At 48.0% G+C, this 144,179-nt stretch overlaps 2 protein-coding genes across 6 annotated transcripts; both read right to left on the minus strand.

The window, feature by feature from the left end:
- Positions 1-6,530: 6,530 nt before the first annotated feature.
- LOC106563448 (spectrin beta chain, non-erythrocytic 1) lies at positions 6,531-115,571 on the minus strand. Of its 5 annotated transcripts, XM_045690054.1 has the most exons (41): positions 115,170-115,571; positions 77,832-78,019; positions 75,106-75,119; positions 71,358-71,360; positions 70,659-70,749; positions 37,996-38,147; positions 37,524-37,697; positions 37,011-37,102; positions 36,751-36,831; positions 35,878-35,993; positions 34,669-34,781; positions 34,364-34,551; positions 34,119-34,236; positions 33,794-33,952; positions 33,069-33,371; positions 26,603-26,756; positions 26,050-26,444; positions 25,634-25,897; positions 25,139-25,350; positions 24,705-24,842; positions 24,361-24,580; positions 23,630-24,166; positions 23,245-23,538; positions 22,938-23,084; positions 22,562-22,825; positions 22,173-22,403; positions 21,968-22,057; positions 21,577-21,867; positions 21,275-21,405; positions 19,545-19,749; positions 17,955-18,329; positions 17,457-17,701; positions 17,163-17,301; positions 16,875-16,959; positions 15,168-15,364; positions 13,963-14,078; positions 13,776-13,851; positions 8,836-9,011; positions 8,344-8,517; positions 8,170-8,212; positions 6,531-8,079 (listed from the first exon to the last, which is right to left on the minus strand). In XM_045690054.1, exons 2-41 carry the CDS (start codon positions 77,986-77,988, stop codon positions 7,861-7,863), a joined length of 7,179 nt encoding a protein of 2,392 aa, XP_045546010.1. In that variant the 5' UTR covers positions 77,989-78,019; positions 115,170-115,571; the 3' UTR covers positions 6,531-7,860. The 5 variants fall into 5 exon arrangements, with proteins under 5 accessions (XP_045546010.1, XP_045546007.1, XP_013984512.1 ...); XM_045690051.1 differs by lacking the exons at positions 70,659-70,749; positions 71,358-71,360; positions 75,106-75,119; XM_014129037.2 differs by lacking the exons at positions 70,659-70,749; positions 71,358-71,360; positions 75,106-75,119 and having other exon boundaries at positions 8,344-8,538; positions 115,170-115,570.
- On the minus strand, positions 94,647-118,912 carry LOC123725107 (extensin-2-like). Its single transcript, XM_045688892.1, has 4 exons — positions 118,862-118,912; positions 117,649-117,709; positions 117,383-117,394; positions 94,647-96,391 (listed from the first exon to the last, which is right to left on the minus strand). Exons 1-4 carry the CDS (start codon positions 118,910-118,912, stop codon positions 94,647-94,649), a joined length of 1,869 nt encoding a protein of 622 aa, XP_045544848.1.
- Positions 118,913-144,179: the final 25,267 nt, after the last annotated feature.

The raw sequence follows: 144,179 nt of genomic DNA on the forward strand, positions 1-144,179 counted from the left end.
ACACTTAAAATCAGTCCTCCAGTTACTGGTACAGTTAAATAAGCTATCAATTGAGAACACGCAAATATTATTTATATAGACCCCTCGGTCTTCTCCACAAATACCTGCACATCAGAGGAGGCTGGTGGGAGGAGCTATAGGAGGACGGGCTCATTGTAGGAGGACACACTCATTGTCAGAGGAAGGCCCAAAAATTGTCAAAGACTCCAGTCACCAAAGTCATAGACTGTTCTCTCTGCTACCACACGGCAAGAGGTGCCGGAATGCCAAGTCTAGTACTAAAAGTCTCCATAACAGCTTTTACCCCCAAGCCATGAGACTGCTGAACAATTAATCAAATGGCCACCCGGACTATTTGCATTTACACTCCCCGTTTGTTTTTACACTGCTGCTACCCGCTGTCTATTATCTATACATAGTCACTTTACCCATACCTACATGTACAAATTACCTCACCTAACCTGTACCCCTGCACATTGACTCTGTACCAGTAACCCCTGTATATAGCCTCGTCATTGTTATTGTGTTACTTTATATAATTATTTACTTTAGTTTATTTGGTAAATATTTTCTTCACTTTTTCATGAACTGCATTGTTGGTTAAGGGCTTGTAAGTAAGCATTTCACGGTAAGGTCTACACCTGTTGTATTCGGTGCATGTGACAAATAAAATTTGATTTGTAATGGCTGGAATGGAATCAATGGAACAGAGTCAAACGTGGTTTCCATACCGTGCATTTGGAAAGTATTCAGACCCTTTGACCTTTCCACATTTTGTTACGTTACAGCCTTATTCTAAATATATATAGATTTTTTTTAATCTCATCAATCCACAAACAATACCACATAATGACAAAGCAAAAACAGGAGTTAATATATAAAAAACCGGAAATATTACATTTATGTAAGTTTTCAGACCCTTTACTAAGTACTTTGTTGAAACACCTTTGGCAGCATTTACAGCCTCAAGTCTTCTTGGGCATGACGCTTCAAGCTTGGCACACCTGTATTTGGGGAGTTTCTCCCATTCTTCTCTGCAGATCCTTTCAAGCTCTGTCAGGTTGGATGGGGAGCGTTGCTGCACTGAGTCTGAGGTCCTGAGTGCTCTGGAGCAGGTTTTCATCAAGGATACCTCTGTACTGTGCTCCGTTAATTTTTCCCTCAATCCTGACTAGTCTCCCAGTCTCTGCCGCTGAAAAACATTCACACAGCATGATGCTGACACCACCAGGGATGGTGCCAGGTTTCCTCCAGACGTGACGCTTGGAATCTTGTTTCTCATGGTCGGAGAGTCCTTTAGGTGCCTTTTGGCAAACTCCAAGCGGGCTGTCATGTGGCTTTTACTGAGGTGTTGCTTCTGTCTGGCTACTCTACCATAAATGCCTGATTGGTGGAGTGCTGCAGAGATGGTTGTCTTTCTGGAAGGTTCCCCCATCTCCACAGAGGAACTCTGGAGCTCTGTCAGAGTGACCATCGGATTCTTGGTTACCTCCCTGACCAATGCCCTTCTCCCCTGATTGCTCAGTTTGGCCGGGCGGCCAGCTCTTAGGAAGAGTCTTGGTGGTTCCAAACCTCTTCCATTTAAGAATGATGGAGGTCACTGTGTTCTTGGGGACCTTCAATGCTGCAGAATTTTTTTGGTACCCTTCCCCAGATCTGTGCCTCAACACAATCCTCTCTCGGAGTTCCACGGCAATTCCTTTGACCTCATGGCTTGGTTTTTGCTCTGACATGCACTGTCAACTGTGGGACCTTTATATAGACAGGTGTGTGGCTTTCCAAATCATGTCCAATAAATGTAATATACCACAGGTGGACTCCAATCAAATTGTAGAAACAACAAGGATGATCAATGGAAACAGGATGCACCTGAGCTCAATTGAGTGTCATAGCAAAGGGTCTGAATACTTATGCAAATAAGGTGTTTTTATTTTGAATAAATGTGTAAGAATTTATAAAAACCTGTTCTCGCTTTGTCATTATGGGGTACTATCTGTAGATTGATGAGGAAAATGTTTAATTTAATCAATTTTAGAATAATGCTATAACGTTACAAAATGTGGAAAAAGGGAAGGGGTCTGAATACTTTCTGAATGCACTGTATGTTTGATGTGTTTGATATTGTTCCATATATTCCATTCCAGCCACTACAATGAGCATGTCCTCCTATAGGTCCTGCCACCAGCCTCCTCTGCACATTGACCTGGTACTGTTACTCCCTGTATATAGCTCCACATTGATCTGGTACTGGTACTCCCTGTATATAACTCCACATTGATCTGGTACTGGTTCTCCCTGTATATAGCTCCACATTGATCTGGTACTGGTACTCCCTGTATATAGCTCCACATTGATCTGGTACTGGTACTCCCTGTATATAGCTCCACATTGATCTGGTACTGGTACTCCCTGTATATAGCTCCACATTGATCTGGTGCTGGTACTCCCTGTATATAGCTCCACATTGATCTGGTACTGGTACTCCCTGTATTTAGCTCCACATTGATCTGGTACTGGTACTCCCTGTATATAGCTCCACATTGATCTGGTACTGGTACTCCCTGTATATAGCTCCCCATTGATCTGGTACTGGTACTCCCTGTATATAGCTCCACATTGATCTGGTACTGGTACTCCCTGTATATAGCTCCACATTGATCTGGTACTCCCTGTATATAGCTCCACATTGATCTGGTACTGGTACTCCCTGTATATAGCTCCACATTGATCTGGTACTGGTACTCCCTGTATATAGCTCCACATTGATCTGGTACTGGTACTCCCTGTATATAGCTCCACATTGATCTGGTACTGCTCCCTGTATATAGCTCCACATTGATCTGGTACTGGTACTCCCTGTATATAGCTCCACATTGATCTGGTACTGGTACTCCCTGTATATAGCTCCACATTGATCTGGTACTGGTACTCCCTGTATATAGCTCCACATTGATCTGGTGCTGGTACTCCCTGTATATAGCTCCACATTGATCTGGTGCTGGTACTCCCTGTATATAGCTCCACATTGATCTGGTACTGGTACTCCCTGTATATAGCTCCACATTGATCTGGTACTGGTACTCCCTGTATATAGCTCCACATTGACCTGGTACTGGTACTCCCTGTATATAGCTCCACATTGATCTGGTACTGGTACTCCCTGTATATAGCTCCACATTGATCTGGTACTGGTACTCCCTGTATATAGCTCCACATTGATCTGGTACTGGTACTCCCTGTATGTAGCTCCACATTGATCTGGTACTGGTACTCCCTGTATATAGCTCCACATTGATCTGGTACTGGTACTCCCTGTATATAGCTCCATTCTTGTTCATTTTATTCCTCGTGTTACTATTGTATTTTAATTTAAAGCAAGCGTTTCAAGATAAACTCTACACCAGTTGTATTTGGTGCATGTGACAAATTTGATTTGATTAATAATGAAAGTCCTGTAAGGTAACCTGGGCCTCTGACATGCATTAAAATTGATCTGAGTGCCTAAGACACCACTTTAAGAGTACAGAGAGCAGGGCAAGTACAGCCAAGTAAAAAAATAAAAAATTAAGAACAAGAAGTGTGTTTGTTCCAGGCCAGCCAACGTGAGACAGGATATATCGAAAATCCCTTTCCTCCATCAGCTCTCTGCGTCAGCATGCTGTGAACTTGAGGATATGACTGTATTTTCCCAAGTCTGCACCTTGAAAGTACATGGACAACTTTGCTTTTACCAGTGCTCAATCAGGAAGGATTCTGTATGCAGGAATGGTCTAAGATCCCTCGCAGTGTGTTCTCCAACTCATAAATCATTTTAGAAAAAGGCTCAGTATCCTCGCAAGTTGAGGTATTGAAAGGTATTGAAAAGTGGGTTGTTAATCATTTTGACCGCTACCTTTCTGACAAATATAATTAATACTTGTTAAACAAAATCTCCTTCGGACATCAACAGTAAAGTATAAAGCACAGAATGCACACATCAAAAAGTACTAGTGTTTCAGTGATGAAAGTTCATCCTCGCCTGGACAAGTTCATCCTTGTTAGACATGCTCGCCACTGATGTCAGGACTTAACCTCCAGGAACATACACACCCTGATAAATGCTTTAGTGATAACACAGTTCTTGTTTTCCTTTAAACCATGTTTTATTATTCCTAATATTAGATGTAGATACACAAGTCAACAAACATTTTCGATCTGTAATGAAAATGCTCCACAGCACACTGACATCTTGTGGAAGGGTCTGGTATTACAGACACATACCTGAAAATGGACAGCAGTTATAGTTGTAGTAACAAGTATGTTGCAGTAGTAACAGTAGTAGTAGTAACAGTAGCAATAATAATAATTAATCATAGTAGTGGTATTCACAACTCGCAATTAGTTAAGTCACAGAAGATGGAAGTGACATTATTAAAAAAAAGGAAATGGCAGTCGGTGGAAAGGTTTATCAAATGCTGCAAAACAGATCAGACCACTGGATGAGAAAATACAAGAACCCCGTGAGACAGCACATCTCCTGTCTAACTCTAGAAAATGGAAGCTCAAATTTGCCATCAGTCCTCTGGATAATGTATACTGTGTTTCTTTTTCCTCTTCACATAAGAGACCAAGAAACCTTTTTAGGTGTTCAACTTTAACTTTTTAAACCAAAATGCTCAAAACCCTCTTTGGCTCTCTCTCACCATCAATAATACAGTCTACCCTTTTACGGTCAACGCTCACCAGTAGCACACAGACTGAACAACATCAACCCAAATCTGGCACCAAATCTTTCTGCTTGACTGGAAGGCCAGGGTCATTCCACCTTGGTATATCTGTGTGTGGATATGTGTGAGTGTGTGAGAGTGAGAGAGAGTGAAAGAGAGAGAGGAGAAAGCAAGAGAGAGGTAGTGTGCAGGTGAAATATGTGAAATACTGTCTCCAAGTAACACGTATGTCCATCACATGACCAATTTGTCCAACCCATCTTAAGAGCCGTTAACATGAATAAGAATTCATAGTGGAGTGGGCCTGAGGATCCTGCTCATGTCTGTGTATAACCTGCCCAGGACTTGAACTGGGTCACTGTGGGAGCAGTTCAGCCAGTAGAGGACAACACAAGCTACTTTTAGAAGTGCTATGGCCGATCTGGCACCAACTGCCCCTGATAGTAGTTTTTCACAGTGAATACCACAGAGCGAGGCTCGCTCAGCTCTACTCTTGAGCATCGCAGACTTTGTTGCCTCATTTAACAGGTCAGTGGGGTTCGAACTGTGACTTGGGAGCCGAGGGTCAGCTCAGTACATTAGGCTGAGATCAGGCTCACAGCTGGGATACAAACCACGGCAGACAAAGTAGTCTACAGCCTCTTGTATGGCTTTACTGCTGCTTATTTACCCCAAATCATATGAACTGAACTGAAAGGGCAATAGTCCAATAGTCTTGCCTGTTGAAAAGCTGCACATTTCTGACATTTATTCACTGTGGTTCTTTCCCTCTCTGGTTTAGGGTGAGCCATCTCAGTCAAACAATAACCTAACTGGGCTTTGATATGCCACACCCTTGCCCCAGATAAGCCTACCACCGAGTAACAGATACCATTGGCTACAAGAAATTAGGATTTTTCTGTGTTTTGAGCAGTTTCTTGTACAGAAACCTTCCACTCATCTCGGACACTAAAATAAATCACTCACTGTGCCAGGACCCAACGTCGGTATCAATGTCATCTTTACTTTACTATTATTTGATATAATTTTATCATTTTCTTTTTGCCCAATGTGAATTCTTTCCAAACTGCTAAAGGGGTACTAATGATACACCTGGGCATTCTGGTGTAATACACCACCTTCCACAGCATGGGCCTCATGGTATCATGGGCTTCATGGTATCATGGGTTCATGGTATCATGGGCTTCATGGTATCATGCCATGCTGTACATCGCGTACGGGTGAATCTCATGTACCAAGAACATCAAAGTAGAAGAGAATTGGCAACAACAACGAGACACATACAAGTACAATCCTACATGAAGTCATGCCACATATGGAGGAGCTCAAAGCCCTCCAGAAAAACAATTTAAGACTATTCTCTCGGTCACTATCAAGTGAGGAAAGCTCTCCATGGTTACGCCTCTTCCAATCCAACACAGCTATGCTAGCATTTCACTTCCTTCAACTGCTGATGCGGGTGAGCCTGTCCGTATGTGCTCAATGGAACCTGGGTACAGAATCCATATACATACACTGAGTCACTGCCAAGGGGCACATATTAAACATTCTTCTGAGATTTGTTTTGTGAGTGATAAAGCCTCCTTTGTGATTAAGCACTATTCAAATAGAAAGAATCCCAGCCCTCAGCGTCCAACCATCCCCCATCTGAAATTAACCCTCCACCCTCCTCTTCCTACTAGCCAACCTCTGCAACCCCATGCCACATGGATGTGCTTCTGCTTACAATCCTCACTAGTGTTTGGCAATGGCAGTGGTAACCAACAGTGTTAACCTGCCCCAGCCTTCCCATTACAAAACAACAGAGGACCAGGAGGAAGTATGTGAAGTCTGAAGATCATCTAGGAGGAATGTTTAATTCATTAATTAGCATTGTCATCTACATATTCAAAACAAAAACCAAAAAAAAAAGAATCCTTAAAGAAAGCCATCCCAACAACTTCTTTGAGCGTGTGTGTGTGTGTGTGTGTGTGTGTGTGTGTGTGTGTGTGTGTGTGTATGTATATATGGTGAGTGTGTGCGTGTAAGTTAAGTCAGAAATGCAGCATCCAACTGGACGCTTCGGATTTAGAATTAAAAAAAAAACACATGCAAAACCCACATCACCATAACTCCCACTCTCACCCTTACTAGAAAGCAAACTCTCTCTGGTTTGAAAAGAAACAACAAAATTCTAAATCAGAAATAATCCCTCAGAAGAACGAAATCAAATACAGGCAAGATCCAAGTTAAAATAAAACCACTTTAAATATATATAATTTCCCACTGGTGAAAATCACTTACTGCACACTGCTCAAATTTACTGAGCTTTCTTTTTAAAACACCTCAATAATGGTCTTTCCTCAACAAAAGAAACAGCAACATGGTCCCGTAGATCAAACTCTTGTTTTGCTCTGCAACATGACTCAAGAAATCTACTGACATACTCTTTAAATCATTTATTTTAATCCCCCCCCCTCAAAACCTGCAACAGCAAAAAGATAAATAATAATAACACCAATACCAAAAAAAAGGAAAAGATATGGGGCTTCCCAAGGAGCACGATAGAGAAAAGGAGAGACTGGAAGAGGGGACCTGGGGACAGCACTCTTTATAACAGTTTCTCTGTTATTGGTAAAACAGCATTCAAATATTTTGCTTGTCTAAAGATTGGTTGAGCCAGGACTAATTTAAACCAACAAATTATCCAGTGTGGGTGAATGAAAGAGAATTGACTTTGAGGGTCCTCTTAGCCTCTCAGTTCTGCTAATGCTAACCACCCCCTGCCCTCTCCTCTCCCAACAAACCCCTTGGTTTCCCCCGATGATGAGGTCAAAGAGAGTTCTTATTAGTGACTCTGATCAACAAACCCTGCGTATCGGCTGAAAATGCAACTAAAGCTATGGACAAGGGCTTACATTGGTAGGATGAAGCCAAACGTGAGAGATGGAGAAGGCAAGAGAGATACGAAAGAGAAAGAGATGACAAATTAAAAAAGAGAGGAGAGAGCGAGAAAGAGCAAGCTCTGTGTGAGCCAGAAATTAGACAAACCACTCAGGACCCCGGCCAACAGCGATGCGTTTATGCGACAAGAGTGCTTTCATTTCTGCCTGTTTCAGTTTGTTGGAATTTTGAGGAATATAATTTTCCTTGATGTTGTTGTTTTACAAATGTTTTATTTCTTCTTTCCAAAGAAGCTGAACCTCTTCTCACGGTCCCTCTCCTTGCCCTCCTTGTTGCGCATGGTGACTCCGGCAGCGTCTGCTGAGCTGGGGGAGATGGGGGGCATAGTCATGGCTCGGCTCAGGGCCCTGGGGCCTCCGGGGGAGAGGTCTCCTGACCCCCCTGCTGGGATGGAGCTATGAATGGAGTGGATCCACGAGGCCATCTCCGTCTGGGACAGACAACGCAGGGTTAGTCCTCAGTAGACCACATGCATCAGAGGAGCATCAGAATCTTGTTTGGTTTGAAATGTGACACTCACCTCATCTTTAGCTTGGAACAGGAACTCCTTACCGTCACCTAGCCTGCAGACACACAATGTAGAACAGACAACCTGGGTCAGTATAGATGCACATCACACTCCCTTGCTTTTTAGTTAAGTTTACAAGACTATTCTCTATTCAAACCGTCCAGTTCCCCCTCCCTCTCCTCTCACCGTAACTTGAAGACGTGTTTCCTCTTCTTGTAGTCGTGTGCCACCTCACACACAGCCTCTCCCAGGCTGATGGGGACTTCTCCGTGGTAGGGGATCCCGCTGGAGGCGCTCTTCTGGTCCTTGTAGAAGCCAAGGCTGCCCTTACGCAGAACACAGTACACATTCTGCCAGGACCTATGGGAAGAGAGAGAGAAGCTGTTGGCGGAAGGCATGCAGGCATGCGCCTGAAAAGGTTAGGGACATCACCAAAGAGTTCATGGCGACACACCACATACAAAATGTAATTTTCTGAAACAAAAGCATGTACATTTCATAAATTCTATTTCCATTTAACTTAATCTTAAACTGATATTGCATTTGCTTAAATTAATCCCATCCTTCAACAGAAGTCTATATGAACTAGGGCTCTCCATTTACCCTTCAGGGAACTCCCACTCTCCCTCCAAGACGGCCCTCTATGCCCCCGGCCCCACTCCCCTCCTGATGTCTTACCTGCTAGCTGCCTTCTTGGCGTGGGACTCCATCTCCTGCTTGCGGTAGAGCATGCCCTCCATGGCATCTGTGCCAGGGTCAGCTCTCTTGCTGGGTAGTGTGGCAGACGGGTCGAGGCGTGAAGACGCCAGCCCGCTGTCTCTCCCCGGACCATTCACAGAGTCAGAGTCAGAACCCTGTTGTCCAAGATGGAAGACACATGGCAGTCAGAACAAAACCATTCCAAACTATAAGCCTGTAATTCCAGTCATTAACTGTCGGTCTGTAGTTGACAAAATTATCAATGCTTTAGGGACACCAGCAAAATGGCCATATTCATATGGTAGCTTTGAACATGGTGTAGAAAACATACAGGACTACACAAAGACTGACAGAAACACACCAACAGACACATGGAGAACAGAACAGCTACAAGCCCACAGATGGAGGTCAACCTTCATCTGGACGTCATATCCTGCCTTACAGGGCAACTGAGAAAAATGTTGAAATATATGTTTACATTTTTACAATCCAGACTTGGAACATGACAAAGGCAGCACAACGTGTTCCAATAGTGTTGCTATGATATGCTCAAATGTTTAAAGGGGGTGTGGCATTGTTATCTTCATTTCCTGGCACACAACATCAAATTCATTTTGAAAGGAAATCAACATTTCCTCTCGTCAAAAAACCTTTTCCTACTAACACCGCTTTCAAAAACACCCAACCAAGCTAGGCCCACACCACCCAAGGACCTGTTATGTAGGAAACAGCTATGGTTTCCAATTTAGGACAACACGCATCACATCGTACTAACAATAGCTTGGTGCTGAAACTACTACAGCAACTAACTGCTCTTACAAACACTCATGTCCTGGTCCTTTTGAAGATGGGCACAAACGGAACAGCACCCAGAAAGGCTTGAGAGCCTAAGATTCCTTCATTGAGACATAATGACATCATTATTATAATCTGTGTAAGGCATGGAGGCCTGAACAGCAATGGGACTGTGTGCTTGTTCACAATCAAATAAAGCAAAATGGTACAGCAGTGACAGACTGATGGCGCCCTCTATTCGGCCATGCTGAGGTACTGCAGTAGACCAGGAGCTGAGTGAAGGCAGTGATGGGGGGATGAGGAAGCTTGGCTAGGGCTAGGATAGGTACTCACACGCGGCGGATGCTTTGGCTTAGACACAGGTTTAGAGACAGGTTCACATTTCTCTTTCTTTCCCACTGACACTGATGATACTGATAAAGACTGCAGGTAAAGATGCAACAAGACATTGTTAAGAAGTCCTTGTGCTTGAAAATAGCATGCTACACTATGCTAACGTGTTTGAAAGAGACCCTGACACACACACATACACACACAAATAGATATTACAATGTGACGCACACTTATATGATAAATAGACAAACAGTGACTCACGTCTAACGTACAGTACCTGTCAAAGGTTTGGACACACCTACTCATTCAAAGGTTTTGCTTGATTTTTACAATTTTCTACATTGTAGAATAACATCAAAACTATGAAATAACACATATGGAGTCATGTAGTAACCCAAAAACATGTTAAACAAATCAAAATATATTTTATATTTGCGATTCTTCAAAGTAGCCACCCTTTCCCTTGATGACAGCTTTGCTCCCTCTTGGCATTCTCTAAACCAGCTTCACCTGGAATGCTTTTCCAACAGCCTTGAAGGAGTTCCCACATATGCTGAGCATTTGTCTGCTTTTCCTTACACAGCCTGAAGGTGCGTTAGGTCATTGTCCTGTTGAAAAACAAATGATAGTCCCACTAAGCGCAAACCACATGGGATGGTGTATCGCTGCAGAATGCTGTGGTAGCCATGCTGGTTAAGTTGTGCCTTGAATTGTAAATAAAATTGGCAGCAGTGTCACCAGCAAAGCACCCCCACACATCACACCTCCTCCTCCATGCTTCACGGTGGGAACCACACCTGCGGAGATCATCCGTTCATCTACTCTGCGTCTCACAAAGACACTGCGGTTCGAACCAAAAATCTAATTTGGACTCATCAGACCAAAGACAGATTTCCAGGGGTCTAATGTTCATTGCTCGTGTTTCTTGGCCCAAGCAATTCTCTTCTTCTTATTGGTGTCCATAATTATTGGTGTCCTTAAGTAGTGGTTTCTTTGCAGAAATTCAACCATGAAGGCCTGATTCACGCATTCTCCTTTGAACAGTTGATGTTGAGATGTGTCTGTTACTTGAACTCTGTGACGCATTTATTTGGGCTGCAATTTCTGAGGCTGGTAACTCTAATGAACTTATCCTCTGCAGCAGAGGTAACTCTGGGTCTTCCTTTTATGTGGCGGTCCTCAAAAGAGCCAGGTAATGACGTAGGCAGTGATATCACTAAGGCTGGACTTCGGGCTTAATAAAATAACTTGGACCCTTTACTATTTTGCAGAACTTACTAGGAAACATGCGTGCTATGTTGCCGTTGTCAACTTCTATCTGCAATTCCATTAATAAGTGAATAATTCATTTACTTAAAGATATTGTCTGAATGCTAATTTCCCCAATAAGCAAATGATTGACAAGGAACAAGGAACGAACCCCAACAATGGTTTTTGTAACAGCACTTGAAGAAACTTTCAATGTTCTTGACATTTTCCAGATTGACTGACCTTCATGTTTCTATTTGCTTATTTGAGCTGTTCTTGCCATAATATGGACTTGGTCTTTTACCAAATAGGACTATCTTCTGTATACCACCCCTACCTTGTCACAACACAACTGATTGGCTCAAACGCATTAAGAAATGCGGACACCTCACAGGTAAGGAAAGAAATTGCACAAATTAACTTTTAAAGAGGCACACCTGTTAATTGAAATGCATTCCAAGTGACTACCTCATGAAGCTGGTTGAGAGAATGCCAAGAGTGTGCAATGCTGTCATCAAGGCAAAGGGCGGGTACTTTGAGAAATCTCAAATATAATATATTTTTTGGTTACTACATGATTCCATATGTGTTATTTCATAGTTTTGATGTCTTCACTATTATTCTACAATGTAGAAAATAGTAATAAAAATTTTAAAAAACCTTGACTGAGTAGGTGTGGCCAAACTTTTGACTGGTACTGTATACTTAAAGGTTTGGATCCAGTTATCCACATGAGTTATACTAAATACATTCTCTCACACACAGACCATAAAAAAATCTTTCATTCAATTTTTTTTCAAAACATATGGACCAGACAATATGAAGAGGAACAAGACATAAAACAACACTTTATGGACTTACAGTGCATTCGGAAAGTATTCAGAACCCTTGAATCTTTCCACATTTTATTATGCTAAAGCCTTATTCTAAAATGGATTAAATAGTTTTCCCCCCCCACATCAACCTACACACAATACCCCATAATGACAAAGCAAAAACTGTTTTTTGTAAATGTTTGCAAATATTAAAATAAAAAAAACAGAAATATCACATTTACATAAGTATTCAGACCCTTTCTTAATACTTTGTTGAAGCACCTTTGGCAGCGATTACAGCCTCGAGTCTTCTTGGGTATGACGCTACAAGCTTGGCACACCTGTATTTGGAGAATTTCTCCATTCTTCTCTGCAGATCCCCTCAAGCTCTGTGAGGTTGGATGGGGAGCGTCGCTGCATAGCTATTTTCAGATCTCTCCAGACATGTTTGATCAGGCTCAAGTCTAGGTTCTGGCTGGGTCACTCAAGGACATTCAGAAACTTGTCCTGAAGCCACTCCTGCGCTGTCTTGGCTGAGTGCTTACGGTCATTGTCCTGTTGGAAGGTGAACCTTCTCCCCAGTCGGATGCCTGTGCGCTCTGGAGCAGGTTTCCATCAAGGATCTCTCTGTACTTTGCTCTGTTCATCTTTCCATTCATCTTTCCCTCGAAAAAATATTACCACAGCATGATGCTGCCACCACCATGCTTCACCGTAGGGATGGTGCCAGGTTTCTTCCAGATGTGACGCTTGGCATTCAGGACAAAGAGTTCAATCTTGGTTTCATCAGACCAGAGAATCTTGTTTCTCAGGGTCTGAGAGTCCTTTAGGCGCCTTTTGGCAAACTCCAAGCGGGCTGTTATGGGCCTTTTACTGAGGAGTGCCTTCCGTCTGGCCACTCTACCATAAAGGACTGATTGGTGGAGTGCTGGAGAGATGGTTGTCCTTCTGGAAGGTTCTCTCATCTCCACAGAGGAACTCTGGAGCTCTGTCAGACTGACCATCAGGTTCTTGGTCTCCTCCCTGACCAAGGCCCTTCACCCCCGATTGCTCAGTTTGGCCGGGCGGCCAGCTCTAGGAAGAGTCTTGGTGGTTCTAATCTTCTTCCATTTATGAATGATGCAAGCCACTGTGTCCTTGGGGACCTTCAATGCTGCAGAAATGTTTTGGTACGCTTCCCCAGATCTGTGCCTCGACACAAGCCTCTCTCGGACCTCATGGCTTGGTTTTTGCTCTGACATGTACTGTCAACTGTGGGTCCTTATTTATATAGACAGGTGTGTGCCTTTCCAAATCATGTCCAATCAATTGAATTTACCACAGGTGGACTCCAATCAAGTTGTAGAAACATCTCAAGGATGCACCTGAGCTCAATTTCACGTCTCATAGCAAAGGGTCTGAACTTATGTAAATAATGTATTTCTGTTATTTAAAAAAAATTGTGTTTACAAGATGTCAAAAAACTGTTTTCGCTTTGTCATTATGGGGTATTGAGTGTAGACTGATGAGGACATTTTTTTATTTAATCCATTTTAGAATTAGGCTGTAACGTAACAAATCGTGGAAAAGGGGAATGGGTCTGAATACTTTCTGTATGCACTGTATAATGTGGTGAAAATCTGGAATATTTAAATATGGAGTTTAATGGGGGGCTTTTAATTGTTTAATTTGAGTATATTAAACAGGAGGTAAGAATCTTTGTCTAGATTTCTCAATGTACTCTCTCACCTGTGAGGTGTCCTGGTCGCTGTGGATTCCATTCACTGATACTGACTGGTTCAGTGTGGTCTGGTCCAGGCTGGTCCTGGGTTACACAGGAGGAGGAAAGGGAGTGAGAACGTCATCTAGCAGGAAAATATGAAGAAGTAAAAAAGCATCAAATATCTCTGGTTACTAGGAGTTCCTCCGGTCTTACCTGGCATCATGTGTTTCAGCCTCAGACGGGGCCACCTCTTCTGTAGGTGGTGGTGTAGGGGGTCGCCTCGCCCTCTCCTCCTCCTCTCTCTGCCTCTGGATCTCCTGCTCCTCTAGCTGAAAGAGAAGCCCAGGTTAATGGCTGTTAGAGAAGACACTACACTACCTTCCTAACAATGCCAAGCCCATGAATCCTCCCAACTCCTGCCCTGGTCCACCTCACCATCATCCCATTTACCACCTCTTAATTAACCTTGACCCATTTTCTCCTGCCCCCTGTCCCCCTCTTCCCTCCAATCCTGCCCCCTGTTCCCCTCCTCCCTCCAATCCTGCCCCTTGTCCTCCTCCTCCCTCCAATCCTGTCCCTTGTCCCCCTCCTCCTTCCAGTCCTGCCCCGTCCCCCTCCTCCCTCCAATCCTGCCCCCCTTCCCCCTCCTCCTTCCAGTCCTGCCCCATCCCCCTCCTCCCTCCAATCCTGCCCCCTGTCCCCCTCCTCCCTCTAATCCTGCTCCCTGTCCCCCTCCTCCCTCCAATCCTGCCCCCTGTCCCCCTCCCCCTCCAGTCCTGCCCCCCACCCCGTCCCCCTCCAGTCCTGCCCCCCGTCCCCCTCCTCCCTCCAGTCCTGCCCCCCGTCCCCCTCTCCTCCAGTCCTGCCCCCGCCCTCCTCCTCCAGTCCTGCCCCCGTCCCCCTCCTCCCTCCAGTCCTGCCCCCCGTCCCCCTCCTCCCTCCAGTCCTGCCCCCCGTCCCCCTCCTCCCTCCAGTCCTGACCCCCTGCCCCCGTCCCCCTCCAGTCCTGCCCCCCGTCCCCCTCCAGTCCTGCCCCCCGTCCCCCTCCTCCCTCCAGTCCTGCCCCCCTGTCCCCCTCCTCCCTCCAATCCTGCCCCTTGTCCTCCTCTCTCTTCCCTCCAATCCCGCCCCCTGTCCTCCTCCTCCCTCCAGTCCTGCCCCCTGTCCCCCTCCTCCCTCCAATCCTGTCCCTTGTCCCCCTCCTCCTTCCAGTCCTGCCCCGTCCCCCTCCTCCCTCCAGTCCTGCCCCGTCCCCCTCCTCCTTCCAGTCCTGCCCCCTTCCAGTCCTGCCCCCCCCCTCCAGTCCTGCCCCCCATCCCCCTCCTCCCTCCAGTCCTGTCCCCCTCCTCCCTCCAGTCCTGCCCCCTGTCCCCCTCCTCCCTCCAGTCCTGCCCCCCACCCCATCCCCCTCCTCTCACCGTAGTAAGTTTCTCCAGCAGGGTGAAGCGCTCCTCCCAGCCGGCGGCTAGCTTCTCAAAGGCCTCGTGGCGTTTGATCAGGCTCTCCACCTCGTCCACGTTAGAGCCCAGCTCGGCCCCCCGCACCAGGGGCTCCTGGCCTGCCAGCCAAGTCTCTGCCACATATGCATCCCGGCCAAACTGCAGCACCTCCAGAACTGAGACAGAGGGACAGGAGAAAAAAATGAGTAAGCATGAAAGGACCTCTCCCTCTCTCCCCACAAACACAGCTGAAACACAAACATGCAAACACACGCACTAACACACACGCGCTAACACACATGCACTAACACACACGCACTAACACACACGCGCTAACACACATGCACTAACACACATGCACTAACACACACCCAAACACACACGCGCTAACACACATGCACTAACACACATGCACTAACACACACCCAAACACACACCCAAACACACACACACTAACACACACGCGCTAACACACATGCACTAACACATGCACTAACACACACGCGCTAACACACATGCACTAACACACACCCAAACACACATGCACTAACACACACCCAAACACACACGCACTAACACACACGCACTAACACACACCCAAACACACACGCGCTAACACACATGCACTAACACACACGCACAACACACACGCGCTAACACACATGCACTAACACACACCCAAACACACACGCGCTAACACACACGCACTAACACACATGCACTAACACACACGCGCTAACACACACGCGCTAACACACACGCGCTAACACACACGCGCTAACACACACGCGCTAACACACGCACTAACACACGCACTAACACACACACACACACACACACACACACACACACACACACGCACTAACACACACGCACTAACACACACCCAAACACACACGCGCTAACACACATGCACTAACACACACCCAAACACACACGCGCTAACACACATGCACTAACACACACCCAAACACACACCCAAACACACACGCACTAACACACACGCACTAACACACACCCACAAACACACACCCAAACACACACGCACTAACACACACGCACTAACACACATGCACTAACACACACCCAAACACACACGCGCTAACACACATGCACTAACACACACCCAAACACACACCCAAACACACATGCACTAACACACACCCAAACACACACCCAAACACACATGCACTAACACACACCCAAACACACATGCACTAACACACACCCAAACACACACGCACTAACACACACGCACTAACACACACGCACTAACACACACGCAAACACACACCCAAACACACACCCAAACACACACCCAAACACACACGCACTAACACACACGCACTAACACACACGCACTAACACACACCCAAACACACACCCAAACACACACCCAAACACACACCCAAACACACACCCAAACACACACCCAAACACACACGCACTAACACACACGCACTAACACACACGCACTAACACACACGCACTAACACACACCCAAACACACACCCAAACACACACCCAAACACACACCCAAACACACACCCAAACACACACCCAAACACACACCCAAACACACTTGTAAGTCACATCTGCTAAATGACTAAAATTCAAACATTTAAAATGGAATACAAACACAAACAAATGAAGAAACACCAGCACCACAGCCTGAAGTACACATACCTATCTGAAGGTGGTCCATCTTGTCCTGCCACTTGTTGTTGATCTCATCCCTCTTGCCTTGGAGCTGGTCCAGTTTCTCCCGGATCTGAATTGAGGCAGGTCAATAACACCACATGAACAAGCTGCACAATACACACAGGTACAATACAAACCCCACTCACACATTGCATAAACACACCTTTGACATTGGATTTTGTCCTAATCCCTTGACTAAATTCTAGTGTGTGAATTGATGGTAGTGTGTACTGTACTGTATGTGGTGTAATGGTGACATGCCCAGGCCCATACCTCATCAGCTGCATAGTGGTTGTTGTTGATGAGAGAGTGTCCCATCTCATTGCAGGCGGTGAAGCTGTCTGCCCGGGTCTCGATCTCAGACTTGATGTCCTGATGGTTGGCTATAACCAGCCCTGCAGAGGACACGTCCCTGAGAGAGAGAGAGGATGGGAGGGTGGGGCGGGGAGCGGGGAGCGGAATACATTGGTGAAAGGGATTTTACATCGGGGCCCTAACCATTGACCTTAATAAAACCAACATTGGAGAACAACAATGACACACAACAGAGAGATGATCAGGTCTGACCTGGGGCTGTCGTGGGCGTCGATCTGCAGGTTTACCCCGTCCATCCACAGCATGAGGTCACGCACCATGTTGAAGAAGCGGAACTTCTCCACGGTGTCCAGCAGGAGGTGACGGCGAGCCTGGCCGGCCCCCAGCAGACCCTCCCAGGCCTCAGTGACAGAGCGCTCACTCCGGTGGATCTCCTCAGCCTTCTCCCCAGCGTAGGCCTTCTGCAGCCGCGCTGCGTCGTCCTGCACCTGGTTCACCTGGGGACGGAGAGGGACGGGGCAGACGGGAGCTTAAAAACCATGAACCTTTTTCTCTGACAAATTTCTAATATCATGTAGTGTCTGCATTAAATCTAATATTTTAGTGTGTTCAGAGTGTGTGTAATGACTTGTGTTCCTGTAAGTATCCCTGTACTCCCGTTGTATGGTGCCAAATTAATTCAATGCAACTTCTTTATTGTCCCTGAAGGGAAATTCATGGTGCAGTCAACAGTTAAAAGCAGCAGCCTACCTGTCCACTGAGGGCCTGGATGTCGTGCTCATAGGCATTGTGCTGTCGGTGGAGGTGCTGGACGGTGTTGAGGTCACGGCCCAGGTCAGAGGGCAGCGCCTCCTTCTTCTCCCGGACCCTCCCCATGGCCTCGCGGGCGTCCTGGTGGAAGCGGTGCAGCTCGTAGGAGGCGGCCAGCATCTGGGTGCGCGTGTCGATCAGCTCCAGCAGGTCGGCCCATGCCTCGTTCAGCCCGTCCTTCCACTCTGCCACGCTGGCGTTCTCAGGGTGACCCGACTCAATGAGGTCATCGGCCTGAGCGTTAACGGCGTCCACGCGCTCTTGGCCAATGGTGCTGGTGTCCCGAGCAAACTCTCGGAACTTGTCCCGCAGCATCTAAGGAGAGAGGGGGATTACATACGGATGAACATCATACTGACAAAGAACAAAAGGTTGTTGGTGAGCAATCAGTGCCTGTGTGTGTTGTGTTCCTGGGTGTGTGTTGTGTTCCTGGGTGTGTGTTGTGTTCCTGGGTGTGTGTTGTGTTCCTGGGTGTGTGTTGTGTTCCTGGGTGTGTGTTGTGTTCCTGGGTGTGTGTTGTGTTCCTGGGTGTGTGTTGTGTTCCTGGGTGTGTGTTGTGTTCCTGGGTGTGTGTTGTGTTCCTGGGTGTGTGTTGTGTTCCTTGGTGTGTGTTGTGTTCCTAGGTGTGTGTTGTGTTCCTAGGTGTGTGTTGTGTTCCTGGGTGTGTGTTGTGTTCCTGGGTGTGTGTTGTGTTCCTGGGTGTGTGTTGTGTTCCTGGGTGTGTGTTGTGTTCCTGGGTGTGTGTTGTGTTCCTGGGTGTGTGTTGTGTTCCTAGGTGTGTGTTGTGTTCCTAGGTGTGTGTTGTGTTCCTAGGTGTGTGTTGTGTTCCTGGGTGTGTGTTGTGTTCCTGGGTGTGTGTTGTGTTCCTGGGTGTGTGTTGTGTTCCTGGGTGTGTGTTGTGTTCCTGGGTGTGTGTTGTGTTCCTGGGTGTGTGTTGTGTTCCTAGGTGTGTGTTGTGTTCCTGGGTGTGTGTTGTGTTCCTAGGTGTGTGTTGTGTTCCTAGGTGTGTGTTGTGTTCCTAGGTGTGTGTTGTGTTCCTGGGTGTGTGTTGTGTTCCTGGGTGTGTGTTGTGTTCCTGGGTGTGTGTTGTGTTCCTGGGTGTGTGTTGTGTTCCTGGGTGTGTGTTGTGTTCCTGGGTGTGTGTTGTGTTCCTAAGTGTGTGTTGTGTTCCTAGGTGTGTGTTGTGTTCCTAAGTGTGTGTTGTGTTCCTAGGTGTGTGTTGTGTTCCTAGGTGTGTGTTGTGTTCCTAGGTGTGTGTTGTGTTCCTAGGTGTGTGTGTGTACTAAGTAATTGAAGGTCACACGTTATTTGGACAGTCAGGATAGTCCGGATAGATGCTCTACAGATGGTCATACTAACAAACTATCAGTTGATAAGAAGCTTCTTGCTAAGGTTACAGTTAGGGTTAGAATAAGGGTTAAGGTTAGTGCTGGGGTTAGGATAAAGGTTAAGTTCAGGGTTAGGGCTAGTAGATAGTTGAAATGTTACTGATAGTCTGTAGAGCATCTACAGTAGAAAAGAGTTACTCACGGTGACATGTTCGTAGTCCTGTCCCAGCTCATGGGATCCAGCCACCACCTCCCTCTCAGCGATCCACTGCTCCAGGTCGTCCACCTCTCTCTTCAGCTGGGTCAGCCTCAGCCTCTCCTGCAGACGCCCACGACGCTCCTCAGCCAGGTCCTTCAGCCCTGCGTACAGCTTGTCCACCTGGGCTTGCCGTAGGTTGATACGCTCGCTAATAGTAGTGGCGAATAAGAGAGAGAGTCAGGCCAGTTGTCATGAGAGAGTCAGGCCAGTTGTCATGAGAGAGTCAGGCCAGTTGTCATGAGAGAGTCAGGCCAGTTGTCATGAGAGAGTCAGGCCAGTTGTCATGAGAGAGTCAGGCCAGTTGTCATGAGAGAGTCAGGCCAGTTGTCATGAGAGAGTCAGGCCAGTTGTAATGAGAGAGTCAGGCCAGTTGTCATGAGAGAGTCAGGCCAGTTGTAATGAGAGAGTCAGGCCAGTTGTAATGAGAGAGTCAGGCCAGTTGTAATGAGAGAGTCAGGCCAGTTGTAATGAGAGAGTCAGGCCAGTTGTAATGAGAGAGTCAGGCCAGTTGTAATGAGAGAGTCAGGCCAGTTGTAATGAGAGAGTCAGGCCAGTTGTAATGAGAGAGTCAGGCCAGTTGTCATGAGAGAGTCAGGCCAGTTGTCATGAGAGAGTCAGGCCAGTTGTCATGAGAGAGTCAGGCCAGTTGTCATGAGAGAGTCAGGCCAGTTGTCATGAGAGAGTCAGGCCAGTTGTCATGAGAGAGTCAGGCCAGTTGTCATGAGAGAGTCAGGCTCAGTTGTCATGCGAGAGTCAGGCCAGTTGTCATGAGAGAGTCAGGCCAGTTGTCATGAGAGAGTCAGGCCAGTTGTCATGAGAGAGTCAGGCCAGTTGTCATGAGAGAGTCAGGCCAGTTGTCATGAGAGAGTCAGGCCAGTTGTCATGAGAGAGTCAGGCCAGTTGTCATGAGAGAGTCAGGCCAGTTGCTCATGAGGAGTCATGGCCATGTTGTCATAGAGAGAGTAACCATTGGCCAGTTGTCATGAGAGAGTCAGGCCAGTTGTCATAGCTGTCCTCCAGGTTTCTTCCTAGGTTTTGGCCTTTCTAGGGAGTTTTTCCTAGGGAGTCTAGCCACCGTGTTTTCAATGCTTTGCTTTGTTTGGGGTTTTAGGCTAGGTTTCTGTACGCATTTGAGAGTATCAGGCTGTTGTAATGAGGGCTTTAATAATTGATTGATTTGATTTGAGTTGTAATGACAGGGACATTGTGACTGTAGTTAAATCATATTGTAAACTTTTAGCTCTACGTATTGAGCTATTAAAGCAGTTTTTTTTAATTGTCACACAGACCGTATATGTGCAGTGAAATGCATTGTTTTACAAGGTCAGCCATAGGCGCAAATTAGGATTAAGTGTCTTGCTCAAGGGCACAGACAGATTTTTCACCGTGTCGGCTCAGGTATTTGTACTAGCAACCTGCCGGTTACTGGCCCAACGCTTACTTGGCTACTGGCCCAACGCTTACTTGGCTACTGGCCCAACGCTTACTTGGCTACTGGCCCAACGCTTACTTGGCTACTGGCCCAACGCTTACTTGGCTACTGGCCCAACGCTTACTTGGCTACTGGCCCAACGCTTACTTGGCTACTGGCCCAACGCTTACTTGGCTACTGGCCCAACGCTTACTTGGTTACTGGCCCAACCCCACATTATTAACCTGTTGTGTTCTCTCACCTCTCTGGGTGTTCGCTGGTCATCATGGTGCGACTGCTGTTGGCCAGCTGGTGGATGGTCTGGGCGTAGTCCTCCAGGGCCTGTTCTAGTGTCTGGTGCTTCTTCACCATCACCAGAGCACTCTGCTCATCCTGGGTCACACACATCACAGACACACACATCACAGATATGGAGTCAGCATCATTAAGCAAAGGATAAACAAAGCAATCGAGTGTGCAGAATGGACATCATTAGCATCATCATTAACACAGAAAGCTCTTTAACTACAGCCCGTCTTTGCTACAGCCCGTCTCTCCACTCACCTTGGCCTTGTCCTCTGACATCATGTGTAGCTCCTGCTCTCCCATCCAGGCCTCGGCCTCGGCAGCGTCTGTGTAGAACTGCTGGGCGCGGTTAGCTTCCACTAGCCGGGCGTGGCGCTCATCTGTCTCAGCGATGAGCTGGGCCCAGGAGTCCCGGAGCTCCACCAGACGTTGCTCCAGAGCAGACTGCCACTCCCCATCCACCTCCTCCTTCCCTGGGGACATACCCCGGTGGTGGGTCTGGATGTCATCAATACGGGGCTGGTGGCCCTGGATCTCCTTCTGCAAAGTCTGGGAGACAAAACAAAGGTTTAGCCAAATGCAACATCTCCTCTCCAACACTGTCCTTTCACTCTGATAGAAGTCCAGACTTCCTCCCTCATCTGTGCACCTGGTTCTTCTTGATGAGCAGCTGTACACTGGGCAGGTCCTTGCCATGGTCTGTGGAGGTGGCCAGGGGCATCCTCTCCTTCACCCACAGCTAAGTGACGGAAGAAAGTAAACAAGAATTACAAACAGGAGAAAACTGTGCAAACAACACCCATGATGATTCAGTATTAAAATCTCTGAATTTAGAGTTAGGTGGTCCCACTCACAATCTCATCCTCCAGGTCTCTGTTGAACTGGTGGGCCTCCTTGGATGCCAGCAGTTGCTGCCTCCTCTGGTTGAGGGGGTCCTGGAGCTGGGAGAAGCTGTCAGTGACTCTCCTCTGCTGGCTGTCCACCTCCACCACCGCCACACCAGCATCGTCCTGGGAGAGCGCCAGCGCCTGGGACTGCAGCGACTGCACCTCCTTCTCACGCACCTCCATCTGGTGCTCTAGCATCTACACAGAGACACGGGGAGAAGGAGAGCATGTTTGTTATTACCCTCTTTTATATTGAAGTGACACTTATCCATTCAAATGGTCACAAAGGAGTATGACAACGGAGGACTTGAAGTGGTAAAGATGATGCTTGCATTGGACAGTATAATGTCACCCACCTGGTGCTTCTTGAGCAGGATGTTGACGGATGTCAGATCCTTTCCGAAGTCGTCACTCTGCAGCTGTCCTGACAGGTTCTTCAGCCAAATGTCCAGGGCAGAGCAGCTCTGGGTGAAAAGCTCCGCCCTGTTGGCATCGAAGAGGCACTGTGCCTTGGCGCGCGTAGTGCTCTCTAGTTCCTCCCACTGGCTCTGCAGGCCTTCAAGAGTCTGTTGGACAACAGGCTGCAGCTCCGGCTTCTCTGTCACCAGCACTTGGCCCTCCTAACGGGGGAGAGGGGGTCAGACAGTAAAATACTGGCACACACACCTTTTCTGATTTATTTTTTCCACTTTTCCTCTCTTGAATATTCAATCCTTCATAGTCATACTGTACCTTGTCGATCTTGTCCAGCCAGTCCTTGTTGGAGGCCAGCTCAGCCATGAAGGCCTGGTGTTTCTGCCACTTGCTGTGGAGGTTCCTGGCCTCGTCATATGACATGTCCTGAGCTGTCAGCATCTTCTCATTGATCCACAGAGTCAGCTGCAGAGGGAAAGGAGAATGATATTACTCAATGACCTGTACTTCAGGTTAATTACTTTGACTACTGATTTGTCAGATTTCTGAATACAGGACAAACAGCATCTCAATAAAATGTATCACACCACCGATATTATAGTAAGAGTTAGATGATGGTTTGTACCTCCTGTCCGTCCTGCAGGAAGTGCTGAAGTTCGCGGTTGTCCTTCAGTTTAGAAAGGAGTTCATTTGCAGCTTCCCTATTCTTCTGATGTCTCTCCTGGATGGAGTCGGCCTTCTCCTGGATCTTGTCGGAGTTGGCGTTGAGGTCATTGACCAGGCGGCGTCCAGCCTCCACCACGCCCGTGATCTTCTCCTCGCTGGCCTCCATGGTGGTCAGGAAGTCCTCGTGCTTCTTGATGGCCTCCTCTGCTCCCTGCAGGCTGGAGGGCATCTCAGTGTGGGACAGCACATACTCCTACAGAGGGAGAGAGAACTATTAGTAACTTCACCAAGATAAACACTAAATTTGTATGTTTCTTCTCCTTCCCTGGTGTCCCGGTCCTCACCTGGCTGTTGAGGAAGCCCTCAGCCTGCTTGACGTCTCTCAGGAAGGTCTGGAAGTCAAAAGCTTGGGCCAGCAGGCTGTGGCGGTTCTCCCACATGCGGCGCAGATCTTGCCAGCCGGTGTCCAGAGCCTGCAGCCTCTGGGCCAGGAACATGTACTGGGCGTCCGTCTGGCCCTGGGTCACTTCGTCACCCACCGCCCGCATCTTCTCATAGTCCTCCTTGTAGTTGTCCCATTCATTCTTGATGCTCTCGTGCTGGGAGAGCAGGCGCTCAGCCTCTGGCAGCGAGGTGGGGATGTCCTCGGACGCCACGGCGGTCTGCGTGCGGGACAGCCAGGACTGGAAGTCATCCAGGTCCCGGAGGAATCCCTGCAGCTTACTGGCTTCGCCCAGAGACTCCTCACGACGCTTCATGGTGGCGTTGAGCTCCTCCCACACCTCCTGGATCCCCCCCAGGTGGGCATGGATCTCCTCGGCCTGGTCCGGGTGCTCCTCAGCCAGCTTCTCTGCCTCATTTCTCAGGTCGTCCAACTTACCCTGAAAAGATATGGAAAATATACCTGGTTGTCACCAACATCATCTGACATAAAATTATACAAAGTATTGATGATCTCATTAACAGTTAATGACTCAACAATACTGATCATCTCTTTAAAATGATCTGTTGCTGTGGTTTCATTAGGTTTACCCTAAGTCTTTGTCCACCTCCATAACCGTTGACCCTGCCGTACCTGAATGGCCTCCAGGTCTCTCTCCATGCCGGTGAGTTTGCGCTGCAGGGCCATGACACCAGCCAGGTCGTTGCCCAGGCTCTCGGTGGACTCGATCACCTTGGTCTTCTCTCTCATCCAGCTCTGGATCTCGTTACACTCCAGGTGATAGTTCTGGATGTTGAGGGCCGACTCCAGGGCATGTTTCCTCTGGTCTGCCAGACGCTGGAACTCCTTCCACCTGGGGACCAGAGCAAGGGGAAGTCTCAATACCTGTTCCCAGTGCTAACTTTATACAGAGTATTGGCTGTGTATCAGATGGTATGTGTGTTTTTCATGTCTGAGACATGTCGTGTACCACTAACCTGTTGTTAAGCCGGTCTTGTGTCTGGTGGATCTGCTCTTTGCTGCGGTTGTCTGATCCCAGGAGCTGCTGGGCCACCTGGTTGACATCAGAGATACGAGTCCCCAGGTTGTTCATCTCAGGCTCCAGGGTCTCGAACCTGCGGACACACAGATACATCAGACAGTCTCATTTCGCGTCACTCATATTTCCATTGCTTTGTCTCTACAATGGAGACTAAAGGTGAAATATTATCATACTCAAATGTTGTTTTGATGTTAAAAAGAAGAAACAGATTCAGTTTGATATCCGCTTCATTTACAGGAGCACAGTGATCAGTATGCAGATCGATATCGATCAAGGAAAGGCCATTTAAATCATTGCCTACAGATAATTACTTCCTTCTTATAACATCATTCTAACACTCTTCCCTTATTCCTCCCTTCCCCAGCTCACCTCTGCTGCACCACCTCCAGGTCTTCCAGTTTAGTGGGGATCATTATGCCGTCCAGCCACTGTTCCTTCTCCCCCACCCACAGCTGGCAGGCGCCCGCCTCGCTGTACATGCGGTAGAGGGCCAGTGCCCCCTCCAGGGCCTGACGCCGCGATGCAGACAGAGACTCCAGCTCCTCATAGCGCTGCTCAATAGCAGGCAGACGCCCCTCCACCTACACAGACAGCAACAATCAGTCAGCTAGAAGATGCTCCTCTTACCAGTGTCAATAACAACCAGAAGACGCTCCTTTGACCAGAGTCAATAACAAGTCAAGGAATACAGAATGGGAACGATAAATAAAATATGTCTCACTTAAGCGGAGACATTGAGAGTCTGTATGTAATATGTATGGGCCAGTGTCTGTATATATCAGAGAGAGAGCGAAACAGCGGGAGAGTGTGCAGTAGTGTAGAAAGTGTGAGTTGGTTTGGTATACTGTTCCAGGGGTAACTGACCTGAGGGGAGTTTGCATGGACCGGGGGCAGGCCGAGGGCCTGCTCATGCAGGGAGTCGATGAGGGTGCGGTGGCTCTGGATCTCCTCCTCCACCTCTCTCTGCTTGCGGGCTAGGGTCTGGGTGGAGAACTCGTCGTGGCCCACCTCCTGGCTGGACACCTGGCGCAGCGTCTCCAAGATCCAGGCCTCCATGTCATTGGCGTCAGTCTGGAACTGGTGCAGGGCCACCGCCTCCTTCAGCTGCACTTCCCTCAGCTGGGATGTCTGGGGACGCAGGGAGAGAGAAGGAATCAGAATACAAACAGAGGAAATACATCAACTTCTGAAATACTATATAGTCTATATATTCATTTCGCTAGTGGACTGACTACTCTCCAGACTTGTCCATCTCCTTTTCCTTTCCCCTGCCCACTGACCTCCTCCAGGTGTGCCCACTGAGCACGTACGTCCCTGATCCTCTCAGTGCACTCTGGGGCTCCAAAGTGTCCCTCCTCCACCAGGGTCTGTCCGGCGGCGATGCTGTGGCCCAGAGGACCGTAGCGGGCTGCCATCTCGTCCCTGAAGGCCTCGTGCTTACTGAGGAGGTGCAGGGCGGAGGTGAGGTCGCGGCCACAGTCTCCTCCTGACAGGATCTGCTCCTGCTCTCTGATCCAGGCCGCCTCTTCTCCCATCTCCCACAGGAACTGCCAGAGGCGCCGTGAGGCCTCCAGGCGCTCCCTCCGCTCCCCTGCCAGCTGGCCCAGATCCTCATAGGCCCGGCCCAGCAGAGACACCTTCTCTCCCACCAGTGCCGGCTCACACGGCTTGTAGACTGAGAGAGAAAGATGGAGGAAAAATAGCTAGTTATTTAGTTAGCAGTGGAGGGGCATCCAAACAAATGTTGCATAGTAGTCGAATGTTATCTTTATCATAATTACTCAAACAGTAACAATGTGTGTATAAAACTTGTGTGCATGTCTGTAGTCTCACCCTGTTGGTCGGAGGTGAAGCGCTGAGCAGCTCTCTGGACCCCGCGGACCCTCTCTGCCTGGGCTGAGATGTCTGCCTCCACCAGGTTGTGAGTCTGCAGCAGGTCCTCCACATCATGCAGATGCTTCCCACTGTCCTGGGACTGCAGACGACCCTGGGAGAGCACATGGCAGGAAGACATGTTAGAAACACAGTCATTCACCATGTCTGGACTATGTAGGCCTATAGTATAGTTCTGTCTGTTATCTCAGTACAGAACCTTTATATTATCATTTACATGCATGTAGCTCTGTCCTTGAGCTGTTCTTGTCTATCAATGTTCTGTGTGGACCGCAGGAAGAGTAGCTACTGCATTAGAAGCAGCTAATGGGGATCCAAATAAAATACTAAATTCTCTACATAGTGAAGACATGCTCCTAATGAGATGGTAATGGGAGAGAGAATTGGTAAGACATTATGGTTCCAGCAGTCACTGAGAGTTATAGATTAAGCAAAGCTGTCAATATCGTAAATGAGGGGCCAGCTTTCTTGGTGACTGATAAGCGAGACTTTATCTTGAGAAAACAGAGTGCTCATTAGGTATTGACGAGGCAAGGCTCCCTGAATCACAATATAATCACAATAACATGAATCTGTTAAAGGGCAATTCTACCACTTTTCAATTTCATTATCTCTAGCACAATACCAGTGTCTACATATGTGAAAACTGCACATTTCTAAAAAAAATAAAAATGAAATGAAATAAATATAAAGTTAAAAAGTTCTACCTGACGACATCATCAAAAATTAACCCTTTCCACTCACAGTCCCTGTAATCCCATATAAGGGTTGAAAATGGCACATTTTGTCATTGATACAGTAAGTGCCTAAATTGGACCAGAGTGGCTATACAGTAACATGCTATACATGATGTCAGAGCTCAGGTTCTCTGCTTCACTACGCTGTATGGCTTTTGACTGACAGTCATTATAAACTTGAGCACCGCGTGCGACAGGAAGATGTCCCCATCCCTTCCGCTACTTTTGTACATTTGTTGTCTGAGTGAGGGAAATGCTGTGAATCGAAAGGACTTAATGTGTTCTGAAAGACGAGACATTGAAGATTATAATGAATACCGCTTTGACGTCGTACAAGGAAACCACACAGCCATGAGTCCAAATGTGCACTTCACATTTCCATATTATAATATATATATTTTTTTAAATGTACAGTATCAACGTTTATGATCGCTATGTTAGATCCACAGTTAGAAGGCTGACATGAGTTATATCCTGCGTTGTCCTGAAAAGAATGAGCCTGTTTGTCGAATTGTGAAGAAAATGATTGCAACAGAACACTCACTTGGATGACTCCATTCTATGCATAACAATATTACGATCTGATTGTCTGAAGTGTCTTTTGAAAGCCTAACACTAAGATTTGTATAACTTAGCTAGCCACGTTGGTACTAGAATAATCTTCCAAAATGATGCACACCTAACCCAGATTGCAATTTATAATGGAACATTTTTGGATTGCGTGTGAGGGCTGTGCTTGCTTCAGTTCCTCAATGGCAAAGCTAGGAGAGCTCAAATAGCACTTTATAGTTCTTTCCTTGAGTCATAAAAGTGCATTGAAATGACTTAGGAACTGGAGAGGTGTGGCCACTTGGAGACACCAGTTAGTCCTCTCACTCACTCAATCTTTTTTATTATCTTGCACCTACTCCAAATTTCAATTAATATTCTTATTATGTTACTGAATGTATCCAGAGTATTTTCAGATTTCGGTATTGACAAATGAAAAGTACAGTAAATGAAATGCACATAAAATCAAGAGTGTCATGTTTAGATTCAGTCTTGTGTCAGGTGAACTGTTGTCCTCCCCTTTGTTCTGATAATTTCCCCATAAATCTCCAAAGTGTTCTTCAATTGCTACCATGGTCATGCATATGCTTTTTGTAGTTCTGTTAGAAGCATATCCATTTGGCCCTATGCATATAAGCCAATTTCCACAAGTGTAAGGGATTAAAACATTTTAAAAACAGTTCTTTTCAAACACTGAGATTCACGGTGACGTGGGGAGCAAGAAAATACCCTCACCCTGGCTAGAAACTCATTGCAGGTTTTGAAAATCACTGGTTTTCTTATTTTTAATCCTGCCCTGTGATGTCACAGAGAAACATTTTTTTAGGACCTTTCTTCTTATCTTTTTAACCACAGGTCATACAAACACGCCATGTTCTTCAAGGGATGCGCATCTTTACCTTTCAAAATGATTGGATACGTATCTAGATACATGGGATCCGATACAGGAACAATACGTTTTAGTTTGAAATGATTCGGTGTGATTTGGTTTGATATCAGAATGAATCAATGCGTTTCGGTGCGATTCCATGCACTAACATTTATCGCATAAACACATTTTCTATTCTAAATTCAAATCTGCTGCTGATGGAACTCATGAGCTGGGCCTCTTGGAGCTGGATCTGTCTGAGCCGACTTCTGGGTTTGTGTGTGTGTAAATGATTCATGGCTATGGTGTATGTACTATGTAGGCACCTGAGCTGAGCCATAAGGGAGACTAGGCATCTAGGCATCTACCAATATCAGATAAAGGAGGGGCGATGTAGCGTATGTTTTTTTGTCCCAGACTTTGGTTCTGAAATCACCATCACCCACTAATTAACCTCTCTGGGGTATGTGGGACGCTAGCGTCATAATTCTAATTTCTCAAACATGCAACTATTATATCCCATTTTAAAGATACACTTCTCGTTAATCCAACCACATTGTCCGATTTCAAAAAGGCTTTACGGCGAAAGCATAACATTAGATTATGTTAGGACAGCGCCGAGACAAGAAAAACCACACAGCCATTTTCCAAGCAAGGAGAGGCGTCACAAAAAACAGAAATACAGCTAAAATGAATCACTAACCTTTGATGATCTTCATCAGATGGCACTCATAAGACTTCATGTTACACAATACATGTATGTTTTGCTCGATAAAGTTCATATTTATATCCAAAAACCCCATTTTACATTGGCGTGTAACGTTCAGAAATGTTTTGCCTCCCAAAACTTCCGGTGAATGAGCACACCAATTTACAGAAATACTCCTCATAAACGTTGATAAAATATTCAACAGTTATTCAAAGAATTATAGATACACTTCTCCTTAATGCAACCGCTGTGTCAGATTTCAAAAAAGCTTTACGGCGAAAGCAAATATTGCAATAATCTGAGTACAGCGCTCAGATATCAAAACAAGCCATACAGATACCCGCCATTTTGGAGTCAACAGAAATGACAAAAATTACATTATAAATATTCACTTACCTTTGATGATCTTCATCGGAATGCACTCCCAGGAATCCCAGTTCCAGAATAAATGTTTGTTTTGTTCGATAAAGTTAATCTTTATGTCCAAATACCTTCATTTTGTTCACGCGTTAGGTTCACTATTCCAAATGTAAGGCACGCGCTTACTAAGTCCAGACGAAAAGTCAAAAAAGTTATACTACAGTTTGAAGAAACATGTCAAACGATGTATAGAATCAATCTTTAGGATGTTTTTATCATAAATCTTCCATAATATTCCAACCGGACGATTCCTTTGTCTTCAAAAAAGAAAAGGAACACAGCTAACGCTCAGTGAGCGCGCGCCACTGAGCTCATGTCATTTTCTCACTCATCTACTTCCAAGAGCTCTTATTCTCTCCCTATTCACAGTAGAAGCATGAAACAATGTTCTAACGACTGTTGACATCTAGTGGAAGCCTTAGGAAGTGCAAAATGAACCCTAAGTCACTGTATACTGTATAGGCAATCACTTCAAAAACTACAAACCTCAGATTTCCACACTTCCTGGTTGGATTTTTCTCAGGTTTTTGCTGCCATATGAGTTCTGTTATACTCACAGACATCATTCAAACAGTTTTAGAAACTTCAGAGTGTTTGCTATCCAAATCTACTAATAATATTCATATCCTACCTTCTGAGCCTGAGTAGCAGGCAGTTTACTACGGGCAGGCCTTTCATCCGGACGTCAAAATACTGCCCCCTACCCTAGAGAAGTTAACTTGATATTTTTGCAGATGAAGTGTTTGTGCTAGTAATGTATCAATATTTGTGGTTTACAAATCAGCGGACAGTTTATTAGGTACACCATCCCATTCACAGAAATGGTTGCTCCTACAGACAGTGGGTCATGTGGCTGTGGCTTGCTATATAAAACAGTCAGACAGGCATTGAGTTAAAGTTCGATTGAATGTTAGAATGGGCAAAACAAATGGCCTAAGTGACATTGAGCGTGGTATGATCGTTGGCGCCAGTTCCAGCATCTCAGAAACGTCCGGCTTCCTGGGCTTTTCATGCAAGACAGTGTCTGGGGTTTACAGAGAATGGTGTGACAAACAAAACAAAAAACATCCAGTCAGCAGCAGTCCTGTGGGTGAAAACAACTCGTTGATGAGAGGTCAAAGGAGAATGGCCAAAATCGTGCAAGCTAACAGGCGGCCACAAACAGGCACATAACACCACAGTACAACAGTGGTGTGCAGAACGCCATCTCGGAACACACAACTCGTCGGTCCTGGTCACAGATGGGCTATTGCAGCAGACGACCACACCGGGTTCCACTCCTATCAGCTAAAAACAACAAGAAGCAGCTCACCAACACTGGACAATTGAAGAATAGAAAAACATTGCCTGATCCGACGAATCCGGTTCCTGTTTCATCATCCTAATGGCAGAGTCAGGATTTGGAGTAAGCAGCAGGAGTCCATGGCCCCATCCTGCCTGGTGTCAACAGTATAGGCAGGTGGCAATGGTGTAATGGTGTGGGGAAAGTTTTCCTCGAACACGTTAGGTCCCTTGATACCAATTGCACAATGTTTCCATGCCACAAATAAGTCTGTTCTGGAGGCAAAGAGGGGTCTGACCCGGTACTAGATGAGTGTACCTAATAAACTGGCCATGCGTGTATAGCACAACTTTGTATTTCACCCTCATCTCTAAATCATTTTTTACATTTTAGTCATTTAGCAGACGCTCTTATCCAGAGCGACTTACAGTAGTGAATGCATACATTTCATTTCATGCATTTTCTTTTTGTTTTTGTACTGGCCCCCCCGTGGGAATCGAACCCACAACCCTGGCGTTGCACACACCATGCTGGCGTTGCAAACAATCAAAATCCAATCAAAAGCCAATCAAAATCAAATGGTTTTGACCGGTTGGAAGTTTTTACGGAGTGATCATCTCTTCTCCTCTCGATTCGGCCATGCCGTGCGCCTCGCAAAAGTGATTGCTGTCCTCGTTATGAAATTATCAACTTTACCATGTATATAAAAAAAATTACTATATATATATACACATTGACTATTTAAAGAAAAACTACCAAAACTACTGCTGATGGTGATCCTGAACAATCTAAATGAAATCTATTGTAAGCAGGTATAGCAGATGAGAGTTGTCTCCAATAGCTTACTTTTATTCCGCTATAACACCATCTTCAACAGCGCAGAGATAACAATAACCTAGCAAATTACATAGGTTATCACTCAACTAATAAAGCCTACTATCACACAATACATATCTGAAGGTGCTGCGCAGATGTGCAAGGTCAGGAACAGGCTGTATACCTCACATTTGTCAACGCACTAAGCTGGGCATAGTGTGCAGTCCGTCAAGGCCTGGGGTTTTTTCGGCATGCAAAATGACTTGCAGATCAATGACTGTGAACACAGTTACATGCAGTTGGACACTGAAAGAGAGGACACGAGCTGTCACAAAAGATGAGGTCTTTTCGGAAGGTAGAAAGAATGTACTAGGAGCAAGACATTTTTGGGAACCGGCGATTCGTAACGTTTGAATTGATTTTCTGACCGATGCATGCTACATTTGGATCGGTTTGGGGTCCGCGGACCGATGCATGCTACATTTGGATCGGTTTGGGGTCCGCGGACCGATGCATGCTACATTTGGATCGGTTTGGGGTCCGCGGACCGATGCATGCTACATTTGGATCGGTTTGGGGTCCGCGGACCGATGCATGCTACATTTGGATCGGTTTGGGGTCCGCGGACCGATGCACTTGTATCTTAAACATCTGAATCAGCGACAGACGTGTATCGGTGAATTGTTACATCCCTAATTTTCACCTAAATGTATATACACTGGTATGGTGCTGGAGATAATGAATACAGGGTTGAAAAGTGGCGGATTTTAAGGTAGTCAGGGGAAAAGGAATCAGCTGAGGCCAAGAGCTAAGAATACACTCAGACAGACGCATTTCACCCAGTCAACCTCTGTAAACCCATTACACCCAGGAGTAGTAACCATTTTGAAAGGAGTACTAGCATGCAGGGTTGATACTGTGAAATGTACAGGATTACAGAAGGTTGTTAATGACCAAGAGTACATATTCTACACTGGGAGAATATATAGTGTGTGCAGAGTTGACATGTTGATATGTTCCAGTACCTTCATATCTCCCATCCAGTCCATGATGTATCTCATCTCCTCCAGCAGTCTCTGCAGGTCTCGGTGTGCGTGGAGTCTCTCCCTGCGAGCGGCTAACAGCTCCTTCAGATACTCCCACAGCCGCAGCACGTTGTCCCTCCTCGCCAGCACGCGACGCACGTCATGGTAGTTCTCTGCCTCCAGCTCCCTGGCCACCGCCTCCACGGCCGCCACACGCTCCCCGTACGCCCCGATGTCCGTCTCGATGGCCTCGTGTTTACGGGTGGCGGCCTCCACCGCTCCCAGGTCCACGCCAAAGTTGTCCTGAGGGACAAGAGGACAGATTGAGGTTAGAAGCGGGAGAGGTCAGTCTGTACATTGGTCATAAACGTATATGTGATAGAAAGAGTAAATGTGTTCAAATGCATACAAGGGTATTAAATTGTCTATTAAATTGCTAAATCCACTCTCACTTCTAGAAATGACAGTGATAGCAAATTATAGTTGTAAATGCCATTAAAATGGAGATCAGCTAGCTACAGTGTGTCTGTAGTCATTTATCACTCCCCTCCACCTTACTAGATAATTAGATTGGCTGGTCTGCAGTAAACATGTCTCGTCAAAATAATGTAATCACAACCATCACTTATGATTACTGTTATCTCTGGTCTGTGGACACCTGGGAGACAAATATAACCGCCCTCCTCCTCATTGTGAATACATTACCAGGTCTCGGCCGGTGTTACCTGAGAGACGAGCCGCTGGTTCTCGCTCAGCCAGGTCTCCCTCATGGCGGCCTTGCGGTCGAAGCGAGCCGCAAGCATCTCCAGCTTCTCCTGTCGAATCAGCTCGTTCCTCAGCGCCAGCTCCCGCTCGTGCTCTGCCTTCTCCAGACGCTCCCACGCCTGCAGAGCCAATCAGAACACAGCTAGTCAGAGAGGTCCCTTAATTAAACCAGGGATGTTATTCACGATCTTAAACACCTGCAGGGTTAACTGTTGTTTATTGAAGCTCTACTCAGGACAAGTAATGCATTTAAACAGCGAGTAACTGGAGCCCTGTGGGTGATACCTTGTTGATGTCAGAGATGAGCTTTCCCTCCCTGGGAATGTACACCTTCTGGTTGTTGGCTCTCATCTTGCTCTGGATGGTGAACAGCAGCACCTCCAGGTTGCCTTTCTCTGTGAACCTGAGGAACACCAACACAGCCAGGTCAGACACCTAACATGGAATATGTGAAGTTATGATTCCAACCTGCTAGAACATCACTCGTTCTTAAATTCTAAATTTCCCCCCAGCGTGTCTCCCCATCTTACTTTGGGGGTTTCTCCACTGTGCGGTAGGTGTTGAAGGCCTGCAGCTGGTTCTGCACACCGTTTAGGGAGTTGGCCAGCTGCCGGTCATTCAGAGTGAGGATGGTCTGCTCAATCCACTGCAGCAGCTCTGAAGCCAGGCTCTCATAGTTCCCTACCAGCTGGTCAGCCTCAATGGCATAGTCCAACACCTGGGTGGATGGGAGGGAGAAAGAGAGGGGTTAGACAAGCTCCAAAGACAGTGACAGGAAGAGACGCACACACGCACACACACACAAACAAATAGTTAAACAGCCATTGCACCCCACCTTGCCAACCCTCTTGCCCTCCACAGCCAGGGCCTTCATCTTGGAGAAGTAGTGGTAGTAGGTGGCCACATAGGTGATGATGGACTTCTCATCTGGCTGGTCAACGTTGACATCTGGAAAGAGAGACATTTGATCCACATCTCCTCTCCACACACAATCACACACATACTGAGACACATACCCACACAATCACACACATACTGAGACACATACCCACACAGTCAGACACACACTGAGACACATACCCACAGTCAGACACGTACTGAGACACATACCCACACAGTCAGACACACACTGAGACACATACCCACACAATCACACACATACTGAGACACACACCCACACAGTCAGACACATACTGAGACACATACCCACACAATCAGACACATACTGAGACACATACCCACACAGTCAGACACACACTGAGACACATACCCACACAGTCAGACACATACTGAGACACATACCCACACAATCACACACATACTGAGACACATACCCACACAATCACACACATACTGAGACACATACCCACACAATCACACACATACCCACACAGTCACACACATACTGAGACACATACCCACACAATCAGACACATACTGAGACACATACCCACACAGTCAGACACATACTGAGACACATACCCACACAGTCACACACATACTGAGACACATACCCACACAATCACACACATACTGAGACACATACCCACACATACTGAGACACATACCCACACAGTCAGACACACACTGACACAAACATGCACACACACAAACTTCCAATCCCAGTCGCACACACACACACACTTCCACACACAGTCGCACACACACACTTCCACACACAGTCGAACACACACGCCCACAGAAACTGTCTCCCATCTTAACCCAGTCAATTCAACTTAAACACACATGGTGCTCGTCTCTAAATGTGCCCTGATTGATGGCCCCAGAGCGTTGCCAACCCCTCACCATGTATGGACTTCCTCTGTGATGTCAGAGGGCATCATTAAGCCCTGCCCCATGGCCACATAGGCCCTATTCTCACTTAAGTTGTAATTCATTCCAGTAATCCTCCTCCCACACCCCATCCAGCTCGCCTGGTACAGGACAGGAGCACTGTGTTGGTGACAACTAGCCAGAGGGCAAGGGCAGAGGCCACATACAATCCAACACTTGTCCAGTCTGAGCTCTGACCTCCCTGACTCACCTTCTGGGTCGAGGAGTTTGGTGAGGCCTAGCTTATTCTCTGCTGTGTTGAAGGCATTCTGGAGGTTATAGTGGGCGTTGGACCGCTTCAGGGTGTCAAATTCAATCACATCCGGTCTGGATGGGGAAAACAGGTGTTGCTTTTAATGAAAGGAATCTCATGTATAAGGCGTAAAGACAGCATCCTAACCACTACAGGTTGAGTTTATCAACACGTCACCATGATTTGTACATTCTAAGATGTGTAGGCAAAGTCAACTTCAACATTGTTCCACTTATTCAGAGCGACCCCATTCTAATCAGATAAGGAAAATGGCAGTGACAGAATGTACATGATTGCCTTGTAGCTCATTCAGTCCACATTTCAAACTACTCGTACTTTGAGTCTCAAGTGAGCAATATACACTAGTTGCAGGCATACATTCAAATGTGCCAGTATTTGACTGATGAGCATCATCCATGGGCTTCCATTTGTTACAGTTGTTGTCATGTTAAAAATCAGACACTCTAGGTGTCTGAGTCCCACCGTAATGCAGTAGGAGTCACCAGCAGAGGGAAATGGTGAGTCACCAGGCATGGCCTTGCATGCAAAACGAGTTGGTTTTATTCATTATCTAGGTCAACTAACTCCCATTTTATTTTCATCAATTTATGGGGATACAGACCCCCCCCCGTCAACAGGCCTATTCCTCAACGGCACTGCAAGGACAACAGGCCAAGGTACTGGACATCTAGTCACGGACAGAATGAATATATCACTTCACACGGACAGAGTGCCAGGTGAAGGACAATGTCAGGGCCTACAGTTAACATGAGTGACTAACACATTTCATAGTGTGACAGGCAACATGGACAAAGGGGGAAGGTCATTGACCTGTGTTTGTGCACGATGGCGTTGAATGCCAGGCCATCTCTCCAGCTGGTGGTAAAGTTGTGAACGTTGACGTTGGGGTACCTGCAGAGTCAAGATAACAGCTCATTAATCATCAACTCAGTACCCAGGCTCTTTTGGTGTTGACAGACACTGGAAATTATTAAAATAAAATAACTCATCATTTCACATATCTTCATCATACATTCACATGACTGGACACATCCTAGAATCTCTCCCTCTCTCCCTCTCCCCCTTCTCACCCAGCGGTCTTCATCTGGCACCAGAGCAGCAGAGCCTCTTTGGCTGACTTCTTCTCCTTGTTATCCTCAGTCTCCACACTGATGTCCTGGATCTGTTAAGCAGAGCAGCCTCTCAGTCAGACACACTGCCTACATAATCTCTCTCTCTCATTAAGACCTCCCTGAAATCATCGGTCTTACATACAGCTCTTTGTTAAGTTTGATGATGAAGCACATCCGTCTAACAGGAGAGCAGAGATTTGCTTGTCATGAAAATATGTAATTGTCATGAAAAGAAGATGGGAAAAAAGAACACTGAAATCTCATTAGAATATTAACATTCTCTGAAAAGAAAATGGCCCCAGAAAACCATTCCCATTAGTTTTGAACTAGGCAGGGTGGGGTTGACCCAGGTGAGGGTGGTGAATGGGACACAAGTGGGCTGGGATGTGTAATATTCACTTGCGCCCTCTACTCTCTAGGAAGGCCCATAGAAAGACATTGTACAGAACATTACAAGGAGTCACACGGTACCTGGAAGCGAAGGATGATGGTCCAGATGAGACCCAGGGTGAGGCGGTGGTTCCCGTCCACGATGTCGTGGGAGCCCATGTTCTCCAGGTGGACCTTCTGCTCCTTGAGGAACTGCAGGGCCTTGTCCACGTTCTCCAGGCAGTGGATACGCATACGCCCCTTAGTGGGCTTCGGCTGGACAGAGACAAGAGAGAGAAGGGGGAGAGAAGGGGGAAATTCAGGATTGTGTGTGATCGTGATGGAAAGTGGCAAAGAAAACAGAAAGGGAGAGGAAGAGGGTATAAGAATGAAAATAGATTTCATGTTAAGCAGAATGGAGCACAGTGAGAGAAAAATAACGAGAGGACAAGAGAATACAGGAATGAGAGAGGGTTAGTTCAGGACAAACAAGGTGAGCCATGAGTGATTGGTCAGGGTTAAGGTTAGGGTCAGGGTTAGGAGGACAGATAAAGAGGGATTGTGAGTTACTGACCAGCTGTTCTCCTGACAGCACCTCCAGCAGGCGGATGAGCATGCGTCCATCTCTCAGGTCAGTGTACAGGTCCCCGATGCGGCACGTCACACGGCCCAGGTGAGAGTTCACCCACTTAGTAAAGGTCTTCTTCTGCACTGCTTCACGCTCATCTGGAGAGGGGAGGGGAGGAGGGTGGGTTGATGTTAAACCAATCATCTGGAGAGCAGAGGAGGGCGGGTTGATGCGAGGGTAAACCAATCAGAAACCAGCTCATAGGGACTGTCAAAAAGTGTGAAGTCATTCATTGCTTTGTAATAACCTATCCCATGTCCAATACTCCAATACTGTCAACAAAATAAATATTTTGAGGGGGATGCAATTTTGTTGGAGAAAAACACTTATGTAGTCTTATACAGCCATTAAAATGCCTGAATCACCCCTCAGACTGAGACTGATGCCAGTGAATCATGGGGACCTGAGCTCCGCTACGCAGCACTTCATTTCACAGATGAGCTGCGCCATTAGGTCGTTGGGATTACTGCGTTGACAGACAGCTTAGTAGAGGGTTCTTTAGGCCTCTAACTTAACCTAAGTGACTGGGCTGCTGACGGGGCGTCCGCCAGTCGCCTGAGACTGCACCATCTGAATAGAAGGCCAGTCTTGAATAGCGACGCTAACGGTTCACAATGACGCTAACCAACACATAAGTGAAGGACCGAGAAATCAATGATGCAGTATTGCAGGAACGAGCACAGAATTGTGTTGGGGTCTGAAGAGAACAGTTCCCTATAATGTTACAGGAAGATAAAGGGGACACAATGAATTAAACAGTAGCAGAGGCAGCACAGACATATGCAGCAGAGTAAGATACTAAACATGCCTCCAAACAAGGTGACCTCAATTCTAGGTCACATGGTCTTGGTCTCTGTGAGTTAGATCTAGAGCAGAAAATAGCATTACAGTCTAGTAGCTAGAGGCCCACACATAAGAAATTAACTGTGAAAATAAACTACAATTGTAATACAATGGAATTAAAATCAGATGAGCTATGAGGTAAGAAAGCAGTGAGGTAAAAGAGCAGATCATTTGTGAAACTGTGTGATGTTAACTGTAGTAAAGATCAGAGCATCTCCAAATCCTATCAGAAAAAGGTCATGGCTTCAATCTTTAAATTCCTGGTTGGTTTCATTGTGTTAAGGAAAGCTTCCTGCTATCTCTAAGACACAGTGAAATGGTTCTCCATGTGAGAGAGAATTAGTGTGTGTGAGATCCATGGAACTCCTGGTGAGATGTGCCATGTGACACAGACGGTGATGGACAGGAGCAATAGGTCATGCTCTGCTTGAAAGAAACACAGCTATTCAGTAGCTGTACTGTGACATACAGCTAAGTTTACATACACCTTAGCCAAATACATTTAAACTCCGTTTTTCACAATTCCTGACATTTAATCCAAGTAAAAATTCCCTGTCTTAGGTCAGTTAGGATCACCACTTTATTTTAAGAATGTGAAAAGTCAGAATAATAGTATTATTTATTTCAGCTTTCATTTCTTTCATCACATTCCCAGTGGGTCAGAAGCTTACATACACTCAATTAGTATTTGGTAGCATTGCCTTTAAATTGTTTAACTTGGGTCAAACGTTTCGGGTTGCCTTCCACAAGCTTCCCACAATAAGGGGGAATCAATAGTTACATATCGGGATATTATCTGACGATATGTTGTATCATATTGTATCGTTTTGACAATATCACCAAATTATTTTTCAGCACTTCTATTTCCATGACTGATCAAAACTCTCATGGCTCACTCTGCAGCAGACATATGGGGAACCATACGTTTGGAACATTGAAACACAAAATCACAGTATCGAATCACAATACATGTAGAATCGTGAGAATCACAATACATGTAGAATCGTGAGAATCACAATACATGTAGAATCGTGAGAATCACAATACATATAGAATCGTGAGAATCACAATACATATAGAATCGTGAGAATCACAATACATGTAGAATCGTGAGAATCACAATACATGTAGAATCGTGAGAATCACAATACATATAGAATCGTGAGAATCACAATACATATAGAATCATGAGAATCACAATACAAATGTATTTCTCATGATTCTATATGTATTGTATTTCTCATGATTCTAATACATATAGAATCATGAGTACCACAATACATATCGGCACCTAAGTATAGTGATAATATTGTATCGTGACGTCCCTGGCAATTCCCAGCCCTAGCTAACAGATCCCATGCTGGGGCAGGGGACAGGGACAGAGACAGGCAGCACCCCACCCCACCCGGTGCCCTGTCCGATGACAGGCCCGGGGAGCAGCTGGCTGGGTAGCAGAACGGTGGTAATCCTGAGGTGATTTATGGCAGAACTTGAAGGATTAGGGGGCCACTTTACAAGGTTTAAAGAAGCCCATTCTCCATGCTGAGGATCATTTCAATCAAACACTAATGGGTTTGTTCAGGAGAAGAGAGAGGTAGAGGGGGAGGGACAGTGACGGGCAGGCAGCCAGGTCAGGCAGGCAGGCGGTCAGCCAGAGAGGTCTCAGAGGTCTGGAGAGGGCCAGCAGCAGCTCACTCCGAGATCACCGCCTGCAGACTTCCCAGCTCTCTTTGGGTGACACTAGGATGGAGTGAGGCATGAGGAGGAATAGTATTGGTGTGCATCCCTTGCTTTAACATGGGTGTAACCTATCAGGGAGGGAGGAGGGTTTTCAACTTCAAACACTCCACAGTGCATTCCAAAAGTATTCAGACCCAATGAATTTCACATTTTGTTACGTTACAGCCTTATTCGAAAATTGATTAAATTGTGTTTTTTAATCGTCAATCTACACACAATACCACATAATGACGAAGCAAAAACAGGTTTTTAGAAATTTGTGCAGATTTATTGAAAAATAAACTGAAATATTAAATTGACATAAGTATTCAGACCCTTTACTCAGTACTTTGTTGAAGCACCTTTGGCAGTGATTACAGCCTCAAGTCTTCTTGGGCATGACACTACAAGCTTGGCACACCTGTATTTGGGGAGTTTCTCCCATTCTTCTCAGCAGATCCTCTCAAGCTCTGTCAGGTTGCTGGTCATTGTCCTGTTGGAGGGTGAACCTTCGCCGTAGGTTTTCATCAAGGATCTCTCTGTACTTTGCTCCGTTCATTTTTCCCTCGATCCTAACTAGTCTCCCAGTCAATGCCGCTGAAAAACATCCCCACAGCATGATGCTGCCACCACCATGCTTTATACAGACATTTTATTTAACTAGGCAAGTCAAATCAGAACTAATTCTTATTTACAAATGACGGCTTACCAGAAGGCAAAAGGTCCCCTGTGGGGATGGGGGCTGGGAAATAAAAAATTAAATACAGCGGAAGTTGGAAGTTTACATACACTTAGGTTGGGGTCATTAAAACTAGTTTTTAAACCACTCTACAAATGTCCTGTTAACAAACTATAGTTTTGGCAAGTCGGTTAGGACATCTACTTTGTGAATGACAAGTAATTTTTCCAACAATTGTTTACAGACAGGTTATTTCACTTATAATTCACTGTATCACAATTCCAGTGGGTCAGAAGTTTACATACACTAAATTGACTGTGCCTTTAAACAGCTTGGAATATTCCAGAAAATTATGTCATGGCTTTAGAAGCTTCTGATAGGCTAATTGACATAATTTTGAGTCAATTGGAGGTGTACCTCTGGATGTATTTCAAGTGCCTCTTTGCTTGACATCATGGGAAAATCAAAAGAAATCAGCCAAGACCTCAGAAAAACAATTGTAGACCTCCACAAGTCTGGTTCATCCTTGGGAGCAATTTCCAAACGCCTGAAGGTACCACGTTAATCTGTACAAACAATAGTACGCAAGTATAAAAACACCATGGGACCACGCAGCCGTCATACCACTCAGGAAGGAGACGCGTTCTGTCTCCTAGAGATGAACGTACTTTGGTGCGAAAAGTGCAAATCAATCCCAGAACAACAGCAAAGGACCTTGTGAAGATGCTGGAAGAAACAGGTACAAAACTATCTATATTCGCAGTAAAACGAGTTTGATATCGACATAACCTGAAAGGCCGCTCAGCAAGGAAGAAGCCACTGCTCCAAAACTGCCAGAAAAAAGTCAGACTACGGTTTGCAACTGCACATGGGGACAAAGATCGTACTTTTTGGAGAAATGTCTCTGGTCTGATGAAGAAGAAAAAAAAATAGAACTGTTTGGCCATAATGACCATTGTTATGTTTGTATGCTTGCAAGCCGAAGAACACCCTCCCAACCGTGAAGCACGGGGGTGGCAGCATCATGTTGTGGGGGTGCTTTGCTGCAGGAGGGACTGGTGTACTTCACAAAATAGATGGCATCATGAGGGAAGAACATGATGTGGATATATTGAAGCAACATCTCAAGACATCAGTCAGGAAGTTAAATCTTGGTCGCACATGGGTCTTCCAAATGGACAATGACCCCAAGCATACTTCCAAAGTTGTGGCAAAATGGCTTAAGGACAACAAAGTCAAGGTATTGGAGTGGCCATCACAAAGCCCTGACCTCAATCTCATAGAAAATTTGTGAGCAGAACTGAAAAAGCATGTGCGAGCAAGGAGGCCTACAAACCTGACTCAGTTACACCAACTCTGTCAGGAGGAATGGGTCAACATTTCCCCAACTTATTGTGGGAAGCTTGTGGAAGGCTACCCAAAACGTTTGATCCAAGTTAAACAATTTAAAGGCAATGATACCAAATACTAATTGAGTGTATGTAAGCTTCTGACCCACTGGGAATGTGATGAAAGAAATGAAAGCTGAAATAAATAATTCTCTCTACTATTATTCTGACATTTCACATTCTTAAAATAAAGTGGTGATCCTAACTGAAATAAAACAGATAATTTTTACTATGATTAAATGTCGGGAATTGTGAAAAAACTGAGTTTAAATGTATTTGGCTAAGGTGTATGTAAACTTCCGACTTCAACTGTATAGAACAAAACACACATCACGACAAGAGACACCACAACACTAGATAAAGAGAGACCTAAGACAACAATAGAGCATGGCAGCAACACATGACAACACAGCATGGTAGCAACACAACATGACAACAACATGGTAGCAACACAACATGGCAGCAGCACAACATGGTAGAGCACAAAACATGGTACGAACATTATTGGCCACACACAACAGCACAAAGGGCAATAAGGTAGACAACAATATAGACTGGTGTGTGCCTTTCCAAATCATGTCCAATCAATTGAATTTACCAAAGGTGGACTCTAATCAAGTTGTAGAAACATCTCAAGGATGATCAATGGAAACAAGATGCACCTGAGCTCAATTTCGAGTCTTATAGCAAAGGGTCTGAATACTTATGAAAATAAGGTATTTCTGTTTTATTTTTAATATATTTGTAAAAAAAATTCAAAAAAGTTGTTGCTTTGCCATTATGGGGTATTTATTGTGTGTAGATTAAAGAGGATTAAAAATAATGTGGAAAAAGTCAAGGGGTCTGAATACTTTTCGAATGCATTGTATAATAGTATAAACTCAGAATACCTCTTCCATAATGCAACTTTGTGTACAGTATAAGAACAACTACTCATGGCGTGGAACAACTACTCATGGCGTGGAACAACTACTCATGGCGTGGAACAACTACTCATGGCGTGGAACAACTAACTACTCATGGCGTGGAACAACTAACTACTCATGGCGTGGAACAACTAACTACTCATGGCGTGGAACAACTAACTACTCATGGCGTGGAACAACTAACTACTCATGGCGTGGAACAACTAACTACTCATGGCGTGGAACAACTAACTACTCATGGCGTGGAACAACTAACTACTCATGGCGTGGAACAACTAACTACTCATGGCGTGGAACAACTAACTACTCATGGCGTGGAACAACTACTCATGGCGTGGAACAACTACTCATGGCGTGGAACAACTACTCATAGCGTGGAACAACTACTCATAGCGTGGAACAACTACTCATAGCGTGGAACAACTACTCATGGCATGGAACAACTACTCATGGCATGGAACAACTACTCATAGCGTGGAACAACTACTCATGGCATGGAACAACTAACTACTCATGGCGTGGAACAACTAACTACTCATGGCGTGGAACAACTAACTACTCATGGCGTGGAACAACTAACTACTCATGGCGTGGAACAACTACTCATGGTGTGGAACAACTACTCATGGTATGGAACAACTACTCATGGTATGGAACAACTACTCATGGTATGGAACAACTACTCATGGTATGGAACAACTACTCATAGCATGTAATAACTAAATAAAATAAAATGGATCCTTCAATTCATTTCCATCTAGTTATCTAAAAGGGATTGGACAGGTTTAAGCAAGCTTACCATTCACTGAGTGCGTGGTAGGTTGGGTTTTGTAATAACTACTCATAGCATGCAATAACTACTCATAGCATGTAATAACTACTCATAGCATGCAATAACTTCTCATAAGTGTCATCTTATCCCTTCACAAATTGTGCATAAAAAAAATATTTTATCAATTTAAGAATAAGGCTGTAATGTAACAAAATGTGGAAAAGGTGAAGGGGTCTGAATACTTTCCCAAGGCACTGTATATGTATTCATCAAAGACCAAGTCAGAGACTGGCTGTGGCAGGTGTTTTATTTGAAGTGTGGGGTCTGGGAGGACCCTTCATAATGAGTTAGGCTCGGCTAACTATGTTAACTCTATACACATCTTTTTATTGCAGGGCCTCTACTGCTAGACCAGAACAGACAACACACAAACTCACACCAGAAAAGTCCACACATCCCAAACGTTTCTTTTAAACCATGTTACAGTAGCGCTATATAGTTACTGTGTATGATGCCTGAAGGCTCTATTGTGGAGCATATAAGCTCCTTGCAGGCCTTCACAAACTATTGTTGTAAAGCAGGATTACTTCGAATGAGATAACCTCAGTCTATCAGACCAGATACAGAAATGCACAGAAGATAATGGAGGACCATTAAATCTAACTGAACCCCTATTTACTGAGCACGTCCCATGACGACATGCTAAATGTCTTATCTGATAGCTCAGACAGAAACCAGTTCAGCGAGTTGTCGCCCTGTAGTCAAGCTCGTATGGCAACCCAAATGACTGAAACGTCTGCTGTCCCATAAACAACTTTAACCCAGATACCAAATAAAAATGTACTCATTCTGGATAATCAGAAACCACCAGCGTGACTACTCTGCTCGTTGGTTGTTGGCGAGAAAATCTGCTCAAGCCCATCCCAATTAAATCCCCCCCAAACTGTGCTTGACCCTTTGAAGCAGCTCTGACAACTCCTATACCCCACTACTACGACCCCTGACTGGGAGGACTGGAATGTTATTTATCCCTCTAGAAACTGTGCTAAGGGGTACAAGGGATGCACTGTAGTTGGTCACTATTTGGCAGGCTGGGATTATAATGGGATGTTTGACATCCATATAAATTCTTAAACATTAAATAAAGATAGCAATGAACAAATAAATGGAATTCAATGGCTGTGAATCTGGCTGCTCATGCATGGGGTTTAGCAACAGAATACTTGACCCGGTTATCTGGGATTCATGGAGGTCTTAGGGAGGTGGTGGGCTCGAGTGTGTTCTTGTGTGTGTGTGTGCCATCATAACCTCACCCCTCCTGGACAGAGTCTAGGCCTGGATCTGGCAACCTTGACTATGGTGTGGAGGTGGAGTGGAGGAGCGGAGTGGAGTGGACAGGACAGGACAAACGACAGACGACAGAAGACAAGACAAGACAAGACAAGACAAGACCAGACAAGACCAGACCGACAGACAGACAGACAGACAGACAGACAGACAGACAGACAGACAAGCAGACAAGCAGACAAGCAGACAAGCAGACAAGCAGACAAGCAGACAAGCAGAGTGGCCTGAACTTCACCTCTGTACATCATCAGCTGTTCCAAGTGCCATTCCTATTAGTCTCTATGATATGTTTTGATAGCGCCAACAATCCACAGCTCAGCAGTTGAAAACTTGGCTGGGGGAAACGAATGCACCCTGCAGAGAGATCTAGACAGAAACAGGTCACTGTGAAATGCAACGGTCAGATGGGCCACAGAAAACAGTCAAGAGTCAGAGCACAGATAGAGAGAAGGGCCAAGTGTGCGGTGCAGTGGTGACCCATTTTATCAGGACAGGGCTGCTTTGCCATGCAAATGGTGTGTGACTGTCAGCAGCTAGAAACTGGGACAGTACTACTCACAGTCAGACGGACCAATCAGTCAAAAGAAATGGTCCTCGTTTGCCAATAACCTCCAAACAAAGGTCGGAAGAGAGATTTTTCACAGTTTAATCAGTTATTCACAGGAGTGTTCCAGTAGAATGGTCATCGTAAGTTAATATGTTCCATGGTTAGGGTAGGTAATATACTACTGTCTAACTGTAATAAATATGTCATATTCAAACTTGTTAAAAAAGTAAATGTGCTGTCCTGAGGTGTGCTGCAGTGAAGTGAGGTGGTAACTGAATGTTCTAAAGTGTTCTAGAACATTCTGACCACAGCGGGGGGGAAAGCCGACACATTCTGCCCCACAGAATTCCAGCTCTGCTCAGGGGGATGGATGGGGGGGGTCTGGGACAATGACTGTCTGAATAACAGGCAACACAACACAAAGGACGGTCACTCCATCTGGCCTTCAGTACACTGCAGGGCTATTATTAATTACACAGCAAACATACCTAGAGACACACCTGTATACAAACATTTGTGGACATACAGCTACATCTGTGCCATGATCCTAGGGATTACTAGATGCAGCCCTATTCTCGTTCCTAACCTAAAAGGGACCTCTTGCTGTCACCAATTAGGTTCTTCACAAGGCTCTGTGCTGAATGAACCATGGGCAGCAGCAGAAACCGTTGCTGTTGCAGAGGAAATTTCACTTCTTCTTGCGTTACAGACTTTGCATTAAAAAAGGGACAACGACAGAAATCATGTGTCATCATCATCTCCCAACAAACAGTAGTTTCCTCCAGTTTACACAATACAGACACTTAAAATAAATAGCCAGACAGTACAGAGCATAAACACACATGCAAATAAGGGACTCTGTTGCTTCAGTGACAGCCACACCCTTTAGCCTAGATTGCAATGAAAAATTATAGGTGTTTCACGGTGTTGAGCACATCCCCCCCCTAAAAAAATATTTGGTGGTGAATGCATCTCTACACTTTAAGTATTATACAGTATCCAGACAGAACAACTACGATGAGTAACAGGAGTCTAGATGAAAAGCTTTTTTTTAATACAGGTCATCACATCCCAAGCCTCCCCATCTCCCTGGGCACACGAAGCAGAGGAAAAGACAGAGGAACGACATGCAGGCAGACAGACAGCAGGCAGACAGGCACGCACGCAGGCAGGCACACAGACAGGCAGGCACAGACAGGCAGGCACACAGACAGGCAGGCACACAGACAGGCAGGCACACAGACAGGCAGGCAGGCAGACAGGCAGGCAGGCAGGCAGACAGCAGGCAGACAGGCACGCACGCAGGCAAGCACACAGACAGGCAGGCAGACAGGCAGACAGATTGGCAGCAGGCAGGCACAGGCACAAAGACAGCCGGCAGGCAGACTGAGACAAGTCCACGGCTACACGGTAGTCTATAACCCGGTCGTCACTAGTTACCACCGCCAAAAAGTCATAATGGCGAAGGTGCATAAAGATGGCAGCCTCCATGTACTTATCACAAACGCCTCATCTGCTAAGTCTGCCAAATTGTGAAGTGCTCTGTTACACTTTTTGGGGGATTGGCATTAGCACAGTATACAGGATCCCAATTCTAGCTCCAAGACAGCGTCAATTTGAAAAAAAGAAATAGTCAATTGTGCCGATTTATACTGTAGGCATATTGGAACATGTTGTGCGCCGTAGTTTAAAAAGTCTGGATAGTGCTCAAAAGGAAAATGTTATATCTGAATTCCTCCATCTTTATGCACCATTATGTTTAAACCACGGCTATTTCAACTATTTCTCATCTTAAATTCCCATTTTAAACCTAACCCTAAACACACTGCTAACCTTATATTTTTGTCTTGATGAATTTTTACTATATAGCCAATGTTGACTCTGCGGCTGTGGTAACTAGCGACAAGCCTATTATAGGTGTTTCACGGTGTTGAGCACATCCCCCCCTAAAAAAATATTTGGTGGTGAATGCATCTCTACACTTTAAGTATTATACAGTATCCAGACAGAACAACTACGATGAGTAACAGGAGTCTAGATGAAAAGCTTTTTTTTAATACAGGTCATCACATCCCAAGCCTCCCTATCTCCCTGGGCACACGAAGCAGAGGAAAAGACAGAGGAACGACATGCAGGCAGACAGACAGCAGGCAGACAGGCACGCACGCAGGCAGGCAGCCAGGCAGACACACAGACAGCAGGCACGCAGACAGTGGCGGCTGTACCTCACTGTAATTCAAGTGTGAATCATGACATTTCGAGGTGACCTTTTCAAGCAGCAAAAGCGTTTGTCTTTCCTTTTTTTTAACCCTTAAGTCCCTCCCTCCCCCTCTTATTTGTGCGTTTGCCTCAAGGCTTGGCCAGAGAGGAGTAGGACAGGTAGGCTCACAGCAGCAGTACATCAAAACACAGATGATTATCTGCAGCTTAAGGATTGTTATCAGGGGCATCATGCACCCCCAAAATCTGAGGGGGGCACAAAGTATGTGAGGATGGCTGGGCGGGTGGTCTGGACGGGGGCTATGCCCCCTTGTCTATAAGTTGGAGAATTTTCATTTTTAATACACCTGAAACAGCTTTTTCTGCAATCTAGAGCCATAATCATTATGCTTAATTCTATGTAAAAAAAATAAATATATATTTTTCTGGATATCAAAGCTTACCTCTTGAGCCATCTGTATCCCCCTGACTGGGGGTTATTTTCTTAACCTGTTGGGGATAGGGGGCAGTATTTGCACGGCCGGATAAAAAACGTACCCGATTTAACCTGGTTACTACTCCTGCCCAGTAACTAGAATATGCATATAATTGTTTGATTTGGATAGAAAACACCCTAAAGTTTCTAAAACTGTTTGAATGGTGTCTGTGAGTATAACAGAACTCATTTGGCAGGCCAAAACCTGAGAAGATTCCAAACAGGAAGCGCTCTCTGACTATTTCTTGGCCTTCTTGATCATCTCTATCCAAAACAGGGGATCTCTGGCATAACGTGACATTTTCTAACGCTACCATAGGCTCTCAGAAGGCGCCAGAACGTTGAATGATGACTTTGCAGGCCATGGCTGAAAAACAGTAGCGCATTTGGTTAGTGGTCGATCTGAGAACAATGAGACTGGGGGCGCGTGCACGAGACGACTCATGTTTTTATTTTTTCGTCTTTGAACGAAAACAGGGTTTCCCGGTCGGAATATTATCGCTTTTTTACGAGAAAAATCGCATAAAAATTGATTTTAAACAGCGTTTGACATGCTTCGAAGTACGGTAATGGAATATTTTGATTTGTTTTGTCACGAAACGCGCCGGGCGCGTCACCCTTCGTCACCCTTTGGATAGTGTCTTGAACGCACGAACAAAACGCCGCTATTTGGATATAACTATGGATTATTTGGAACCAAACCAACATTTGTTATTGAAGTAGAAGTCCTGGGAGTGCGTTCTGACGAAGAACAGCAAAGGTAATCCAATTTTTCTTATAGTAAATCTGAGTTTGGTGAGTACCACACTTGGTGGGTGTCAAAATAGCTAGCCTGTGATGGCCGGGCTATCTACTCAGAATATTGCAAAATGTGCTTTCACCGAAAAGCTATTTTAAAATCGGACACCGCGATTGCATAAAGGAGTTCTGTATCTATAATTCTTAAAATAATTATGTTTTTTGTGAACGTTTATCGTGAGTAATTTAGTAAATTCACCGGAAGTGTTCGGTGGGAATGCTAGTCACATGCTAATGTAAAAAGCTGGTTTTTGATATAAATATGAACTTGATTGAACAAAACATGCATGTATTGTATAACATAATGTCCTAGGAGTGTCATCTGATGAAGATCGTCAAAGGTTAGTGCTGCATTTAGCTGTGGTTTTGGTTTTTGTGACATTATATGCTAGCTTGAAAAATGGGTGTCTGATTATTTCTGTCTGGGTACTCTGCTGACATAATCTAATGTTTTGCTTTCGTTGTAAAGCCTTTTTGAAATCGGACAGTGTGGTTAGATTAACGAGAGTCTTGTCTTTAAAATGGTGTAAAATAGTCATATGTTTGAGAAATTGAAGTAATAGCATTTCTAAGGTATTTGAATATCGCGCCACGGGATTCCACTGGCTGTTGAGTACCTAGCCCATAGAGGTTAAAATAAACTAAATATGCTTCTCTGCATCTCTGGGTAAAAGATTGAAAGGAATGTGAGTCTTATTCAGTACATTTAGTAATTGCTTTTTCGTCTACCAACCTTGCCAGCAGGCATGCCAGCTAAGTTAGTTAGACAAGCTAGCTACCCTAACTTGATCGATAGCCTGAAATGACTTCTTGGTAGCTAGTTATGAGGTTGAGAAATGTTAAACCTATTATTATTATCTTTTTTTTACAGGACAAATCTGATGGGGCATGAAGCCAATGACTGCTATGACTTGACTTGACACAAAAGTACACACAAACACGGAACTTGAATTGAATAGAGAAACACTAAAAGACCCACCCATGTACTTTATCTCACTGTTCTCTGACCACAGACAGCTAGGGTCAAACTCAAGGAAACAGATAAGGTTGATTAGATACTAGCCGTACTTGGAGACTTGGGACAGAAAGCTGTGGGGCCTGGTATCAGAGCACAGGAGTCAGGAATAGTGAAGTCTTCTCAAGGCCCTGCCACAAGGTTCGTAGCCGCCACCGTTGTCATAGACACACAGACTTACTCTTGCCTGTCCTGCTCTCAAGGTAGACACTGTGATAGGATGGAATAATATGCTACTGAGATACAATAATGGATGCAGAGGCCAGGGAGGTTGTGTGTACTACACAAGGCGGAGGGCACTGTTGTTGTTTGTCCTGGGTCTTTGTTAGAACATCTGCCATGTCACACATAGGGTTGCAAAGGGTCGGAAACGTTCCAGTAAATTTCCTGAATTTTCCATGGGAAGTTAAGCCCCGAAATTTGGGGAATTTTGCTAAAATTCATCAAAAAAAGTTAGCTTATAACAGTGAACCTTTTTTGTGGGACACACAAGGCAATTCTAGGTCTTGTGGCATATTTTGGTTAAACTATCCTCAATTCAATGGAATCGCAACCCTCTGCATGCACAGTGCATTTTTCCATCACATGTGCAATGCACTCTTCGATCACATGTACAGCTGATTCTCAAGATCTTGCACACTAATGAGATGCTATTGAGCTCACACTACTACACTGTCTGAGCCAAGGACTACATGTTTTCTGGTAAGTTTTGATTACAATACTGGGTGGGGTGAATATATTTTATATGACATACATTACTTTTTGTTAACTAGTAAATAGTAGCCTACAGCAAAGTGTGTTTAAATCATTTCTAACATGTTAATTTCTGCTAGTTAGTTTTTGCTACCATGTGAGTTTTAGCTTGCTAGAGCATGCTAACTGATGAGTGTTAATTCACCTGTTTCCATACATGTTTCATTTTAAAACATTTGTCTTACAAAGGAGTTGTTTAATCTAACTGCTTAACTATTTATCTGTACATGGAATTGTATTTGTTGGTTTTTTTACTCATTTTTTCTAATCTTTACAGGAAAATGCCACGGGCACTATCTGATGTGTGGAGACATTTCACTGCAGCTAATATAGAAGAAAAAGCTGAGTACATTTGCAAATACTGTCCCAAATCATATGTGAAGAATGCAACAAAGATGCAGAATCATCTGGCCAAGTGCATAAAGTTCCTTCAGCACTCACAAAAAGCAACCTCTGACAAAAGTCCCTCTACTTCTATTCGAGGTGAAAATGTTGAATCAGACACCTTATCGATAGCAACAGCTCATGGTCCTCCTGGAATCCGAAGTTTTTTTGGACTCAATGGAGGAACGTGTCCGAGAAATTCTGATGAATGTCTTGCTCGAGCTGTGTGTGCGCAACTGGTTCACCTCTGATGCTCACAGGCAATGTGTATTGGAAGAGATTTCTGAATGTTCTTCGCCCAGCATACACCCCTCCAACCAGACATGCTTTATCTACTAATTTGCTGGATGCAGAGTTCAACAGAGTTCAAGTGAAGGTCAAGCAGGTCCATCTCTGATGGGGGTTGAATGTTCGAGGGCAAGGAATAATTAACTACATCATCTCCACACCTCAACCAGTATTCTACAAGAGCACAGACACAAGGGACAACAGACACACCGGTCTCTACATTGCAGATGAGCTGAAGGCAGTCATCAATGACCTTGGACCACAGAAGGAATTTGCACTGGTGACGGACAATGCTGTGAACATGACGGCTGCTTGGTCTAAAGTGGAGGAGTCCTACCCTCACATCACACCCATTGGCTGTGCTGCTCAAGCATTGAATCTGCTCCTCAAGGACAACATGGCACTGAAAACAATGGATACACTCTACAAGAGAGCCAAGGAAATGCTTAGGTATGTGAAGGATCATCAAGTTATAGCAGCAATCTACCTCATCAAGCAAAATGAGAAGAATAAGAGCACCACATTGAAGCTGCCCAGCAACACCCCTTGGGGTGGTGTCATCATGTTTGACAGTCTCCCGGAGGGGAAGGAGTCTCTCCAAGAAATGGCCATATCTGCCGATATGGACAGCCCCATCAAGAGAATCCTCCTGGATTATGTATTTTGGGAGAGAGTGGTAAGCAGCCTGAAACCTATAGCAGTAGCCATTGCACGGATTCAGGAGACAATGCCATCCTGTCTGATGTTCAGAGTCTGCCCATTTCACTGTTGCTCCAAGCAGAGGAAATTGCAGTTCTGAAATACATCAAAAAGTGAAGACTTCTGCCTGAAGCCCATACATGTCCCAGTGTACATGTTGGACCCCAAGTATGCTGGCAAGAGCATCCTATCTGGTGCAGAGATCAACAAGGCCTATGGTGTCAACACTACCGTGTCTCGCCACCTTGGCCTGGATGAGGGCAAGGTTCTTGGCAGTCTGAAGAAGTACACTTCCAAGCAAGGGCTTTGGGATGGAGATGCAATATGGCAGTCGTGCCAACATATCTCATCAGCCACCTGGTGGAAGGGACTTTGTGGATCTGAGGCTCTTTCCCCTGTTGCCTCCATCATCCTCCAAATCCCACCAACATCAGCCGCCTCAGAGCGCAACTGGTCCTTGTTTGGGAACACACACACACACACACACACACACACACACACACACACACACACACACACACACACACACACACACACACACACAAAAGCACGCAACAGGCTGACCAATACAAGGGTTGAAAAATTGGTGGCCATCCTCAACAAGGTTGGAAAGTGACATTTAAGATGAGGCCTCAGAATCTGATGTTCAAGAAGTAGACATTGATGAGGTCCAGGAAGAAGACATGGAAGCCTGAGAGGAAGACAACCAAAGCTTTAGTTTCTAGACTAATCATTTTACAGATGTATGTTGAAAATGTTTTTGGCAGATGCGATGGATCATTGGGGATCATTCAATATTCCCTTTATTTTGTTGTTCAGTGAAATCATCCCATGTGAAGAGTCAACTCACTTAATTAAAGTTCAATTCGTAACTAAACAGTTTTTTTTTAAATTCTATTGGAAGGATTTAACCATTTGCAATTATATTACATATGATAAGGCAAAAGGTATATGTTTCTGTCTCTATATGAAATGGTAAATATAGCCAATGCAAAAAAACATCTACATTTAAATGGTATCAATATTAGTTTGCATATATTCCCATTAATTCCCACAGAAAGTTTCCAGCTCTGAATATTCCCCAAAATGTGCAACCCTAGTCACACACCTAGGAGTTCTGGGAAACCAGGGAATTTATTGAAAGTTCCCAGAATTTTGCAACTCTACACACACCTAGCCCCTCCCCTCGGCATCATACCTGCCCTGGCGCTCCCAAAAAGTGCTCTGGTAATAATAGCTTCTCTCTCACACAATAAGCGTCACACAATAGCATGTGGGTTTCCGTCTGAGCTGAGCGTGCGGTTACCTTTTCAGAAGTAGGGTGGGGAGCTGTAGGTGCAACCTTGTCAATGAGCCACTGGAGGTGGATTACACTGCTGCTGAGAGGCTGTGGGGTGGAGGGGGATTACACTGCTGCTGGGAGGCTGTGGGGTGGAGGTGGATTACACTGCTGCTGGGAGGCTGTGGGGTGGAGGTGGATTACACTGCTGCTGGGAGGCTGTGGGGCGGAGGGGGATTACACTGCTGCTGGGAGGCTGTGGGGTGGAGGTGGATTACAGTGCTGCTGGGAGGCTGTGGGGTGGAGGGGGATTACACTGCGAGGGATTACACTGCTGCTGGGTGGCTGTGGGGTGGAGGGGGATTACACTGCTGCTGGGAGGCTGCGGGATTACACTGCTGCTGGGAGGCTGTGGGGTGGAGGTGGATTACAGTGCTGCTGGGAGGCTGTGGGGTGGAGGGGAATTACACTGCTGCTGGGAGGCTGTGGGGTGGAGGTGGATTACACTGCTGCTGGGAGGCTGTGGGGTGGAGGTGCTGCTGGGAGGCTGTGGGCACATTCCTCCAGACACCGGTCATGTTGTGACAGCACCCAGAGGAGGTGGTGGCGGTAGTATCAGGGGGCTAACAGAAACCAGGCCAATTGTCTAGCTGCTCCACTTCTCCTAATAATAGGACCAGTCATAGAGGATACACACATACCACATATCTCTGTTGCATTTTCCATTTTTTTTTACCTTTATTGAACTAGGCAAGTTAATTAAGAACAAATTCTTATTTTCCATGACGGCCTAGGAACAGTGGGTTAACTGCCTTGTTCAGGGGGCAGAACAACAGATGTTTTACCTTGTCAGCTCAGGGATTCGATCTTGCAACCTTTCGTTTACTAGTCCAACGCTCTAACCACTAGTCTACCTGCTGCCTCATATCACTAAGAACACACAAACCCTTCATCAGCTGTGTTTTAGAACAAACTGTACCACTGTCATGTCATAATGACTCAAAATCACCTGTTTTCAGAGTGTATTTGTGCGACGTGTGTGTGGTATTCACATGCATTCTAGGGTGTGTATGTATAGGCTAGAGGTCGACCGATTATGATTTTAACGCCGATACCGATTATTGGAGGACCCGAAAAAGCCGATACCAATTAATCGGCCGATTTTTTAGATGTATTTATTTATTTGTAATAATAACAATTACAACAATACTGAATGAACACTTTTATTTTAACTTAATATAATACATCAATAAAATCAATTTAGCCTCAAATAAATAATGAAACATGTTCAAGTTGGTTTAAATGCAAAAACAAAGTGTTGGAGAAGCAAGTAAAAGTGCAATATGTGCCATGTAAGAAAGCTAACGTTTAAGTTCCTTGCTCAGAACATTAGAACATATGAAAGCTGGTGGTTCCTTTTAACATGAGTCTTCAATATTCCCAGGTAAGAAGTTTTAGGTTGTAGTTATTATAGGAATTATAGGACTATTTCTCTATACGATTTGTATTTCATATACCTTTGACTATTGGATGTTCTTATAGGCACTTTAGTATTGCCAGTGTAACAATATAGCTTCCGTCCCTCTCCTCGCCCCTACCTGGGCTCGAACCAGAAACACATCGATAACAGCCACTCTCGAAGCATCGTTACCCATCGCTCCACAAAAGCCACAGTCCTTGCAGAGTAAGGGGAACAACTACTTCAAGGTCTCAGAGCGAGTGACGTTACCGACTGAAACGCTATTAGCGTGTACCCCGCTAACTAGCTAGCCATTTCACATCGGTTACACCAGCCTAATCTCGGGAGTTGATAGGCTTGAAGTCATAAACAGCTCAATGCTTGAAACACAGCGAAGAGCTGCTGGCAAACGCACGAAAGTGCTGTTTGAATGAATGCTTACGAGCCTGCTGCCGCCTACCACCACAGTCAGACTGCTCTATCAAATCATAGACTTAATTCTAACATAACACACAGAAATATGAGCCTTAGGTCATTAATATGGTCAAATCCGAAAACTATCATTTCGAAAATAAAACGTTTATTCTTTCAGTGAAATACAGAACCGTTCCGTATTTTATCTAAAGGGTGGCATCCCTAAGTCTAAATATTGCTGTTACATTGCACAACCGTCAATGTTATGTCATGATTATGCACAATTCTGGTCTTTGTTAGGAATAAATGGTCTTCACACAGTTCGCAACGAGCCAGGCGGCCCAAACTGCTGTATATATCCTAACTCTGTTGCACGGAACGCAAGAGAAGTGACACAATTTCCCTAGTTAAAAGAAATTCATGTTAGCAGACAATATTAACTAAATATGCAGGTTTAAAAATATATACTTGTGTATTGATTTTAAAGAAAGGAATTGATGTTTGTGGTTAGGTACACATTGGTGCAACGACAGTGCTTTTTTCGCGAATGCGCTTGTTAAATCATCACCCGTTTGGCGAAGTAGGCTGTGATTCGATGAGAAATTAACAGGCACTGCATCGATTATATGCAACGCAGGACAAGCTAGATAAACTAGTAATATCATCAACCATATGTAGTTAACTAGTGATTATGTTAAGATTGATTGTTTTTATAAGATAAGTTTAATGCTAGCTAGCAACTTACCTTGGCTTCTTGCTGCACCCACGTAACAGGTGGTCAGCCTGCCACGCAGTCTCCTCGTGGAGTGCAACGTAATCGGCCACAATCGGTGTCCAAAAATGGCGATTACCGATTGTTATGAAAACTTGAATTCGGCCCTAATTAATCGGCCATTCCGATTAATCGGTCGATCTCAAGTATAGGCACCTTGGTGGTGTTTGTGTCAGGCAGGCAGATATAAGTATTTGCCCTCGCTCCAGGCTATAAATGTTACACAATGGTACCTTGTGTGGTGTCCACTGCATAGTAATACTGCCTGAGTCAGACTTGCTACCCTCATAATTTAACTCCCCAAAAAACTGATGGTATCTGTATTGCAATACTGATGATAATAATAATGGTGATCCGGAGATAATCCAGGCAGAAATGCCGCCAATATTAATCCTGTGTCTGTGAGGCCCATACAGCCTGAGCCTGGAGCCTAGGCTGGAGCCTTCAGTTCAGATGGGCAGATAATGAACCTCCCTGGTAGGTAGCTACAGTAGTACATTGTAACATGTAGTCCACATAATACAGTTTGACTCCTTTGACTATACCCTGAAATCTGACTACTGTATGCCATCTACTGTCAGAGCAATGGTGGAAGAATAATGACAAGCCGTAAAATAATAATAAATAATAATTTGTTGGGTGCTTATATTTGTCCTGTTTCAAATAGAAATTAGTTTCTGTGTATCCCAACTCCCCGAGACACCCTTGGAGAGTGGAGTCACGACCATTGTCAGCCATTATCAACCGTGTGGACGATTATAGATGAAGGCAAAGGGGACCTTCATCATCTGAAGTTGAGGAAGTGAGTCCACTTGAAAAAAACATGATGCTTGACTGCCCTGATATGGTTTATAATTTCAGAGATCACTTCCCTGCCCTTAATAAGTCCTCTGCTACCTGGTTCCTTGGCATGGTCTCAACAGGGTATTACTTGTTCAGAACACAAAGATGTCTGTCTTTAGGAACGCCTCCACTTGGCTTCATGGAGCCTGACATGTTAGATCTCGCTGCTTGACAGCAGCTTTAGTAACTAACTCATCTCTAGAATCTTCATAACCTTAAAGCCTGCTACACCGTCGTATACGGTCAGTTCCAAAAATTCAGTGCCACAAAAGTACATAGAACTACACTGAACAAAAATTTAAATGCAACATGCAACAATTTCAAAGATTTTTGTTACAGTTCATATAAGGAAATCAGTCGATTGAAATAAATTCATTAGGTCCTAGTCTATGGATTTCACGACTGGGAATACAGATATGCATTTGTTGGTCACAGAGGACATGGATCAGAAAACCAGTCAGTATGTGGTGTGACCACCATTTGCCTCATGCAGCGCGACATCTTCGCATAGAGTTGATCAGGCTGTTGATTGAGGCCTGTGGATTCTTTTTTTTCCACCTTTATTTAACCAGGTAGGCCAGTTGAGAACAAGTTCTCATTTACAACTGCAACCTGGCCAAGATAAAGCAAAGCAGTGTGACAAACACAGAGTTACACATGTGATAAACAAATGTACAGTCAATAACACAATAGCAAAATCTATATACAGTGTGTGCAAATGTAGTAAGATTTGGGAGGTAAGGCAATAAATAGGCCATAGTGGCAAAATAACTACAATTTAGCAAATAAACACTGGAGTGATAGATGTGTAGAAGATGAATGTGCAAGTAGAGATACTGGGGTGCAAAGGAGAAAAAAAAGAACAATATGGGGATGAGGTAGTTAGGTGGTCCAATTACAGATGGGCTGTGTACGGGTGCAATGATCAGTAAGCTGCTCTTACAACTAATGCTTAAAGCTAGAGAGGGAGATATAAGACTGCAGCTTCAGTGATTTTTGCAATTCGTTCCAGTCATTTGCAGCAGAGAACTGGAAGGAAAGGCGGCCAAAGGAGGAGTTGGCTTTGGGGATGACCAGTTAAATATACCTGGAGCGCGTGCTACAGGTGGGTGCTGCTATGGTGACCAGTGAGCTGAGATAAGGCGGGGCTTTACCTAGCAAAGACTTATAGATGACCTGGAGCCAGTGGGTTTGGCGACGAATATGAAGCGAGGTCCAGCAAGTTATTTTGTAAATGACATCGCCGAAGTCAAGGATCGGTAGGATAGTCAGTTTTACGAGGGTATGTTTGGCAACATGAGTGAAGGATGCTTTGTTACGAAATAGGAAGCCGATTCTAGATTTCATTTTGGATTGGAGTTGCTTAAAATGGTGTAAAATAGTCATATGTTTGAAAAATTGAAGTTTTTGCATTTTTGAGGAATTTGAATAACGCGCCACGGGATTACACTGGCTGTTGAGTAGGTGGAACGCAAGCATCCCACCTAGCCCATAGAGGTTAATGTGAGTCTGGAAGGAGAGTTTACAGTCTAACCAGACACCTAGGTATTTGTAGTGTCCACATATTCTAAGTCAGAACCGTCCAGAGTAGTGATGCTAGACGGGCGGGTGGGTGCGGGCAACGATCGGAAGAAAAGTATGCATTTAGTTTTACTTGCATTGAAGAACAGTTGGAGGCCACGGAAGGAGTGTTGTATGGCATTGAAGCTCGTCTGGAAGTTTGTTAACACAGTGTCCAAAGAAGGGCCAGAAGTTTACAGAATGGTGTCGTATGCGTAGAGGTGGATCAGAGAATCACCAGCAGCAAGAGCAACATCATTGATGTATACAGAGAAAAGTCAGCTACAGGATGAAAAAGCTAGCCTTTGCTTTCCTAACTACCTGTGTATATTGGTTCCTAACTTCCCTGAAAAGCTGGGCTATTCGATGCTAATGCAGTATGCCACAGGGTGTTTTTGTGCTGGTCAAGGGCAGTCAAGTCTGGAGTGAACCAAGGGCTATATCTATTCTTAGTTCAAATTTTTTTGAATGGGGAATGCTTACTTAAGATGGCGAGGAAAGCACTTTTAAAGAATAACCAGGTATCCTCTACTGACGGAATGAGGTCAATAGCCTTCCAGGATACCCGGGCCAGGTCGATTAGAAAGGCCTGCTCGCTGAAGTGTTTTAGGGAGCGTTTGACAGTGATGAGGGGTGGTCGTTTGACCGCAGACCCATTACGGACAATGAGGCAGTGATCGCTGAGATCCTGGTTGAAGACAGCAGAGGTGTATTTAGAGGGCAGGTTGGTCAGGATGATATCTATGAGGGTGTCCATGTTTACGGATTTAGGGTTGTACCTGGTAGGTTCCTTGATCATTTGTGTGAGATTGAGGGCATCTAGCTTAGATTGTAGGATGGCCGGGGTGTTAAACATATCCCAGTTTAGGTCACCTAACAGTACAAACTCTGAAGATAAATCGGAGGCAATTAATTCACATATGGTGTCCAGGGCACAGCTGGGGGCTGAGGGGGGTCTATAACAAGCGACAACAGTGAGAGACTTATTTCTGGAAAGGTGGATTTTTAAAAGTAGAAGCTCAAACTGTTTGGGCACAGACCTGGATAGCAAGACAGAACTCTGCAGGCTGTATCTGCAGTAGATTGCAACTCCACCCCCTTTGGCAGTTCTATCTTGACGGAAAATGTTGTAGTTGGGGATGGAAATTTCAGAATTGTTGGTGGCCTTCCTAAGCCAGGATTCAGACACGGCTAGGACATCAGGGTTGGTGGAGCGTGCTAAAGCAGTGAATAAAACAAACAGAGAGGAGGCTTCTGATGTTAACATGCATGAAACCAAGGCTTTTACGGTTACAGAAGTCAACAAATTATAGCGCCTGGGGAATAGGAGTGGAACTGGGGGCTACAGGGCCTGGGTTAACCTCTACATCACCAGAGGAACAGAGGAGGAGTAGGATAAGGGTATAAGAACTGGTCGTCTAGTCCGTTGGGGAGAGAGAATGAAAGGAGCAGATTTCTGGGCGTGGTAGAATATATTCAGGGCATAATGTACAGACAATGGCATGGTAGGATGTGAGTACAGTGGAGGTAAACCTAGGCGTTGAGTGACGATGTGAGAGGTTTCGTCTCTGGAGGCACCAGTTAAGCCAGGTGAGGTCTCCATATGTGTGTGGGGTGGGACATACGAGCTATCTAAGGCATTGTGAGCGGGACTGAGGGCTCTACAGTGAAATAAAACAATAAGAACTAGCCAAGACAGCAGTAGACATGGCATAATGACATTAGAGAGAGGCATAAAGCAATCACAGGTGTTGATCAGGAGAGCTAAGACAACGGGTAAATGCCGATGAATGGGCTGAGCGGGTCAGTTCGGTACATACAGGACCTGAGTTCAAGGTTGGGGCCGACGGGTAAACAAAATTAGGTACTGTGTTATTGAAACAGTCCAGGGGGAATCAGCTGTGTAGCCGAGTGATCATAGGGTCGAAAGAGCAGCAATAGGTGAGTCAGGGTGCTGTTCGGTAGTCACTACTATGCTAGGCGAGCTGGGGACACAGCGTTCAGAAAAGCTAGCGGGCCGGGGCTAGTAGATGGTTCTTTGGCGACATCGTAACAGAATAGCCTGTTGAGACCACGTTGGGCGATCACGTCGGCAGTCCAGTCGTGATGGATCAGTTGGGCTCCGTGTACCAATTGGCAAAGGAGTTATTGTAGCCCTAGAATTAGCTGGCATATGTTCCTAATTCAAGGCTAGGTCAAAGCTAGCTGTTGCTTGCTTTGGGACAGAGGCGTTAGCTAACAGTAGCCACTTGTTTGCAGCTAGCTAGCTGCGATGATCCTGTGTAATGATCCAGAGCGGAAGGAATCCGGTGATGTGGTAGAGAGAAGCAGTCCGATATGCTCTGGGTTGATATCACGATGTGCAGACTGGCAGGTGTTGTCCGAGCTAAGGCTGGCTGGTGAACAAGAAAAAGGTGAAGACCGCTAGCCGTGGCTAACAAAGACTAGTAGCTAGTTAGCTGGCGAGCTCCTGATGGAAGTTCAAGTTATAAGGAATATAAAAGCAGATCCCTACCACATTGGGTGAGGTGGGTTGCAGGAAAGTATATTTAGTTTGTAGATAGAAAGTGAGATGAAGATAAATACAAAAAAAGACTGGCTATTTACACGGGATAAGACAAAGACAAACACACGTCCTACTGCTACGCCATCTTGAATGTTGTCCCGCTTCTCTTCAATGGCTGTGTGAAGTTGCTGGATATTGGCGGGAACTGGAACACACTGTGGTACATGTCAATCCATAGCATCCCAAACATGCTCAATGGGTGACACGTCTGGTGAGTATGCATGATGAAACATGAGGTGATGGCGATGGATGAATGGCATGACAATGGGCATCAGGATCTCGTCACAGTATCTCTGTGCATTCAAAATAAAACGCAATTGTGTTTGTTGTTCGTAGCTTATGCCTGCCCACACCATAACCCCACCATGAGGCACTCTGTTCACAACGTTGACATCAGCAAACCACTCACCCACACAACGCCATACACGCTGTCTGCCATCTGCCCGGTACAGTTGAAACTGGGATTCATCCATGAAGAGCACACTTCTCCAGTGTGTCAGTGGCCATCGAAAGCGAGCATTTGCCCACTGAAGTCAGTTACGATGCCGAACTGCAGTCAGGTCAAGACCCTGATGAGGACGACGAGTACTCAGATGAGGTTGCCTGAGATGGTTTCTGACAGTTTGTGCAGAAATTCTTTGGTTGTGCAAACCAACAGTTATATCAGCTGTCCGGGTGGCTGGTCTCAGACGATCCCGCAGGTGAAGAAGCCGGATGTGGAGGTCCAGCGCTGGTGTGGTTACACGTGGTCTTTGGTTGTGAGGGCGGTTGGACGTACTACCATTGGAGGCGGCTTATGGTAGAGAAATTAACATTCAATTCTCTGGCAACAGCAGTGATGGACATTCCTGCAGTTGGCATGCCATTTGCAAACTGTGGCATTGTGGTGTGTGACAACTGCACATTTTAGAGTGGCCTGTTATTGTCCCCACCACAAGGTGCACCTGTGTAATGATCATGCTGTTTAATCGGGTTCCTGATATGCCACACCTGTTAGGTGGATGGATTTTCTTGGCAAAGCAGAAATGCTGACTAATAGGGATGTAAACAAATTTGTTTACAACATTTGAGAGAAATACGCTTTTTGTGTGTATGGAACATTTCTGGGATCTTTTATTTTAGCTCATGAAACATGGGACCAACACTTTACATGTTGCGTTTATATTTTTGATCAGTATACGTAGAACTACGCTCCGTCGCTCAGTTCGCGTAGTGTCTAGAGCCCTTTAGGGTCTGTTATTCTCATGACTGTCTAAGACGAATGGTGTCATTTTGAAATGGTCTTCTTTACACCATATTGACAACCAACTTGTTGATGCGCTGTACAGACAACACGCTCTCTGTGGCCCAACACAATATGTCAGAACAGTCCTTCAGCCATGTGCCAGTACTGATGAGTACATCATGTCTACCAGAGACACAGCGAGAGATGATTGATGGGTTTTATTCCCTCCAACAGTCAGAAAGTCTAGTGCCTCTAATTGAACATTTACATCTTTGCCACTTCTTACAGCTTCTACAGTATTCTACAGTCAGCTCCATGTCATGGCTTATCAGTTGTATTCTGTCCAGCCCGTCTGTCATGCCGTGGCAGGTGCAACAGAACCTATAGTGGTGCTGGTGCTGTAACCATCCCGTACGGTGCCAGGTGGCTCTGCTGACTGATCTAAACAAGCAGGAGGGCATCCCTCAGCGCTCCAGGCCTGGCACCTCTCACCAGTCCAATGGTCCCACAGGGCTGCCTTGAGGACAGAGGACAGGGCACACAGTGGACTTAGTAATCTTACCCCTCCCTCAGTCCTAAGGCAGTGCAATAGATATCTAGGTACAATTGATATTAGGAGCAATTGATTAGAACTCAACACGTCCTGTGTGTGTGTTTCCTTAGTACTGTTTTCCTACTACCACTGACCAGTGAATTGGTTCACAACATTACCCAGCACACATAATCACAACAAGCATCTAGCCAGCCTGCCTGGTATTGGCTCTCTGCTAATCATTAATCTCCTGAGTCCTCTCCTTCTCCTTTCATCTCTCTATCACCCTTCAGTGTTCCTTCCTACCCAGTACTTCATCCCTACTGCCAAAACCGGCACGCAAGTGATTCAAAATATATAATAATAATAATAATAATAATAATAATAAAGATTGGATTTTTTGGTTATATAAATAAATTCTGGAAATCTGTTCCCAAGTATTCCTACAAATAAAGAGAGATACATATGTGATCGTGTCTCAATGTAATCAAGGTATGAAATTATTGTTATTTTCAAATACAATCTCGTTGGGTTAATTTGTGTTCAATTTGATAGGTACTAATTTGTATAAGTATGTTCCCGGCCTCCCTCCGCTCAGACAGAAATTGGACCGTGGTTGAATCTAGTTGCCTAACCCTGCCCTACCTCCCTCGTATTACTACTACTGGGCTGCCTGCTTGTTTAACCAGTACCAGCACCTCTGGTCAAAAGGAAACTACCAGCATCAATCAGTCAGTCAGCTTTTACGGCCATCTGTCACACACTCCACACTGATATTATGGGGATTCTGCCTAAGGCCCAAGGGCACTACGGAGGCCCTCGCCCCCAGCCCTAGTCTGACAGCCCTCGCTGACCCTGGCCTTATAAATTCCTCTCTAGTGCCTGGAGAGAAAGAATCTGGCTATTATTTATGGAGACAGGTAAGACCACATCATTACGTTAGACTGAAGACATCTGTTTACTACAGGCTTTATTCTGGCGGCATTCATTTGAATTCTAATAAATGATTTCAATTCTGTTCATTGTAATTCTGTTCTGTGTAGTGACATTTAGCTTTCTGATGTGTTTGCTTGTTATTCTGTATTCATGTGAATGTGAATGTGAATGTTCTGGAAAAAAGGGTGCCTTGACTTGTAATCCTTGGTAAATTTAAATGGGGTATAAAAGTGATGAATGCTGGGCTAGAAGTATGCATGTGTTAGAGGAATATGCAGCGTGCTGATAGGCCTACTGTATGATCATTTGTTTATTAGTGTCAAATCAAATCAAATTGTATTGGTCACATACACATATTTAGCGAAATGCCTGTGTGTGTGTGTGTGTGTGTGTAGGTACCCCCCCCATCAGAAGAGCAGAATTAGTGCAGTCAGATGCTGATCCTCCAGCTCTGTAATTGAACCCTTAACTGGGCTGAAGGATCCATTTTTCAGCCAGCTCCCTCCAGCTGCTGCCATGCAGCCTGTGATTAGAGGCTAGAGCCAGGGTACTCATTAAACACACACACACACACACACACACACACACACAAGATATGATCAAACATAAAACAGATACACATATAGAAATCCGTCATGTATGATGGCACCAACACACTAGGTTCTGGGAGGAATTTTATTTTGTCTCTCACTACCTTATATAACAGAGGACGTAACAAATGCTTTTTTTGTCATTATAATGATGCACCTATAAAAACATGGAAAGTAAACATGGGAAGGAGAAAAAAAAAAGGGAAAAAAAAGACTGAAGTGGAAAACACGTTTGAAAATGCAGTTAGGTCGAGCAACGGTTTGATTCACATAACCAGTTTAGGCAATAAAGGCATCACAGGAAATGTTGCATCCAACCAGGTCCCTCTATGTATGATACCTGGGTTGTAGAAAAATCGATGGAGACAAACCCACCTAGAGGAAGTGAGGGAAAAGCAGGCAACCACCACACCCTCATGTCAGCACTAACCGCTTCAACTGTCACTACCCAAGCAGATATCTGAGATCAAAGGCAGCCTAAACCACACACACACACCACTTCCTACACACACACACACACACACACACACACACACACACACACACACAGCTTCCTCACACAGGCTCCACCAAAACACTGAGTCTCTGAGCAAGACTAATGTGGCAACAGCTGTGGTTGTAACATATCCAAAAGCCTTAGAATTGGTACAGGGATCAATTTAACTGATGGCATTTTTCTTCAGCAACCATTTATAGTCCCCTGATAGTACAATGCTACATCTTTGTTAGCCACGGCTCACCTGTCCTCTGTGGGTTAGCCAAGGACAGTACAGCAAGATGGCTGGATGAACAGGCACAGTGTGCTACTGTCATATTCACTGTACTAGCGCCAGGGCAAGGACTTCTCCTGAAATTCACATTATAGCATGACAGCAGACTAAAGATGTCTGTAAAAGGATAGCATGCTGAAGGACAAACGCAGAAGGACACAAAAACACACCTCCTCCCTTCTACAATAACATAACCGCCCATAGTGCTGAAGACTTCAGAGAGTAGGGCTGCTCCACCACAGACTAGCCACGTGTGACGGCGGTTATTTTTAATCCTTTACAGTTTGTGAGCACAGGCATAAAAACAAATGGAGCGTGTCGCCTGATCTGGTGCCAGCTCTGTCCACGTAAACCCCAATAAAACACTGAATGCGAGAAACAGAGAGGGCAATTTAGAGTAAGAGGTAAAATCTTTCTTGACTTAGTAGGCCAGTCTTATGGTGACTGGGGAAGGTGGAGCTATGGACCATGCCCAGGTCAAGGCTTCTCTCTCTGCCATGTGCAGCTGTTCCTGATAGTGGGGAGAGAAGGGGCAGCTAGTGGGGAGAGAAGGGGCTGCTAGTGGGGAGAGAAGGGGCTGCTAGTGGGGAGAGAAGGGGCTGCTAGTGGGGAGAGAAGGGGCTGCTAGTGGGGAGAGAAGGGGCTGCTAGTGGGGAGAGATGGGGCAGCTAGTGGGGAGAGAAGGGGCTGCTAGTGGGGAGAGAAGGGGCTGCTAGTGGGGAGAGAAGGGGCTGCTAGTGGGGAGAGAAGGGGCTGCTAGTGGGGAGAGAAGGGGCTGCTAGTAGGGAGAGAAGGGGCTGCTAGTGGGGAGAGAAGGGGCTGCTAGTGGGGAGAGAAGGGGCTGCTAGTGGGGAGAGAAGGGGCTGCTAGTGGGGAGAGAAGGGGCTGCTAGTGGGGAGAGAAGGGGCTGCTAGTGGGGAGAGAAGGGGCTGCTAGTGGGGAGAGAAGGGGCTGCTAGTGGGGAGAGAAGGGGCTGCTAGAGGGGAGAGAAGGGGCTGCTAGTGGGGAGAGAAGGGGCTGCTAGTGGGGAGAGAAGGGGCTGCTAGTGGGGAGAGAAGGGGCTGCTAGTGGGGAGAGAAGGGGCGGCCAAGGCCAGTCCCGTAGGATGAAGGCAGAGCAGAGGCATCCCTCAGTCATAACAACATCTGGACACAAAATGGGCATCAACCAGCAGGCAGGGAGCAGCTAAATGCCCTCAAGCCCCACAAAACGTCATTCTTCTACTTTCTCAAGTAGGAAACAGTAAATAAAAATACAACTGTGTCAACAAAAGCGTTCTTGTCGATAAGGTATCATGTGTGTGTAGGGTATATCCTAACCTTGGAAATGTGAATGTGAGCTGGAGGCCTCTAGCTGGAGCTGCCTTCACTAGGAGGTTTAGTCATCTAGAGTTACTATAGAGTCTATGGATGGCCTGCTACTACATCTGTAATGTGACCCTAGTATGGGACATGGATCTCCTTAAGTGCCTATTCACTTCTTAAATAAAGTAAAGGAACAAAATGCTGAGAAAATGGAGCCTAAGCGTGCCAATGGCCTGAGGAAGTCTCATAATCCCTTAACATTTACGTAGACTCCACAGGGCTTAAATGCTCCAAATGGGCACAATCGCGATTAGGTGACAAGAACTTAATCTGTATCTACATAAGTAGCCTACACTACTACAGTGCATCAGGTTGCCTGAGACCAAAGTTAGCCACAATGATGGCCTCTCTCTGCTCGACCAACTCCAGTCACACTAACACAGCCAATCTGGTCTGAAGAGGATTCAAAAAGCCCCTGTGCTGTGACCCTTGGTTTGACAGCTCTTTTCACTTAGTCAAATATCTCTATGGACCATGCTATCAGTTTAACCATTACATTCTATCCTACAGGAACTAGCATTCCACTGTTATCACATAGATCACACTCCAACCTCACACTTATGTAAGATGTGACAGTGCAAGATCATTCTTTTCAAATCAATTCCACAAGGTGCGTAATGACTGTTGGAATGACCCTTATCCCCAGTCAAAGAAACGGACATTCTCTGACCTCTTATCTGGTCAACAGCAGGATTGAATCAATGCTTTTATGGTCCTAAGTGTGTTTCAATCAGGTAGACCAGCTCCACCCTTTAGTTGTACGTGTTGAAGGTACGATCGGCAGACGAACGCGAGATCCACATTTGGTGCGATGTGTGCGAGCCTTTAGTGACACTGGACTAAAACATTGTTCCCTGGACTAAAACATTCCTGAAAACGTTGGTACCAAATTATATATCCTTTGACAAGCTCCCGAACACAACAACTGTGTTTTGCTCTGTAAAAATGAGTGTATCTATTCCTGTCCTTTCGTTCTGTTTGAATAGAGCCACACTCCTACCGGCTACTGAGCTGTCCCTCCTGAAGCCCACGTCAGAGTTTACTCAGACAGTGGTGGAGGCAGAGGTGACTGGCACCAGAGATAGTGACCCTTTACATCATGACACACTATCGAACCAAATTCACCATGCCTATCACCTTGGCACTCAATATCTTTAACGCTTTATTAAAACCAACATTGGGTCGGTTAAAGTGAAGATTGTATCACTTACTGTAGCAGGTGTGTTGTCTGTGTTGAGGCACTAGGTCACCAGACTGGTATGGGTTGGTTTTGTTTACCATGTTAAACAAGAAGTGTTTTTCATGTAAAACAACCAGGGCTCCTTTCTCATCTTATTATGATGAACACACAGCTGATATGATCTGTACTGTGGTGCTGGGGGCAGCATTCTCCCAAGAAACAACAAACACTCCTCAACAATACTTTCAACCGTTACACATTCACCCAGTGTTGGTGGTTAATTCTTTACCATGTTGAGTATGTTTTGCCAATGGGAAAAATGTATTTCACATTCTTGACGGTCAAGATTGACATGTCATTGATCTCAAGACAGTCATTGTGGGTAGAGGGCTGCATTCCCGCAGGATGCCCGAGGGACCAGCGGGTCACAACAGAGATTATTGCAGCGCGGTCTGCATTTTTCATGCTGCGGGAGGGAGCGGGTGGTCAGACAGACAACTTGGGGATGAAAATATTTGTTGGTCCCGCAGATGATTTGGAAACAGTCATCGTTCTGCTTTGCCATTTTATCTCCACCTAAGCCATCGTGTAGCCCCTGTCTGTAACTACAGCTACGCATGGGTACATCAGCCCCTATCAGGAGATGGAATGGGTGTGTCACTCACACACACACACACAAATGTTGACTTTCTATTGAATACATGGGAAGTGACAGATAGGATCTCAAGTGAGGGGTTTATCACGGAGAAAGATCATGCTGACTGGTAAAGGGGAGGGGATCTCACACACAGACACACAGGACTGAACTGTGGTCAGAGGAGGGGGAGTCAAGGCGGTTATACAACTTTGGGAATTTAAAGGAGTAAATCAATCCCGAACTCCATCTTAGGGCTCAGAAACACCAATAGAGTTTGCTGGCCGAGAGTACTTAGCACCTTGAACGTAATTTGCGAACCAATTTTCCATGTAGAATCGTGTGAAAAATGTCAGACGTCTATATCCAATCATAAGTTATTTGTCACATGCTTGGTAAACAACAGGTGTAGACTAACAGTGAAATGCTGACTTACGGGTGCTTTTCCAACAACGTAGAGTTAAAGATAAATATAAAATAAAAATACAAAATAGTAACGAGGAATAAATAATGAATTACAATAACGACTAAAGTGGGTGGTCCCTAAAACACAGTGTGCTGAGCGATCGGCAGAAGAACGCTAGATCCACATTCGGTGCCATGTGTTTGAGCCTTTAGTGACACTGGACTGATTGCCCAATCCAGGAGGTGAAATATCATTAGAGCACACAAAGAATGTCAAACATAGGGTGTGTGTTGACTTGCCCTACAAGTCAACTCTTTGAACACGCTCAATTCCAGAAGACATTTCTTAAATCTTTACGACAACGAGAGAGGAGGCAGAGAAAACTGGCACAATGTTGTGATCTTCAGTGATTGCTTCATTGATTGACTGCATAACACTCTAAACCTGCCAATCTAAACCTGCCTAATGGCCCATGACTAGGGAGTAGTGCAGCTCATAGGAACCAGGCACACCTGGTCACACACAACCCAGATAGACGAAATAAACACAACAACACACACCTACACTACACTGTTCCTTACTGCTAGTCTGCTATAGCACCTCAACCCTATTATGGCCATCTTGAAAAAGGGGATTACCATATTTGCATAAGGGGATAAGCCCTAAATGAATCACCAAGTGCATGGGTAAATCTACCCCTTTGCCACAAAATATGGCAAAACCTTAGCCTCCAAGGCTAGATGTTAGTCAGCTATTGACTTGTATTCGTCTGACGGTGTGCCTGCGTTACTACAGTCACGGGGATGGCGTAGGCCAGGGCTGTAATTGGATATGGAAGGCCAGGTGGCCTGGTGATCAGGTGGAGCTGATCTGTCGGCCAGCCAGTCAGTGTCTCTAACTGACCTGAAGACGCTAGACCTGGGACAGGAACCTGGAACTACCCTCTGAAACACAGCCCACAAAAACAGGGACACTCTCCAGGAGTGGGGCAGTGGTTACCACGCACACCAGGAATAAAGGAGACACATTGGGGACACATTTCTTCACTCTCCATCTCTCTGAACTGGTGAATATTGGATGGACTTTCTGCACTCTAGCCCGGCATAATATATAATACATCAGGAGCCAAAAAGCTCTTAACATCTTTCTTTCATTTCTTATTCAAGCAGGTTTAGGAGATTCCAGAATAGGTGTTAATCCAGCCTAGTATAGCAGTTGGCTCTTACCTTGCAGCTGTTTAAACCTCCCCTCCAGGATGTTGGAGTACTGCACCTGGTTAACAAACGCTGCCGGGGAGAGACAGGGCTCCTTTGCTCTCTGGTGGTCCAGCTCCATGTTGGAGCTCTCCCTTGCTCTTTCTCAGCCTAAATCACCTCCTCAGGTATGGAGCTCTGTAGCGTGCCTGGGCCAGTGGGCTCTCCAGCATAGCACAAGGCCAGCAGGGCTGTCCCCAGGACAGGAGCTAGCTATCTACCCGTAGATTCTAGTCAATAATCTATAGGTTTCAGTTGAAGAAAATGATGTGAAATCCCAAACCAACTTTTTATGGACACAGTTTTCCCTCCTAAAATCCCAGTCCTTCTTCTCTACCAGAGTGTAAAGGCAGAGCACGCCATCCTATCTTCCACTTTCAAAATATTATTCCTCCTTTGTTTTCTTCCCCCTCTCACTTCTTCACTGAAAAAGCAGTAGCATGTGCAAGGGTGGAGAAGTTGTATTTACTAAGAACAAAATGTTCTCTTCTCTTCTTTTCACCTCCTGTTCTGAAGTCTTTGCCACACTCCTCTCAGCAAAGTAGAAACCTTTAGGGCAGCACAGGTTCTCTTCACATTCACACTAACACACACTGGCTCTGCGGTTCCTCCTAACTTTGAGCGCGCATTCAGCCTCACACACACACCTTGTTTTCAGCACAGCAGGAGAACCGGCTGCTGTCGGACGGCTGTGTAAACACAGCCTGCTGCTCTCTGAAAGCTGGGGCATTAGCATAAGGTGTGTTTTAGGGAGGAGCCTGAAGGAAGAGCAGGCAGAAGGCTGGATCAGTGGAGGAGGGGCGACAGGAGGAGTGGAGAGGTGGATTAAACCATTCTGCAATGTACAATAGGGTGAGGCAGAAGGTATATCATTCCAATCCTTTTAAATACCAAGTAGGTAGTGTAGGAGGTGTGGTCAGCCAGTGAGGTGTATCACAGTAGCCATACCTGTGTTGTTCTCTCATTCTCTCCATCTCTGTTTTACATCTGATCTCTCTAGTCCTCTTTCTGCTCCACTGCATGGGACTAAAATAAGGTGTTAAGACAGGAAGGAAGTAGTTGAGAAACTGTCAGCAGCAGCAACAATCTCTTTCCTGCCCGAGCAGGGGAGAGAGAGAGAATGTATGTGTTTGTATACGCGTGTGTGGTTTCTCTGAGCAATCACAGTCCACTGAGACCCACCTAATCAAAACCTCTCAGCATTGATTTCCAACATGTCTTTTTACACAAACAATGATTTAATGCTACTAAAATAAAAATGTCAATACACTCCTCAGAAATAATAGTCTAGATAACAGGTGTGTGCATTGCTCTCATTTTGCTGCAGCAGCAGAATGTCCTCTAGTGATCTGGATATGACACACCAGAGCCGTGTTGTTCAGTAGAAACAAACAGGACAAAATTAAATGAGCTTTCTTACAGCAAAGGTTTGGGTAAACCTGTTTCGCAGAGGTCAGAGCCAGTGTCTGTGCTATTCATACAGGAGCCCCTAGGGTGTAGGCCTACAGCCTGCCCTGCCCTATCCAGGGAGCACTGGTCTTCAGATCCGTTGTTTTATAGGCTGTGTTTGGCCTGCTTTGTGTTAAGTCTGTTAAGACGGTAGAGTACAGGGGACATGTGGACTGCAGAAGATCTAGGGGCCAGGGACTTCAGAGTGACCAGGACTTTATAGAAGGAAGTGGCCTAATGAGTCCCAGAGAACAGACGCAGGGCTCTCACTGGGGGGTGAGGGGTTCTGTCACAGTCGCCAGGGGTGATGAGAAGAGCACAGAGCTCAGTGACGGACGCATCGCAGCCCAGACCATATATCAAACATCCCTGTTAACATGCAGGCCTGTAATGAGGAGGGCAGGTCTCTCTGTGTGTGTGTGTGTGTGCGTGCTCATGCCTTGGGATAAAGAGGCTTCCTTCCTCTATAAACAGCTTGTCCGCTTGCTGTGCAGATGGCTGGATAAACAACCAGGGATAAACAACAATTTTCTGCAACTTTTGAAAACAAAGGGGGGAAAAGTATTCAAGCAACCATTTGGCAGGAGCTCCTGTATGAAGCACACTGCAATTACAGATAATGATCTGGCCTACGGATATGAGTGAGACAGTGGAGCAGAGAACAGGAGGGGAGAGAAGTGAACCATATGACAGGGGAACAGAGGAGAGGAGGGATCCACCCCCAGGAGCGAAGATATTGGAGGAGGATCTACATAGTGTCTCTCACATAGGCCTCTACTGTACACTGTGATGCTGTTAGGGCCTCTACTGTACACTGTGATGCTGTTAGGGCCTCTACTGTACACTGTGATGCTGTTAGGGCCTCTACTGTACACTGTGATGCTGTTAGGGCCTCTACTCGATTAGTCTTCTGCACATTCCTCTCAGCCCAAGAACACAGAACAGACTGAACACTTAGGGATTCCAGTCAGTGAGGAGATGTGGAGAGAAAGAGAGAGAGATAAAGATGTCTGTTACGGCCACCACAGGAGTGAAACAACCACACTCTGCAGGTCAATAAGAGGCATCATGGTCGAGTTGAGGCTGTCAGTGTTCAGGCTCCACACTGAGGGCCATTACCTGCACTTTCATACCCTCCACGTTTTCCTCTCCCCGTCCCTCCGATGGCTCTCTCTGCCCGAGTCTCTCAGTCTGTCATGTTTTACCTTGGCCCTTACCTGCCATGTTACCTTCCAGGCATTTCACACTCCACAGCTTCCCCATGGCCAAGATACACCAGTCAGGTGTGTGAAGACATCCCGGGACGTCAGATATTATTAGGCCACGCACACAGTTGGATGAATCACACCAACACACACACAAACAGAAGCCGGAAGCATTTAAATGAACACCTGAGGGAAGGAGGCACAACTAGGTCATGACAGGAAAAAAGGCAGGTAACCAGGGAGCTTCTGATCGAAGTCACAGTTCTAATAGCTCGTAGAGTAATGAACCTTAGAGGCTATACATAATATATAGGGATCTGTCCTCAGACTACAGAAGTCTAGATAGGACATTTAGAGATAGCTGTGCATAGAGATCCACAAATTGAGAGCCAAATCCATGCAAATGAGCCTGGGCCCAGAAGATGATATTAGCTCCTTCACTGTGTAGGGCGAGCAGAGGATGAAAAGAGAGTTGAGACAGATGGACTGAGCATAGATCCTGTGACCGATAGACTGATCATAGATCCCGTGACCGATGGACTGATCATATATCCTGTGACCGATAGACTGATCATAGATCCCGTAACAGATGGACTGATCATAGATCCCGTGACCGATGGACTGATCATAGATCCCGTGACCGATGGACTGATCATAGATCCCGTGACCGATGGACTGATCATAGATCCCGTGACCGATGGACTGATCATAGATCCCGTGACCGATGGACTGATCATAGATCCCGTGACCGATGGACTGATCATAGATCCCGTGACCGATGGACTGATCATAGATCCCGTGACCGATGGACTGATCATAGATCCCGTGACCGATGGACTGATCATAGATCCCGTAACAGATGGACTGATCATAGATCCCGTAACAGATGGACTGATCATAGATCCCGTAACAGATGGACTGATCATATATCCTGTGACCGATAGACTGATCATAGATCCCGTGACCGATGGACTGATCATAGATCCCGTGACCGATGGACTGATCATATATCCTGTGACCGATAGACTGATCATAGATCCCGTAACAGATGGACTGATCATAGATCCCGTAACAGATGGACTGATCATATATCCTGTGACCGATAGACTGATCATAGATCCTGTGACCGATAGACTGATCATAGATCCAGTAACAGATGGACTGATCATAGATCCCGTAACAGATGGACTGATCATATATCCTGTGACCGATAGACTGATCATAGATCCGGTGACCGATAGACTGATCATAGATCCCGTAACAGATGGACTGATCATAGATCCCGTGACCGATGGACTGATCATATATCCTGTGACCGATAGACTGATCATAGATCCCGTAACAGATGGACTGATCATAGATCCCGTAACAGATGGACTGATCATATATCCTGTGACCGATAGACTGATCATAGATCCTGTGACCGATAGACTGATCATAGATCCCGTAACAGATGGACTGATCATAGATCCCATGACCGATGGACTGATCATAGATCCCGTAACGGATGGACTGATCATAGATCCCGTAACAGATGGACTGATCATAGATCTTGTGGGCTAAGGCTGTTTCTCCTAGGACTGTCCCCAACAACAACAAAAATATTAGTCAATCGATTCATCTCAATGTATTTTTCATATATAGACACACCCTATGTGTTTTAATAAAATCAACTATGTGTACTGAAATTGTCTGATGCTTTAAGCACGCTGTTTGATTAAATAAGACTATTTTCGTGGAACAGTTTCATTTATAATAATCTTTACCTCAAAATCATTGTCTGTGGTTATCATTCTATTTAAATTAAAATGATACAAATCTAAAAGTAACTTTTATTGCCATTGACAACTATGTAAAAATAGCCTACAGTAGCCAACAAATAAAAACATTGCAGCCTGCAGGTAGAAAATATCCCGATTAAAAAATAAACATGCTATAAAATCACATTGGCTATGCATGGCCAGTCTACAACGAAATTGAAACATTGTATCAACTATCAACTGGGTCGGCCCGAAACGCACACTAGCTAACTTGCAACATTGCATAAAATATCTGTGCCAGTGAGTTCTGGACAGACACAGCTGTAGGCTATTGGTGCAAGGGATAAGAGGTAATCAGGTATTTTATGAAGTCTCCACTGGGTCAGAGCATTACATTTTTCCCTTTCATGCCGAGTGGTTATCGAAAGGGAGAGAGTTGGAAATATTTTTCTAATACTTTGAGGAACTATTGTCATTCTCAATTGATTCTAAAAACAGACTTTGTTTACTTGCTGTTTGTGGTGAAGAAAAAATTATTTTGATAAGCTCCACAGCTAATTAGTGGTGGTGAGTTAAGACAATCAGAAATAGTAATCAGACATCCTCAAATAGGCACATTTATAGGCCTACATTTGCATTCAGGCCAGGTAGACTCGTCCTACTTCTGTATGAGTAATCTGGTGCGCGTCCTTACTCAACACTGACAGGAGCATTTCAAACAAGACGATTAATAAATTGACAAAACTCATAAATGGAATTACATTTTAAAAAACTTGTTTCTCACAAGTGTAGCATAGGTTGTGAGTTCTGCAAACAACGTGTCCACTCCGACAATGACAACGGTAAACAACTGTAATAATATATTGAATGCATTAACAGAAATGACCGTAACCAAACAAACATTGTAGATTAGAAATTATGGGAACTAATGGTAAATGTAGGTTACTACTGGTGATATATGTAAAAGGGAATTGATAGACAGCAAACAATGCACACAATGAACTTATGAAACAATGAATATGCACGAAATAGCGGGAGAGAGTGCATTCTGAAGAGTGACGTGCCTTGTGCAGCTTAGCCACACTCCACTTTTTCTTGGACCGTGGCACCCCCGTGGCCTCCTCAATGGATTAGTCCACTGAGACAGGCGCAAATCAGACAGGTCTCTTGTGTGCCACGAAAAATAATAATCTATTTGCCACTGCTCGACTAAAAAAGATCTTGGTCAACCAACAACCTATCGACCAGTCGACTAAACGGGGCCAGCCCTAGTTTCCCCTATATGGATTTAGTGGCGGCTGGGGGGGGGGGGGTGGTAAAACGGTTTCAGTGTAAACTTAAACTAAAACCAGATATAAAGTACGTATGTAAAAAAGATAATGGAGCTATATATTTTTTAAATAAGATCATCATGGAGAAGTAACAAGCACCAGAATAAAAACTAGACAGTCAGGGAGAATGTAAAATTCAAATTCACCAAATTAGCTTTGAAACTGCAATTTTTCTCTCAGACCCATGACAAAATGTGTAGAATTGCAGGGAACTAGTTTTAAAACTACAACATTTTCTCCACCCCATGGCAAAATGTGTAGAATTGCAGGGAACTAGTTTTAAAACTACAACATTTTCTCCACCCCATGGCAAAATGTGTAGAATTGCAGGGAACTAGTTTTAAAACTACAACATTTTCTCCACCCCATGGCAAAATGTGTAGAATTGCAGGGAACTAGTTTTGAAACTACAACATTTTCTCCACCCCATGGCAAAATGTGTAGAATTGCATGAAACTTGCTTTAAAACAGCAAGAGAAGGGCCTCTAAAACTGCGCCATTTGCCACACCCACCCAAGCTAACCTTGCAACCGCACCATTGGCCACACCCTCCCCACCCTGCCAACTTTGCCACCGCTGCCCAAAAAAATCCTAGGGGAAACACTGAAAAAGTGTAGAAGAAATGCAGGGTGCTGTGGGGAGGGGGAGCTACTGTAGCTGTTGCAAAGTGTCAAAGAATGTGCACATCAAGCCCCTACTTGTCAAAAGGAGACATGTCAGCAGCATTTCCAGGGAGTAAAGAGCACACACACACACACACACACACACACACACACACACACACACACACACACACACACACACACACACACACACACACACACACACACACACACACACACACACACACACACACACACAGCTCCTCTAACCACACACCCACACAACACACTATTACAGCTCTGTTCTCCTTTCCATAACCGATCCATAAGGCATTTGGTTAGTGGTTAAACATCTACATACATTAACATACATATGACATTATGATGGTGACAGGGTCTGAACGGGTCTGTTACCACAGAGAGAGTGGTTGCTTTTCAATGTGTGATGAGGCTAACCTTTTAACAGTATACTAGTATCAGTGTACTATCATGTACTCACAGTCTGGAGTTGTGGTGTCAGTTGTTTTTCCTCCAGTGTGGTGTGTCTGTGAAGGGTGGGTGTGTTTGAGACTGTGACTACCACAGAGAGATCAGTATTTTGCAAAACAGAGGTGCCTGATGCTGCTGCCTCTGGTTGCCTGTTGCTCCCTCTGCTGGGCCCTCCACACTACTGCAACCTGCATGGCTGGTCATGTTCCAGCACAGGAGGGTGTACTAGGAACACACATCTGGTCCTATACCTTGACACACATCACATGTATGCACAATACACACGCGCTAACACATTGGGTTGTCCCACCTGCCAGAGCTTTGATGCGCGAGCGCTCAAAGAGGCGTGCCGAGCTGTTCTCATTGTCCCAGTTGGTCTCTGCGGCCAGGTCCCAGCGGTTGTTGATGTCATTGTACTGCTGCTGGATCTCCAGGCTGTCGAAATCGGTGGGAGAGATGGTGCTCATGGTGACCGGGGCTGGGGGAAAACCATCCAACCTGCAGGGGAACAGAGAGAGATGGTAATCATGGTGACCGGGGCTGGGGGAAAACCATCCAACCTGCAGGGGAACAGAGAGAGATGGTAATCATGGTGACCGGGGCTGGGGGAAAACCATCCAACCTGCAGGGGAACAGAGAGAGATGGTAATCATGGTGACCGGGGCTGGGGGAAAACCATCCAACCTGCAGGGGAACATAGAGAGATGGTAATCATGGTGACCGGGGCTGGGGCTGGGGGAAAACCATCCAACCTGCAGGGGAACAGAGAGAGATGGTAATCATGGTGACCGGGGCTGGGGGAAAACCATCCAACCTGCAGGGGAACAGAGAGAGATGGTAATCATGGTGACCGGGGCTGGGGGAAAACCATCCAACCTGCAGGGGAACAGAGAGAGATGGTAATCATGGTGCCCGGGGCTGGGGGAAAACCATCCAACCTGCAGGGGAACAGAGAGAGATGGTAATCATGGTGACCGGGGCTGGGGCTGGGGGAAAACCATCCAACCTGCAGGGGAACAGAGAGAGATGGTAATCATGGTGACCGGGGCTGGGGCTGGGGGAAAACCATCCAACCTGCAGGGGAACAGAGAGAGATGGTAATCATGGTGACCGGGGCTGGGGGAAAACCATCCAACCTGCAGGGGAACAGAGAGAGATGGTAATCATGGTGACCGGGGCTGGGGCTGGGGGAAAACCATCCAACCTGCAGGGGAACAGAGAGAGATGGTAATCATGGTGACCGGGGCTGGGGGAAAACCATCCAACCTGCAGGGGAACAGAGAGAGATGGTAATCATGGTGACCGGGGCTGGGGGAAAACCATCCAACCTGCAGGGGAACAGAGAGAGATGGTAATCATGGTGACCGGGGCTGGGGGAAAACCATCCAACCTGCAGGGGAACAGAGAGAGATGGTAATCATGGTGACCGGGGCTGGGGCTGGGGGAAAACCATCCAACCTGCAGGGGAACAGAGAGCGACGCCAGCGGTGAGAGTGTGAGTTTTTAAACCGTGTGGAGTTACTTTCAGAGCCTAACAAATGCTTTTTAGATGTGTTCTTTCCTAATAGCCCAAAGATGACTTTGGAGAACCCCACATTCTATTTCTAACATCTCCCGCAGTCTAATAGGCTCACACTTTAACTTGGCACATTTTCTAGCATGATATGACAAGGTCGATGCAAATACTAGCACGAACAGATATGGTCGGTACAAATGAGGCTGAGGCTGAGAGTGGGAGGGAGAAAGGTGAGGGAGGGAATGGTACAATACCTGTAGTTTAGCTTCTCTAGTATACGAGTGTAATATTTAGCTTAGTAAACGGCCAGTTGCATGGCAATTCATTTCATTCATATGCAAACTTGGCAAGGGGAGTAGACCTATGGTTTCAATTGCACACGAAAGTTAACACACACCCACACACGTACGCAAATGGATGACGTGAGCAGCAGATACTTATATAACCATAACGTCTCACGGTAAAATCTGTTTGAAGGACGCAGGCAAAACTGCTTCATTAAAGGACGCACACGCCTCGCAAACAAACACACACATCAATTTCTCAATCCACTCTGGCCTGGTGCCTGGGGTCAATGTCACCTGACCTGACCTGTCCAATCTTCCTCCACAGAACATAAATATCTGGCCATCACCAACAGCTTTTGAACCTGACCCCTGTGGAAAAACTGCTCTTAACTTCCTGGATCATGTCCCTTGCTGTTTTTGAATGGGATTCAAGAGTATATCATCAAATTCATGAAAACGCGGTCATTTAAGATACACTACCATTCAAAAGTTTGGGGTCACTTAGAAATGTCCTTGTTTCTGAAAGAAAAGCACATTTTTTGTCCATTAAAATAACATGAAATTGATCAGAAATACAGTGTAGAAATTGTTAATGTTGTGAATGACTATTGTAGCTGGCTGATTTTTAATGGAATATCTACGTAAGCGTACAGAGGCCCATTATCAGCAACCATCACTCCTGTGTTCCAATGGCACATTGTGTTAGCTAAACCAAGTTTATCGTTTTAAAAGGCGAATTTATCATTAAAAAAATATTTTGTAATTATGTTAGCACAGCTGAAAACTGTTGTCCTGATTAAAGAAGCAATAAAACTGGCCTTCTTTAGACTAGTTGAGTATCTGGAGCATCAGCATTTGTCGGTTCGATAACAGGCTCAAACTAGCCAGAAACAAATAACTTTCTTCTGAAACTCGTCAGTCTATTCTTGATTTGAGAAATGAAGGCTATTCAATGCGAGAAATTGCCAAGAAACTGAAGATCTCATACAACGCTGTGTACTACTCCCTTCACAGAACAGCGCAAACTGTCGCTAAACAGAATAGAAAGAGGAGTGGGAGGCCCCGGTGCACAACTGAGCAAGAGGACAAGTACATTAGAGTGTCTAGTTTGAGAAACAGATGCCTCACAAGTTCTCAACTGGCAGCTTCATTAAATAGTACCCGCTAAACACCAGTCTCAACGTCAACAGTGAAGAGGCGACTCCGGGATGCTGGCCTTCTAGGCAGAGTTGCAAAGAAAAAGCCATATCTCAGACTGGCCAATAAAAAGAAAAGATTAAGATGGGCAAAAGAACACAGACACTGTACAGTGGAACTCTGCCTAGACAGCATTTAGCCGTGGTATTGGCCATATACCACACCCCCTCGGGCCTTATTGCTTAAATATGTATTCAATGACTGCATTTTCATGAATTTGATGATATACTCTTGAATCCTATTCAAAAACCGCATCGGACATGATCCAGGCAGTAGGCAAGACTTTCATAGCATCTAGAGGGATTTGAAATCTAGACATCAAATCCTGCTGTTTAATACATGGAGATGGGTGTGGGTCTGGGGAGGGGTGTTGGTGTGTGGTGGGGAGGGGTGTTGGTATTGGGTGGGGTGTGGGTGTGGGGAGGGGAGAGGTGTTGGTGTGGGGTGGGGAGGGAGGGGTGTTGGTGTTGGGTGGGGTGTGGGTGTGGGTGTTGGTGTGGGGTGGGGAGGGGAGGGGTGTTGGTGTGGGGTGGGGAGGGGAGGGGTGTTGGGTGGGGGTGTGGGGTGGGGAGAGGTGTTGGTGTTGGGTGGGGTGTGGGTGTGGGTGTTGGTGTGGGTGTGGGGAGGTGGGGAGAGGTGTTGGTGTGGGGTGGGGTGTGGGTGTTGGTGTGGGGAGGTGGGGTGGGGAGAGGTGTTGGTGTGGGGTGTGGGTGTGGGTGTTGGTGTGGGTGTGGGGAGGTGGGGAGGTGGGTGTTGGTGTGGGGTGGGGTGTGGGTGTGGGGAGAGGTGTTGGGGTGGGGTGGGGTGTGGGTGTAGGTGTTGGTGTGGGGAGGTGGGGTGGGGAGGTGGGTGTTGGTGTGGGGTGTGGGTGTGGGTGTTGGTGTGGGTGTGGGGAGGTGGGGTGTGGGTGTTGGTGTGGGTGTGGGGAGGTGGGGTGTGGGTGTTGGGAGGTGGGGTGGGGAGAGGTGTTGCTGTGGGGTGTGGGTGTGGGGAGGTGGGGTGGGGAGAGGTGTTGGTGTGGGGTGGGGTGTGGGTGTTGGTGTGGGTGTGGGGTGGGGTACCCTAGACTAACTCCTCAATGTCGTCCTGGCCAGAGACAGATCCCAGGGGAAAAGACTGAACTCCGATCAGGAGAGACTGCTGATGAATATTTCAGAGCAGAGCAGCCAGGAGAGGAGACAGACACACCATGGCCATGCACTGCTCCTGTCCAGAACCTCTTCCCATCCACTCCCCTGTGGTCTGACTGAGCTGTGGCATGGTCAGAGTTAAGGCCCTAGCACCATGGGGAAGGTGGTCCCTCTCACCTCCCCTCCCGTAAGGGATCTATCCAGATTAAAACCCCCAGGCAGTCAGTTAACTAAAAGGCCCATTAGCTGACAGAGCATGTTTGTTTAAGGGGTCAGATAACAGATTGGATCTGTCTATTGTCTGTTGATCAGGCCTGTTTATTTGTTTGTTCTATTGTGTCTGTCGTAAGTCTCTCAGTGGGATCCGGGGGTGGGGGTGGTGTGATAGGGCTGCTGGGGGTCTTTAGGGCAGAGCGACGGTGAGGCTGCTCCCCCTGTCCTCCTGCTGCAGGCTCCATGCTCTCTCTTCCTGCCCTGCGGGAAACTGTCTTAATCCAGAGGATTGGGCCAGAGTATGCTGCCTCCCTCTCTCCACCAGGATAGACAGCTCCATCAGTCACTGTTCTGCTACTCCATGTTCTGCTATAGGACACCACTCGTCCCCTAAGCTAGTGGCAGCACTACTCTACCACATCTACTAGGAAACATGGAAGAGGTGACATGCCAGGGGACAGTTTACCTGCTACCAGAGCCATTTTAAAATACTGGTAAATATGCATGGAGGTAAGTACGCACACACATTGACTCATCCCCTAATTCAGACATAAAAATTAGGACTAGCTAAATCCGTACTCCAACAATGAGTCCCCTTTAATACACAGACGCCGAGATGCACAGGCGGATCTGTGTCTGAGCAACCGTGAGGGGAAAAACAGAGGAACTTCAGGCTCATATACTCGGCAGATACAGCAGAATGTGAAGCCTTGCAGACAGTGAGCATCCACCGTCTCACATTGAGTATTCACAGTCTCTTCTCCTGGGTCTGTCTTCCCCCAGCTCAATTCCCTCTAATATAAGCAGGAAGCATAATGGTGAGAAATGTGGGCATTATTCCAATGAAAGAACATTTGTCCTTCCCAGTCCCTCCTCTAAATGAACTGACAACAGACAAAGGCCACGGGTGATGGGGAGAACGGAGAGTTCATGAGGGGACACCGTGGAGGATGACGGGAGGATAGCGGGAGGATGGAGTGTTAAAACTAGTCTGGAGGGGGTGAGAGGTGTGGAAGGAGTCTGTGACAGGGAGAGCCAGGAAAGCTTCAGACAAAACTCCTAGTGAGGTGGCGAAGGAACAAATTGTGTCCGAGAGCAGTGGTTCACAAACTGTAGCTCGGCAGGGGGGGCGGGGATCCCTCCCACCGAAAAAATAAGATTGATGTAATGTCAGTGCATACAGGGCCTAAAAATGTACAGATTTTGGCATTGCCGGGTAAGATTTTTATTTCACCAGCCACGGTTGGTGTGGTCAGGACTCCACATTGCAAGCATTTCACTCGCATTTGTGAATAGAAATTGGCAAGTATGATCACATTTAAAGTAAAATAAATGCTGCAGTAGCTGTTTTCAAAGTATTTCCACTGTTTTGTTTTATAGATGGTAAATTAAATCGCACAAAGTCAGGGCTGTGCGCATGTGAAGAGCTGAGTGAAAAATACATTTTCAGAAGCACTGCACACAGGCATAAAAGTTGGTCTAATTTACTTGAAACTTGAGACTTTGTCCTTGTGTTTCTTGGCTATTTACATTGTTTTGTTCACAAGCTAGTTTGTTTTTCAATGTTTGAGTTTAAACTGCTAGGAAGAGAAGACTACGCTTCTACTAGTCAGACTCAATCTCACAGGCACAAACACGACTCAAGTCCAGCTACCACAGGTAGCCTTAAATGGACAGGTGAACATTTTTGTCTCATTTGTGATATTTTGGTTAAAAGACTCAGGTAATTAAACAATATACCACATTACTTGTTACTAGTATTGTTTTAGAAACATAAAGCATGCTCATCTGTTTTTTGTCTGTGTAATTTTTGTGTGAAAAAATATTTTTAAGTGGCTAGTAGATATTTTTACATCTACCTGCCACAGTGGCTGGTGGACCAAAACATTAATTTGATGCCCTGACTGCATACCTTAGAGAGTTATTTATAACTTGACAAAAATGTCCAGATCAACTAGCCCATGTCAGCTCACATTTATTTAGCTAGGTTTTTAAGCCCTTAGATTTTGTTGTAATGTTCAAGTCACTCAAATATCACATCAATACACATTAGACATGACAAAATGTGTAGAATTGCAGGAAATACGCTTTAAACCTGCAACATTTTCTCTCCACCAACAAGAGGGGTGTGAACAGTTTGTGTCATGAACAGTGCCTGTGACCATAGAAATAGACATGGAGTGCATGCGCGGGGGGGGGCAGGATGTTCCCCAATGCTGGAAGGGGGGCCTGAGTGAAAAAGTGTGGGAACCCCTGTCCTAGAGGGCCAGACAATACAGTCCATGGATTCATTTGATAGGACTGTAGCTAGCTACCTGGTGATGCCATATAATAGGGTTGTCACGATACCAGTATCGTGATACTCTGAAGTATCGTGACAAGGAAACAATTACAAAACATGCAGAGAAAAACGTTGAGAAAAACGTTCTGATGTTGCCAACACACAGCCTTCTGCTGTCTTCCAGAGTTTTTGTCCCTCCCCCACAAAATATATATCACACAATATTTTACATACAGCAGGTTTTTAAAGGACCACAGAGTTCATTCTGCTTCGTGTTTATTTTTTTTCCTGGAAAATAGAGTTTCGTGGTGTCACAATACTGATATCATGACAACTCACAGGACCATCTACTCTACCGCCGATGTGCCTCATCTCAATGGCCTTATGCTGAAATCACATTTCTAAATCCAATGGGGAAATCAATGTGTCAGCCTAGCAGTAGATAGAACACAAATCATGCTGCAACACATAATGTAACAAGCGTGGACGCCGCACCGCTCCTCACACATGTAAACATCCAAACAAAGAGAAGGAAGCAGGGTAAATCCCATTAGGGTCAGATTAGGAAGTGGCTCAGAATAGAAACCCAGCAGAGAGTCATTATCCTCAAAGAAAGACAGGAGGAACAGTCAGCAATGCTTCCATTCCTTCCCTCCCTCCCTCCCTCCCTCCAGTCCACTCTGCCCCAGAACCCCATAACCCCCCTACAGACACCCATGATGGACCCTCTGGGGCTGACTGATTTACCAGGACACTACAGTCCACTCTGTCCCAGCAACTAGCCGACCCCATAACCTCCCTACAGACAGGCACCCATAATGGACCTTCTGTGGCTGACTGACAGACTAGGACACTGCTAGAGCCTGAAGGCTGGAGCCTGAGGGAGCTTTGGGTCCTCTGAGGCAGTGTGAACAGACAGATGGCTCATAGCTCAACACCAGGCCCGAGACAAAATTATTTCCTGAGACCCCAATTAATTGTAGCAGTGAATGACAAAAGTAAAGCTAAACATTGAATGAAAGGGGACCAGCAAATGGGGTACTTAACTAACTGATTAGGCACAACTATTATTAATTATTATACAATATTCTTGCCAAAAACAGAATGTTATATAACAATCTCAGCTCTGCAGATTTTTCTGTGAAGAAACAGAATCATGAGATCATTTATTCTGGTATCGTCCCCATGTAGCTTGTTTCTGGTCACAGGTTCTCTCAACCAACTTCCCCTGGAATGCTTTTCCTTCACTCTGCGTCCAACTCATCCCAAACCATCTCAATTGGGTTGAGGTCAGGTGATTGTGGAGGCCAGGTCATCTGATGCAGCACTCCATCACTCTCCTTCTTGGTCAAATAGCCCTTACACAGCCTGGAGGTGTGTTGGGTCATTGTCCTGTTAAAAAACAAATGATAGTCCCACTACGCGCAAACCAGATGGGGTATAGCGTTTCGCTGCAGAATGCTGTGGTAGCCATGCTGGTTAAGTATTCCTTGAATTCTAAATAAATCACTGACAGTGCCACCAGCAAAGCACCCCCACACCATCATACCTCCTCCTCCATGCTTCACGGTGGGAACCACACATGCGGAGATCATCCGTTCACCTACACAGCGTCTCACAAAGACACAGTGGTTAGAACCAAAAATCTAAAGATTTCCAGGGGTCTAATGTCCATTGTTCATGTTTCTTGGCCCAAGCAAGTCTCTTCTTCTTATTGGTGTCCTTTGGTAGTGGTTTCTTTGCAGCAATTTGACCATGAAGGCCTGATTCACGGATTCTCCTCTGAACAGTTGATGTTGAGATGTGTCTGTTACTTGAACTCTGTGAAACATTTAATTGGGCTGCAATTTCTGAGGCTGGTAACTCTAATGAACGTATCCTCTGCAGCAGAGGTAACTCTGTGAATATTATTTTCCTGTGGCGGTCCTCATGGGAGTCAGTTTCATCATAGCGCTTGATGGTTTTGGCGACTGCACTTGAAAAAACCTTCAAAGTTGTTGACATTTTCCAGATTGACTGACCTTCATGTCTTAAAGTAATGATGGACTGTCGTTTCTCTTTGCTTATTTGAGCTGTTCTTGCCATAATATGGACTTTGTGTTTTACCAAATAGGGCTATCTTCTGTATACCACCCCTACCATGTCACAACACAACTGATTGGCTCAAACACATTAAGGAGAGAAATTCCACAAATTACTTTTAACAAAGCACACCTGTTAATTGAAATGCATTCCAGGTAACTACCTCATGAAGCTGGTTGAGTGAATAACAAGAGTGTGCAAAGCTGTCATCAAGGCAAAGGGTGGCTACTTTGAAGAATCTCAAATATATTTTGATTTGTTTAAAACTTTTTTGGTTACTACATGATTCCATATGTGTTATTTCATAGTTTTGATGTCTTCACTATTATTCTACAATGTAGAAATAGTACAAATAATGAAAAACCCTGGAATGAGTAGGTGTGTCCACTTTTGACTGGTACTGTATACACAGTACCAGTACCATATATTTATATATGTGTGTCTTTGTTATGTAACTATGTACAGTGAGGGAAAAAAGTATTTGATCCCCTGCTGATTTTGTATGTTTGCCCACTGACAAAGAAATGATCAGTCTATAATTTTAATGGTAGGTTTATTTGAACAGTGAGAGACAGAATAACAACAAAAAACCAAGAAAAACGCATGTCAAAAATGTTATAAACTGATTTGCATTTTAATGAGGGAAATAAGTATTTGACCCCCTCTCAATCAAAAAGATTTCTGGCTCCCAGGTGTCTTTTATACAGGTAACAAGCTGAGATTAGGAGCACACTCTTAAAGGGAGTGCTCCTAATCTCATTTTGTTACCTGTATAAAAGACACCTGTCCACAGAAGCAATCAATCAATCAGATTCCAAACTCTCCACCATGGCCAAGACCAAAGAGCTCTCCAAGGATGTCAGGGACAAGATTGTAGACCTACACAAGGCTGGAATGGGCTACAAGACCATCGCCAGGCAGCTTGTTGAGAAGTTGACAACAGTTGGTGCGATTATTCGCAAATGGAAGAAACACAAAAGAACCGTCAATCTCCCTCGGCCTGGCTCCATAAAAGATCTCACCTCATGGAGTTGCAATGACCATGAGAATGGTGAGGAATCACCCCAGAACTACACGGGAGGATCTTGTCAATGATCTCAAGGCAGCTGGGACCATAGTCACCAAGAAAACAATTGGTAACACACTACGCCGTGAAGGACTGAAATCCTGCAGCGCCCGCAAGGTCCCCCTGCTCAAGAAAGCACATATACATGCCCGTCTGAATTTTGCCAATGAACATCTGAATGATTCAGAGGACAACTGGGTGAAAGTGTTGTGGTCAGATGAGACCAAAATGGAGCCCTTTGGCATCAATTCAACTCGCCGTGTTTGGAGGAGGAGGAATGCTGCCTATGACCACAAGAACACCATCCCCACCGTCAAACATGGAGGTGGAAATATTATGCTTTGGGGGTGTTTTTCTGCTAAGAGGACAGGACAACTTCACCGCATCAAAGGGACAATGGACGGGGCCATGTACCGTCAAATCTTGGGTGGGAACCTCCTTCCCTCAGCCAGGGCATTGAAAATGGGTCGTGGATGGGTATTCCAGCATGACAATGACCCAAAACACACGGCCAAGGCAACAAAGGAGTGGCTCAAGAAGAAGCACATTAAGGTCCTGGAGTGACCTAGCCAGTCTCCAGACCTTAATCCCATAGAAAATCTGTGGAGGGAGCTGAAGGTTCGAGTTGCCAAACGTCAGCTTCGAAACCTTAATGACTTGGGATGTGAGATGTATGCAAACCTGGTGGCCAACTACAAGAAACATCTGACCTCTGTAATTGCCAACAAGGGTTTTGCCACCAAGTACTAAGTCATGTTTTGCAGAGGGGTGAAATACTTATTTCCCTCATTAAAATGCTAATACTTTTGTAACATTTTTGACATGCGTTTTTCTGGATTTTTGTTGTTGTTATTCTGTCTCTCACTGTTCAAATAAACCTACCATTAAAATTATAGACTGATCATTTCTTTGTCAGTGGACAAATGTACAAAATCAGCAGGGGATCAAATACTTTTTTCCCTCACTGTAAAAAAAAAAGTACCATGTATGTAAAATGTATATGTAACAAAAAAATATAAAAAAATATATAAAAAAGATATATATACACACAGTTGAAGTTAAGACTTTACATACACCTTAGCCAAATACATTTAAACTCAGTTTTTCACAATTCCTGTCATTTTATCCTAGTAAAAAGTCCCTGTCTTAGGGCAGTTAGGATCACCACTTTATTTTAAGAATGTGAAATGTCAGAATAATAGTGGAGAGAATTATTTATGAGCTTTTATTTATTTCATCACATTCCCAGTGGGTCAGAAGTTTACATACACTCAATTAGTATTTGGTAGCATTGCCTTTAAATTATTTAACTTGGGTCAAAAATTTCCGGTTAGCCTTCCACAAGCTTCCCACAATAAGTTGGGGAAATGTTGGCCCATTCTTCCTAACAGAGCTGGTTTAACTGAGTCAGGTTCGTAGGCATCCTTGCTCGCACACGCTTTTCAGTTCTGCCCACAAATTTTCTATGGGATTGAGGTCAGGGCTTTGTGATGGCCACTCCAATACCTTGACTTTGTTGTCCTTAACCTGTTTGGGATAGGGGGCAGTATTTTCACATCCGGATGAATAGCGTGCCCAAAATAAACTGCCTGCTACTCAGGCCCAGAAGCTAGGATATGCATATAATTGGTAGATTTGGATAGAAAACACTCTACAGTTTCTAAAACTGTTAAAATAACGTATGTGAATATAACAGAGCTTATTTGGCAGGCGAAACACCGAGGACAAACCATCCAGGAATTCTTTTTTTTTAGTTCACTGTGTTTTCAATTGGATTTCTATGGGAACCTAGATTTCTGTGGCACTTGGTTGCAGTTCCTATTGCTTCCAATGGATGTCAACAGTCTTTAGAAATTGGTTGATGTTTTTCTTTAGAGAAATGAAGAAGTACGGCTATTCAGAACGAGGGTCCAGCCTAGTGTACTCTTTTGTTTGGGGCGCGCGACCTGAAGCTCGCTCCACTTTCATTTTAGCCGCAATTGAACACAGTGTATTGTCTTAAATTTTACCGATTATTTAAAATTTAAAATATCTAAAGTTGGATTAGGAAAGTTGTTTGAAATGTTTCGACAAAGTTTACAGGTAACTTATTAGATATTTTGTAGTCATGTTGGGCGAGCTGGATCTGGTGTTTTTCTGAATCAAACGCGCCAAATAAATGGACATTTTGGAGATATAACGAAGGAATTAATCGAACAAAAGGACCATTTATGATGTTTATGGGACATATTGGAGTGCCAACAGAAGAAGCTCTTCAAAGGTAAGGCATGAATTATATCGTTATTTCTGAGTTTTGCGGGTTGAAATACGATTGTCATGTGTTTGTTTGATGGGGTGCTGTCCTCAGATAATCGCATGGTTTGCTTTCGCCGTAAAGCCTTTTTGAAATCTGACACGGTGGCTAGATTAACCTGTTAGGGCTAGGGGGCAGTATTGACACGGCTGGATAAAAAAACGTACCCGATTTAATCTGGTTACTACTCCTGCCCAGTAACTAGAATATGCATATAATTATTGGCTTTGGATAGAAAACACCCTAAAGTTACTAAAACTGTTTGAATGGTGTCTGTGTATATGTCACGCTTGTCGTTGGAAATGGAGGACCAAAACGCAGCAGGTATGTGTATGCTCATCTTGCTTTTTAATAAATACAAAATGAACACCAAAATAACAAAGAACGAACGATCGACAAAAAACAGTCTGGTAAGGCACAAGGCTAAACACAGAATAATCACCCACAAATAACAAACACAAACACACCCTCATATATGGGACTCTCAATCAAAGGCAGATAGACAACACCTGCCTTCAACTGAGAGTCCCAACCCCAATTAACCAAACATAGAAACAGACATACTAGACAAAATCATAGAATACCTGAAAACCAAACAGTGCCCAAAAAACCCCGGAATACTTAAACCAAATGCCCCTTCAACAAAACACACCACCCCGAACCACATAAAACGAATACCCTCTGCCACGTCCTGACCAAACTACAATACCAATTAACCTTATACTGGTCAGGACGTGACAGTATAACAGAACTCATATGGCAGGCCAAAACCTGAGAAGATTCCATGCAGGAAGTGGCCTGTCTGACAATTTCTTGCCCTTTCTTATTATCTCTATCCATTACAGAGGATCTCTGCTGTTACGTGACACTTCCTACGGCTCCCATGGGCTCTCAGAAGGCGGCAAAAAGCTGAATCGTGGCTTTGCAGGCTCAGGTTGAAAAAAAGTAGCGCGTTTGGGTAGTGGCTGGTTACAGTACTGTGAGACTCAGGCGCGTGCCCGCGTCGACCCCATGCTATGTTTTCTTTTGTCTGTTTACCTAAACGCAGATTCCCGGTCGGAATATTATCGCTTTTTTACGAGAAAAATGGCATAAAAATGGATTTTAAACAGCGGTTGACATGCTTCGAAGTACGGTAATGGAATATTTAGAAAAAAAATTGTCACGAATTGCGCCATGCTCGTGACCCTTATTTACACTTCGGATAGTGTCTTGAACGCACGAACAAAACGCCGCTATTTGGATATAACGATGGATTATTTTGGACCAAACCAACATTTGTTATTGAAGTAGCAGTCCTGGGAGTGCATTCTGACGAAGAACATCAAAGGTAATCAAACTTTTGTAATAGTAAATCGGAGTTTGGTCAGGGCTAAACTTGGTGGGTGTCTAAATAGCTAGCCGTGATGGCTGGGCTATGTACTCAGAATATTGCAAAATGTGCTTTCACCGAAAAGCTATTTTAAAATCGGACACCTCGATTGCACAAAGGAGTTCTGTATCTATAATTCTTAAAATAATTGTTATGTTTTTTGTGAACGTTTATCGTGAGTAATTTAGTAAATTCACCGGAGGTTTGCGGGGGGTATGCTAGTTCTGAATGTAACATGCTAATGTAAAAAGCTGGTTTTTGATATAAATATGAACTTGATTGAACAAAACATGCATGTATTGTATAACATAATGTCCTAGGTGTGTCATCTGATGAAGATCATCAAAGGTTAGTGCTGCATTTAGCTGTCTTCTGGGTTTTTGTGACATTATATGCTAGCTTGAAAAATGGGTGTCTGATTATTTCTGGCTGGGTACTCTGCTGACATAATCTAATGTTTTGCTTTCGTTGTAAAGCCTTTTTGAAATCGGACAGTGTGGTTAGATTAACGAGAGTCTTGTCTTTAAAATGGTGTAAAATAGTCATATGTTTGAGAAATTGAAGTAATAGCATTTCTAAGGTATTTGAAAATCGCGCCACGGGATTACACGATTTCGTCCCGCCTAGCCCAGAGAGGTTAACAAGAAGTTAAGCTTTAATTTGGTGTATTGCACTTGTGAATGTATGAAAGGTAAAAATTTCAAATCATCTTTTTTGAATTTCACGCTCTGCAATTTCACCGGATGTTGTCGAAACGTTCCGCTGGCGGAACCCCTAGCCATATTAAGCCATTTTGCAACAACTTTGGAAGAATGCTTGGGGTCACTGTCCATTTGGAAGACCCATTTGTGACCAAGCTTTAACTTCCTGACTGATGTCTTGAGATGTTGCTTCAATATATCTACATAATTGTCCTTCCTCATGATGCCATCTATATTGTGAAGTGCACCAGTCCCTCCTGCAGCAAAGCACCCCCACAACATGATGCTGACACCCACGTGCTTTACAGTTGGGATGGTGTTCTTCAGCTTGCAAGCTTCCCCCGTTTTCCTCCAAACATAACAATGGTCATTATAGCCAAACAGTTCTATTTTTGTTTCATCAGACCAGAGGACATTTCTCCAAAAAGTACGATCTTTGACCCCATGTGCAGTTGCAAACCGTAGTCTGGCTTTTTTAATGGCGGTTTTGGAGCAGTGGCTTCTTCCTTGCTGAGTGGCCTTTCAGGTTATATCAATATAGGACTTGTTTTACTGTGGATATAAATACTTTTGTACCTGTTTCCTCCAGCATCTTCACAAGGTCCTTTGCTGTTGTTCTCGGATTGATTTGCACTTTTCACACCAAATACGTTCATCTCTAGGAGACAGAACACGTCTCCTTCCTGAGCGGTATGATGGCTGCGTGGTCCCATGGTGTTTATACTTGTGTACTATTGTTTGTACAGATGAACGTGGTACCTTCAGGCATTTGGAAATTGCTCCCAAGGATGAACCAGACTTGTGGAGGTCTACAATTTTTTTTCCTGAGGTCTTGGCTGATTTCTTTTGATTTTCCCATGGTGTCAAGCAAAGAGGCACTGAGTTTGAAGGTAGGCCTTGAAATACATCCACAGGTACACCTCCAATTGACTCAAATGATGTCATTTAGCCTATCAGAAGCTTCTAAAGCCATGACATCACTTTCTTGAAATTTAGTGTATGTAAACTTCTGACCCACTGGAATTGTGATACAGTAAATTATAAGTGAAATAATCTGTCTGTAAACAATTGTTGTAAATATTACTTGTGTCATGCACAAAGTGCATGTCCTAACCGACTTGCCAAAACTATAGTCTGTTAACAAGAAATTTGTGGAGTGGTTGAAAAACAAGTTTTAATGACTCCAACCTAAGTGTATGTAAACTTCAACTGTATAGAAATAAATAAATAAAAGGAGAGGACAGTGTTTCCTGGACGGATGGGTGGCCATGACGACCACAACTTCCTGTACGTGGACCAGGGGTATGGCGGGAATGGTGATTGAGGGTGGAAAGGGGACTAGGCGAGTAAGGGGGGAAGGAAAGAGGACTGGGGGAGTAGGAGAAGGAAAGGGGACTAGGGGAGTAGGAGAAGGAAAGGGGACTGTTGCAGTAGGGGATTAAGGGGGACGGAGAGGGGAATGGGGAGTAGGGGACGGAGAGGGGACTGAGAGAGTAGGGGACTAGGGGAGTGGGGGATGGAGAAGGGATTTGGGGATTAGGGGAAGTAGAGGGGAATGGGGGAGTAGGGGGAAGGAGAGGGGACTTGGAAAGTAGGGGACAGAGAAGGGACTGGGGGAGTAGGGGAAGGAAAGGGGATTGGGGGATTAGGGGACTAGAGGAGTAGGGGGAAGGAGAGGGGACTACGGGAGAAGGAGGAAGGAGAAGGGCCGCCCCCAGGTGGTGAGGGTAGGAAACAACATCTCCATCCGGCTGATCCTCAACACTGGGGCCCCACAAGGGTGCGTTCTCAGCCCTCTCCTGTTCACCCATGACAGAATGGCCATGCACGCCTCCAACTCAATCATCATGTTTACAGAGGAACCTACAGTGGTAGACTTGATTAACAACAATGATGAGACGGCTTACAGGGAGGAGGTGAGGGCTCTTGGAGTGTGGTGTCAGGAAAATAACCTCACACTCAACGTCAACAAAACAAAGGAGATGATCGTGGACTGCAGGAAACAGCAGAGGGAGCCCCCCCCCCATCCACATTGACGGGACAGTAGTGGAGAAGGTGGAGAGTTTTAAGTTCCTCGGCGTACACATCACGCACAAACTGAAATGGTCCACCCCCACAGACAGCGTGGTGAAGAAGGCGCAACATTGCCTCTTCAACCTCAGGAGGCTGAAGAAATTTGGCTTGTCACCAAAAACACTCAAACTTTTACAGATGCACAATCGAGAGCATCCTGTCGGGCTGTATCACCGCCTGGTAGGGCAACTGCTCCGTCCACAACCGCAAGGCTCTCCAGAGGGTAGAGGTCTGCACAACGCATCACTGGGGGCAAACTACCTGCCCTCCAGGACACCTACACTACCCGATGTCACAGGAAGGCCAAAAAGATCATCAAGGACAACAACCACCCGAGCCACTGCCTGTTCACCCCGCTATCATCCAGAAGGCGAGGTCAGTACAGGTGCATCAAAGCTGGAACCGAGAGACTGAAAAACAGCTTCTATCTCAAGGCCATCAGACTGTTAAACAGCGATCACTAACATTGAGTGGCTGCTGCCAACATACTGACTCAAATCTCTAGCTACTTTAATAATTAAAAATTGGATGTAATAAATGTATCACTTGTCACTTTAAACAATGCCACTTTATATAATGTTTACATACCCTACATTACTCATCTCATATGTATATACTGTACTCTATACCATCTACTGCATTTTGCCTATGCCGTTTGGCCATTCATATATTTATATGTACATATTCTTATTCATTCCTTTACACTTGTGTGTATAAGGTAGTTTGTTGTGAAATTGTTAGATTACTTGTTAGATCTTACTGCATGGTCGGAACTAGAAGCACAACCATTTCGCTACACTCGCATTAACATCTGCTAACCATGTGTATGTGACCAATAAAATTTGATTTGAGTAGGAGAAGGAGAGGGGACTGGGGCAGTAGGGGGCTAGGGGAGTAGGGGGAAGGAGAGGGGACTAGGAGAGGGGACTAGGGGTGTAGGGGAAGGAGAGGGGACTGGGGGTGTAGGAGAGGGGACTGGGGCAGTAGGGGACTGAGAGGGGACTGGGGCAGTAGGGGACGGAGAGGGGACTGGGGGTGTACGGGAAGGAGACGGGACTGGGGGTGTAAGGGACTAGGGGGGAAGGAGAGGGGACTGGGGGTGTAGGGGACTGGGGCAGTAGGGGACGGAGAGGGGACTGGGGGTGTACGGGAAGGAGACGGGACTGGGGGTGTAGGGGACTAGGGGGGAAGGAGAGGGGACTAGGGGTGTAGGGGACTGGGGCAGTAGGGGACAGAGAGGGGACTGGGGCAGTAGGGGACGGAGAGGGGACTAGGGGAGTACGGGAAGGAGACGGGACTGGGGGTGTAAGGGACAAGGAGAGGGGACTAGGGGGAGTAGGGGACTGGGGCAGTAGGGGACTAGGGGGGACATATAGAGGACTGGGGGAGTAGGGGGAAGGAGAGGGGAATAGGAGAGTATGGAAAGGAGACGGGACTGGGGGTGTAATGGACAGGGAGAGGGGACTAGGGGGAGTAGGGGACTGGGGGAGTAGGGGGAAGGAGAGGGGACTGGGGCAGTAAGGGAAGGAGATGGGACTAGGGCAGTAGAGGACTGAGATGGGACTGGGGCAGTAGGGGAAGGAGATGGGACTGGGGCAGTAGGGGAAGGAGATGGGACTGGGGCAGTAGAGGACTGAGATGGGACTGGGGCAGTAGGGGAAGGAGATGGGACTGGGGCAGTAGGGGAAGGAGATGGGACTGGGGCAGTAGAGGACTGAGATGGGACTGGGGCAGTAGGGGAAGGAGATGGGACTGGGGCAGTAGAGGACTGAGATGGGACTGCGGCAGTAGGGGAAGGAGACGGGACTGGGGCAGTAGGGGAAGGAGACGGGACTGGGGCAGTAGGGGAAGGAGATGGGACTGGGGCAGTAGGGGACTGAGATGGGACTGGGGCAGTAGGGGAAGGAGACGGGACTGGGGGAGTAGAGGACTGAGATGGGACTGGGGCAGTAGGGGAAGGAGACGGGACTGGGGCAGTAGGGGACTGAGATGGGACTGGGGCAGTAGGGGAAGGAGACGGGACTGGGGCAGTAGGGGAAGGAGATGGGACTGGGACAGTAGAGGACTGAGATGGGACTGGGGCAGTAGAGGACTGAGATGGGACTGGGGCAGTAGAGGACTGAGATGGGACTGGGGCAGTAGGGGAAGGAGACGGGACTGGGGGAGTAGAGGACTGAGATGGGACTGGGGCAGTAGAGGACTGAGATGGGACTGGGGCAGTAGGGGAAGGAGACGGGACTGGGGGAGTAGAGGACTGAGATGGGACTGGGGGAGTAGAGGACTGAGATGGGACTGGGGCAGTAGAGGACTGAGATGGGACTGGGGCAGTAGGAGAAGGAGACGGGACTGGGGCAGTAGGGGAAGGAGACGGGACTGGGGCAGTAGAGGACTGAGATGGGACTGGGGCAGTAGGGGAAGGAGACGGGACTGGGGCAGTAGGGGAAGGAGATGGGACTGGGGCAGTAGGGGACTGAGATGGGACTGGTGCAGTAGGGGAAGGAGATGGGACTGGGGCAGTAGAGGACTGAGATGGGACTGGGGCAGTAGAGGACTGAGATGGGACTGGGGCAGTAGAGGACTGAGATGGGACTGGGGCAGTAGGGGAAGGAGACGGGACTGGGGCAGTAGGGGAAGGAGACGGGACTGGGGGAGTAGGGGACTAGGGGGAAGGAGAGGGGATGGAGAGGGGACGGAGAGCGCAATGGAAGGGAAGGACAGCGGACTAGGGGCAAGGAGAGCGGACTAGGGGCAAGGAGAGCAAACTAGGGGGAAGGAGAGCGGACTGGGGCAAGGAGAGCGGACTAGGGGCAAGGAGAGCGGACTAGGGGCAAGGAGAGCGGACTAGGGGGAAGGAGAGCGGACTAGGGACAAGGAGAGCGGACTAGGGGCAAGGAGAGCGGACTAGGGGCAAGGAGAGCGGACTAGGGGCAAGGAGAGCGGACTAGGGACAAGGAGAGCGGACTAGGGGAAGGAGAGCGGACTAGGGACAAGGAGAGCGGACTAGGGGGAAGGAGAGCGGACTAGGGGCAAGGAGAGCGGACTAGGGGCAAGGAGAGCGGACTAGGGGCAAGGAGAGCGGACTAGGGGCAAGGAGAGCAAACTAGGGGGAAGGAGAGCGGACTGGGGCAAGGAGAGCGGACTAGGGGCAAGGAGAGCGGACTAGGGGCAAGGAGAACGGACTAGGGGAAGGAGAGCGGACTAGGGACAAGGAGAGCGGACTAGGGGCAAGGAGAGCGGACTAGGGGCAAGGAGAGCGGACTAGGGACAAGGAGAGCGGACTAGGGGGAAGGAGAGCGGACTAGGGACAAGGAGAGCGGACTAGGGACAAGGAGAGCGGACTAGGGGCAAGGAGAGCAGACTAGGGGCAAGGAGAGCGGACTAGGGGCAAGGAGAGCGGACTAGGGGCAAGGAGAGCGGACTAGGGGAAGGAGAGCGGACTAGGGGGAAGGAGAGCGGACTAGGGGCAAGGAGAGCGGACTAGGGGGAAGGAGAGCGGACTAGGGACAAGGAGAGCGGACTAGGGGGAAGGAGAGCGGACTAGGGGCAAGGAGAGCGGACTAGGGGCAAGGAGAGCGGACTAGGGGCAAGGAGAGCGGACTAGGGGCAAGGAGAGCAAACTAGGGGGAAGGAGAGCGGACTGGGGCAAGGAGAGCGGACTAGGGGCAAGGAGAGCGGACTAGGGGCAAGGAGAACGGACTAGGGGGAAGGAGAGCGGACTAGGGACAAGGAGAGCGGACTAGGGGCAAGGAGAGCGGACTAGGGGCAAGGAGAGCGGACTAGGGACAAGGAGAGCGGACTAGGGGGAAGGAGAGCGGACTAGGGACAAGGAGAGCGGACTAGGGACAAGGAGAGCGGACTAGGGGCAAGGAGAGCGGACTAGGGGCAAGGAGAGCGGACTAGGGGCAAGGAGAGCGGACTAGGGGCAAGGAGAGCGGACTAGGGGGAAGGAGAGCGGACTAGGGGGAAGGAGAGCGGACTAGGGGCAAGGAGAGCGGACTAGGGGCAAGGAGAGCCGACTAGGGGCAAGGAGAGCGGACTAGGGGCAAGGAGAGCGGACTAGGGGCAAGGAGAGCAAACTAGGGGGAAGGAGAGCGGACTGGGGCAAGGAGAGCGGACTAGGGGCAAGGAGAGCGGACTGGGGCAAGGAGAGCGGACTAGGGGCAAGGAGAGCGGACTAGGGGCAAGGAGAGCGGACTAGGGGAAGGAGAGCGGACTAGGGACAAGGAGAGCGGACTAGGGGCAAGGAGAGCGGACTAGGGGCAAGGAGAGCGGACTAGGGACAAGGAGAGCGGACTAGGGGGAAGGAGAGCGGACTAGGGACAAGGAGAGCGGACTAGGGGGAAGGAGAGCGGACTAGGGGCAAGGAGAGCGGACTAGGGGCAAGGACAGCGGACTAGGGGCAAGGAGAGCGGACTAGGGGCAAGGAGAGCGGACTAGGGGCAAGGAGAGCGGACTAGGGGCAAGGAGAGCGGACTAGGGGGAAGGAGAGCGGACTAGGGGCAAGGAGAGCGGACTAGGGGCAAGGAGAGCGGACTAGGGGGAAGGACAGCGGACTAGGGGGAAGGAGAGCGGACTCGGGGCAAGGAGAGCGGACTAGGGGCAAGGAGAGCAGACTAGGGGGAAGGAGAGGGGACTAAGGGACTGGGGGAGTAATCCCCATTGTGGCTAGGAGGAGTTGGGGCTCAGTGTCTGTCCTAATCACCCCTAATCCAGACACACAATCCCCTGAGCCACTATGACACTGACTCCCATACAGGACAGAGCCTACAATACATACACCACCCATCCTACAACACAGGCTATGATGTAGGCTACGACACACAGCCTCCGTCTGACACAGGCTCCGACACAGCCAGCCTCCCACTCTCAGCCTAGAATAGATACAACCTCAGAACACAGCCTCCGACACACACAGCCTCCTCCGACACAGCCAGCCTCCCACTCTCAGCCTAGAATAGATACAACCTCAGAACACAGCCTCCGACACACACAGCCTCCTCCGACACAACGTCACACACCGGCTCACAACCTCTAAAACAGCATCCCATAAGTTAATGAGGCAAAAAGAAGACATTCCATTCTGCTATTTTTCACCGTGATACCTGGCTGTCACCACTATCCCCCAAAACACATCCTGCGTCAATAAAAAGGCTTTCGGAGCCATCATCGACTCAGTTGGTTTTGTCCAACATGTCTCTGGACCTACTCACTGCCACAGTCATACTCTGGACCTAGTTTTGTCCCATGGAATAAATGTTGTGTATCTAAATGTTTTTCCTCATAATCCTGGACTATCGGACCACCATTTTATTACGTTTGCAATTGCAACAAATAATCTGCTCAGACCCCAACCAAGGAGCATTAAAAGTCGTGCTATAAATTCTCAGACAACCCAAAGATTCCTTGATGCCCTTCCAGACTGCCTCTGCCTACCCAAGGACGTCAGAGGACAAAAATCAGTTTCACCACCTAACCGAGGAACTCAATTTAACCTTGCGCAATACCCTAGATGCAGTTGCACCCCTAAAAACTAAAAACATCTGTCATAAGAAACTAGCTCCCTGGTATACAGAAAATACACGAGCTCTGAAGCAAGCTTCCAGAAAATTGGAACGGAAATGGCGCCACACCAAACTGGAAGTCTTCCGACTAGCTTGGAAAGACAGTACCGTGCAGTATCGAAGAGCCCTCACTGCTGCTCGATCATCCTATTTTTCCAACTTAATTGAGGAAAATAAGAACAATCCGAAATTTCTTTTTGATACTGTCGCAAAGCTAACTAAAAAGCAGCCTTCGCAAATGGAGGATGGCTTTCACTTCAGCAGTAATAAATTTATGAACTTCTTTGAGGAAAAGATCATGATCATTAGAAAGCAAATTACAGACTCCTCTTTAAATCTGGGTATTCCTCCAAAGCTCCATTGCCCTGAGTCTACACAACTCTGCCAGGACCTAGGATCAAGGGAGATACTAAAGTGTTTTAGTACTATATCTCTTGACGCAATGATGAAAATAATCATGGCCTCCAAACCCTCAAGCTGCATACTGGACCCTATTCCAACTAAACTACTGAAAGAGCTGCTTCCTGTGCTTGGCCCTCCTATGTTGAACATAATAAACGGTTCTCTATCCACCGGATGTGTACCAAGCTCACTAAAAGTGGCAGTAATAAAGCCTCTCTTGAAAAAGCCGAATCTTGATCCAGAAATTATAAAAAACTATCGGCCTATATCGAATCTTCCATTCCTCTATAAAATTTTAGAAAAAGCTGTTGCACAGCAACTCACTGCCTTCCTGAAGACAAACAATGTATACGAAACGCTTCAGTCTGGTTTTAGACCCCATCATAGCACTGAGACTGCACTTGTGAAGGTGGTAAATGACCTTTTAATGACGTCAGACCGAGGCTCTGCATCTGTCCTCGTGCTCCTAGATCTTAGTGCCGCTTTTGATACCATCGATCACCACATTCTTTTGGAGAGATTGGAAACCCAAATTGGTCTACATGGACAAGTTCTGGCCTGGTTTAGATCTTATCTGTCGGAAAGATATCAGTTTGTCTCTGTGAATGGTTTGTCCTCTGACAAATCAATTGTAAATTTCGGTGTTCCTCAAGGTTCCGTTTTAGGACCACTATTGTTTTCACTATATATTTTACATCTTGGGGATGTTATTCGAAAACATAATGTTAAATTTCACTGCTATGCGGACGACACACAGCTGTACATTTCAATGAAACATGGTGAAGCCCCAAAATTGCCCTCGCTAGAAGCCTGTGTTTCAGACATAAAGAAGTGGATGGCTGCAAACTTTCTACTTTTAAACTCGGACAAAACAGAGATGCTTGTTCTAGGTCCCAAGAAACAAAGAGATCTTCTGTTGAATCTGACAATTAATCTGGATGGTTGTACAGTTGTCTCAAATAAAACTGTGAAGGACCTCGGCGTTACTCTGGACCCTGATCTCTCTTTTGAAGAACATATCAAGACTGTTTCAAGGACAGCTTTTTTCCATCTACGTAACATTGCAAAAATCAGACATTTTCTGTCCAAAAATGACGCAGAAAAATTAATCCATGCTTTTGTTACTTCTAGGCTGGACTACTGCAATGCTCTACTTTCCGGCTACCCGGATAAAGCACTAAATAAACTTCAGTTAGTGCTAAATACGGCTGCTAGAATCCTGACTAGAACCAAAAAATGTGATCATATTACTCCAGGGCTGATTTCAAGGTTTTACTGCTAACCTACAAAGCATTACATGGGCTTGCTCCTACCTATCTTTCCGATTTGGTCCTGCCGTACATACCTACACGTACGCTACGGTCACAAGACGCAGGCCTCCTAATTGTCCCTAGAATTTCTAAGCAAACGGCTGGAGGTAGGGCTTTCTCCTATAGAGCTCCATTTTTATGGAATGGTCTGCCTACCAATGTGAGAGACGCAGACTCAGTCTCAACCTTTAAGTCTTTACTAAAGACTTATCTCTTCAGTAGGTCCTATGATTAAGTATAGTCTGGCCCAGGAGTGTGAAGGTGAACGGAAAGGCTGGAGCAATGAACCGCCCTTGCTGTCTCTGCCTTGCCGGTTCCCCTCTTTCCACTGGGATTCTCTGCCTCTAACCCTTTTACAGGGGCTGAGTCACTGGCCTACTGGTGTTCTTCCATGCCGTCCATGGGAGGGGTGCGTCACTTGAGTGGGTTGAGTCACTGACGTGGTCTTCCTGTCTGGGTTGGCGCCCCCCTTGGGTTGTGCCATGGCGGAGATCGTTGTGGGCTATACTCGGCCTTGTCTTAGGACGGTAAGTTGGTGGTTGGAGACATCCCTCTAGTGGTGTGGGGGCTGTGCTTTGGCAAAGTGGGTGGGGTTATATCCTGCCTGTTTGGCCCTGTCCGGGGTATCATCGGATGGGGCCACAGTGTCTTCTGATCCCTCCTGTCTCAGCCTCCAGTATTTATGCTGCAGTAGTTTATGTGTCGGGGGCTAGGGTCAGTCTGTTACATCTGGAGTATTTCTCTTGTCTTATCCGGTGTCCTGTGTGTATTTAAACATGCTCTCTCTAATTCTCTCTTTCCCTCTTTCTGTCTTTCTCTCGGAGGACCTGAGCCCTAGGACCATGCCTCAGGACTACCTGGTATGATGACTCCTTGCTGTCCCCAGTCCACCTGGCCGTGCTGCTGCTCCAGTTTCAACTGTTCTGCCTGCGGCTATGGAACCCTGACCTGTTCACCGGACGTGCTTGTTGCACCCTCGACAACTACTATGATTATTATTATTTGACCATGCTGGTCATTTATGAACATTTTAACATTTTAACATCTTGACCATGTTCTGTTATAATATCCACCCTGCACAGCCAGAAGAGGACTGGCCACCCCTCATAGCCTGGTTCCTCTCTAGGTTTCTTCCTAGGTTTTTGGCCTTTCTAGGGAGTTTTTCCTAGGGAGTTTTTCCTAGCCACCGTGCTTCTTTCACATGCTTTGCTTGCTGTTTGGGGTTTTAGGCTGGGTTTCTGTACAGCACTTTGAGAATATCAGCTGATGTACGAAGGGCTATATAAAAATAAATTTGATTTGATTTCATTTTGATTTGATTTGAATACACTAATCATATCAACAGACCGTGCCTCAGATAAGCCCAATTCATAAATGTAAAAAACAACAGTTTAAAATGGCCTTCTCTGCTATCTAATGGTTAATTACAATATTCCCCTGGTCACTGATAAGGTGATGAATTGTAGGGGACATAAATCAATAGGGCTTAGAGCTGGGGAGGGAGGGCCAAACACAGGACCCAGGGGGAGTGTCTGCCTGCCTGCTGGGGATGAGATGACAGGGCTTTGTTAGGACAGTCTGCTCCACACAAACTAGCCAGACTGGGGAGAGTCCACAGCTCTCACACACACTGTCTTTTAATACACAAACTACATACCCAGGAATACCCTCTACTTTACAGTCGTATTCATTCCCATCACACAAATCATCCGACTCACACACCACCAACACCTCTCTTATCAACCTTAATGAGATCGTGACCACCCTTAATGAGACAAGACCTCTCTAATCACCCTTAATGTATGTTGTTCTACAACTAATGTATAACCTTCTCTCTGCTGTGATCAGATCAGCTTTATGCCTCTCCCCCATTCCTTAGCCCCCCTCTCCTTTCAATAGCCCTACCCCGGCCCCCCCTCCTCTCCCCTAGCCCTCCTCTCCCCTAGCCCTACCCCGGCCCCCCTCCTCTCCCCTAGCCCTCCTCTCCCCTAGCCCTACCCCCCTCCTCTCCCCTAGCCCTCCTCTCCCCTAGCCCTACCCCGGCCCCCCTCCTCTCCCCTAGTTCTCCTCTCCCCTAGCCCTACCCCGGGCCCCATCCTCTCCCCTAGCCCTCCTCTCCCCTAGCCCTACCCTGGCCCCCCCTCCTCTTCCCTAGCCCTCCTCTCCCCTAGCCCTCCTCTCCCCTAGCCCTACCCCCTCCTCTCCCCTAGCCCTACCCTGGCCCCCCCTCCTCTCCCCTAGCCCTACCCCGGCCCCCCTCCTCTCCCCTAGTCCTCCTCTCCCCTAGCCCTACCCCGGCCCCCCTCCTCTCCCCTAGCCCTACCCCGGCCCCCCCTCCTCTCCCCTAGCCCTCCTCTCCCCTATCCCTACCCCGGCCCCCCCTCCTCTCCCCTAGTCCTCCTCTCCCCTAGCCCTCCTCTCCCCTAGCCCTACCCCGGCCCCCCTCCTCTCCCCTAGCCCTCCTCTCCCCTAGCCCTACCCCTGGCCCCCCCTCCTCTCCCCTAGCCCTCCTCTCCCCTAGCCCTACCCCCGGCCCCCTCCTCTCCCCTAGGCCTCCTCTCCCCTAGTCCTCCTCTCCCCTAGTCCTCCTCTCCCCTAGACCTACCCCGGCCCCCTCCTCTCCCCTAGTCCTCCTCTCCCCTAGCCCTCCTCTCCCCTAGCCCTACCCCGGCCCCCCTCCTCTCCCCTAGCCCTCCTCTCCCCTAGCCCTACCCCGGCCCCCCTCCTCTCCCCTAGTCCTCCTCTCCCCTAGTCCTCCTCTCCCCTAGCCCTACCCCGGCCCCCCCCTCCTCTCCCCTAGCCCTACCCCGGCCCCCCCTCCTCTCCCCTAGTCCTCCTCTCCCCTAGCCCTACCCCGGCCCCCCTCCTCTCCCCTAGCCCTACACTGGCCCCCCTCCTCTCCCCTAGTCCTCCTCTCCCCTATCCCTACCCCGGCCCCCCTCCTCTCCCCTAGCCCTCCTCTCCCCTAGCCCTACCCTGGCCCCCCTCCTCTCCCCTAGTCCTCCTCTCCCCTAGCCCTCCTCTCCCCTAGCCCTACCACCGCTCCTCTCCCCTAGCCCTACCCTGGCCCCCCTCCTCTCCCCTAGTCCTCCTCTCCCCTAGCCCTCCTCTCCCCTAGCCCTACCCCGGCCCCCCCTCCTCTCCCCTAGCCCTACCCCGGCCCCCCTCCTCTCCCCTAGCCCTACCCCGGCCCCCCTCCTCTCCCCTAGCCCTACACTGGCCCCCCTCCTCTCCCCTAGTCCTCCTCTCCCCTATCCCTACCCCGGCCCCCCTCCTCTCCCCTAGTCCTCCTCTCCCCTAGCCCTACCCCGGCCCCCTCCTCTCCCCTAGTCCTCCTCTCCCCTATCCCTACCCCGGCCCCCCTCCTCTCCCCTAGCCCTCCTCTCTCCTAGCCCTACCCCGGCCCCCCCTCCTCTCCCCTAGTCCTCCTCTCCCCTAGCCCTACCCCGGCCCCCCTCCTCTCCCCTAATCCTCCTCTCCCCTAGTCCTCCTCTCCCCTAGCCCTACCCCGGCCCCCCTCCTCTCCCCTAATCCTCCTCTCCCCTAGCCCTCCTCTCCCCTAGCCCTACCCCGGCCCCCCTCCTCTCCCCTAGCCCTCCTCTCCCCTAGCCCTACCCCGGCCCCCCTCCTCTCCCCTAGTCCTCCTCTCCCCTAGCCCTCCTCTCCCCTAGCCCTACCCCGGTCCCCCTCCTCTCCCCTAGCCCTACCCGGCCCCCCCTCCTCTCCCCTAGCCCTCCTCTCCCCTAGCCCTACCCCGGCCCCCCTCCTCTCCCCTAGTCCTCCTCTCCCCTAGCCCTCCTCTCCCCTAGCCCTACCCCGGCCCCCCTCCTCTCCCCTAGCCCTACCCGGCCCCCCCTCCTCTCCCCTAGTCCTCCTCTCCCCTAGCTCTACCCCGGGCCCCATCCTCTCTTCTCCTCCTCCCCTTCATTGAGCGCCTGCCTCGTGTTGATAGCCATTATGGTGCCTGAGCATGTTTACGTCTGCCGAGCCGCTGCAGTGGATTTATGGGACAAACCTTTGACCCCTAAACTCAAATAATGGATGATTTACTACATTTGTCATGGTTGTCCTTAATTAAAGGAACATTTCACCCAAAAACTATCTTTTGGTATTTGTTTCAAAGACAGAAATACAGCCAGTAAGATGCATTTTGCATCATATGATGAAAAACATTGCATTATATGAGGCAAAATGCATCATACCGGCTTCGAAAGTTATATATCTTGAAAAGTTGATAGCTGACATGAAAAACATGTTGGGACTATATCAACAATGGACTAATGAAACAGAAAGGATTGTTTTTGGGTGGAGTTTTCCTTTAACGTGCTACAATATGACCTGGATAATCACCTTGTGACCCTTTAATTAACAGAGGCATCAGAGGGCAAACAAACACACACACAGTGTAGTGGTCATAATCAAACCAACAAGATGTCACAGCTGGAATGGGGGGCTAAGATGGTGGAGGACTAGGACACTGAGCCCTGTAGAACTCTCCTATACACCATGAAAAACAGGATATCCTTTTGTAATGGGACTCTGAAAGATGTGAAATTATACAATAATGGCTCTTAGAAATCCTTTATCAATAAGGGTATTATTAAGGGGTAATACGTCTGTAATAAAGCAGGCTACATATTTGGAGATAGAATTGCTAGTGTTGTGACACAGCAGCACTGGAACATGAGAGAAGTAGTCTCTTCCTGCCATGCTGAGCAGAATGAATGAATGAATGAATAATTTGAGACAGGAGAGGGAGGAACGCTCCCAAAGCTCTCATCCTGCTCTGCTGCCCACAAGATAATCCCCAATATAAAAACCCTGCTTTAGGCGTAACAGTTAGTAGGAAACAGGCTATTCTTTCTAGAATTGGAGGAAGGCTGGTGTGTTTGGTGGCAACAAAAACTGTGAAGCTCCTGCCCATTCCCCTGTCAAACACGCGACACATACAACACAAACATAATGTAAGGGGGCATGTCTGTGCGGTGGTTCAGATGAATAGCTCTTTACTAATGCCAAACATGAAAACAAGGCATTCAGAAACACCTCTGGGGTTCTGAGCTGTGCTGCGTTGAGAGGCCCGCCTAGCCTCTGACCAGCCAGACACCAGGAGAGGAGAGGGCATCACTTTCAGGAGAATGATGCGAGCTCCGAGGTAAAGCAGGACAGAGAAAGCAGCATCACTGCCACGTCTCTTTGTCTCAATCACTACTCTCCCCCCTTCCCTTCTCCCCCCTTCCCTTCTCCCCTCCCTGACCTGCTTTCCTCCTTAGCTGGTCTGTTTTCCCAGATAATCAGGGAGAGGGAGAAATGGAGCCCATCACAGTCGCCTGGATGGAATTAGCCCAGTGCACAACATGCCAGACGGGCACGCAGGCAACCCTACACCAGGGGGATGGAGCCACACTCCCTCACCAAGACAGACAGGAGCTAGAAGCTCCAGCACAACAATTCTTTAGCTCCCTTTTTCAAGACAGGCAGAGAGAATACAGGGAGTCTTAAGCCTTTAGCATGCTTTGGTTTGGCTGGCGCCTAGCCGAACTCGACTGGTCAAACCAAATGAGTGTATTCGCATACTCCCTTAAAAGACCTTCGCTTGTATAGTACTGTTTGTCCATCTTGAGACGCCGTAGCCACTTCCCCAAGATAGTCAAAATTAATCGAAGATAACTCAATACATTTTTGCAGAGATCTTACTCGCGCAATTTTACATCAAACGAAGACGTTTGGTGAACGTATTTCTCATGTGGAAAAATGTGCATAAAAACACGTCAATAGTTTAATGACAAACACTTAATTGAAGAATCCCTAGGTTAACCAATGACGAAGGGGCGTAGACTTCGGCTACCGAAATGTGGCTTTTTTTGCCGAAAACCAAAATTAACAAAAATATCACAAAATGAACTGTTACGAACTTTTTGGGATGGGAAGCATGTGGACGCCTTTAATAACACACACACTGCTGATCAAATCATTTAGTTCTACCAGTCCCGGAGCTGCATGGCCGCCCAGACCAACCCCCCACTGCACTGGATGATAGAATTTCTCTATGACTATATGCTAATCAACAGGAATGTTAATCACTGCAGCAACCCCCCCTCTACACACTTCACATCAGCTGATGGCCTTTCCTCTCCTGGGGGGGTAACCCCTCTCTGGCTCCATGTCCTCCTGTCAGTCAGGCTCAGATGGGGTAGAACAGAGATGGGGGTGAGATCCCCAAAAAGCCCAGCACAAAGCCTATTCCGCCACAGTGGCCCCACACAATGGAGGAGTCAGCAGAGACAGGGGCCAGAAGCTTGCGCCTTTCCTGTTTGCAGAAATGAGGCGGCCTGAGACAGACATGTATCACAGGGCCATCACAGAGAGGCTGATCCAGGCCTGAATGCTCTGTTGAATAGGGTAGCGGTGGCCTATTGTCAACCTGTAACATCACATTCATCAAACACTCCAGCGCCCAGCGCCTGCATCCCCCCCCGCAGCCTGCTCACCAACACGGAGTCCTCCGCACGCACACACACACACACACACACACACACACACACACACACACACACACACACACACACACACACACACACACACACACACACACACACACACACACACACACACACACACACACACATCAGAGATCACCCTCTCCATGACATACTCTCCTATTCAACTCAATCACTTCAGCACCTCTAACACCCAAACTCATCTCTCCATCAAATATCTGTTTCATTTTCCCATCAGTGACCATTCAAAACCCTCTCTCATTAGCCAGATTGATTCACTCATTCAACGACAGTGATCATGCCATTGCTGCTCACCCACGTCATGCGTTCACCCATGGAACACACACACATACCTTCTTCTATATAGAACGCCCACCTCCTCTACAGGAATAATATACTACAAGCTCAATACACTGGAACAGAGACTCAGACATAGCCACACAAACGACAGTTCCTATACATGTCATGTAATGTGACCATGACTCACCGGAGACTCACTCTCACTCATCAGGCCTATTTTCCCATTTGTGATTAGCTCCAAGTCATTTGTGTTTAATATGGAACACCTTTTAGCAAAAAGTTGCAAGACCATGACGGCTACAACCACAGAATGTCAACTGAAATGTATGAAATGCCCAGAGAACGGAGCAGATCAATATTGTAGAGGACGGACCTGGATAATCATGGACAATCGCTCAAGACATTTCTCCACATGGGACAAGCAATAACTGAAGCTACAGTAGGGCTGGGCGATATGACCTAAAAATCAAATCTCAATTTTATTTCTAACTTACGAGCAATTCACAACATACAGTACCAGTCAAAAGTATGGACACACCTACTCATTCAAAGATTTTTCTTTAATTGTATTATTTTCTACAATGTACAATAACAGTGAAGATATCAAAACTATGAAATAACACATATGGCATCAAATAGTAACCAAAAAAATTGTTAAACAAATCTAAATATATTTTATATTTGAGGTGTCCAAACTTTTGATTGGTACTGTATATGTCGTTTTTTTTATGTTTTCTCTAAATATGCGTTGTTATACAATTAAAGGTCAAATACACTACATTTGAAACAGTCAGCAATAATCTAATGAATTCAGGGCTTGTGAAGTTATATCTAGGCTAAATATAAGCCTTCCACAACCATAACCTTTATTTAACTAGGCAAGTCAGTTAAGAACAAATTCTTATTTACAATGACGGCCTACCCCGGATGATGCTGGCCCAATTGTGCGCAGCCCTGTGGGACTCCAAATCACAGCCGGTTAGGATACAGCCTGAATTCGAACCATAGACCCACTAATAATTAAATGATTTTATCAAAATAGTTCAACCTGTTTTTTTTTGCAATAGTCACTGATCTGGCTTTCAAGTCTATTAAATGCCATTTTTTGTTACAAATGTAACCAGAACCATGCATAATGCACATTCACTAATAATGACTAACTTCTTGTAACATGCATTAGGATATAGAAAATGAACACAGGTCTCATCAACAATCTCTCAAGCCCAGGTACGAGTGATTAGCCAGCTAATCTTTATATTTCAAGTTTAGCCAACTTGGATCTATTTACTAGCTAACAAGGTAGAACAGTTGAATTGTTATTAACATACCCCTCTGTCGGTCTCCAACGGTTTGAACAGCCTGTTAGCCTGTCCACTTTGTTCAGATGTTGAAATCAAGTGGCCTACCTTATTTTTCAAAATGAGAATGAGTTGCTAATAATTGTGTTTTATGTTTATTGGACATGTATAAAACACAGACTAGACAGCTAGTATAACAGTCTTTGAATAAAATGATGCTAGCGGTACCCCAATGCAGCGCACCACAAACTGAGCATTCATTTTGCAGAGTCAATGTTCATTGATTCTCCTGTTTTAGTAGTGTCTGTTCTGTGTGGAATGTGAGTAGTTGAGACATAAAAAGGGTAGAGTTCGAAAAGGTAACTTCTCTTTTACAGTAAAATAATCTCTGTGTTTCAGTGTCCATATGACCCATTCTGTTGGACCAAACCTCAAATTGAAATAGCGAGTTGAGACCACTTGTCAGAGAGGAAGATGTGTTGGTGTGAGAGGCAGGGGGAGGGGCTTGGTGTGTGAACCCTAGGTATCACTCTCACTAAAATCTGTCCAAAATAAGCCCAATGCGTTTCTACAGGCTTATTTTGGACCTAAGCTTGTCGCCTGCCTTCCAGGCGTTGGGACAACGACTCCCATCGACAGGTCGGAGATGCATCTCTTCATTATATACAGATCTCTGGTGTAAATGGGGAGGTGCATCTCTTCATTTTATACAGATCTCTGGTGTAAATGGGGAGGTGCATCTCTTCATTATATACAGATCTCTGGTGTAAATGGGGAGGTGCATCTCTTCATTATATACAGATCTCTGGTGTAAATGGGGAGGTGCATCTCTTCATTATATACAGATCTCTGGTGTAAATGGGGAGGTGCATCTCTTCATTATATACAGATCTCTGGTGTAAATGGGGAGGTGCATCTCTTCATTATATACAGATCTCTGGTGTAAATGGGGAGGTGCATCTCTTCATTATATACAGATCTCTGGTGTAAATGGGGAGGTGCATCTCTTCATTATATACAGATCTCTGGTGTAAATGGGGAGGTGCATCTCTTCATTATTTACAGATCTCTGGTGTAAATGGGGAGGTGCATCTCTTCATTATTTACAGATCTCTGGTGTAAATGGGGAGGTGCATCTCTTCATTATATACAGATCTCTGGTGTAAATGGGGAGGTGCATCTCTTCATTATATACAGATCTCTGGTGTAAATGGGGAGGTGCATCTCTTCATTATTTACAGATCTCTGGTGTAAATGGGGAGGTGCATCTCTTCATTATATACAGATCTCTGGTGTAAATGGGGAGGTGCATCTCTTCATTATATACAGATCTCTGGTGTAAATGGGGAGGTGCATCTCTTCATTATTTACAGATCTCTGGTGTAAATGGGGAGGTGCATCTCTTCATTATATACAGATCTCTGGTGTAAATGGGGAGGTGCATCTCTTCATTATATACAGATCTCTGGTGTAAATGGGGAGGTGCATCTCTTCATTATTTACAGATCTCTGGTGTAAATGGGGAGGTGCACACAGCACCAAAAGAGACTAGACAAAAAATACAACACGAGACCAAGCAGACAAACGCTCATAAAAACGATAAACAGCAAAACATTGTTTCTTGTGATACAGGCATTTGGAATATCGCGTGAAAACATATATCAAATTCTATTAATTGGAATTTATCGCCCAGCCCGAACTGAAGCTATCATTCATTGCTCTACAGTGGGTAACAGAAATGACATGACTGTGCAATAGGCTAATTATATAGTGACTGGCCAGGAGTTGGGCATTTAGGCTACATTCCAATACAGGAGTCAAGTTTAGTGTGAAGCTATTTGTTTGATCTTGACTTCAGTATTTTTCATATAGGCCAATCAGTGCCAATTTCTTTGTGGCCTGACCCACCACAATGCAATTACAAACCTTGAAAGCACCCTCGCTCTTTAATAGACATCTGTTATATGGCCCTATATGGACTGTCACTTTGACAGAACCTATGGTCTTTAAACCAGTGAGCTCACTACTCTCATCCTCTCTATCACCCTCCCTTATTGTACTGTGTTTGAATTAGTAATTTAGCCAAACTGGCAGAAGTCAGTCATGGGATGTGCTCCAATGCACTCCTTCACAGTCTTGTGACCGTCAACACAAATACCACAGGGCCCGGGTCATGAGACCTATAGGGAAGGTCAGGGCCAGGGTTGGCTCTCCACTTGGGTAACAGACCTTTAGCCTAATCACAGTCACTGAGAAACTCACGGATTCTAATATGGGCTCATTCATCAGATTTCCCTACAGTCATTCAGCCTGAGCTCAGGATACACCATGTACCAGCTCTGAACCTCAGGCCATTTTCCATTTAAGGCAATGTGCACCCTATCAGTTGGACAGATTGTTGCTTCTTTACTTGAGATGGCTCAAAGGAGCTCTAACAGACTTCTCCAAGCTACAGTAAAACTGGGAAGGAGGAATTTCACAAGCCCAGCATGGACTCCAGAGACTCCAGAAAAAATAAGGATGTGTCCACAATTTGTAAAATATTCCAACCCCCGTCGCTCACTCACTCTATCCAGAGTAGCAAAACTCCTGCCTGCCTTGGATAACTGGACAGATGATGTGGGAGACAAACACCCAAGAGGCTCCAGTAGATATAAACTCTATGACAGACCATAGAACACCCAAGAGGCTCCAGTAGATATCAACTCTATGACAGACCATAGAACACCCAAGAGGCTCCAGTAGATATCAACTCTATGACAGACCATAGAACACCCAAGAGGCTCCAGTAGATATCAACTCTATGACAGACCATAGAACACCCAAGAGGCTCCAGTAGATATCAACTCTATGACAGACCACGGAACACCCAAGAGGCTCCAGTAGATATCAACTCTATGACAGACCATAGAACACCCAAGAGGCTCCAGTAGATATCAACTCTATGACAGACCATAGAACACCCAAGAGGCTCCAGTAGATATCAACTCTATGACAGACCACGGAACACCCAAGAGGCTCCAGTAGATATCAACTCTATGACAGACCATAGAACACCCAAGAGGCTCCAGTAGATATCAACTCTATGACAGACCACGGAACACCCAAGAGGCTCCAGTAGATATCAACTCTATGACAGACCATAGAACACCCAAGAGGCTCCAGTAGATATCAACTCTATGACAGACCACGGAACACCCAAGAGGCTCCAGTAGATATCAACTCTATGACAGACCATAGAACACCCAAGAGGCTCCAGTAGATATCAACTCTATGACAGACCATAGAACACCCAAGAGGCTCCAGTAGATATCAACTCTATGACAGACCATAGAACACCCAAGAGGCTCCAGTAGATATCAACTCTATGACAGACCATAGAACACCCAAGAGGCTCCAGTAGATATCAACTCTATGACAGACCATAGAACACCCAAGAGCCTCCAGTAGATAGCAACTCTATGACAGACCATGGAACACCCAAGAGGCTCCAGTAGATATCAAGGGTCTTGAAAATGAATCCCTCTAGTCAATGAGCATCATGTAGAGTAGACAAGTAGAGATGAGTAGTGTAAAGTAATTATAAAGGACAATTTATTGAAGCATTATGGAAAGCCCAGTGAACCAATGACTCAATACAAAACCCAACCAGGAGGACATCACTCTGTCCTCAGGTAGTCTACGCCTGCAGGTATTCATGTTTTCTCCATCTCTTAACCTCTTCAATGTGTTTACATTTGCTGTGATTGTGGACTATTGACCACACATTGGTACATCCACATTCAATCTTTAAAAAAAATAAACTTGAGATGATGTCAGAACAACAATCTTCATTGAGCAGATTATAATGAATCCTGCTGAAGAGGCTGAGAGCAACACTCAAATATCAAGAGGTGCTCGAGTTGATTCAACCACCAAATTCTAAAACCGAAGAATAGGCCGAAACAGAAAGGGAAAACTGTAGGCTATTTGCCTTTTATCTCAATGGCAGACTGAAGTCTGTACTTTGTTTAAAATTAGTAATTGTTGCCTCAAGACCTGCACATTGGTTCCCACTAGTTAACCCAGCCACAAAGTGCCTACATCGTTAAAATTCATGAAAACGTAAATGTGCTTTTTGGTCTTAATTAAAGGTTTGGCATGAGGTTAGCAGTGTAGCAAATGTTTGGATTAAGGTTAGGGTTCTGTTTAAAATCAGATTTTAATGAGAGAAATAGCTGGGATTTATGACTTTCTGGCTGTGTTAACTAATGACGAGTGACGACCCTGCACATCTGATAAGGACAATAACATATGGAAAATGTAGTTGACTGTAGCACAATGATCCTGTGAGTGGCAGGAGTTGAAACAAGCTTGTATAGGAGGGATTTTGAGCATCAGCACTATGGGGGGCCCACAGCTAGTGATTTCCAACCATCCATCCATTCCTCATCCACCCTGGGTAGGCAACAACAGGATGACACTCATCCGTCCAATAGCCTATCAACAGATCTGAAGTAGTCACTAGCTCTCTCAACAAAAGCCTGTAAATGTATTGAATAAACAGGTTACCAACAGCCTACCTACAAGCTAGTTATAAATTCTAAAATGCTATCAAACATAAGAAACATTGGCAATTAGGCTCAGTGATGCACCACGTAAACATTTCATTTCACAAATCTTGAACAAGCCAACACCAACGGCTGGGCTACAGCCATCTAGATTACACAATACTGTACTCATAAAACTGTTAGAGTAGAAAATAGTTGGTCTGTCTAGGCTTGGGACCCCAAAGGTATGCTTCTGAAAGATATAGGATAGCTTTGCTATAAGGTATTTTTTGCTGTTGGTCCATAAAGGTTCACCATAGGTGGTCATACAGTCATAATCATACCTCAAATGGTGACTAGAATTTAGCTGACAAAACACAGGTTTAGTTTCCTACTAAATCATAAATATGGTGTTTTCATAACATTATCTTATTTACGCTACTGCATGCTTCTAAACTGATGCTCTTCATACAGGAAACAATGGCTCTGTCCAGGAAAAAAAACTTGACGGAAGGAGGTGGACATCAATAAACCACTTAAGCATTATACATTGAACAAAAATATAAACGCAACTTGTAAAGTGTTGGTCCCATGTTTCATGAGCTGAAATAAAAGATCCCAGAAATGTTCCATATGCACCAGTATTTGTGTCTGTAATAAAAACCTTTTGTGGGGAAAAACTCATTCAGATTGGCTGGGCCTGGCACCCCTGCCCAGTCATGTGAAATCCATAGTTTAGGGCCTAATGAATTTAATTCAATCGACTAATTTCCTTAAATGAACTGAAACTCGGGAAAATCGTTGCGTTTATATTTTTGTTCAGTATATATATATATATATATATAGACTTAACAAGCAGGCAGGCCAGCTATCTTGCAAATAATGAAATTGTTCATAGTTTATAATATCCACAGGCATATAACAGTGCAATAGTGAGCCAGCAGCAGATACCTGGGTGCCCCCAGATAATAATTATCGTGCTGTTTGTTTGGCCTCATGAGACAAAAGCCAGGGTTACCCATAACTACGAATGACATTTCAAAACTCCTATGAAGCTCGTCCAGCAGAATATTTACAAAGGTGTACACACATTTAATGAAAACGTTTAATATAAGCACCGTATATGAATGTTGAGGGTCAGGTATGAAACGAAACATTTATTGAGAGCGAGTCGGCTACGTTGGCTAATGTCATGTTCACCGGGACATCAGATAGTGACACCCAGGCAGGTCGAGACAGAGAGGACAAGAGGAGCTAGCTAGTCATCAAGCTAACTGGCAGACACCGACTCAAACAAAGCCAGTCAACACACAGCATGGCGAAGTGGCCAATAGAAGATACCTTGTTAGCTAGTCAATTTGAGAGCCAATGTTTTATTACTGTATGGATAATATATTTGTAAATAATGTGCCATTTTAAAAAGGGCATCCCAATAACGTCTTTACCTGAATATTAGGATTTGCCCATGTTTGCTAACTAGCTACCGTTAGCTGGTTGGTGGAGGTGGTGTTGTTGGAGGAAAAATAATCACGCTTACCCGTTCTCGTTGTTTATCTTCGTTAGCGGGAGACTCACTATATTTTTGCCGCGTCACTGATAACGTATAACACTAACATACATATAGTCTCTGGTTACTAGCATTAGTGACTTAATTCAATGTTAATGATAATGTTTAAAATCCCAGTTGACAGCGCATTTCTGTTAAATCCGCATCCTTGAATAAGAGCTGTTCACGCTGATTGTGCAGCACGGCGTGTTACGAAACATAAGCAGCCCTAGCATCTCACATAATAAAGGTAAAGCAATGTTGGTACTCGCAAAGGATCTAAAAAATAATGTATAAATCAGCATCAGAGAGATGTCCTTAGCTTCCTATTCCTCCTAACCTCCGACGGTCGTCCACTACTCCAGTTCGTTCAACAGGGAGAAAGAAAATAATGAATGATGGGGAGGGGGAGGGTGGGGGGCTGAGCCTTCTCAGTCAATCACATTCAAATACTGTATAGACACACTCAAAGGCTCTACACAGTAGCAGCGGTTGCGCGTGGATTCCTTGTCAGCGGAGCTGTCCCTGGTGCTATCACTGGTTCATAATACCAGGCTGATTCCAATCTTACAGATTCCGTTTATTAGTCGAAATATTGGGGTCATTTGTGGGCCCCATGCATACACGGTATCCTTTCTGCAAATGTGAACTTGAGAAACATTACGTTTTTGATGGTGGCGGATGAATATTGTAGCTAGGCCTGCATAATACTGCAAGTGTAGTGAGGTAGGGTACAAGTTGCTCATGTGACTCACGTGTTGGAACCCCAACCGTGTCATTCTGACGAGCCGACATCAATATGATCCTCCTGGCAAGTATGTTTTTTAATCGGAACTTTAGGCAATTTATCCCTCCAACCTCCTTAGAAATAGAAACTGAATAATATAGCTCTATATTAGCGGTACACCTCCATAGACTAGTGTGTGAATGTACAGTATGAGAAACACAAACCGTATTTAAGAACATCTTTCAAGGACAGAACATGACAAAAGAAAGCTAGAAAAACTATTATACAGAGACCTATGTGCAGTATATGCAAGGATATCACTGTATTTAAGAAAATCTTTCAAGTCCAGAACATGAGCAACCAGTTTTTAAATTACTGCAGACAGACAGCAAGGGGCAGAACTTGCTCCAATGTATAAAGTGAAAGATATAAGATATGGCACAACTATGTTTTTGACAAATAGTAGGAGCACACAACTAGGAGCACACCTACTTTCTAGGAGCACACTCTACTAGGAACACACTCTACTAGGAGCACACTGTCATGTCCTGACCAGTAAAAGAGGTTATTTGTTATTGTAGTTTGGTCAGGACGTGACAGGGGTGTGTTTGTTTTGTGTTGTCTGGGTTTTTGGGTTGTGTTCTATGTTTTGTATTTCTATGTTCTATTTTCTAGTTTTTCTATTTCTATGTCTAGTTTATTGTTTTGACCTTCAATTGGAGGCAGCTGTTCCTCGTCCTCGTGTTGGTATGTTGGTCAATGGGACCCTTGTGTATGTCAGTGAACTATCTCCCACTTCTCTCCATTCTAAGCTTATTACAGCCTTATAGTGCAGTGAATAGGAGATGAGGGATGACTCAAACGGTTGTCTGTTGGTGTGTGTTGTGCTGGGCAGGGGGCTGGGGCTGAGATCTAATAGCAGGTGGTGAAGAGTCAAATCTACCAGTCTGTCCAGGCTTTAGAAGATGGGGTGGCAGAAGGGGAAGGCCTCAGGGCTAGACATTCCCCATCTGGATTCTCCCTCTACATCAACAGGACTGACACAGAGTCAGAGAGAGTGACCCACCACTCATCTATCTGAAGGGGTGTGTGTGTGTTTCTTTTTTTTAAAGAGGTAGCATTTCAGATGTTTTCAGAAGATGGGCATGGGCTCCACTGTCCCAACCTTAAACAACCATGCTGTTCTACCTCCAAGGTCTCTCTCTCTCTCTCTCTCTCTCTCTCTCTCTCTCTGCTATAGACTGAAACAAATTAGAGCATTTGACAAGTATTCCATTCCTGCCTCTGTCCCACCCCTACCTGGTCCCCCCCTTTTTACCAGAGGGCCCATCCACAATCCACTGTGACAAAGGGAAAGAGCTGAGTGCAGGATATCAGGGTGCTACTGGCAGCCAGACACTGGTCGGCACAGTGCTTACACAGGGGTGCTTTCTGCAGATTACAGCAGTTTGAGCTAAACCCCCCTCTGTCCACTCACTATGGACAGGACCTAGAGGGGGAGCGGGAGGAGAAGGGCATCATGAGTGTTAGGGATGGGCTGGGGTCTGGGTAGTCAAAATCAATCATTGTTGTTTGTTACTTAGATGGTTTGTTTTACACACCATTTTCATTTTGCTGTCCATGATCATAGCACATGGTTTGCTCTCATAATTAGTGTGTCTATGTTTTTGTGTGTATGTGTGTGTGCAGTTGATAATCTCATCCTCAGGCAGGGCATTTGAAGCATGTGACTCCAGCCCTGACCGTTGCAGGGCCCACCACGCTGCTTAGGCCCCTCAATCACCTGTGGGCCTAACTGCTGCAGCTAACCCCAGGAGAGGGGGAGGAAATGGATGTAGAGTATATAAAGAGAGTGAGACACAGGAGGAGACAGGGAGGGAGGGAGGGTGGGAGTATACCCTAGAGAGGCTGTGGCAGAAAGCACACAGCCCTCTACTACAATTCCCAACATCAGGCCCACCTCATCTGGCCTTTTCTCACAGCTCTTATCTCAGATGTGTGATTCAGTCACAGGATTCACTCCAGAAGAATACACTTCCTCAAAATGAGGGCTCTCACTCACATGGTTATGGGCTTAACAAAAAGAAGACACCTGTACCATGTCAGATATAGAGTTGAAATGTATTACATTTTGAGTTTGCATCACAATATTACACTTTATGTACATCACTTTAAACTGAAATATAACAAAAAAGGGCTACTTATAGCAATTGAGGTTGAAATTCTACTGCAGTGCTATTGGTATAGATAGAGCTAAGTAACGCACTATCATCTGTCACCCCCAAATCCCCATACCTCTGACCAAAAAGGAGAAACTTGCAAAGTTGCAGTCTCCAGCAAAACCATATCACACAGTATCCAACGGGTTGCTCTCTGGTTGATACGACCTACTTAAAGTTATTTATATTCCTCCCATTGCTTTTTGGAGTAATCTCCCTTGGACGGCCAGCCTATTTCTGGTGTCTTTCTTGCTCATCTTCCCTCTTGCCCTCCCCTCAGCACATCTCCCTGCCTCCCCAAACTAGTTGCTGAAGGTCACCCTGCTGTTCTAGTTTGAACTTTGAGAATAATTAGACAGAATGAAACCAGGACATTGAGGAGGAGAACTATCGCTACGGCAACGTGACTCAGTGAGATCAGGGAGGGCCGCAGGTCGGTTACGTATCAACGTTCCTAAGGAAGGAAGACATCCTGAAGCTCAGTGGGCGACAACACTTATACACACCACGCAGTGAGTTTCAGGCTGTGCATCCTCACCATCTTACCCTATGTGTTTGCTAGTGAGGCAGAAGAGTGAGGGGTTGTGTGGGGTAAAAGAAGTGGATAAATGGAGGTGGTGGCTAAAAATACAAGAAAGAATATAGGAGAAATAGAGACATACATGGACAGTATTTGGGAAGGTTCTCCTCCCGACATCTCTTATGACCCCTCCCTGCATAGACTGCAACTAGGTCACCTTCAATGGGGTCTGGGCTGTGTGGGCAGGATTCAGCTGCTTGTTTACCATCTTTAGTGATCTGATGTGGATATGTCACAGATACTTTCTTTATAAAGTACACAAAAAATTGCAACAAACACTATCTTCACCACATTGGGGCAGCAGGTAGTCTAGTGGTTAGAGTGTTGGACTTGTAACTGAAAGGTTTCAAGATCGAATCCCCGAGCTGACAAGGTAAAACATTTGTTGTTCTGCCCCTGAACAAGGCAGTTAACCCACTGTTCCTAGGCTGTCATGGAAAATAAGAATTTGTTCTTAACTGACTTGCCTAGTTAAATAAAGGGAGAAAAATGTTTTTATTCACTTCATTTAACTCCCTAATTGCCAATATGGCTCAATAGGCAGCTTAATCCGAGAGGTGCATGATGGGTATTTGGGTGCAATCATGTGATCAGTCAGGTGTGTGTGTATAGCTGACAACTGAAGGAGACAGAACAGACCTTTACTCTCAGTTTACCTTTTGAGGCCAGTGTGACTTTCATCCTGGTTTATGACAGAACTAAGGATTTAGCTCCAGGACCAAAACATTTAAATATAAAAATATAAAGTAAAAAAAGATACAGGGCCCAAAATTTGCCTGAATCCTAGTTTCCTGTGCCATGAAACAATTACATTTGACCAAGAACTGAGATGACTAAGCAAGCTTTCCAACAAACAATGCATGCTCTCGTTTTAGTCCATATACCGGTTGCAATCACATAATTAACCTGATTGCTCTCCTTTTGGGCTCAGCAGTGAAATAAAGTGCCCGGAGAGAGATCCCATTTCAGAGTGAGGATGTAGTAGAGATCTTGCCAGGATATGATCTGATTTGAGAGCATTGTTACACTTGTGGGTGGAGGGAGGCAATGATTAAATCAGGCCACAGGAGAATCAGCCCGTCGTAGAATAGAACTTGATAAACTGAAACGATCCATTCGTCTCCACGCACCCTCTGCAAGCTCTTGCTTCCAGGACAACTCCCACAATGAACATCTGATGTGTTCTTATGCCAGGACATGTTTTTGAGATACAGTAGAATAGAGCGCAACAAGTTGTTGCTGCCTTCCTATGTTATCTTCCAGTCTGAAATTCACCATCCCAACCATTCATCACTATTCACTGCACCTTTGTGTATGTTCCACTTGTGTAGGAGTGGTGGGTGTAGCTGAGTACAGACAGTGTGTTTGTGTAGGAGTGGTGGGTGTAGCTGAGTACAGACAGTGTGTTTGTGTAGGAGTGGTGGGTGTAGCTGAGTACAGACAGTGTGTTTGTGTAGGAGTGGTGGGTGTAGCTGAGTATTAGTGTACTGTAAGTGTGACCCCGTGTAAAGAGTGTATAATAGTGTGACAATAGTACCGCCCCACATATTTAACGCCCCCTTCCCTCCCTCCCTCCCTGGGCCCTGCAGACTGGGATCTGCTACCTCCTCCTCATTAGCAAACCTCACTAATTATACCCTAACGAGGTGCCGTGCCTGTGGGGCCTTGATCACGTCAATATTTAAAGAAAGTAGTCTCCATGGCTTATTTCTACGGCCACGTTCCCCTGCTCAGACGTTGCATGCATCAACCAATGGTTGCGTGCCACGTCATCGATTGTGTCATCAACTGACAGATTGCTATAACATATGATGTGGTTACCTGATACTTAAAATATCTATCCAGGCGTTGTAAGATCTGGCAGGCGTCAGCCACGCCTGGGCAGAGGAACACACCCTTTATTTGGTCCGTGAGATGGTGGGATGGAAGACAGGAAGGTGGGATGGAAGACAAGAAGTGAGACAGTATGGAGGCAAACCCACCACCTCTGGCCTGGTCTCCATACTGTTAGGAATAGTCTTTCTCACTCCCCATTGGGCACAGACGTCAATTCAACGTCCATTCCACGTTGGTTCAACTTCTTTTTATTGAAATGATGTGGAAACAACGTTGATTCAACCAGTGTGTGCCCAGTTGGTCATTACCGTCCAACATTACTTTCATCCCTGCAGTTTGACTGAGAACCAGTCATGGATCCTGTTGCTATGCAACTACAGTATCATTCTCGTTTTTACCACTGTGCCAGTAGAACATGGAGCTCATAGCAGATCATATGAGAAAGCAAATCAATACAAGTCAACATGTATGTGATGTAAGAGCTAGGAAAGATGAGGCACTGCTGCTCGTCGGTTTGAGTGGCACACAGAAAAAGGTTACGCTTTTGAGTAGCCAATTACTACCACAATATTATTGTAAGTATTTAGTTAGTAAATAGTGATCAGGACGGCAGACTCTAAACCTGATCCTCCTAGAATAGTCTTGTCGTTCATTGACTCCGCCCCAGCCAAGCACTAACCTATGTCTCCCTCCATCCTCACCCTCTTCACCGTCACCTAAACCGGAGTGATCCAGAATTTTCTATCACAGGAGGCCACTGAAATAACTGCTTCACACTTACACCTCATCTGACCTCCAGGGCCAGGCGATTAGCGATAATCTCAGGTTCCCAGACCTTTAGACTGAGCTGGAGGGAGATCTGAGAGTGGATAGGCAATCCTTGAACTTCAGTCAATTATTATTCTGAAGACTGTGTTTGTTTTCTGTGATTGTGTTTTGCTTTTCATGTATTGATGTGTATAATGAATATTGATGTGTATAGTGTATATTGATGTGTTTGATATGTAATGGTGTGTGTAAAAGCGACCTTGGTCTCAGCATGACTCCCTGTCAAAATAAAGATTCAATAATAAATACAATAAAAAACCAAGTGCTGATCCATCTGTGGCTGTGTGAGGATAACAGAGTTATTTTAATTTGTCTAATTCTATGTGTAATCCTGACACACCCCACCCTGACACACTTCACCACCACCACCCTGACACACTTCACCACCACCACCACCACCACCCTGACATACCTCACACCACCACCACCCCATCCTGACACACCTCACCCTGACACACCTCACCACCACCACCTCACCCTGACACACCTCACCACCACCACCCCACCCTGACACACTTCACCACCACCACCACCCTGACACACTTCACCACCACCACCCTGACACACCACCACCACCCCATCCTGACACACCTCACCCTGACACACCTCACCACCACCACCTCACCCTGACACACCTCACCACCACCACCCCACCCTGACACACTTCACCACCACCACCACCCTGACACACTTCACCACCACCACCATCACCACCCTGACACACCTCACACCACCACCACCACCACCCTGACACACTTCACCACCACCACCACCACCACCCTGACACACCTCACACCACCACCACCCCATCCTGACACACCTCACCCTGACACACCTCACCAACACCACCTCTAACCTGACACACCTCACCACCACCACCTCACCCTGACACACTTCACCATCACCTCACCCCCACCACCACCCCACCCTGACACACCTCACCATCACCACCCCACCCTGACACACCTCACACCACAACCCCACCCTGACACACTTCACCATCACCACCCCACCCTGACACACCTCACCTCACCACCCTACCCTGACACACCTCACCATCACCACCCCACCCTGACACACCTCACACCACCACCCCACCCTGACACACTTCACCATCACCACCCCACCCTGACACACCTCACACCACCACCACCACCACCCTGACACACCTCACCACCCCACCCTGACACACTTCACCATCACCACCCCACCCTGACACACCTCACATCACCACCACCACCACCCTGACACACCTCACCACCCCACCCTGACACACCACCACCACCCCACCCTGACACACCTCACCACCCTGACACATCTCACCACCACCCCGACACACCTCACCACCACCACCCCACCCCCCCACCCCCGGCACCTCTCACCACCACCCCACCCTGACACACCTCACACCGCCACACCACCATCACCACCCCACCCCGACACACCTCACCACCACCACCCCAACCTGACACACCTCACCACCACCACCCCACCCCTACACACCTCACCACCCCACCCCTGACACACCTCACCACCACCACCCCACCCCGACACACCTCACCACCCCACCCTGACACACCTCACCACCCCACCCTGACACACCTCACCACCACCACCCCGACACACCTCAACACCACCACCCCACCCCGCCACACCTCACCCCCACCACCACCTCACCCTGACACACTTCACCATCACCTCACCCCCACCACCACCCCACCCTGACACACCTCACCATCACCACCCCACCCTGACACACCTCACACCACCACCCCACCCTGACACACTTCACCATCACCACCCCACCCTGACACACCTCACACCACCACCCCACCCTGACACACTTCACCATCACCACCCCACCCTGACACACCTCACACCACCACCACCACCACCCTGACACACCTCACCACCCCACGCTGACACACTTCACCATCACCACCCCACCCTGACACACCTCACACCACCACCACCACCACCCTGACACACCACACCACCCCACCCTGACACACCACCACCACCCCACCCTGACACACCTCACCACCCTGACACACCTCACCACCACCCCGACACACCTCACCACCACCACCCCACCCCCCCACCCCCGGCACCTCTCACCACCACCCCACCCTGACACACCTCACACCACCACCACCCCACTCCCCACCCCCGACACCTCTCACCACCCCGACACACCTCACCACCACCACCTTACCCTGACACACTTCACCATCACCTCACCCCCACCACCACCCCACCCTGACACACCTCACCATCACCACCCCACCCTGACACACCTCACACCACAACCCCCCTGACACACTTCACCATCACCACCCCACCCTGACACACCTCACCACCCTACCCTGACACACCTCACCATCACCACCCCACCCTGACACACCTCACACCACCACCCCACCCTGACACACCTCACACCACCACCACCACCACCCTGACACACCTCACCACCCCACCCTGACACACTTCACCATCACCACCCCACCCTGACACACCTCACATCACCACCACCACCACCCTGACACACCTCACCAACCCACCCTGACACACCACCACCACCCCACCCTGACACACCTCACCACCCTGACACATCTCACCACCACCCCGACACACCTCACCACCACCACCCCACCCCCCACCCCGGCACCTCTCACCACCACCCCACCCTGACACACCTCACACCACCACACCACCATCACCACCCCACCCCGACAACCCTCACCACCACCACCCCAACCTGACACACCTCACCACCACCACCCCACCCCTACACACCTCACCACCCCACCCTGACACACCTCACCACCACCACCCCACCCCGACACACCTCACCACCCCACCCTGACACACCTCACCACCCCACCCTGACACACCTCACCACCACCACCCCGACACACCTCAACACCACCACCCCACCCCGCCACACCTCACCCCCACCACCACCTCACCCTGACACACTTCACCATCACCTCACCCCCACCACCACCCCACCCTGACACACCTCACCATCACCACCCCACCCTGACACACCTCACACCACCACCCCACCCTGACACACTTCACCATCACCACCCCACCCTGACACACCTCACACCACCACCACCACCACCCTGACACACCTCACCACCCCACCCTGACACACTTCACCACCACCACCCCACCCTGACACACCTCACACCACCACCACCACCACCCTGACACACCACACCACCCCACCCTGACACACCACCACCACCCCACCCTGACACACCTCACCACCCTGACACACCTCACCACCACCCCGACACACCTCACCACCACCACCCCACCCCCCCACCCCGGCACCTCTCACCACCACCCCACCCTGACACACCTCACACCACCACCACCCCAGCCCCCACCCCCGACACCTCTCACCACCCCGACACACCTCACCACCACCACCTTACCCCGACACACCTCACCACCCCACCCCTACACACCGCACCACCCCACCCTGACACACCTCACCACCACCACCCCACCCCGACACACCTCACCACCCCACCCTGACACACCTCACCACCCCACCCTGACACACCTCACCACCACCACCCCGACACACCTCAACACCACCACCCCACCCCGCCACACCTCACCCCCACCACCACCCCACCCCACCCCGACACCTCACCACCCCACCCTGACACACCTCACCACCCCACCCTGACACACCTCACCACCACCACCCCGACACACCTCAACACCACCACCCCGCCACACCTCACCCCCACCACCACCCCACCCCACCCCGACACACCACCACCCCACCCTGACACACCTCACACCACCACCCCGCCACACCTCACCACCACCACCCCTCCCAGACACACCTCACCACCACCACCCCACCCCGACACACCACCACCCCACCCTGACACACCTCACACCACCACCACCACCCCGCCACACCTCACCCCCACCACCACCCCACCCCGACACACCACCACCCCTCCCAGACACACCTCACCGCCACCACCCCACCCCGACACACCACCACCCCACCCTGACACACCTCACACCACCACCACCACCCCGCCACACCTCACCACCACCACCACCCCTCCCAGACACACCTCACCACCACCACCCCACCCTGACACACCTCACCACCCCACCCTGACACACCTCACCACCACCACCCCGACACACCTCAACACCACCACCCCACCCCGCCACACCTCACCCCCACCACCACCCCACCCCACCCCGACACCTCACCACCCCACCCTGACACACCTCACCACCCCACCCTGACACACCTCACCACCACCACCCCGACACACCTCAACACCACCACCCCGCCACACCTCACCCCCACCACCACCCCACCCCACCCCGACACACCACCACCCCACCCTGACACACCTCACACCACCACCCCGCCACACCTCACCACCACCACCCCTCCCAGACACACCTCACCACCACCACCCCACCCCGACACACCACCACCCCACCCTGACACACCTCACACCACCACCACCACCCCGCCACACCTCACCCCCACCACCACCCCACCCCGACACACCACCACCCCTCCCAGACACACCTCACCGCCACCACCCCACCCCGACACACCACCACCCCACCCTGACACACCTCACACCACCACCACCACCCCGCCACACCTCACCACCACCCCCACCCCTCCCAGACACACCTCACCACCACTACCCCACCCAGACACACCTCACAACCACTACCCCACCCCGACACACCTCACCACCACCCCACCCCGACACACCTCACACCACCACCACCCCACCCTGACACACCTCACACCACCTCACACCACCCCACCCCCCACCCCCGACACCTCTCACCACCACCACCACCCCGACACACCTCAACACCACCACCCCACCCCGACACACCTCAACACCACCACCCCACCCCGACACACCTCACCACCACCACCCCGACACACCTCAACACCACCACCACCCCGACACAGCTCACCACCACCAACCTGACACACCTCACCACCCCACCCTGACACACCTCACCACCACCACCACCCCACCCCGACACACCTCACCACCCCACCCTGACACACCTCACCACCACCCCACCCTGACACACCTCACCACCACCACTCCGACACACCTCACCACCACCACCCCGACACAATTCACCACCACCACCCCGACACACTTCACCACCCCACCCCGACACACCTCACCACCCCACCCTGACACACCTCACCACCACCACCCCATCCCGACACACCTCACCACCACCACCCCACCCCGACACACTTCACCACCCCACCCCGACACACCTCACCACCCCACCCTGACACACCTCACCACCACCACCCCATCCCGACACACCTCACCACCACCACCCCACCCTGACACACCACCCCACCCCGACACACTCGCCACCACCACCCCGACACACCTCACCACCCCACCCCGACACACCTCACACCACCACCCCGACACACCTCACCACCCCACCCCGACACACCTCACCACCACCACCCCACCCTGACACACGTCACCACCACCACCCTGACACACCTCACCACCACCACCCCACCCTGACACACGTCACCACCACCACCCTGACACACCTCACCACCACCACCCCGACACATCTCACCACCACCACCCCGACACACCTCACCACCACCACCCCGACACACCTCACCACCACCACCCCGACACACCTCACCACCACCACCCCGACACACCTCACCACCACCACCACCACCCTGACACACCTCACCACCACCACCACCCCGACACACCTCACCACCACCACCCCGACACACCTCACCACCACCACCCCACCCTGACACACCTCACACCACCACCCCGCCACACCTCACCACCACCACCCCTCCCAGACACACCTCACCACCACCACCCCACCCCGACACACCACCACCCCACCCTGACACACCTCACACCACCACCACCACCCCGCCACACCTCACCCCCACCACCACCCCACCCCGACACACCACCACCCCTCCCAGACACACCTCACCGCCACCACCCCACCCCGACACACCACCACCCCACCCTGACACACCTCACACCACAACCACCACCCCGCCACACCTCACCACCACCACCACCCCTCCCAGACACACCTCACCACCACTACCCCACCCAGACACACCTCACAACCACTACCCCACCCCGACACACCTCACCACCACCCCACCCCGACACACCTCACACCACCACCACCCCACCCTGACATACCTCACACCACCACCACCCCACCCCCCACCTCTCACCACCACCACCACCCCGACACACCTCAACACCACCACCCCACCCCGACACACCTCAACACCACCACCCCACCCCGACACACCTCACCACCACCACCCCGACACACCTCAACACCACCACCACCCCGACACAGCTCACCACCACCAACCTGACACACCTCACCACCCCACCCTGACACACCTCACCACCACCACCACCCCACCCCGACACACCTCACCACCCCACCCCGACACACCTCACCACCACCCCACCCGACACACCTCACCACCACCACTCCGACACACCTCACCACCACCACCCCGACACATCTCACCACCACCACCCCGACACACTTCACCACCCCACCCCGACACACCTCACCACCCCACCCTGACACACCTCACCACCACCACCCCATCCCGACACACCTCACCACCCCACCCCGACACACCTCACACCACCACCCCGACACACCTCACCACCCCACCCCGACACACCTCACCACCACCACCCCACCTTGACACACGTCACCACCACCACCCTGACACACCTCACCACCACCACCCCACCCTGACACACGTCACCACCACCACCCTGACACACCTCACCACCACCACCCCGACACATCTCACCACCACCACCCCGACACACCTCACCACCACCACCCTGACACACCTCACCACCACCACCCCGACACACCTCACCACCACCACCACCACCCTGACACACCTCACCACCACCACCACCACCCTGACACACTTCACCACCACCACCACCACCACCCTGACACACCTCACACCACCACCACCCCATCCTGACACACCTCACCCTGACACACCTCACCAACACCACCTCTAACCTGACACACCTCACCACCACCACCTCACCCTGACACACTTCACCATCACCTCACCCCCACCACCACCCCACCCTGACACACCTCACCATCACCACCCCACCCTGACACACCTCACACCACAACCCCACCCTGACACACTTCACCATCACCACCCCACCCTGACACACCTCACCTCACCACCCTACCCTGACACACCTCACCATCACCACCCCACCCTGACACACCTCACACCACCACCCCACCCTGACACACTTCACCATCACCACCCCACCCTGACACACCTCACACCACCACCACCACCACCCTGACACACCTCACCACCCCACCCTGACACACTTCACCATCACCACCCCACCCTGACACACCTCACATCACCACCACCACCACCCTGACACACCTCACCACCCCACCCTGACACACCACCACCACCCCACCCTGACACACCTCACCACCCTGACACATCTCACCACCACCCCGACACACCTCACCACCACCACCCCACCCCCCCCACCCCCGGCACCTCTCACCACCACCCCACCCTGACACACCTCACACCACCACACCACCATCACCACCCCACCCCGACACACCTCACCACCACCACCCCAACCTGACACACCTCACCACCACCACCCCACCCCTACACACCTCACCACCCCACCCTGACACACCTCACCACCACCACCCCACCCCGACACACCTCACCACCCCACCCTGACACACCTCACCACCCCACCCTGACACACCTCACCACCACCACCCCGACACACCTCAACACCACCACCCCACCCCGCCACACCTCACCCCCACCACCACCTCACCCTGACACACTTCACCATCACCTCACCCCCACCACCACCCCACCCTGACACACCTCACACCACCACCCCACCCTGACACACTTCACCATCACCACCCCACCCTGACACACCTCACACCACCACCCCACCCTGACACACTTCACCATCACCACCCCACCCTGACACACCTCACACCACCACCACCACCACCCTGACACACCTCACCACCCCACGCTGACACACTTCACCATCACCACCCCACCCTGACACACCTCACACCACCACCACCACCACCCTGACACACCACACCACCCCACCCCTGACACACCACCACCACCCCACCCTGACACACCTCACCACCCTGACACACCTCACCACCACCCCGACACACCTCACCACCACCACCCCACCCCCCACCCCCGGCACCTCTCACCACCACCCCACCCTGACACACCTCACACCACCACCACCCCACCCCCCACCCCCGACACCTCTCACCACCCCGACACACCTCACCACCACCACCTTACCCTGACACACTTCACCATCACCTCACCCCCACCACCACCCCACCCTGACACACCTCACCATCACCACCCCACCCTGACACACCTCACACCACAACCCCCCCTGACACACTTCACCATCACCACCCCACCCTGACACACCTCACCACCCTACCCTGACACACCTCACCATCACCACCCCACCCTGACACACCTCACACCACCACCCCACCCTGACACACCTCACACCACCACCACCACCACCCTGACACACCTCACCACCCCACCCTGACACACTTCACCATCACCACCCCACCCTGACACACCTCACATCACCACCACCACCACCCTGACACACCTCACCAACCCACCCTGACACACCACCACCACCCCACCCTGACACACCTCACCACCCTGACACATCTCACCACCACCCCGACACACCTCACCACCACCACCCCACCCCCCACCCCGGCACCTCTCACCACCACCCCACCCTGACACACCTCACACCACCACACCACCATCACCACCCCACCCCGACAACCCTCACCACCACCACCCCAACCTGACACACCTCACCACCACCACCCCACCCCTACACACCTCACCACCCCACCCTGACACACCTCACCACCACCACCCCACCCCGACACACCTCACCACCCCACCCTGACACACCTCACCACCCCACCCTGACACACCTCACCACCACCACCCCGACACACCTCAACACCACCACCCCACCCCGCCACACCTCACCCCCACCACCACCTCACCCTGACACACTTCACCATCACCTCACCCCCACCACCACCCCACCCTGACACACCTCACCATCACCACCCCACCCTGACACACCTCACACCACCACCCCACCCTGACACACTTCACCATCACCACCCCACCCTGACACACCTCACACCACCACCACCACCACCCTGACACACCTCACCACCCCACCCTGACACACTTCACCACCACCACCCCACCCTGACACACCTCACACCACCACCACCACCACCCTGACACACCACACCACCCCACCCTGACACACCACCACCACCCCACCCTGACACACCTCACCACCCTGACACACCTCACCACCACCCCGACACACCTCACCACCACCACCCCACCCCCCCACCCCCGGCACCTCTCACCACCACCCCACCCTGACACACCTCACACCACCACCACCCCAGCCCCCACCCCCGACACCTCTCACCACCCCGACACACCTCACCACCACCACCTTACCCCGACACACCTCACCACCCCACCCCTACACACCTCACCACCCCACCCTGACACACCTCACCACCACCACCCCACCCCGACACACCTCACCACCCCACCCTGACACACCTCACCACCCCACCCTGACACACCTCACCACCACCACCCCGACACACCTCAACACCACCACCCCACCCCGCCACACCTCACCCCCCACCACCACCCCACCCCACCCCGACACCTCACCACCCCACCCTGACACACCTCACCACCCCACCCTGACACACCTCACCACCACCACCCCGACACACCTCAACACCACCACCCCGCCACACCTCACCCCCACCACCACCACCACCCTCCCAGACACACCTCACCACCACCACCCCACCCCGACACACCACCACCCCACCCTGACACACCTCACACCACCACCACCACCCCGCCACACCTCACCCCCACCACCACCCCACCCCGACACACCACCACCCCTCCCAGACACACCTCACCGCCACCACCCCACCCCGACACACCACCACCCCACCCTGACACACCTCACACCACCACCACCACCCCGCCACACCTCACCACCACCACCACCCCTCCCAGACACACCTCACCACCACTACCCCACCCAGACACACCTCACAACCACTACCCCACCCCGACACACCTCACCACCACCCCACCCCGACACACCTCACACCACCACCACCCCACCCTGACACACCTCACACCACCTCACACCACCCCACCCCCACCCCCGACACCTCTCACCACCACCACCACCCCGACACACCTCAACACCACCACCCCACCCCGACACACCTCAACACCACCACCCCACCCCGACACACCTCACCACCACCACCCCGACACACCTCAACACCACCACCACCCCGACACAGCTCACCACCACCAACCTGACACACCTCACCACCCCACCCTGACACACCTCACCACCACCACCACCCCACCCCGACACACCTCACCACCCCACCCTGACACACCTCACCACCACCCCACCCTGACACACCTCACCACCACCACTCCGACACACCTCACCACCACCACCCCGACACAATTCACCACCACCACCCCGACACACTTCACCACCCCACCCCGACACACCTCACCACCCCACCCTGACACACCTCACCACCACCACCCCATCCCGACACACCTCACCACCACCACCCCACCCCGACACACTTCACCACCCCACCCCGACACACCTCACCACCCCACCCTGACACACCTCACCACCACCACCCCATCCCGACACACCTCACCACCACCACCCCACCCTGACACACCACCCCACCCCGACACACTCGCCACCACCACCCCGACACACCTCACCACCCCACCCCGACACACCTCACACCACCACCCCGACACACCTCACCACCCCACCCCGACACACCTCACCACCACCACCCCACCCTGACACACGTCACCACCACCACCCTGACACACCTCACCACCACCACCCCACCCTGACACACGTCACCACCACCACCCTGACACACCTCACCACCACCACCCCGACACATCTCACCACCACCACCCCGACACACCTCACCACCACCACCCCGACACACCTCACCACCACCACCCTGACACACCTCACCACCACCACCCCGACACACCTCACCACCACCACCACCACCCTGACACACCTCACCACCACCACCACCCCGACACACCTCACCACCACCACCCCGACACACCTCACCACCACCACCCCACCCTGACCCTGACACACCTCACACCACCACCCCGCCACACCTCACCACCACCACCCCTCCCAGACACACCTCACCACCACCACCCCACCCCGACACACCACCACCCCACCCTGACACACCTCACACCACCACCACCACCCCGCCACACCTCACCACCACCACCACCCCTCCCAGACACACCTCACCACCACTACCCCACCCAGACACACCTCACAACCACTACCCCACCCCGACACACCTCACCACCACCCCACCCCGACACACCTCACACCACCACCACCCCACCCTGACATACCTCACACCACCACCACCCCACCCCCACCTCTCACCACCACCACCACCCCGACACACCTCAACACCACCACCCCACCCCGACACACCTCAACACCACCACCCCACCCCGACACACCTCACCACCACCACCCCGACACACCTCAACACCGCCACCCCGACACACCTCACCACCACCACCCTGACACACCTCACCACCACCACCCCGACACACCTCACCACCACCACCACCACCCTGACACACCTCACCACCACCACCACCCCGACACACCTCACCACCACCACCCCGACACACCTCACCACCACCACCCCACCCTGACCCTGACACACACCACCACCCCACCCCGACACATCTCACCACCACCACCCCGACACACCTCACCACCACCACCCCGACACACCTCACCACCACCACCCTGACACACCTCACCACCACCACCCCGACACACCTCACCACCACCACCACCACCCTGACACACCTCACCACCACCACCACCCCGACACACCTCACCACCACCACCCCGACACACCTCACCACCACCACCCCACCCTGACCCTGACACACCTCACACCACCACCCCGCCACACCTCACCACCACCACCCCTCCCAGACACACCTCACCACCACCACCCCACCCCCGACACACCACCACCCCACCCTGACACACCTCACACCACCACCACCACCCCGCCACACCTCACCCCCACCACCACCCCACCCCGACACACCACCACCCTCCCAGACACACCTCACCGCCACCACCCCACCCCGACACACCACCACCCCACCCTGACACACCTCACACCACCACCACCACCTCGCCACACCTCACCACCACCACCACCCCTCCCAGACACACCTCACCACCACTACCCCACCCAGACACACCTCACAACCACTACCCCACCCCGACACACCTCACCACCACCCCACCCCGACACACCTCACACCACCACCACCCCACCCTGACATACCTCACACCACCACCACCCCACCCCCACCTCTCACCACCACCACCACCCCGACACACCTCAACACCACCACCCCACCCCGACACACCTCAACACCACCACCCCACCCCGACACACCTCACCACCACCACCCCGACACACCTCAACACCACCACCACCCCGACACAGCTCACCACCACCAACCTGACACACCTCACCACCCCACCCTGACACACCTCACCACCACCACCACCCCACCCCGACACACCTCACCACCCCACCCTGACACACCTCACCACCACCCCACCCTGACACACCTCACCACCACCACTCCGACACACCTCACCACCACCACCCCGACACATCTCACCACCACCACCCCGACACACTTCACCACCCCTCCCCGACACCCTTCACCACCCCACCCTGACACACCTCACCACCACCACCCCGACACATCTCACCACCACCACCCCAACACACCTCAGCACCACCCCGACACTCCTCACCACCACCACCCCGACACACCTCACCACCACCACCCCTCCCCGACACACCTCACCACTACCACCCCACCCTGACACACGTCACCACCACCACCCCGACACACCTCACCACCACCACCCTGACACACCTCACCACCACCACACCGACACATCTCACCACCACCACCACCCTGACACACCTCACCACCACCACCCCTCCCCGACACACCTCACCACCCCACCCTGACACACGTCACCACCACCACCCCACCCTGACACACCTCACCACCCCACCCTGACACACGTCACCACCACCACCCTGACACACCTCACCACCACCACCCTTGACACACCTCACCACCACCACCCGACACACCTCAACACCACCACCCCACCCCGCCACACCTCACCCCCACCACCACCCCACCCCGACACCTCACCACCCCACCCTGACACACCTCACCACCCCACCCTGACACACCTCACCACCACCACCCCGACACACCTCAACACCACCACCCCGCCACACCTCACCCCCACCACCACCCCACCCAGACACAACTCACCACCATCACCCCACCCCGACACACCACCACCCCACCCTGACACACCTCACCACCACCACCCCGACACACCTCAACACCACCACCCCGCCACACCTCACCCCCACCACCACCCCACCCCACCCCGACACACCACCACCCCACCCTGACACACCTCACACCACCACCCCGACACACCTCACCACCACCCCACCCTGACACACGTCACCACCACCACCCCGACACACCTCACCACCACCACCCTGACACACCTCACCACCACCACCCCGACACACCTCACCACCACCACCACCCTGACACACCTCACCACCACCACCCCCCCCGACACACCTCACCACCCCACCCTGACACACATCACCACCACCACCCCACCCTGACTCACCTCACCACCACCACCCCGACACATCTCACCACCACCACCCTGACACACCTCACCACCACCACCCCGACACACCTCACCACCACCACCACCCTGACACACCTCACCACCACCACCCCTCCCCGACACACCTCACCACCCCACCCTGACACACATCACCACCACCACCCCACCCTGACACACCTCACCACCACCACCCCGACACACCTCACCACCACCACCCCGACACACCTCACCACCACCACCACCCCACCCTGACACACGTCACCACCACCACCCTGACACACCTCACCACCACCACCCTGACACACCTCACCACCACCACCCCGACACATTCCACCACCACCACCCCGACACACCTCACCACCACCACCACCACACCTCACCACCACCACCCCGACACACCTCACCACCACCACCACCCTGACACACCTCACCACCACCACCCCTCCCCGACACACCTCACCACCCCACCCTGACACACGTCACCACCACCACCCCACCCTGACTCACCTCACCACCACCACCCCTCCCGACACACCTCACCACCCCACCCAGACACAACTCACCACCATCACCCCACCCCGACACACCACCACCCCACCCTGACACACCTCACCACCACCACCCCGACACACCTCAACACCACCACCCCGCCACACCTCACCCCCACCACCACCCCACCCCACCCCGACACACCACCACCCCACCCTGACACACCTCACACCACCACCCCGACACACCTCACCACCACCCCACCCTGACACACGTCACCACCACCACCCCGACACACCTCACCACCACCACCCTGACACACCTCACCACCACCACCCCGACACACCTCACCACCACCACCACCCTGACACACCTCACCACCACCACCCCTCCCGACACACCTCACCACCCCACCCTGACACACATCACCACCACCACCCCACCCTGACTCACCTCACCACCACCACCCCGACACATCTCACCACCACCACCCTGACACACCTCACCACCACCACCCCGACACACCTCACCACCACCACCACCCTGACACACCTCACCACCACCACCCCTCCCCGACACACCTCACCACCCCACCCTGACACACATCACCACCACCACCCCACCCTGACACACCTCACCACCACCACCCCGACACACCTCACCACCACCACCCCGACACACCTCACCACCACCACCACCCCACCCTGACACACGTCACCACCACCACCCTGACACACCTCACCACCACCACCCTGACACACCTCACCACCACCACCCCGACACATTCCACCACCACCACCCCGACACACCTCACCACCACCACCACCACACCTCACCACCACCACCCCGACACACCTCACCACCACCACCACCCTGACACACCTCACCACCACCACCCCTCCCGACACACCTCACCACCCCACCCTGACACACGTCACCACCACCACCCCACCCTGACTCACCTCACCACCACCACCCCTCCCGACACACCTCACCACCCCACCCTGACACACCTCACCACCACCACCCCTCCCCGACACCCTTCACCACCCCACCCTGACACACCTCACCACCACCACCCCGACACATCTCACCACCACCACCCCGACACACCTCAGCACCACCCCGACACTCCTCACCACCACCACCCCGACACACCTCACCACCACCACCCCTCCCCGACACACCTCACCACTACCACCCCACCCTGACACACGTCACCACCACCACCCCGACACACCTCACCACCACCACCCTGACACACCTCACCACCACCACACCGACACATCTCACCACCACCACCACCCTGACACACCTCACCACCACCACCCCTCCCCGACACACCTCACCACCCCACCCTGACACACGTCACCACCACCACCCCACCCTGACACACCTCACCACCCCACCCTGACACACGTCACCACCACCACCCTGACACACCTCACCACCACCACCCTGACACACCTCACCACCACCACCCCGACACACCTCAACACCACCACCCCACCCCGCCACACCTCACCCCCACCACCACCCCACCCCGACACCTCACCACCCCACCCTGACACACCTCACCACCCCACCCTGACACACCTCACCACCACCACCCCGACACACCTCAACACCACCACCCCGCCACACCTCACCCCCACCACCACCCCACCCAGACACAATTCACCACCATCACCCCACCCCGACACACCACCACCCCACCCTGACACACCTCACCACCACCACCCCGACACACCTCAACACCACCACCCCGCCACACCTCACCCCCACCACCACCCCACCCCACCCCGACACACCACCACCCCACCCTGACACACCTCACACCACCACCCCGACACACCTCACCACCACCCCACCCTGACACACGTCACCACCACCACCCCGACACACCTCACCACCACCACCCTGACACACCTCACCACCACCACCCCGACACACCTCACCACCACCACCACCCTGACACACCTCACCACCACCACCCCTCCCGACACACCTCACCACCCCACCCTGACACACATCACCACCACCACCCCACCCTGACTCACCTCACCACCACCACCCCGACACATCTCACCACCACCACCCCGACACACCTCACCACCACCACCCCACCCCCGACACAAATCACCACCACCACCCTAACACACCTTACCAGCACCACCCCTCCCCCAACACATCTCACCACCACCACCCTGACACACCTGACCACCACCTTCACTTTTCTCACAAAAACATATTGAAAAAGTAGATACTTCTTCATGTTACAGTCACTAACAGTATGCCATAATTATAACTAACATATTTAACTTAATTATAAATGTACAGATCAAAATAAATGTACAGATCACAGGAGGCTGCTGAGGAGAGGACGACTCATAATAATGTCTGGAATTGAGTAAATGGAATAGTATCAACCACATAGAAACCACATGTTTGATGTGTTTAATATCATTCCATTTATTCCATTCCAGCCCATCCTCCCCAATGAAGGTACCACCAGCCGCCTGTGGTACAGACATATTCCCTGAAGCTCTTGGCATTTTCAAGCAAGGGTTCCACCTAGTGGATGGACAATCAATAAACCATCTACAACTGCAGCAGTCTCATAATTGAATGAGCTTCTTTTGAGACGTGTAGTCTAATTTGCACAATGTATAAAGATGAGGAATAAGGATGTCTTAGTTGTACTTTGCATAGTTAACCATTAATCACTGTGCTTGACACCTTGTGTTTGGCATTTTCACTACTAAGATGGGAATTGTTCAAACCATGTTGTTCTTTCTGGTTTTGCCAAAGTAACAATCAGATGCTGCTGAAAGTATTAACATAATCCTACATTTTGGCATGTGAGAATGTTGTCCTGCATTTGATCTACATTTTACATTGACATTTTAGTCATTTAGCAGACGCTCTTATCCAGAGCGACTTACAGTAGTGAATGCATACATTACATACATACATCTCCAATCCAAAGTTAAATCTAGAATCGGCTAGATCTCAGATCTGGATATGCTTATGAAAGCTTTTAGGCCATGGATCCCAAGGCAGGTTGGTTTCAAGTAACCTGCTGCAATTTGCCTGTGCAGTGCATTCGGAAAGTATTCAGACCCTTGACTTTTTCCACATTTTATTACGTTACAGCCTTATTCTAAAATGTATTAAATAAAACATTTTCCTAATTTTCCTCACCTGATAGAGTTCAGTGTGTCAAATCGGAGGGCCTGTTGTTCGGGCCTCTGGCAGTCTCTCTGGGGGTGCCACAGGGTTCAATTCTTGGGCCGACTCTTTTCTCTGTATACATCAATGATGTCGCTCTTGCTGTTGGTGATTCTCTGATCCACCTCTACGCAGACGACACCATTCTGTATACTTCTGGCCCTTCTTTGGACACTGTGTTAACTACCCTCCAGACGAGCTTCAATGCCATACAACTCTCCTTCCGTGGCCTCCAACTGCTCTTAAATACAAGTAAAACCAAATGTATGCTCTTCAACTGATCGCTGCCTGCACCTGCCTGCACGTCCAGCATCACTACTCTGGACGGTTCTGACTTAGAATATGTGGACAACTACAAATACCTAGGTGTCTGGTTAGACTGTAAACTCTCCTTCCAGACTTACATCAAACATCTCCAATCTAAAGTTAAATCTAGAATCGGCTTCCTATTTCGAAACAAAGCATCTTTCACTCATGCTGCCAAACATACCCTCGTAAAACTGACCATCCTACCGATCCTCGACTTCGGCGACGTCATTTACAAAATAGCCTCCAATACCCTACTCAATAAATTGGATGCAGTCTATCACAGTGCCATCCGTTTTGTCACCAAAGCCCCATATACTACCCACCACTGCGACCTGTACGCTCTCGTTGGCTGGCCCTCGCTTCATACTCGTCGCCAAACCCACTGGCTCCAGGTCATCTACAAGACCCTGCTAGGTAAAGTTCCCCCTTATCCGAGCTCGCTGGTCACCATAGCAGCACCCACCTGTAGCACGCGCTCCAGCGGGTATATCTCTCTGGTCACCCCCAAAGCCAATTCCTCCTTCGGCCGCCTCTCCTTCCAGTTCTCTGCTGCCAATGACTGGAACGAACTACAAAAATCTCTACAACTGGAAACACTTATCTCCCTCACTAGCTTTAAGCACCAGCTGTCAGAGCAGCTCACAGATTACTGCACCTGTACATAGCCCATCTATCATTTAGCCCAAACAACTACCTCTTCCCCAACTGTGTTTATTTATTTTGCTCCTTTGCACCCCATTATTTCTATTTCTACTTTACACTTTCTTCCACTGCAAATCTACCATTCCAGTGTTTTACTTTGTATATAGACTTATTTTTCTACTATATTATTGACTGTAAGTTTGTTTTACTCCATGTGTAACTCTGTGTTGTTGTATGTGTCAAACTGCTTTGCTTTATCTTGGCCAGGTCGCAATTGTAAATGAGAACTTGTTCTCAACTTGCCTACCTGGTTAAATAAAGGTGAAATAAAATAAATAAATAAAATCAATCTACACACAATACCCCATAATGACAAAGTGAAAACTGTTTTTTAGAAATGTTTGCAAATGTATAAAAATTTAAAACAGAAATACCTTATTTACATAAGTACTAAGACCTTTTGAAATGAAACTCAAAATTGAGCTCAGGTGCATCCTGTTTCCATTGATCATCCTTGATTGGAGTCCACCTGTGGTAAATTCAAATGATTGGACATGATTTGGAAAGGCACACACTTGCCTATATAAGGCCCCACAGTTGTCTTAAAGTAATGTCTTGTCTTGTCTTGTCATGTCTTAAAGTAATGATGCACGTCAGAGCAAAATCCAAGCCATGAAGTCGAAGTAATTGTCCGTAGAGTTCCGAGACAGGATTGTGTCAAGGCACAGATCTGGGGAAGGGTACCAAAACATTTCTGCAGCATTGAAGGTCCACAAGAACACAGTGGCCTCCATCATTCTTAAATGGAAGATGTTTGGAATCACCAAGACTCTTCCTAGAGCTCGCCGCCCGGCCAAACTGAGCAATTGGGTGAGAAGGGCCTTGGTCAGGGAGGTGACCAAGAACCCGATGGTCACTCTGACAGAGCTTAAGATGTCCTCTATGGAGATTGGAGAACCTTCCAGAAGGACAACCATCTCTGCAGCACTCCACCAATCAGGCTTTTATGGTAGAGCGGCCAGACGGAAGCCACTTCTCAGTAAATGGCCCATGACAGCCCGCTTGGAGTTTGCCAAAAGGCACCTAAAAGACTCTCAGACCATGAGAAACAAGATTCTCTGGTCTGATGAAACCAAGATTGAAGTCTTTGTCCTGAATGCCAAGCGTCACGTCTGGAGTAAACCTGATACCATCACTACGGTGAAGCATGGTGGTAGCAGCATCATGCTGTGGGGATGTTTTTCAGTGGCAGGTACTGGGAGACTAGTCAGGATCGAGGAAAAGATGAACGGAGCAAAGTACAGAGAGACCCTTGATGAAAACCTGCTCCAGTTCGCTCAGGGCTTCAGACTGGGCGCGAAGGTTCACCTTCCAACAGGACAATGACCCTAAGCACACAGCAAAGACAACGCAGGAGTAGCTTTGGGACTACATGTAGTCTCTGAATGTAGTCTCTGAACTCCCCAAATACAGGTGTGCAAAGCTTAAAGCGTCATACCCAAGAAGACTCAAGGCTGTAATTGTTGCCAACGGTGCTTCAACAAAGTACTGAATAAAGGGTCTGAATACTTACAGTACCAGTCAAAGGTTTGGACAACCCTACTCATTCTAGGGGTTTTCTTCATTTTTTCTACTTTCTACATTGTAGGATAACAGTGAAGACATCAAAACTATGAAATAACACATGTAGATGTAGTAACCAAAAAAGTGTTAAACAACTCAAAATATATTTGAGATTTTTCAAAGTAGCCACCCTTTGCCTTGATGACAGCTTTGCACACGCTTGGCATTCTCTCAACTAGCTTCACCTGGGATGCTTTTCCAACAGTCTTGAAGGAGTTCACACATATGCAGAGCACTCGTTGGCTGCTTTTCCTTCACTCTGCAGTCCAACTCATCCTAAACCATCTCAATTGGGTTGATGTCGAGTGATTGTGGAGGCCAGGTCATCTGATGCAGCACTCCATCACTCTCCTTCTTGGTCAAATAGCCCTTACACAGCCTGGAGGTGTGTTGGGTCATTGTCCTGTTAAAAAACAAATGATAGACCCACTAAGCGCAAACCAGATGGGATGGCGTATCGCTGCAGAATGCTGTGGTAGCCATGCTGGTTAAGTGTGCCTTGAACTCGAAATAAATCACCAATCACCAGCAGAGCACCCCCACACCATCACACCTCTTCCTCCATGCTTCACGGTGGGAACCACACATGCGGAGATCATCCGTTCACTTACTCTGCATCTCACAAAGACACGGACAGACCAAAGGACAGATTTCCACTGGTCTAATGTCCATTGCTCGTGTTTCTTGGCCCAAGCAAGTCTCTTCTTCTTATTGGTGTCCTTTAGTAGTGGTTTATTTGCATCAATTCGACCATGAAGGCCTGATTTTCCTCTGACCAGTTGATTTTTGAGATGTGTCTGTTACTTGAACTCTGTGAAGCATTTATTTGGGCTGCAATCTGAGGTGCAGTTAACTCTAATGAACTTATCCTCTGCAGCAGAGGTAACTCTGGGTATTCTTTTCCTTTGGCGGTCCGCATGAGAGCCAGTTTCTTCATAGCGTTTGATGTTTTTTGCAACTGCACTTGAAGAAACTTTTAAAGTTCTTGAAATGTTCAGGATTGACTGGCCTTCATGTCTTAATAAAGTAATGATGTACTGTCATTTCTCTTTGCTTATCTGAGCTGTTCTTGCCATAATATGGACTTGGTCTTTTACCAAATAGGACTATCTTCTGTACGTAAATGTGACTGGCACTGTACGTAAATGTGATATTTCAGTTTTGGGTTTTTAATACATTTGCAAAAATTTCTTAAAACCTGTTTTTGCTTTGTCATTTTGAGGTATTGTGTGTAGATTGATGAGGGGGGAAAAACAATTTAATCGATTTTAAAATAAGGCTGTAATGTAACAAAATGTGGAAAAGTCAAGGCGTCTGAATACTTTCCGAATGCACTGTACAGATTAAAATAATCCTGAAACTTCAGCTGCAACTTCATATGGAACAACTGATATAAACATACTTGAAACATCATCCACAACCACAGATACAAAAAACCTATCAACCAAATCTGAAAAGTCATCCACCACCACGTTTAGAACATCCCCATCAACCAAACCTGAAACATAATCCAAATATACAAAATTCCCATCAACTGCACCTGAAAAATCGGTGAAGGTCAGTTCTGATTCTTCAACCTTTACAACAGATGGAACCATAGCCACTATTTCATTAGAAAAACTATCAACAGCCTACATTCAAACATCTGAAACCACTGCTACAACTGATACATCAACTATAACTACAAGTGACTCTTCAACTATTGCTGTATCTGCAACACGGTTGACAGTTACATAAGAAATGATAACCTGAAGCATCATCCACAGCCACATACACAACATCCCTCTCAACCGAAACTGAAACATCATCCACAACTACAAATACAACATCCCCATCAACCAAACCTGAAACATCATCCACAGCCACATACACAACATTCCCATAAACCGGAACTGAAACATCATCCACAACTACAACATTCCCATCAACCAAACCTGAAACATCATCCAGAACCACATACACAACATCCCCATCAACCAAACCTGAAACATCATCCACAATTACAACTGAAACATCCACGACTACAACATCCCTATCAACCCAAATTGAAAAATCATCCACAACTACAACATCCCCATCAACCAAACCTGAAATATCATCCACAATTTAAACTGAAACATCATCCATAAAAACAGCATCCCTATCAACCAAAACTGAAACATCATCCACAGCTACAACATCCCTATCAACCGAAACTGAAACATCATCCACAACTACAGATACAACATCCCCATCAACCAAACTTGAAACATCATCCACAGCCACATACACAACGTTCCCATAAACCGGACCTTAAACATCATGCACAACTACAACATTCCCATCAACCAAACCTGAAACATCATCCACAATTACAACATCCCTATCAGCCAAAACTGAAAAATCATCCACAACTACAGATAGAACATCCCCATC

Source organism: Salmo salar, chromosome ssa11 (genome assembly GCF_905237065.1).
Source record: "Salmo salar chromosome ssa11, Ssal_v3.1, whole genome shotgun sequence".
NCBI classification, from domain to species: Eukaryota; Metazoa; Chordata; class Actinopteri; order Salmoniformes; family Salmonidae; genus Salmo; species Salmo salar.

Coding starts and splice junctions, on each gene's coding strand:
- LOC106563448 (XM_045690054.1), bottom strand. CDS start 77,988: ATGAGCACCATCTCTCCCACCGATTTCGACAGCCTGGAGATCCAGCAG. Junction 15,365..16,874: donor GATGGACCACCTTCAGATAG/GTATGTGTACTT, acceptor CCTCTGTCTCAG/TTCTGGAGGTGCTGCAGTTT. Junction 9,012..13,775: donor GCGACCAGGACACCTCACAG/GTGAGAGAGTAC, acceptor CTTGGACAACAG/GGTTCTGACTCTGACTCTGT.
- LOC123725107 (XM_045688892.1), bottom strand. CDS start 118,912: ATGGTAAACAAGCAGCTGAATCCTGCCCACACAGCCCAGACCCCATTG. Junction 117,710..118,861: donor CAGCCCAGACCCCATTGAAG/GTGACCTAGTTG, acceptor TCCTGGGGTTAG/CTGCAGCAGTTAGGCCCACA.